Raw genomic sequence first — 121,896 nt, forward strand, 5'->3', positions numbered from 1 at the left:
ATGGTATTCTCTATAATTAGGCAAGTCTGAACTTGATGAAAGTAGATCACACTGGCGGGCTACGGCTTCACAGCCAGTTTGTTTTTACGACATAATTACAGTCCAAATCAAATGAGAAGATTTAATATTGCAACCCAACAAACATGCACTCAATGCCAACAATGACACTGACCCCCCTAAGGAAAAGTGTGCATGTGTGTGAGCGTGTGTGGGGGCCAGTCAGGCGTCAGGAAGCCGACAGCGAAGATGTTCCCCCTTCACGGGGGCTACCTGTGTCTAGGCGCCTCTGGGAGGTCTGATTCCTTTGGAATTTAACTGACATTGGAACACAGGGAGGGAAAGAGAAAAGAAAACTGAAATAAAAAGGGTTGGGAGGGTGAAGAAGAGAGGTAGAGAAAGTTTATTTGGGTAAAGTTAAGTAGAAGCATGCTTGGGAGAGAACAAAGAAAATAAATACACACAGGTTTATTACATTAAATACGTGGACAGAGAGGGTGTATTTAGAGCACAACGATAAATAGATGCTATGCATCTCCATGCTGAGGTGATGGACAATGTTCAGGGGGAACTCACTGATATGTTTTACTCATAAAAATGTTTTAAATCATTTTTACAATAGAAGCCAATAATACCCCCTATGACCCAAGAAAAAGAAAAAGATTATATATAAACTACGTATATTATTCAAACTATAATTAATTGAATGTGTCACGGTTTGGCTTCGCTTCCTGTTTTAGTTTGAAGTTTCATGTCTCTTGTGGTCCTGGGTTAACTTCACTTCCTGCCTTGTCTTGTGATTGCGTGATTGTCTCCACCTGTGTCCAATCACCTGCACCTCCCTTGTGTATTTAAGCCCTGTGTGCCTGTTGTCCCCTGTCGCGTCATTGTCTAAATGTACCTCGTCGTTGGAGCACGTCTTTGGTTAGTTTAAAGAATAAAGAGCACTTTGATTGAAAACTCTGCGCTTGAGTCCTCCCTGCATCCTGCTTCAGCTGCGAACGTGACAGAATGTGAGTTAAAGGAAGATTGAAGTTCTAGTCAAGGAATTTTCCAAATATAAGAGAGGCAACTATGTATAACTACCATGAGTTGTCATATCTGTTTTGTGATGAGTTCCGTTACGATACTTGACGAAAGGATAAAAACATCGCATTAAATGGCTTTAGTGTATTTCCTGTTCTTTACTTCCTTGCTTGACGAGCTTTGGGTCAAATCTTCCTAAATCGCAGCTGTTGAGTGACCGAGCTTAGCCACAATGCTCTCTTCATCTGATACCCATATAGATGTATGTTCCTGATCAGCCACCCATCCTGCCCCCCCCCCCCTTTAGGTGGGCTGTATTTACTGTCTTGCAGGGAAAAGCCCAGTCTGCATGCTGGATGTGCAGAACCATTTGGCTGAGTTCTGGCCAGGGCCAATAAATTAGTAACTGGATATCTACCGAGAGTTCAGTGGGCCTAACGCCTGTGATCCAGCAGAATGGCAGGTCTCTGCGGTGACCTTGTGGTTCTATGTGGCCTGGGATGCCAACCACAGCGCTGGCTGACACCCTGTTCCTCGAGGACGTGGTTTTACTCCAAACGCTGATCTCCTGCTCCACAACTCTCTGACTGTAGAAGCTTTAGCCAGTGCATCCTGGTGAAGAGGATACAGCGCATCTTCCCCACTGGTGCTCAGGGCCCATTTTTTCTCACTGAGATGGGCACACAGACAAGGGCGTCCTACTAAGCAAAACTTAAAAGATAGTTGTTTAAACCTCATGTGACACGTGAATTGTGCAAGATGGGCAGGTGGAAGATGCCGGAATGTGCCCAAAATATAGAAAACATGTTTTATAATAAGATAATTTAGGTTAGGATTAGATTTGGGATTTGGAAAACCAAAAATGTTCAACAAAAATGGTCTCCTTTATATTTATAGTTAAAAATATATATATATATATATATATATATATATATATATATATATATATATATAATTTATATTACATAATTTATGTAAATCTGTAAAAACTATATATTTTTTAAGACGAGAGAGAGAAAATCACTTGACATATGGGATATCCTTTTTTGAAATCATTCAGATGATCTGCAAGCACTAACCATTTAAGTTATCCGATTGCAAGTGTTACGTTGCCATATAAAGTATAGAGGATAGAAGCTGTGAGAATGGGGAATCTTGTCAGTGTGCACATTTGCTGATTAGAACAACATCATCAACATGCGATCTTGAAGCACAAACACCGACAAGCACACACTGGGAAAGTCAAAACCTCCTGCAAACACCAATGCCAATGAACACTTATGTAAGCAATTTGATTATTTAGAGAACAATTTGACATAATAATTACATTTTTACATTGAACAATGCATAATGTTGTTACACTGAGTAAATGGGGTTTGTGTTTGGCATTTGTTGGCCTTCTTTGCTATTTCTGTCAATTTAGTTTTTTTTACACAAAACCGCACTGCACAAGCTTTTTTTCCAGTCCATCTCCATCTTGTGTTTCTTTCCTCTACTCCTGTTCAGTCAGTACATACTAACATGTGGATATCATGAATCTGACTCTGCTGACGCCGGAATAGTCCTTGAAGGTAGCTGTAATTAAACCTCTTCTTAAGAAACCTACTCTTGATGCAGGGGTGTTGGCAAACTATAGACCTATCTCTAATCTTTCTTTCCTCTCTAAGATCCTTGAGACATTAGTCACAATCATTTGTGTTACTTTCTACATAACAATGCTTTGTTTGAGGATTTTCAGTCAGGACGTTGAATGCGTCATAGCGCAGGAACAGCACCAGTGAAAATAACGACTGATCTTCTACTTGTATTGGATTAACGACTCATCTGTGTTCTTGTCCTTTTGGACCTTAGTGCAGCGTTTGACACAATTAATAATTGCATCCGGTTGCAGAGACTAGAACATTGGATGGATATTATGTACTAAAGGAACCGCACTCAGCTGGTTTGAGTCGTATTTATCGGCTCAATCCCAGTTTGGGTTTGTAAACGATAAAGCCTTGATGATGTTTACTCTAAATATGCTTCCTCTATCGATCAAGCCAGACAAGACAAGCCAACTAGTTAGACTTCTAAAAGGTCTTAATGCCAGTGGTTTCCAAACTTGTAGTGTGCTGACAGGGAGGTCCTGAGGCAGCTGAAGAAATTCAACCTGCCAAAGACGATGATGGTGCACTTCTACACAGCCATCATCGAGTCCATCCTCTGCTCCTCAGCGTGTCATCCGCTCTGCAGAGAGGGTGATTGCCTGCAATTCGCCGTCTCTCCAGGACTTGTTCCCTTCCAGGACCTTGAACCAGGCCAGAAAGATTGTAGTCGACCCCTCTCACCCCGGACATGAACTGTTTGTGCCCCTTCCATCCGGCAGGAGGCTGAGGTCCATCAGGACTGAGACCTCCAGCCACACTAACAGTTTCTTCCCTTCGGCAGTCAGGCTCATCAACAGAGCCCGGGTTCCCCACCTGACTGACTCTCACTCTCATGTACATTCACTTTGTCACTTTCACTTGTCACTTTCTGTTTAGCTGGTGCACTTTATCTTTTTTTTATTTTTAACTTCATCATTATTCCTCAATTTACTAACCCATAGCTTTAGCGTACTAACCCATAGCATATATTTTATTATACTTTTATCTTATTGCTGCACTACGTTGTCTTTATTGTACTGTCTTCAGTCATGCACCAACCTCCAAGTCAAATTCCATGTATGTCTAACATATAAAAACGTTTCCTGATTCCTGATTGCTGAAAGCTTCATCACCAACCATGACACAGCCATGATAGTAAAAATAAATTGTTGAAATAAATAAATAAAATGCGTTGTGTCCGAACCACGCCCCCCACACCGGCTCAGGTTACAAGCGGGTGAGGGCAGCAAAGAGGCAGAGAGGAAGGGAGAGAAAAAGATAGAGGGGGAGGAAAAAAGCGGAAATTGGTGGTTAGCGCATAACAGCAGAGAAAGGGGGATAACGAGACATGCAATTAATTCAAAACGCAAGACAAGGACAACTTTGTAACCGGGAAAGTGTGTTAAGCTAATTTAATCAGGTTTATCTTGTGTCTATGTTGTCTTGTGATTTCCTGTTTTATTTTGAAAGTAAACCTTTTAGCCAACTTTTCCCCTGTGTGCTGGTCCGATTGCCTTCACTGCACATATGCCTTTACCCTGTGTGTATATATTGTCTCAGTCTCCTTATGTCCTGTGCCAGTTTGTCTTGTCCCACGTGATATCTTAATCCACCCGTACCCATGCCAAGTCTTGCTATTGTTTTTAGGTACTTTGTTTGGTATAGGGTTTACTTTGAGTACTACCTTTTTGTAAGTAAACTTTGCCTCAAGAGTTGTGCATTTTGGTTGAACCCAGCCGACTCAGACGGCTCTGAAGGTAACACAAGGCACCCGTCTTAATCAGCAGGAGGATCAGTTCCGCCCTGGAACGCGGTGTGAAAGGGCTAACAAGGGGCCGGGAAGAATTCATGTCCAGCATGACGGCCCAGGTGAATCTTCTGTAATGCATTTAAAACAACTGCCACAAAAGGTCCAAGATGGCTTTCATGATCTCCCACCTCACAGGGAAAGCGAGGACATGGGCAACCTCAGAAGGGTCCTGTGCTTCACCAATATAACAATCACTTGATAAGTTCACAGAGACTTTTAGGTGGGTTTTCGTTTCTTGTTCTTCTGAGTTTGTATCTCTATGGTTGAAATTAACTTATTGTAAGTCGCTTTGGATAAAAGCGTCAGCTAAATGGCATGTAATGTATTATGGGGATCAAGGACACCTATTGGCAGGGTGCCCAGCAGCAGTGCCCGCTAATGTCATCAACTGCAACAGGCCAAGATTTTCACCAAGCTAGACTTGCGAAATGCTTATCACCTGGTCCGCATTAGAGAGGGCGACGAGTGGCTTTAACACTCCTTCCACCCAGTACCTTGTGATGCCATTCAGACTAACCAACGCTTCAACAGTGTTTCAGGCCTCGATTAATGACATGCTCAGGGAGTTCCTTAACCAGTATTGTATTCATCTATCTGGATAACATCTTGATTTTCTCCCCTGACAAAGACTCTCATGTTTGCCATGTCCGCCAGGTCCTACAGCGCCTCCTGAAGAACCAGCTTTATGTTAAAGCAGAGAAGAGTGAATTTCATGCCAATGTTGTCTTTTCTGGGCTTCGTCATAGTCCCTGCATAGGTACAAATGGAACTGGCTAAAGTCAGCGCTGTGGCTCAGTGGCCTACACCTGGTAACCGCAAGAAGGTTTAGCAATTTCTGGGTTTTGTGAACTTTTCAAGGCGGTTTATCAGAAATGCTCTCACCTCTCCTGTAGCTCAGTACCTGTGGTCTACCCAAGCTGAGGAGGCTTTCACCCAGCTCAAGGAGGTTTACCATGGCCCTCATTCTCACGGTTCCAGACCCACCTCAACAGTTTGTGGTGGAGGTGGATCCCTCTAACAGTGTAGGGGCGGATCTGTCTCAGCGCTCTGCGAAAGACCACAAGCTGCGTCCATGTGCCTTCCTGTCCAGGAAACTTTCAGCGGCGGAGCTCGGGTTAGCCTGCCCTTAGATAAGCTGCTATAGGCCCAGATCACCGGGGCACTTTTTAGGACACATCAAGCACATCTCTCTTCTTTTCTCTCTCATGTCAATAATTCAGATTCTTCCCAGGAGTTTTTGTGCTTTCTCGCCATGGATCATGGTTCTATCTGGACCCTGGTCCTGCGGCGGCTATAATTTTAACTATTTAACTCATTACTATTACTGCCATCATACATCCACCATACTGTCTGCTTTGTTCCTGAAATCTTTTTGATTTCCCTCGTCAAAGATTTATGTGGATTGTGGTTGTATTTGATGGTGGTTGTCCCTGCAGTGGTCCTGCATTACACCTGGCTCACTACTTTCAATATTTGATACATTTCTATCATATGAATTGAACGTATTGTACATCTTTTGTTTCGTTCTTTCTCTACATGTGACATCCATTGCATTCTGTCCATTCCAGGAGCGGGATCCCTCCTCTGCCGTTGTTCCCGAGGCTTCTTCATTTTTTCTCCCTGTGGAAGTTTTTCCTGTGCCGATGTGAGGGTTTCGGCAGATAGGATGTCACATGTGTGCAGACTGTAAAGCTCTCTGAGACTATAGAGACTAGATTTGTGATTTTGGACTACACAAAATAACATTAATTTAATTAAATTGAATACACAAACACACATAGCCCAATTCATACGCACACTCTGCATGTTTCTGTTGCTATCCAATGGCCTGGAGGCTCAAGCAAGGACAGGCTTGACTGCTGTTGGCCTGATATCAAGAAATACCTGATGGGTCCCCACACTCATGCCAGGACTCATTTTTAAAGCACAAAGCGGTCAAAATCTACCTTCAGACATAAGATGTTAGTCTCACTCTGATTTGTATTGCTATCTAAGAACAAGGAAGTTGCTCTTCACACATTCTCCGGCTCCTTTTAGAAGGTGTGGTAAAGTGTTGGTAGGTGAAATGCAGCAGTTTAGTAGAGCAATGTGAAAAACAATCGCTCAAACTTTCAATTTGTACCCACGGGCCACACAGTCCGCGTGAATACACTTTATGATACTGCCGCTCACCGTAGACACACACACAGCTGCGATTGAACGCCTGTAAGTTAGTTGTTGTCTAACCGAGAGATGCTGGCAAAGAGCCGACACAAAAGGTCATCAAACCGGCTGTCGATCAGCCACAAGTAGTCATCCAGACCCACTTCCTGGAGGCAGGGCTGGACTGGTAATCTGACATACCAGGCAAATGCCCGGTGGGCCGACGCACTTGGGGGCCGGTCGATAGGCCTATACAATTTTTTTGCTTTCGACCGGCCCATAAAGCAGGGACAGCGGCCCATTGGTTCATTTTCCATACTGACACTGGGCTGGCCGAATCATCTCTTAGCAGGCTCCACCCCTCCCTCTCCGTGTGTCAGTCAGATGCATTCAGTGGCTCAGAGCCAGAAAGAAATGTGTGGATTAGGATGGAGAAACAAAAACGTAAGAGCAAGGGGGGTGCGGAGAAATTGCGGGCCAAAAAAAAATATCTAGAGGTTGATGCCTCAACATGTTCAAAAATAACCGACATGTTTAGTTCTGTAGCTTCAGTTGTCAAAACTACTAGAGTACCTGACGACATGTTGCAGAACCAGCAGGTGCACATAGCACATGGAGGAGTAGAGGTGACTAGCCACAGCGATAGCGGTGCTTGCGGCTCGCAGGCAGCAGAGGAGAAGGTGCAGCAGGTGTCTGAGTCTGACAGTGAAGTCAAGGAGGGACAGAGTGAGCAGGAGAGTGTCATTGAAACGGTAAGCAAGCATGGTAGCTACTAGGGTTGCCAACTCTCCCAACCCCAAATCAGGGACACATTCGGGGGGCTGAAGGGGGGGGTTGCTAGCGGCCGGCGGCCGGGCATGCACAATGAGCAGCTCCACACAACTTCACAACAACCGGGAGTTTTTCGCGCGTCATTGACTTAGCAGGCTGTGATTGGCCGTATTGGCCATGAATCGGGATGTCCCGGGTAATACGGGACGGTTGGCAACCCTAGTAGCTAATCAGGGCGGGTGCATGAGTATAGTGTGTGTGGGCCTGGCTGGGCTGGGGCTGGGCCACAACAAAGATGATGACGATTTAACAGTTACCTAAATTAATGAATATTATAATAAGGCAACAAACGTGATGTAGTGTTAAAACCTGAGGACGAAAGCTAATTGCCGTCCTTTATGGATTTCTCCTAACTTTCTCCCCAAAGAGGGTTTTTTCTCCTGTCAGGTACTGGATAAGAAACTGGATGCAAGAGATCCGAGTGAGGAAAATATCTTGACTATTGCACCACATAAACTGTGTTAAACTATATGTTGTGTTGTAATTGAAGTGTACAAACTATGTATGCTATGTTATATTCACTCTTTGAGGCATAAAGCCAAATGTTTCTACATAGAATCCATTGGAATGTGACGGAGAGATAAGACAGAGAGGTTTCAGGTTACTGCAGCAGTTTCACACTTGGATGTGAAGAGGATGAACCAGGAGGAGACACTTTGAAGGAGAAGCCAACGACAATCAAATGCACCGAAAAGACACACTCTGGGATTTTTCAAAGGACTCAACCGGGAGAAGAACTCTTGCCGCTTTGATAAGTCATATTGGGCTTGATCTGAGAATTCTCGATTTTGCGTAATATAAAACTATTCGCATTGTATTGCACTTTGTAAAATGTATTACTTATCACTTTGTTTAGTTATTAAATACTTTTTGATGTTTAAATTTCGAGCCAGGTGACTCTTGATTCATTGTGGTGGGATTTCCCTCGAGGGGCCTTCGGAACCTTAACATTGACATACTCATTTTTTCTCTTACTACAGTTATCAAAAATAGACATGTTCATGTTTTTTGCTAATGACGATGTTGAAAACAAGGAGGAAACATTAAAAAAGAGAAGTTGCTTCAATCATAGAGCAATTGCAACATTTATTGAAGTGTTGGCTTTTTTGTATTGATTTTTCAACACATTACAAAAATACATATATGCTGAAAACAGCAGATCCACTGTTCGGAAATCACTTTTTTTCACAATGATAGCCCCCCCTCCTCTCACCAAAAACAAACAGGGAAACTGTTTTGTACAAAGAGTGAAAGTGAAAGTTGTGAAAAGTTAAATATTAAAATGTATTTAAAATTACAGTTGTAAGTGCCTTCACAAGACCTTCAACCAACCATGAGGAAAAACAAAAGCCAATGTTCATGAATATCTCATAAAATTGATATCTGCTCAATGCATTGCATTTCCCTGCCCAAAGTTCTTCCTTTAGGATCATCTCATTCATGTAATTCTGCTTTTTTTAATCTTTTTTTTTTTACATCCATGGAGGTGATACCAACAACAGGAAATTCTCTCAAAAGAAAAAAAAGAAAAATTAAATAAAACAAATGAGTACCACTTTTATCAAATAAAAATTATAATAATCTGGCATGATTCTGCAGTATTACATTTCAAAATTTTCCTCCTATACAGTGAAAAAGTAATCATACAGAAACATATTCATTAAGCTAAAATCCCTCCACCATGATAGTTATACAAAACTGTTATGGCATTCAAAACATTTGAAAGAACATTGGCAAAAACAATACTTTATCATTTAAACACTTACACAGAGTATTGTATTAATGGCATACTTCTACTCTGTAAACATAATGACAATCACACCTGAATGTTCAGCTGTGATTGGGTCAGCGTTTCCCTGTTCACTGTTTGGATGCGATATGTCTCATAGTTTTATTCCTCTTTTTCCAGTTTCACTGGAATGAATACACTCATATCTACAACATGATTGAGATTGTAGCTCTCATGGTGTAGGTGTAACATGTGTAAGCAAGCGTAAAGCAACTCTTCAGGCAATCTAACTTCTTATGTCAATTCACTGTTAATATATTGAACCAGCTTATGGAGAACTGCTATGGCCTCAACATCATATCCTTTCAAAGATTTTAAAAAAAGGGCAATTGGCATTAAACACAGAGTATAATCTTGTTGTTTTTGGCAAAAAAAATGGTGCAGATAAAAAAGACAATAAGCCAAAGTAGCAATTTAAACTTTCAAGGGAAGATGATTGAGAACTGCATTATTAAAAGATGTAGTCATTTCACATGGTTTTTTTTGTCTCCCTTCCTCTCACACTCGCTCTGTCCCTGATAGTCCATTACAAGATGTGGCCAATGGATGTGAATTTGGGTGAAAAAAACACACTTTACATATGCATTTCTCAGTTTCAATCTTTCACTTTGACCATAAGAATAGAGCCTACTAAGGTCACCTGGTCCTCCTCCTTACAGCTGTCCTCAAAATGATAATAACTCATAAAATGGCCCTTTTCTCTCTCCAAAAAGATTCATTTTCATTTTAGAAATGTACAGTCTCAATATCTGTTACTGTTAAAACGAATCACTTTGTGTGGCTTTTAAAAGCCGCTCTGATGCATAAATCTGCACTAGTGAACTGTGAAAAGAAACCGTTGGAGAGAGAGGCTTAGAACATACTGCGTTGAGAAGAACACACGCGCTAACACATATTGAGAGGAATTGCATTTGGAACCATTTTCTGGTTCCTAAAGGAACAGGGGAGGCAAACTCCGGGTCAGGGACGGATGACTCAGCAGACACAACAAGGAGATGGAGATGAGTCAGAAAGTGTTGCAATTGTTCAAGTAGCTTTAGTTTAACAAACTGCCTTTCAGTAAGCACACACAGGTAAGCTCAAACAGGTGGGTCGAATGAAGTCGTAAGGAATGGTCGTTACACATATTCTGTGAGCGTGTTCTGTGGAAGCAGCCGGTCTTCTGATTAGTTTTAGTCCGTCTTTCACCTATAGTCAGGGCTACTTTAACATACCAAAAAAAAAAATATTTACAAAAAAAAAACAGGACTGTTCTCCCTCTCACATTAATTATAAGTAATCATAATTTATTCAACATATTAAATATGGTATTTAATCCTGTTTTGGGAATGTACTGAGCATCAGTTAAAGGTACCTCCATTAAGTGCAACCTGTATTAATGTCCTAATTCAAGCAAGGACAGCAATACAGTAACTGCATTTTAAAATTATTCACATGCCAATATTTTCAAGGACAAATCCCCTGACTGAATGTAAAGTAATTCATCAGGTTTTTCAGAAAATGTTGGATTATTTAAATCCAACATAATGTTTTATTGTCAGGCAGACATTCAGTGCTTTAGGCCAGTATTAGGGAGTGGATTGTTGTCCGCTGCTGCAGTTAATATAAAAAACAATTATTCTACTTTAAAAACTGCTTTGTACAATTTTACGCAGACATCACAATAAGCTTCCTTATAGGAGAAAACAAAGAAAATTTGTATTAAGGGTGACTTCAGTTGTCTCATTTTAGAAAGAAAAAACAATTTAGCACATTTCAAAACTAACTCCATTTGAAATCTCACAAAGATGTACCTGCACATGCCAAATATCAATACAAAAATCCAATAAATACAGAAATTATTGCACAGTAGAAAGGCTCCATGGACTCCTAACTGATCAAATCCTCAGACAGTTTGCCAAGAAACACCATATTGTGCATTCCAGACAAGTTATCATTAAAGTTTCCCTTTGTTTATATTCTTAGGTGGCAGGTTCTGCGACAAGAAAAAAAAGATTAACATCGATCTCAATTTTTTAAAGAGAGAGAGAGAGAGATTATCCAGCCAAGTAGCCTAGCTGAAGAAGTTGTTTCAGGAATTTTGGTGTGTACATGTGCATGTACATTTGCTTATGTGTGTGCTATTGTTTGCTTGTGTACACTGTAGGCTGATTAACAAATGGCTGCTGGCTCAGCCTCTGTCCGCCTGCTCCAGTTTGACCTCACTGGCCATCAAGTGTTCACCATGCCATTTCTTCATGTGTTTCTCCAGTGTGCTGTAGACGCTAAAGGGCATGTGGCAGATGTCGCAGCGGTACACATCCTTTCCGAATTGACCGTGGGTCTTCATGTGGCGCGTCAGCTTGGAGCTCTGGGCGCAGGCGTAGCTGCACAGGTCGCACTTGTAGGGCCGCTCGCCTGTGTGGCTGCGTCGGTGCACCGTGAGGTTGCTGCAGTTCTTGAACACCTTGCCACAGTACTCGCAGGTGTCATTCCTCCTATCCTTAGAGCTAGGGGGCCTGCCGGGTCCAGGTCCCCGCAGGAGGTGAGGAGTGCTGCTGCCGCTGCGGCCAGAGGCGCTTCCTCCTTCCATTATCTCCCCGGGCGGGGTGGAGAAGCGGAGGCTCCCTGTCTCTGAGGACGAGTGCTCGGAGGAGGTGCCGAACGGCGACTGACGGGAATCCGTGAATCCCAAGTAGGGTTCTCTGATGAAGTGGCGTGAAGCAGCGTAGCCTGCCAGCAGCTGAGAGTAGACATTCTCCGGGGAGATGAGAGGTAAGGTCGGAGGAAGCTCCAGCTGTTCCTTCTCTATTTTGATCCTCTTGTTGTTGGAGGGGTTTGGGCTGGTGATGGGGGTGGGACGACGCTGGAACAGCCCAGGGAAGGAGTCTGCTTCAGGTACACTGATCCTACCGTTCATTACAGGCCTCTGCTCCACATGCTGATCTCGCTCTCTGTCCTGCTCCCTCTCGTTCTCTCTTTCTTCGCCCCTTTCTGCAACATCTCCGTTCAGCTGTCTCTCCAGGCCTCTCTTGTTAGGGTTAAGTCTGAGGTGATTGTCCAGGTGGTTGAACTGGTGCATGATGCCTACCCCGCCACTGTCACTTACTCTATCCCCACCCGGGGGTTTCTCCCCGAGACATTGTCTGGAGCCATTCTCCCTATTGTGGCTGAAGTCTTGGGAGTCTTCGCTTAAGTTTGAATCTGGGCGACCATTCCTCAGTTCTTCCTCCTCTTCATCTTCCTCCTCTTCTTCCTCCTCCTCTTCTTCCTCATCCTCCTCATTGTCCATCCCCAAGCCTCTTGAACTTCCCTCCATATTCTTTTCTTCACCCTCTCCTCCCTCTTCTCTATTTCCCTGTTCTGGGGAGCCACCCATGGACCCGGACTTGTTGTGCATATGAGTCTTCATATGCCTTTTAAGCTTGCTGGCCTGGGAACAGGCGTGGTCACATAGATGACACTTGTACGGCCTCTCTCCTGTGTGGCTGCGTCTGTGGACAATGAGGTTGCTCTGGAACTTGAAAATCTTTCCACAGAATTCACAGGATTTGGATTTCCCCGGGGTCTGGTTTGGACCCTGGCTTTCAGGAGGGCTGGAAGAACCGTGTCCCCCCTGAGAAGTGGGTTGCTGCGGGGCATAAGTGAGAAATGCCGGGGGTTTGGCACCCGCCTGAAAAAGCGTTGGACTCAGCAAGCGGTGCATTGGCGGCACGCGGTTTGGTGAGAGAGGAGGTGTAGGCCCCCCGTTATTGGTTGTGTTGCCTGCCAGTTCCCTGAGACGACGGGAGAAGTCCATGGAAGGAGGCTCCATGGGCGTCATCCGCATCACCCTCTCAAAGGCGCTGGGGTGCTGTGACAGCAGCCCCATCTCCTCGGGGCCCAGCCGCTCTAGAGCGGGTCTCGGGGGTGGGGGAGGGCTGATGAAGGGCGGCGTCGCAGGCAGCCGGGTTTCCATGTACCCTGGGGGAGGGTGGTGTTCCCTGAGCAGAGGCGCAGCCATGCGGAGGAGGTGGAATGGGTTGTTGGTGTCACCAAGGAAAGTGGGGAGAGGGGAGCGTGGCAGGGCTTCAGTGCACGGGGGTGGAGGCAGAGCCAAGCGAGGGGTGAGGGAGTAGTTGACTGTGTGGTGGTCCAGGTAGATGCGGATGCCATGAGTGTGCTGAGCATGCTGAAGCAGGAACCAGGCGCTGGTGAAGGTCTGCTTACAGGTAGTGCAGATGTAGCTGGATGGCTCATCTTTATCTGTAGGACAAAAGAAAGAAAATCACAATAAATATCGTAAAACACTTTCGAGTCAATGTATTCCTTTGCAAGGCTGCCGGAGTAAAATCAACTGTTGTTTAAACATAGTTATATAAACGTTCTGTTTTGGTCTATTTGTGAGGGTTTTCTTTGTCTGGGCGTGTAGGAAATGTGTCAACAGACTAATGCAGATGGCAGCTACTGCCCTAAGGCCACAACACATTATGCTAATTCTAATGTCAGATAGGCTTTAATATACAGATCCACCTCGTCTACTCTGTCATTTCCATATGGAGACAGGGGAGACAGCAATGGGGAAAAGCACCAAAATGTGGAAAATATGGCAGAGGGGGAGGGGAACAGTGGTATTTGAGGGACACACTAAAGGGGAAACGGGAGAGGTGATGGAGACAGTAAACAGTAAAGACCCCTGCGGTCTTAACACAGCATCCACAGGAAATAAAGTCTACGTCACTGTTGTAATAAAAACAACAGTAAAGTGATATTTTTTGTGACTGAACACACGCTCAAACACGCACACAAACGCTCGTATCACTCAGAGAAAAATTGCCCTTTTAAATTGCATGACTTAGTAATGCCAAATGAATCTATCAGTCACTATGGCGCGGCCACGTCAGGACGCTTATGAGTCATAAAAAGAGCCTCGGTCAGGATTCATCTAATTCAAGACAGGCCGGCATTGAACACAGCATCTGCATCTGCTTTATCAGCAGCAGCTACCGCAAACAGAGTTCAGTTGGTACGGTGGTCCCAAAGCCTCCGTGGAGAAGTAAAGACGGAGAAGTGATTTTTGCCCACAGCCTTGTGTGATCAAGAACAGAGCAGAACACTAAGATGGCTGCCTCAAAGCCACCCATGGTCACGGAATGTAAAAGACACATGCAGGCAGTACAGTGGGGCAATATTCTCTTTTTACTTTCCTCCCCTGTCTCCAGCTTCTCCCACAGCCCACCTCGGTACACACAGACACTTGTATTGTGCAAAGAGATGAGCCAAAGCTGATGTTGGATCAGTGTTCAGTACAGGAAGTTGATTTGGCGGTGGGATTGCGTTGGCTTTCCCCAGGGGAGAAAGGGTCAAAGAAGTTAATGAGGGGCTCATTTACCGATTCTGTCTGTTTTTCTCTGCCATGAGGCAGTTTGTGTGGGGTGGCACATGACCTGACTCCTACTCCTAACGTGTGTGTGCACAAGCGTGTGTGGACGTTTATGTGGATGTATTTTTGGTCGGTGCATGTGTGTGTGTGTGTGTGTGTGTGGGAGGGGGAGGCCGGCGAGTGGCGGGCTGCTTGCCCGTGTTTAGTTTGGCGAGGCTTCACACAGCCGCTTGGCAGCCGAGAGCTGGACAGCTTAACACCTTAGACTAGACAAAGAGAGTGAGAGAGGGAAGGGAAGAGGAGGAGAGGGGGTAAGAAGAAAGGTGGAGAGGTTTTAAGGGCCAGACGCGATTAGGGATGGGTCTTGTTTGGTTTTTTTCCAATACCGGTGCCTAAACGGTGCCTCAACCGATACTTTAAAAAAAGCAGAAAACAACAATTGACAAAATTTTACTGAGAAGGCAAATAGGATTATATTCTTCAAATTGAACTATATAATAACTGTTGGAATAGAATATTGTAAATATGAATAAACTTGGCTTCAAACTGCAGCTTTGTACTTTTTAACTTCAAACTATGAACAATATAACTGGTTAAAAACAGTGTTTCCCCTGTGTAAGAGCCAGAAGTGTATGTATTAGTTCATTGGAATTTGGGGGATATTAATTAAATGTATGCTCATTGTGCATGAACTAAAGACATGTACAACATATTGAAAAGCCTGTGTTAGATTGACACTCTGTGTTTGTCTAAATGTTGCAGGTGCAACACTGTAGATATTTAGATTTATTGAATGCTTTCCTACAGAGAATAAAGACAAAAAAAAGAATCAAAACACATCAATAATTACAGCCTAAAGACAAACAACACCAAAGGAACGCCACTACACCCTCGGTTTGTGACGTTGCTTCATCAACACGTAGGGACCAATATAAGATGAAGATGTGAGAATAGCAGAGGGGTTGATGATCTCTTTCAATTCATCAAACTGTTTTTTCTTGTTATTCTTATATGTATTTTGGTTTTCATCAATGCACACCATCACATACCAAGAAAAACATATTTGCATCTTTTAATAGCTTACATAGCCGTGCCGTATGCTGCTAAAAGAGTGTCAGCTGATGGTTACAGCCCAATGAAGGCCAAATCCTCCATTTATTTCCTACTCCTTACTTTACTGGTTATCCTGTTTTTGACGTCACACAGCAAGTCACCGTGGGCTGTGTCAGTATCGAATTCTGACTTGTGGAAAGCGTTTATAAAGGGCTCAAAATGTCTGCCGGAGAGCCCTCAAACCCTCAGCGATGACAGTGAGACAGACACAAACCCTCAAGGAGCTAACAGCCTCCAAGTCGGCGAATGCGTCAGGGGGCAGGTTGTGGGATTGTGCGCATGTCTCCCATGTGATCACACGCTGTGAGCGCCGCCTCCTCTGGCTCAATGAGTTCAGGCAGCATGACATGGAGCAGAGCAGTGAGTGCCATCTGATCGCGGGCTATTTTAATTAAGTATCAATTGAAAAAATGCTAAATGGCATTGTTTTGACCCTGTACTTTTTTTTGTATTGATACGCTGTACGACATTAGTTGTCTCCACTCAGTGCTGCAGCCAAAGAAATGCTCCATTAAAGAATGACGGTGGGCCGTGTTATGCTTCAGCTTGGGGTAATACAGTCGTCTGCCTGACACGGCAGGGACCCCTTCACTGCTGACTGCCAAGGTCAACTACCAGTTGGAATAGATACTTCACGTAGTCACTGATGCTGGACCTAATCGGCCAATTTAGTCTGGCACACCATGTGCACACAGACATGGCCACTGACACATACACAAACTAATGTTCTGTAGTGAGTGAGACGAAAAGGTTAAATGAAATGGAGTCACAGCAGGATTCAGTAATGTGGTGCCGCATATTGAAATATATATTTGCCGGTTTTGGTCATTTTACTGGCAGGACATTCATTCGAAGCAACAGCGTGATACCGTTTCCTTGAAACGGTCTGAGCCTTTGACCCTGCATGTGGAGTTCAGCCCAGCTGTCTGACCAGGTAGACTTGCATGAAACAGATGAACACAATACAGACCTAAAACCAGTTTAGGAGCACTATTCTTTGTCCTGCAAGAAAACAAGGGCTATGGGCCAGGAGGCCTGGAGGAAGTTATTAAAACATTGGCACATGCGTTGAGCTGAGGTGGGCCAGTAATAATGCTCTCCTTCTCTCCTGGGTTATTTTTTACTAAACCACGGGGCCAATTAACCCAGTCTTCAGGGACTGAGATCTGAGCTTTACATCAGATTTTATTCTTTCCAGATTGCCTTTTATAGCCAAGATTTTGCCTTAAAAAGTACAAACAAAATGCCAGTGAATGAAGGGGAGCCATGGTATTGACTGTTTGCATATGGCCCGTGTAGAAAAGTTGGTGTGAGCTTGGCAGGGTTGAAGTCGACACCAGGCGTATGGTGCAGACATGTGGATTTCTGTTTCATTTAGGAATTCACATATGCCATCGCCCCCAGCCTGAGTTTGATTTATTTTTTCAAAGCCCGAGCGCACTACACCTCCGTTTCGAGGCCTTCATCAGATGCTCTAATCTAGAAGGATTCACAATAAGACCACATAAGAATAACGAAAGTCCACGGGCTCAGTCCTTGAAAGGAAGGGAAAACTGGAGCTTCGCAGCTGACACTACATGGTAATGAAGGCTCAATGATGCCAAATTAACTCTTATGAAGCTCAAGGGAAACAATCCTAATTTGAAAATGAGTAGCCTTTGAACGCAAGCCCTAGTTTGGAGTGCGCCCAGTAATGTCGCTTTACCGCAAAAACCGGACAGCGCGCGGGGCCGGGCCTGCTGCCGAACACGTCACATGTCACCGTGGCATTCCTGGGTTCGAGGTTTGCTGCACTACTCCTACATTCCATCAAGGGCAACGGAACGCCACTGCGACAGATTTGCATATAGAACAAAGCCGCCCGCAGGCTAGGCCACTGGGACGCAAACCTTCCCCTGCAGCCCCTCCCACACAAGCTCACGACGCACACATGCACACGCAGACACAAGTACGCGTGTGTGCACCTGTCAGGGGTTAGCTGACACCTCTGCTGCTGGCAAAGCAGCGCCTCATTAGCATGGCTGTGATCTCAGGGTCTCCAGGGGTCCTGGCCTCCTCAACTCGCCCCCATCCCCGTACAACACCGCTCGTCTTCTCCTTCTCTCATCTCCCCCGCGCATCCCTTCTGCTCTTCTCTTCCTTCCTCGGTGCTATGGCTTGTTTGTCATGGAGGGGGGGCTAATCAGGAGACACAAGGCCGGGCAGATCGACCCTGTGTGTGTGTGGTTGGATGTGTGTGTGTGTGTATGTGTTTCACAGGACATTGGGAGCCCAGTCTGTAAACACGGCCAGCACTCGCTTCCTCTCACACAAAGTGAGAGCTGGCGACAGAGAATAAAGAAAGAAAGAGACTGTGGAGGGTGGCAGCAGCAGGCAGGGGGTAAGGCCCTCACAGTGTGACTGGCTCCATGCTGAATCAAACCAGCTTCAGCCTGCTAACCATGTACATCTGTTTGTGTGTGTGTGTGTGTGTGTGTGTGTGTGTGTGTGTGTGTGTGTGTGTGTGTGTGTGTGTGTGTGTGTGTGTGTGTGTGTGTGTGTGTGTTTCTGCATCGAATATGACCAGCTGAAGTGTCTGAAAGAGGGTTTAAAGAAAGAATGCTCCTTAATGGGTTTGCTGGAGAGAAATATGTTCTATATACTCTCTCTCTCCCGCTCCGTTTCCTCTTCTGTCCACACTGAGCACCTGTACCAGGAGTCTGGATGCTCCACCCTGACGCTCATGCATCCCGGGATGCGGGTCAAATGAACAACAAAGGGGATCAGGTATCTCAAACAACTTGGTCACAGGCACACACACGCAAACACACACACACACACACACACATTGAACGACTCCAGCTGTGTGAGTGGAGCAGAATCTCATGTAGCACGACTAAGGGAGCACGTCACCGCAAGCCATCCCACAAAGGACACACGGGATGATCAGTGAAAAATAACTGGAAAGGCCTCTGTCAGAAAAGTCCCTCAGCCTGTCTGACTTCTGGCTCGGCTTCTGGGTCGAAGTGGGAAGGAGGTTCTTGGGGTTAGGATGGGGTTTTTCTCAGCCAGTTGTCACTCTCGAGAGTCTACCCATTTTGGCTTCTGAGTGGCTACGGCAGCTGTCGCTCTTTTCCACGTGGTGTTGGTCAGATCCGATAGGATCAGACCATGAAAAAAGTGGTTGAACTTTGTGGTTCGGCCAATCAGAGCCAGACTTAGGCAGGAATCCAGATTGTCACTCCTGGCGGTTCCCTGCCGTGAGGCCTGCACAAAAGCCTCCTCTAGAGTAGTTTATCTTCACTCGATCACGTGAATCTTTCCAATCTCACTGCCAACACACTGGGTAGATGTATTTTTATCCTGGTATCTGTAAGTTTTATAAGACTTATGGGGGTGATTTGTTTTTCAGGCGATTCTCAAAATTCTATTTATATATAGTAACCTCTGTGAAAAATCAGTATATATATATATATACATATATTTATATATATACAGTCATATAGCTCCTAACAGGTCACAGCGCCTGTATTTGTTTGAGGACACGTGTAAAGTGCTGTTACATTTAAAATAACTGTGACAAAATACAAGGTAAACCGAGTGCAGAGATGAACCCAAAAGAAACTCCTGGCTCGTTCTGCAGCGTATTCCCCGCCCACTCGGTCCAAACTCAACTCGCTAACAGGTTTTTGTTTTTTGCGAGAAAAAAAAGGGGGTTTTTTGAAGCGTAAAGGTTTTTTTTTTTTTTTTTTGAGACCAACGTTTTTCATAAGCAAAACTAAGAAATTCTTTTAAAAAATGTGATTTTTGATTGTAGTCATGCAAACAAATTTGCTCTCAAAACTTTTTGGGGTTTGCGTAATAAAGACAAATATACCTTCATAAAAAAGCCCCCGAGCAAATAATTGAATAGGTGGTGGTATAAAAAGTCAAAGATTCCAGCTGCTTTGACAATGAAATGGAGACTGACTTTATGGACATGTTTTTGTTGAGGTTTTACATCTAAATGAGCTCCAGTCGTACTCCTCAGGAGCTCTCACTCTCGTCCAGAAAGTCCATTTCCTCTTCGCTGGCAGTGAATAGGAAATGGACTTCGACTTGTGACTGACTTGCAAATTCCGTTTTTTTTTAAATTTATTTTTTATTTTTTAATTCTACAACTAAAGCAAACTAAATGAAATCAAGCATGAGCATGAGACACAGTGCTCATCTCACCCTGGGATGTGCACTTTGAAATTTCTTTCTAGCGCCACGTCACGTGCATGTTCATTTTACCTTTCCCATGTGTGTGTGTGTGAAAATAGAAAGAGAAAATAGGGCTAAGTGACTGTTCTTCTGTGCCTCTGTTTGTACTGTAAGTCTATACGGTATCAGCCGAGTACGTAAGCACACATTTATTCTGTGCATCTCAGGCTTCCATTCTGTGACGGGGTGCTACAGTATATTCCTTCAGCGGTAGTAATGGTCCCCAGCTGGATTTTGCCCAGTGGAGCCAAGCAGCCAGTCCCACTTAACTAGCAGCCCACAGGAAAATACCACCGTGGCCCTGAATGAAGCACAGAGGCCCGTCCAACCCAATCAGCCTGCTATAAAACGTGCCCCTCACATACTTCAGACGTGCATTCCATTGATCCATTGAGAGAGAGAGAGAGAGCCTGAACATTCATGATCTAATCCGCTATTACCTTTTATATGTAGTTCTGCCCTACTTCAGGCTGTGAGATGATGCGGTGCTTTTTCCTCACGCTCAAACACAACAACTGCTGGGAGAATCACAGGGAAGGCACGGCAGTGGTGCGTCATTTGACACCAATATAATAAGTGTTAGCTTACTAAACAGGAGCAACAAAAGCAGAGAGTGTTAACGTGAAAAATGAACCACAGATATTTTGCTCTATATTCGACAGCTCGGCACAGTGCTGGAAAAGGGCTTGTGAAGCTCACTGCAGAAAGCAGGATGTGGGTGTGTGATCTGCATGGAAGTCTTGATGCAATGGTTCAACGTTAGGGTCAAAACACGTATTTCTCTTTTAGCTTCTCTCCCTTGATTATAAGGATTCACCAAGCGTTCAAAGTGCCACGCTGTGGTCTGACAAGGGGCTGTGCACCAGATTATTTCTTGCAACCGAGGGACTTCATGAGGCCTGCTCCGTTTCGGTCGGTTTTTGCACAAATTAGTTTTCACAAAACGACGTACAATATGTCAATCAGTGTGATTCAGAGGCGCTGGTGCATTTGGTGACCTTTCGGAGCCAGGTTAGCTGTTTTTAATGCTCCCAATCTTTGTGCTATGCTAAACTAGACAGTAACTTCATAGTTTCTGCACATCTACAACAATATGTGTCATTTCACCAGTAAACTAGTGCTTCAGCTCCCAATATTGTGCAGCAATAATATGAAAGACACCCTCTAAGGATAGAAGAAACAATGTCTCTTCCCACTTTTAAACAAATTATGATTAAATGAATGGACTAAAGAGAAGACCTTTGTGGCTCTCTGTGCAGTCCGTGTGTCTCTGTGTCTATAAGCTGTAATGTTGGTCAGATCTCCAGGTGGATTCTGTTTCCTCCCTCATGGGTCCTGAAAAGGACTCAGGTGTGTCAAACCGTCTCTCGACTCTGGAACATCTATCCTTCAGGTCCTCACGCGCGCACACACACACACGCACACACACACACTCACTTCACTTTTTTCTCTCTTATTTTCTCTCTGTCTTTCTGGCTGTTATCACGCTGATACATTTCCCGCTCTTGGCACGGCTCCTGCATAGCTTATGGTAAAATAAAGCTTTCATCTATCCAGTGCCTTTAGGACACACACACACACACACACACACTCACTGGTACGGGCCGGCGCTGCCCCGCCAGACCACGGGCCCAGACAAGCTCTGCTGGCACCAATCACCCTGATAACATCTTGGGCTTTATTTCATTTTGGCTAGCTCTGCTCAGCTCTGGAAGAGACAGTCACAGAGAAGAGGGCTTTCTGGAAAATATGAATTACGGCGGTTCACAGGGAGAATGTAGCGCCTTAACCCTGAGCAATGCCATCGGTGGACATGACAGCGCAAGCCTGCTGTCTTCCAAGAAGCACACCAGACCTGATGTTTCTACACATTTCTCCAAATTATGAAAGGAAAACCAAAAAAAAACAATACTGTCAAAAAAGAAAAATAGAAAACTGCCAAAAAAAAGTATGTAAGTACAAAATATGTAACAATCCAGGCAGGCAAGGCGCTTGGCTTATTTTTGCCCAAGTCTTAAGATCCATCCATATATTTCTGTGGTATAAATTAAGTTAAATGTAACTACATTTAACAAGACATAAAAGTAATTGTTTAAATTGTATTTAACTGCTTACAGGAAAAGGCCAGTGTGTCAGACAGAAAGCTCTATTTCGTATCAATGTCGTATCCACACACGCACACCCCTGATTTAAATGAAAATGGCAAACTGGCATGAAGGTAACTTAAGTTCACGTGTTTTTGTCTAGTGTTCTCTCTAGGAGTAATTGCTAGAGACAAATAAGTGGATGAAATAAGGCCAATCGTAAGTGTACCATGAAAGGCTTTCAATATCTCTTGCGGGGAAGCAGCCCGTAAAAGCAAAATACGGCAATAAACGCTGTCTCCTCATTTTCCTCTCCCACAATCCCACCCTATAAGAGCAGGACGCCACTGGGATAAGAGGAAAGGAACAACAACATTGTCGCAAGTAGGATTACCCATGTCTGACTTGCTAATAAGAGCCATCTCTTTTCCTTTTCACAAAAACTAATGGTAGTCCTTTTCCTCCCAAAGGCAAACACACGCTACTTTTCAATAGAACGATGTGTGTTAACGACTGGGTCAGAAAATCTCTCCATTTACTTGTGAGAGGGGCGGGTTCTGCACCAATGTCTGGCATACAAAATAGCTGAGCACACGTCTGCTTTATCTGCATGTCCATCATAAAGACCTCATTAAGGAGCGTTCCAGAGCGGCAGAAAGGTGCACATGTTGCCCAGCAGGACTGCGTCATTCGGGGCTTTGCATTTTTGCACATTTCACAAAGTGTTCATGGACATGCATGCTTATCAGTTTCCCTTCCACCAATTAGAGAAGGTTCTTGATTCAATGTACAACATTATTCAGCACCGATGACAGCACACCAGTTATCAAATGTCACAGCCAGAGAGGAGAGGTGAGGGGAAACTCGAATAACTGCAGTGCAGCAGTCAGATTGCTACCATTATAGCTATTCATGCACGGAGCATAAACACATGCACAGATTCCCACTGACACAAGACAACTTATGGTCCGTAGCAGCGAGACCATGAAGTTCACATCGGCACTTCACTCACAGCTCAACACAAAGCATCGTGTTTGTACCAAAAGCGCCATCATTACTCTACAGGGCCGGGGTGTGAGGTTTCTAATGCCTCTTAAGTTAGGCTGTTAAGGAGCAAAGATTCCACACATCTGGGAGACACAGTCCGTCGACACATGCTGGAAGTTAGCGGTGGCGCTTGCAGTCCAAATTAGTGGCGAGTTTTATTCCCCCGCTGTGGTAGGAAAATATTAAATCTGCTGCCATATGAGTACCATAAAGCTGACTGCGGAGCGTTTGATGCCTTCATGTGGGAGCCTTTACGCTGTGTATGTGCGTGCGTCCGCGTGCACCAGTGTGTTTGCAGGCCTCGATGTGCGATGGGAGCCATTGTAGGCACAGGCATGAACACGTGTTTGTGTGTGTGTGTGTGTGGCTCTTATCTGTTTGTGTATGTTTAGTTTCCATGTATGTGTGGGGGGGGGGGTCAGGTGGCTGTGGCAGTTTGCATGTGCAGCATGTTCTGGCAGTACTTTTAGAACTAGTTGACCCTGCTGCATACAGCAGACAGACAAACCCGAGCAGAGTGAGACGGCCCCTGGGGTGGTCCTGTCTGAGGCCCAGTGTTATGGGCCAACAACTCTAGGGGCCCCTACACGAGGGAACGCGCATACTGTAATTGCACGCACACACACACGGGTCTGTATCTGAACCCAAGTGCTCAGAGATGCTGGGAGACGTACAAAAGGAAAAAAAGCTCAGTGTTTTGAGGTTTGAGGTTTAGGAATTTCAATGACAAATTAATTAATTTCTACCCAACAGTAACGTCTGGTAATGTGCAAAATGTTGATATTACAAAATTCTATTGTCTTTAAAATACATCTAATATCACTATATATTGTGTCTCTCTTTCTCTTAGTCCATTCTACTTTTGCAGCTTTAAACTGCAAAAAGTAGACACATGGAAAGCAGATACGGTATATTACTGTTTTCATTGTAAAGGTTGAGTATTCATATTAGTGACTGTGCTCCTCTGGTTTTCCCCATAGAAGAATGAGGAAACGCAAATGAAAAAGAAAGACAAAAAGACACAAATGCCTAACAGCGGACACAAGATACATTTCCTGGCAAGCGTTCAGAAAGACATTAATGTCAGAACACTAACACACAAAGACACTAGCCATGGAATGCCACACACATGACACACTCGCAGGCACGCACACAAGCACATACACACATCACTTACACAACTGGCACCATGTAACCCCTAATCACAACCCCAGAGCTTGGACATCAAATGAAGCAAGCTCTGAAAAAAATCATCAGGAGTAATTAACGCATTTTCATATGCAAATGTGATTAATGCAAAACTACAAAGTCATTATGCAAATCAGCTTTTCCTTGAGCCGCTGTACAAACATTCGCAGCTCAAATCAGGCATCAGTATTGCCATCTTTCTTTCTTTTTTTTTTAAATCTCTCTCTCTTGGAGTGGAGATAATGCATAGGTAGCATGTGAAGTTATTTCTCACACACACAGTGTGTGTGTGTGTGTGTGTGTGTGTGTGTTTTCCTGCCACGGGCCGGAGGTTTTACGCTGCCTGCCTGCTGATTGCTGGCTGCTCGGCACTGGAGCGAGACACGGAAGCCGCGTACAGGGGAAGGTATGAATATGCAGAGGCCTGATTGCTTTTCATGATTAAAGCCTATTTAATATGGAAATGAGAGCAAGCCAGGTGATTAAAGAAGCGTTGGGTGGTGGGGGGGAAAGAAAATAGAAAGACAAGGGAAGAAACAGAGATGGAAGAGGACAGGATGGGACTGAGACACCATCAAATCTGTACCAGCGGGGTATCTGTGAAAATAAGTGTTGAACATTTGAGGTTTTACCTCTTTGGGCGTAAAACCCATCACATTCTTTAGGTTACGCTACAGGTTTTCATCCAGAAACCATGATGAGTCATTTCTGGTGTAAAGAATCCCTCGTCGTCAACTTGCTCAAGAAAAATAACTGATGTTATCAAGTGAAAATATTTGCTTTCCTTAAACGCAATGTGTGAGAATCTTAGTGCGTGGCCGGTGTCTCATTTAGTTCCTTTAATGACTGAAGTCCTGCCTGTAAGTCGCTTCCCATCCAACGAAACAAACCAGAGCAGAATCCGCAGCCTAATATTGTCATTTGCCCTCAAAGGGGACAGCGGGGCAATCAGAGGTGGATGGAGGGAGAGACAGAGGGCAATTGGGAATGATGTCGCCGTTGTCTCATGAAACATTTACCATGTCATTTATACACAGTGTTTGAGAGTGAGAACGGAAGAGACAAACAGAGAGAGAGAGAGACAGCTCGTCGCGATGTGACTTTGCCCTTATGTACTGGATGTCTTAAAGTGCTCCGGGGGGCGGGGGCCGGGGGGCCGTCCTGGGAGCGGTTCAAAGCAGGGCCAGGGTCGTCTTAGCGTGGTAACGCTCCCCTAGCGACCGTATCTCGCCCGCCTGGTGACACACGTCATTGTTCACAGACACCGCACACACTCAAACTCATACAAGGCAGAGCCCACACATGCATGCACACGTGCACACGACGTGTGTGCATCAGCAAGAGAAACTCCAGAAAATATTATTGTGCACAGAAGGGACAGATTTCATCTACACAGTGAGTACGGGGGGGGGGGAGTGGGTGTGTGTCCGGGTGTGTGTGGGAGTCTTTTGCAGGTCTGCTCGCCATGCAGCATGTTTGCGGGCTGACAGACCAAGAGGACTGACAGGAAGTTCTAAAACACAAACAGGTGAAAACAAAAATAAAAGAGATGGTTAAGGGTTATGCACCTGGCTCGAGCATTTTATATGTGCATTATGTGCGTGCAACTTTCTTTTATTTCTGATGTTGAGAATAAGTGTGTGTGTTCTGGCTGCAAAGTTCTCAATACCAAGTGCAAGCAAATGTGAGGATTTTTCCACATGTGTGTGTGTGTGTGTGTGTGTGTGTGTGTGTGTGTGTGTGTGTGTGTGTGTGTGTGTGTGTGTGTGTGTGTGTGTGTGAGAGGGTGTTACTGTGTGCTGCCAACACGTTGGACTTAATTAGACCTAATTTGGTTGAAACTTGAGAGTGCCTTGAGTGGAAATCTAATGTGTAGAACAAAGCTCCCTCGTCTCTTTCATTTGTTGCTTGGAGTGTTTCATGTTCTGTTTTCTTAGCGATAAGAATGCGTGTGTGTGTGTGTGTGTGTGTGTGTGTGTGTGTGTGTGCAAACAGCTGGCTCACACACTAACTCCTATTGTTTCTCCTCTGACCACCCAACAGACAAACTGCCATATAAACCAAGATTGAGCTTTTAAAGTTCAAGTTCAATCATTTTTCTACGACAAAAGGATTCCACGTGCAGTGGCTGCAGAAGGACCCTAAGGCTCATAAAAAGTACAAAGTATGACTGGAACATGTGATAACTCTCTTTCTGATGAAAGGAAATTATTGTGCGGTCACACGTTGCTTCTGATCACCTCCAATAAATGTTTCCCACTGCAAAAGATGCTGGCCACTCACAGAAAGTGTGCATACAGTGATGACAAAAGAGTTCCACACTAGCTGTGATTATGAAATGAACTACATATGCACGTCTTCAATGCACTGTGTCCAAGAAAAGTTGGGCATTTAAGGGATAGTTTAAAAAAATGTAACAGATCCGCAAACTCCTGAGCAACCCGTACAGTAAAAACTGGATGTGTGTGAGATGTTTTCTAAATAATTAGAATATGTCTAATGTGTGTGTATTTTCAAGGTCTCCAATAATACAATGAAAATGATTACTGCTTTATATCATCATTCTCTAAGGACAATTCATTCTGAAGACCATTTAGAACTAGAAGATACATGTACATATAATAGCATTGCATGTTACATGTCCTCCTGGCTGTGTCCCTCCTTTAACCACGTCTGCTCAGTCTGTGTAATCCTGGATAGCCTTGCCAGCTCTCGGGTGCGATGGCGACTGTCTCCTGTGATGACTTTGAACTGGTTTCCCTGCAGCGCTGGCAGTCTACAGGTCCCCCCCCCCCCACTCCCCCCGCCCCCTCCCATAGCCAGATGAACGGCCTTGCGGCTTTATTAATCCCCTTCTCCTCACCACGCACTCAGATGAATTTTAATCAGCTTTCTTAACCTTTTTTCATATGCTGCAGGATTTCTTTACAAATCCTGATGTGCACTCACAGAAGCAAAAAATAAGACACAAACACACAAACACACACACACACACACTTGGGATGGCTCCTCTATCACCTTCTTCTTCGCCTTTTACAATTGGTTTCAGATGAAGTTTTTCAGACCTGCTGGTTAGTTTGGTGTGTGCGATTCTGTTTGTGTGTGTGTGTGTGTGTTTGTGTGTGTGTGGGGGGGGGGGGGGGGGGGAGTGGAATAGAAATACAGAGTGACTCTCATTCGCTCTAATGAAATCATCCCAGGCTACATGAATCCCTCCTGTCAAAATAAAATAACAAGCAGCTCTCTTTAAAGAGATCTATCTGTCCTGGACAGGTGAGAGATGTGTGTGTGTGTGTGTGTGTGTGTGTGTTATTAAGATGGACATCTGTACTGCTCTGTTCAAAGCTCAGACTTGAGCTCCTGGTGTAGATGGACGGCGTCTCTCCGTACCTCCTCTTTCCTGTTTGGGGCAGATCCCTCTGGCTGGCGTCAGGCTCCTCTCCAGAGCCTCTTCTCTGCCAGGGGTCACCTGGATGCCCACCTCCACCGGGGTGGACCCTCTGCCCCGCTCCAGTGACGCGGCCCTGGGAGAGATGGGAATGCCGGGGACGCCGCCAGTCTCCCCAGGTTTGGAGAAGGACTCCGGTCCGCTCCGAGTCCCCCGGCAGAGGCGTCGCTTGTGGTCTATGAAAACCAAAATATCGCCCAGAGGGAAGTTTGTCTGGCACTGGCCGCAGGTCAGTATGTCGTGCTCCCTGGGGCCCACCCTCCGAGGGCTGGGGGGGGACGGCTCCGGAGGCGGAGATACCGGCCGTGAGTCATAGTTGGCCTCTGCTGTAGACAAAGAGAAGAGGAAGGGCAAAGGTTAAATGAAGTAAGAAGAAAGATGGCTAGGGACAGAATACACAGCGTGGCCTCCTTATTCCTAATGAAAACCCTCCCTTCCTACTGAATTACATGATCACACACAACTGTGTCACTTTCACAGCACAAAAAGCTGCTTTGCCCAGACCAACACCTGCAAGGCTAATCCAGGAGAGATCTGCGTGGGTGGAAACCAGCACATACACTAAAATGCAAATTTGGTGTGCGCGTGTGTGTGTGTTTGTGCGTGTGTGTGTGGCCAGGAAGCTTATTCATCTCGATGTGCAGGCTGGGTTTCCGGTGAGGGCCTTTGCTTCACAGAGCTGTCACAGGTAGACAGATGCCTTCACCACGTGGGAGCCCCAGCTTGTGCAGAACCACGCGTGGAGTAGAAGAGGCTCTGTCTGTCTGGCTGCGTGCACGCGTGTGTGTTTTTGTGTGTTTTGGTTTGTTTGTGTGCATCGGTGTGCGTGTATTTCTTTGTGATTACAGAAGACGGAAAAAAGAAAAAACGAGAAACAGATATAAACAGCAACATGCTGAAGTGTGTGTGTGTGTGTGTGTATGTCTGTGTGATCGCGGAATGAGATGGAGAAAACAGATATACACATGTTGCAGTGTGTGTGTGCACAGGTGAGTTGTTCCCTACAGACAGAAAACCTATGAAGCCCAACCTAAAGTCCGGTTGAGATGAACTCATTCTTCACATTTGTGTCACCTGCAGCATTCATAACCATTGCAAATGTATCTCACCCACCTTCCCTATAACAAAGACTGAGTGTCTTTTTTTTTTTTTACGTATATCCCTCATGGACACTTTAAACACTACCCTAATCTACCACTATGAAATTGTGTCTTCTTCTAAGAAGGCCGGAGGAAATCTGAAGCTCCAGAGCCTCTAAGGGCGTCTGAATGAGTGGGCCCCCAGGAGGAGGTGCCGTGGCCTGGGAGAGGAACGTAACTTTGCATGCCTTTGTCTGTGTTGCTCCTGCACTTGGAGCACATGCATCCCCCGTCCTCCCCTCTGCCTCCCTTCTTCTCTTCCTCCAAAACATGACACCCTAATAATTGCAAAGATTAGACAAAGAGTGTGTGTGCCTGTGTCTCGGTGTGTAGTTATCGGAGCATAGATCCTAAACCCTCTCATCCACCCGTCTCAAACTGCCAAGGAGGCGTTGCTCCTTTAAATAGTCGTAGCCGTTAAACTCGGGCAGAGATACGGCTCAATATTAAACACATTTTTTCTCCCAAAAATGGCATATTTCAAATGTATATTTACACCTATATGAATCAACCCCCCCCCCCCCCCCCCCCCCCCATACACACACACACGTTCCAGTCCCCTCACTGCCCCGGAGTTATTATCCGCTGCCAAATCTCTTTTCTCTAAATGGAGATGGCTTCCTGGATGCCTGCCAAATCATTTCCATCTCATAATCTTTGGCGGCAAAGAAGAAACACAAACACGCCTTTACCTCCAGTTCACAGCTTGTGACCATGATTCACATGAAGCACGTGTGCGTATGTGTGTAAGTATCTGCAGGAGATATCTGCTAACAGTACGGCTCTGGACTTTCCGACAGGTGGCATGAGGGCCACATTTTGTGTGTGTTCTACACGAGTTAGAAAACACCAGCGAGCCAGCGAGAGGACAGTTGGGCTTGACTTTGTCGCTGCGAGGGATGAGAGACGAGAGCCTGTTTGTTAACATGTGGTTGAGTGACATGGCTCGGAGCAGAAGGCAGTAAATGAAGGCGTTGGCACTGTCACCGTGCTGCTGGAATAACAGTCGGACACCTTCTAAAAAAACCGCACCCCTCTGTGAAACCCGCTCGCTCGTTTATCCCGAGGCTCACCTGTGAGGGAGAGAGTAAAAAACAGGGGCCAGAAGGAACTGAGCTCGGAACGTGGACAAAAACCCACAGAAAGAACACACTAATCTCATGGTGATAATTCTCTCTGGACAACCTTCCATGTGAGAAGAACATGCTGGATTGGGACGAGAGCAGACGCACCGTCACACAAGGCATGATGAGAGCTGTGCAGCATGACACAACACATACTAAGGTCACTTACTTGGGTTTTCTGTACACACACACACACACACACACAGAGAGCCATAGTCACCCAAAGACTGTCCTGCTCTCTGCCTGATCAAGTGTGAGTGGAGTCAGGCAGCCTTAGAGCACCCCCTATCAGTTTGATGGGGAGAGTCAGCGCGCCGCACAATGGGGACCAGATGGGACACACAGCCGAAAACAATGGGCCTCTTTCACCAACATTTCCTCTTGTGTTTAAGTTTAAGAAAAATAATTAAAAACGTCCAGCCAAAAAAGTACTTGATGATGTTATTGTGTTGTCAGAGGGGAGGAATTCATTTTAAATTGCAAACTTTAAATGATTTGGGGTTTACGGTTGGATTGTAAGTTCAGTCTGTACATGGTAAAATGAAGCACGTTTTCACACTAGGGAGAAGGTAAATCCACGTGCACGTACATGAGGATCCTCTCATGCCTTTTGACTCATTGAGCTCGCTTATCCTTAATTATTTTGTTGGTTCTCATAAGCTGTTTCAAATGTGTTTTTGTTGTTTCAAATGGTGCAAGAGGATTTGAATGAGAACAATGAGAAAATGTATTTTTGGGGCGGGGGGGGGGGGGGAATCTGAAACATTTATTATTGTTTCTGATGTGAATTTGATGAGATTCTTTATTGTGGCTTTAAACTGTTTTCAGTTGTCGCCCCAATTGCCGACAACATGTGATTACAAGCAGCGCAGAGTGCCGTGCTGGTAGAATGGGAGGAGGACCAGAGGGGTTCACATGACGGTCCACCATACTGCATGGGTTCCGACCTGTGAACCTTTCTTTGTTTTACCTTTTCATTTTCTCAGCAGAAATCGCATGTGCACACACGCATGTGAAATCCAGGGTACGATTCTCCCTGTCATTTAAAATAAATGACACCAGCAACATTGCAGATGGCTACAATCAAAAATTCAAACAACAAGCGTCTTCGCTTAGCTTCTCCTTTTTTTCCTCTGCTCCGGCGCCAATGAGAGCTGCAACGGTGTGTGTCGTGTAAGGCCAGGTCCGTGCGTTTCATTATCTTATCATCATTTACTCTGCAGCAGTCTCATTTTTCATCATGAATCTTAGATTTATAATCTGAAAGTGAGCAAAACGGCTGTGCAGCTGACTGTGACTTGTCACTATATCGCGACAAATGACTGGCAAGCTATGATGCATGACATTTGAGGATGAAAATTAAATCTAAAACTAAAAACTATTTTAGGGCATAACAATAATTGGTATAAAAAAGAAGGTTGTTTTCAATAATACTGATAGATTCAAAAATAACTGAGAACAAACTGCAACCGCCTCACAATAAATCCTTCATCACTCACCAATCATCTCCGGTGAGATTACCATCCGGTTACCACAATGTGTGTGAATATTTAGTGTTGCGTTGCAGTGTGTACGGGGGGGTTTTCTCCCCCAGCGTGTGACAGCCATATGGTACGAATAAAGGCAAAAACATGGACTGGAGCACAAGTAGCATCCTCTCAGAGAGAAAACAGCTATTGCGGGGCGGGATCGAAGTTACAATTCCCTGTAATAATTGTGATTTTAGAGAAATTCTCCGGGGGGGGGGGGGCGCTGTGATACTAAACACAACGGGCCTGGCAAGTAGATCTTCTCAACGTAGTCTTTAACGAAAAAGCCTTTACGGAGATATGCTGAAATTCAGGTTCTCCGCACTTCCAACACGCTCGTGGCTGCAGGGCACGAGGCTGTGTTCAGTTACAGTCAATCATCCCTGATCTGACATGTGGATGATTCAAAACTTCTGGTTATTAATGGCAGAAGGAGATATGTGGAAGTTCGTGGCAGCTGACACTAACAAGTTACACAACCTAGGGACGGGGTCATGTTGAAGATATTCACAATGAGGTCCACTCTTTTCGCTCTTAGCATACATATGCAAGGAGATCCACACGTGCTGACTTTATCAAATTACGGTTTGGTTTTCCCCCAGCGCAGATCTTCCAGCCTGAGGTGTGACCCTGGCCCAGTGCAGACCCACCCAGCCGAAGGGAACAGTATACAAAGACATGCGGCCCTCGCCATTAAATGGGCTGTCATTATTAAAGATAGGTGTGGCAAAACATGTCTATGGCGTTATATGCAAATACAAGTGGATCTGCGCACACACTTAATGTGAGAACACATTGTTCTCGTAGAGAGAGAGAACAATCGGATGGAAAAAAGAAGGCATTTTTCTTATTTTTTGCGGATCTGTTTAAAAGTCCGGTTTCCACATTGCATTGATTGGTAGTATGAAAAAGAAAGAAACAAAAAGGTCTGGCGCTTCCTTCATCGTGCACTTGTGCCTCCTGAGTCGCTGAGGCCACAGTTGAGCAGTGAGAGACACGTGTACCATGAGCGAGAACAGGTAGGGTGAGATCCAGCGTGTCAGCTCGTGCTCCAAGAGCCGACAGCATTATCCGAGCAGAACATCAAACATTTGGCAGCATAAGGCAATATCTGAATTTAAGATGTAGTTTGAAACTCAAATCTCACCTGACAGGTCAGCGCTGATTCAAAATGAAAAAAAAAAAAAAAAACTAGGCAAGAACAGAGACATTTTAATGCAGCTTTATAAAAAAAAGGAAATTTGAAAAAATGTAAAGCTCAATGTGTGAGATTAATTATCAGCACCCGTTCAGTTTGTAACATTTGCTTATTGCAGAGCAGGTGCTGTGAGCTTCACAAATGTCTTTAAAAAAAGAAGAAAAAAAGATGTCAAACAAAGTGACTGGAAGGAGGATAAGCAAATATTTGACAGTTGTCCAAATGTTTACCATTTCCCTAAAAACAAATGAAAATGGAAAATGATTGTCAATTATTGATCATAACTCATGCAGGTAAATGTTGAACAAAGACATGCATGCCTGAGGTGAAGTGTTGCACACTCTTAGATGTATGGAGGAGTAACAAGGGGGTCTAAACCCTAATTAACCGATGTGATCGAGATAAATATTCAAGCTGGGTCAGTTTCTGTCACCGCCTGTAATTTCTGAACCAGAAAACAAAATAGCTATAGATTTAGAGAGAGAGAGGGAGAGGAAGAAAGAGAGAGAGAGAGAGAGAGAGAGAGAGAGAACATGAATGGAGAAAATGATTAGTCTAAATGCTAAATGTGTCGGGTGGGACGGAATTTGTCGAAACCTTTCCTACACAAAAACAGATTGAGCGGAGATTACACAATGAATTTCTGCCATGAATTACCCAGATTAGGCCTTGATGAAATTAGAATCAGACAAAGCAGAGCGCCGGGAGATGGAGGTTAGATTGGTTTAATGGATTTTAAATTGGATTAAGCAACTCTTTAATGATTTGCCACAAATAAGAAAAAAAACATGCTTACTCAGATTAAATATGCACAATCACCATTTTAGGTCTTAGTTCTGGAGATCTTCAATCACGGTCATGAGTCTTTGTTTGTTAAATATTGTAGAAAAGTTCAGACTGAGTGAGTGACTTTGTGTTGTGTTTATATTATTTGGTCAGATTGTGAACTGAAAAAATTTCTTTGCACAGTTCAGTTGTGCGTTAGGCTTTTTAAAAGGTTACTGCAGAAAGGCCTTTGTGTGTCAACATTTTTTTTTTATAATTAATGACTGCATGTGTTAGAGGGGTGTGTGTGCGTGTGTTTGTGTGAGTGTGTGTGCGGATTAGAAAGAGATTTTTTAAATTCAAACACATTTAAATTTAGACGCCATGCAGTCTCCAAACAAATAACTGTTTCAGTTGAGAATGATGTTGCACGGAGAGCATAAATGTGCACGTTGCCACATGGTGAAAGACACTTTGGGGGGAAAAAATCTAAATTGAATTGTGATGAAATGTTTCATGCGTGCACACGCAAACATACACACACGCACGCACTTAACCTGCCAGTCCCACTGAAGATGTGATCAAATCTTTCAGTCAAGTTATATAAAGATGCAAAAGGCGCATTAAAATATCACTCAATTGTTTTTGATAGTTTCAAATGTGCATTTTAACAAGTCCTCGCATTCACTAATATTTCATAATATTTCATATGAAGTTATCCTCGGTAATTAGCTCCGCTGTCCGGCACATTTTCACAGGCTCAAAAGACATTCATGAATGTAAATCAAATGAAATCATGATATGTAGAAACCATTGAAACAAGTAGACTCGACGTGGAGTGAGGAGTCTTTAACTCACCGCGTGCTGTCTCCCTGTGCGTCAACGAGAAGTGCTGCGGGTTCACCTGCTTGCGGCGGGACATGGCCCCGGCATTTACTCTGGCATCGCCCGGTGAACGGCACTGGGAGTCGGCTTGGACCGTGATGTCGGTCCACTCTGGCTTGCAGGTGACCAACTTTCCCCTCTCTCCTAATCCGTCTAATAGCCTCAGTCTTCAGCAACTTCGAAAGACGCGGGTGCGAAAGTCGGACAGGACATGCACGAGCGCGGAGACCGTTTTTTTCCACAATGTCCTGCAGCGGAATTGGAGGAAGCGGCACCTGGGCTGAAGAAGACAAAGTGTGCGTTTTGTGAAGAAGCAGCGGCGGCTGTGCGCGGGGATGTTTCGCAGATAAAAAAAAAAAAAAAAAAGATCCTGGACGGCCCACCTCTGCAGCGGCAGTGAGGACGGAGGAAGTGCGGAGAAGTCCACTGCTGATGGCTTTTGGTTTGTATTTGGCTCCTTTCCCTCTCCCCTTTTAGGGTTATAATGATATGATTGTATCTTCTGGGGGTCAAATGGCTCCTGTTAATTCTAGGATTCCCTACAGCGGCTCCATTTCGGCGGTGCGCTGAAATGACCCTTTGGCACTGACTCCTCCGGCGCGTTTTGGCATCGGTGCGTGGAACGGCAACTCTTGGCTCTGGTGGCAGGAGCTCTGCTGATTGAGAGAGAAAGCGTGACAGGCTGGCGGGGGGGGGGGCGGGAGGGCAGACAAGACACCTCCTCCTCCTTCTCGTCCAACAAGCTCAGGTCCGATGTTTCCTAGTGTCCTACAGTGTCGATGCACCTCTCCTTGACTCACACGATGAGGGAGGACGCATTTGTGTGTGAGCAGGCTATATGCAGCCTGGGGTTTGTGTGTGTGTGTGTGTGTGTGTGTGTGTGTGTGTGTGTGTGTGTGTGTGTGTGTGTGTGGCTCGGGTTGCCTCTGAGGAGCGGGACGGGCTTCCAGTTCAAGAGCGTCCGCAGACACGCAGAGGCGCGCGGACGACACAACACGTGGACACCAGCGGTCAGAGCTGGGCTCCATTCAAAGTGATTCACTCATCACTGCTTCCACTAAGTCCACTGTGTCACCGACGACCCTTTGGACCAGTGCATCGGCCCAAATCCCTCCCCGCGCGCGCGTGGCTCCAATGGTCATGGCGTGCAAAATGCCATGGTATCCGGGACTTTTCCTTTGCGCCTTTTGTTCTTTATGTTTAGCCAGTTAGTTTACTTATCAGTTAGTTAACTGATTAAATCAGTTGATTGTAATAACTCGTTCTCTTTCATGAATTCTTGGCTGAAAAAGTAGAAAGAAAAACATCTTGTGAACGTTTCAACCCATGGAAAGTCCGTAAGAATGCATTTCCATGGTGGACACGGGAATTAAATGCATAGACTGTGCAGCGGTCCGAAGAGGATCAAACCTGCTGAGGACTATACCTACAGTGGACAGTAGGTGAGGGGGGTCAGTCAATTAAAGGACCTTTAACAAAGACAAACACAGGATTTCCTGAACCGTTGCTTTGTTGCCTGAATATAACTGCAGTCAATTTATTAAACCCACGCTTTTTACTAAGCTAACATTTTATTGTTGTTGTGTGATGTCGTCCCAACTGGCAGAGAAATAAGTCATGCACAATTCATGCTGTTAAGCCTGAGCCAATAGATTCCATTTCAGGACTGTTTCACCCCTCGATCCGACCAAATAAACCATATTGGTCCTTCGGGTCGAAAGGTCAACCTAAGTTCAGATAATGAATACATTTGATGTTATTGTGACACAGTGCATGCAGTGAATATACCACATTCAATATGGACCTATTTCCTCACACTGAATCATGTAGGGAGGGGTTGGCGTAGGGGGGCAGAAGGCTTCATCTTCGTGGTCGGGATCATTTAAACATGTTGTGAGGCAACAGTACCCTCTGTTGGCGCATTAAAGGACACATTACCAACCCGTTGAGGGGCTGGAAAAAGATAACACTTTATTCATATTTTGAATGAAGCCTCCTCAATTTGCTATTTACAGCGTTCAACATGTGAGAGAGTCCTAAAGAGCAAAGCCGGTTTCCTCAGAGGCAATTAATGGCACTAATGGGCAATCATACCGCACATCATTCCCTGTGTGCGTTCCGATCGGAGTAAGCCTCACGCAGGCTACAGCTCGGCTAAAAAATGGTTTTCCGACAATACCATAAATCTTCCTTGGCTTGAAATACATTGTTGAATACAAATATAAAGCCTTATGCAGCCATTTAAAGTTGACACTGTTTCCTGGTGGATCGGGAGGGAAGTGTGCAGATATAGCAATGCATTTTATAGTCTGCCATTAATAAAAGATGGTGGGCAATTTTAAGAGCATTAGAAGTTTGATTGCTTCGGGGCAGGCCTCGGGGACTTTCAGGACAGTAATTATTTATATAAATGAAATGTCATCTCAACTCTGGCTCAAGCAGAGATAACATCAGCGGACTCTGTATGGAAACACTACAACACAACAGCTCTCTTTCACAGATGGGCCAAGCATGTTGTCAAGCATATTGCTTTGACTCAAGCACATAAATTCCGTATGTGATATTACATGAAATGTCTGGGTTTTCGCATTGGGCCAAGAGAGCCAGAGCACTCATGAGCATGTCGGATGCTGAAGGAAGACATTATGCTGGGTTCACGCACTCGCTTGCTTTCCCTGCTGACTGCAAGCAGCTCCTTGATCCTTACCCATGGGTTTCTTAATAATACATCAATGTCTCTATTATAGCTTGTATCTGCTGGCTCCGGGCAAAGCCTGTTTAAACCCAGTTGCACAGGGCCAACACCACAAATGCCCTGCTTGTGGACACAGGAAAGGTTTTAAGTCCAGAGTGTTGCCTCTAAGGAGACATGTATATCTTGTGTGGTAAGTGCTATGGCTGAATGTGAGGCACACTGCAGGGCAGCACATGCACAAGAGAGGAGGAGGACCTGCTGAAATTAAAGTTTTGTTGCAAAGTAACAAGAGACACTGTGTGGACATTTTTGGTTTTGTCCCAAATTGACACTGGATTCATGATGATTCCACACACATTTATGTCAAATCAGGGCCGTAGAAGAAGGGAAGCTCTTGCACATTAGTGGACAAAACATGCAGCTTAAGTGGCTTTGACTCTGGGTCACACCCTTTTATCTTTCATTTTTTCATGCCTCCTTATTCCCTAAAGAACGGCCTTAATGTCTGAAAATAGAACAGCATGTATGAGGAAAAAAGCAGCACTGAACAGTTTTTATGAATATAGAAAGAATTAAGTGTTGTGGTTAAATAGATGCCCCTTTGATGTGTTCAACTACAACACAAGTGACACAAACAATGAGAGGCCCACTCCAGGACAGCTCAGGGTAATATGAATATTGCTCTGGGATTTGCTTATAGTCGGTGCCTCATTATGCAATGTTTAATATTAATAAAGAAAGTACAAGTATATATTATTCATGAGCTGATTTACGGTTGTATGTGTGGTGCGTTTGTGTGTGTGTGGACTTGAGTGATAGATTGAGATGCTCCCTTGCTACGGGCAATACAACGAGACAAGGCTCTTACTTTTCTACAGGACACATCGTGACAATTTCTCCCAGTTAAGAGGATTTGTCCGAGCACGGCTGAATATATAATGCAGGCAGATTCCAAATTTTAATTTGGACGAAGTAAATGATTCAATGGTGGCATTGCTCGGAAGTGAGGCTGGGAGGGGAATGGAGAGGGCACAGGATGTTACTTGAAAGTACTCTTCACTATGTGCGACGTTTGAAGCAAAAAAAAGCGGTGATGAGTTATCGCCATTAGACGCTGTTTTAGATGTTGTTCATGTCAAATGAAGCCAGTTATCTATTTTTTTTATTATTATTATTTATTGTGAGTTTATTGATTAGATCTATATATGCAAGATTTACAAAATGCAAGTCTTGCACTATAAAAGATGCAACACTAGGTTTTCCGCATTTTAGAGACGTGTACAGAATTTGGAATTGATATAAAAGCATCTTGTAATTCCTTTTCCATTCTCAGTCTCATCTAGTGGTCCTTTCACTATTGGGCTCATATGTCTGATTTACATGTATTTTAATTGATAAAAAAAGGTTGTTAATAGTCTAAAAATCTCCAAAGACAGACGGGAATTGCATTCAAACAGTGCAGGAAATCTGTTGTTCCAGAAAATACATTTTCTATTTTAACCAAGACCGAATCTCAAATTATATTAAACAGATGTACAAATAAAACACTTGATATAATATAAATAAACATTCTGTGGCAGATTTGATTTTTTTTGTGCTACTGCTTTTGTAATATTTCATTCAGTTATCTCATTGCCTTTGATCATGTTTTTTCCCTTTATCCTTTTAACAAATGATTTAGTAACATTTCAGGTGTGTAATAACTATATGTTTAATTATATTTAGGGACACATTTCTAGCATTTTATATTAGCACCTGCTCAAAGTCATGTATACTATAGAGCAAATATTCAAAATATTGTCGTAACATTGTTTTATAATTTAGTAAATATTGCTTCGTTTCCTTTTTTTATTGAAATTGTACTGATTGTTTAATTGAGTCATTTGCTCAAAAGACAGTCAAAAATCCGATGTGTTGTCCAAGTTCAAGAGTGATTCATTGTCTCCATCTGGTGGATATTATTGTGAATAATATTCTTTAAATATAAATTAAATTAAATTAAAAAAATCTTAAAATACACATCTTTCTTGGGGTCTTTCAGTAGCGGGGCCATTAGCTAAAGCGTTGAATCAATTAATCCCGAGGAGAAAAGAAGGTAAATCCCAAACCTGACGTTAATCCCAGTTAACGCTTAACCGACGTCCTGCGTCATGACGTAGGCCAACAGCCTCTGACTCACTCAATAATGGCGGAATCCTTGTTACAATGGGGGCTGCGTTGGATAACTTGTTAGCCAACCTGTTGTGAGTAGCTGCGGGTATTTGTCACGGCAGGTTGTTTGCGCCGGCTTCATGTTAAAGGTAAGAGTCGAATTTTTCTATGAACAGCCGAACTGAGTTGTGTCGTTGTGCTGCGCAGCGCTCGCGACTCGGCGCAGTTCAGTCCTCGAGTTTAGCGAGTGTGCTAGCCGAGGCTGCTAACACCGGTTTGCCTCTACCCTAACGTTAGCTAAAGTTAGCTGAAGTTGTCTGGAAGAAGCGTTTTTATATTCACGTAATTCATGTCAGCCTCTCGGTGAATCCAACTCACCCGTTGCTCTCTAAATATTCAACAAATTGCCATCGTGAGTTCATTTGTGACGTCAGGTTCACGACGTCAACTGCCGCCACTACCGTCGTGCTTTTTCGGTGTAATTCCAATTAGTCGTTGATTTTCAAATCCATATGAATGTATGTATTGTTATATTTAGTATCCAGCTAGTCTGTGGCTAGTGATAGTTGTAATTTTATAAAGAAATGGGATGTAAGGCGAAAAACATCTCAAACCGTATCCTGTCATGTTACGAAATGTCAATATAGTATATATTATATATATATAAAGATAGTTGGCTCTCCCACATCCGGTCACAGGTTGACAACGGCCTCTCTAGTGAGGGGATCCTTTACTTCTGATGTAGAGTCCGGCTGTCGAACACACCAGAACTGCCAGGATTCAGGGTCTTCTGCTGCTCCAAACAGTCCGTAGACCTGCTCTCATGTCTTATCTTTGCAGTCCAGTGCAGCGGGTTCATCCACCGTTGCTTCTTCTCAGCCAATGAAGGACTTCAAGGAGAACTTTTCGGGGCAAGTGATCCTGGACCACATCAAGCCATGCTGGTACTGGGACAAGAAAGATTTAGCCCACACCCCCTCGCAGTCTGAAGGCCTGGATCCTGGCACGGAGGCCCGGTATCGGAGAGAAGGAGCCCGGTTCATTTTTGACGTTGGGACTAGACTTGGCCTGTATCCTTCTTTGATTTAAATACTAAAAGTAAAACATTTCTATGTATTATAAATGAGTTGTTTACATTTGTTTCATTCGGTTCCTGATGAGTCATGAATTACAGACCAAAGACATTACAGATTCCAAACATTTGAGAAACTGCTCAATGAAAATACTGTGCTATGTTAATGTATGGCTTTGTTGTGCAGTCAAAGGGAAACCACTTTGGTAAGGATGTGATTAACATAGCTGCCGTGATATCCTTGACTGTCACCAGACACTATGACACACTGGCAACGGGCATCATATATTTCCACCGCTTCTACATGTTCCACTCCTTCAAACAGTTCCCCAGATATGTAAGTCCAATTGTTCCTACTTTGGGTCTTCTCCTTGAAGTGTACCACATGTGTGTTTTAATCTTGAGATGTATCTCCTAACAGGTGACAGGTGCTTGCTGTCTGTTTTTGGCGGGGAAAGTGGAAGAAACCCCAAAGAAGTGTAAAGACATCATCAAAACTGCTCGCAGCTTACTGAATGACGTGCAGTTTGCCCAGTTCGGAGATGATCCGAAGGTGCAGGTTGTTTTACTTTGACTTGTTTTTAGTTTACACGAGTAAAGTCGCAGTCACTTTCTTTTGGACACGCACATAATAATTTTCATAACTCTTTGAAAAGCTTAAATCCTTCAAGAGCTAGCCATACTGTCTGTTAACATGTTGCAACATCATTTTGATAAATATGCTATAGCAACCAGCTTTAATGTATTGTGTGAAGCTTCAAATAGAAGCTCAGCTCTTGTCAAAGGCGGAGTCCTTTTTTACTTCATGTGTAGCTGTTCGCTGCTAAATAATGTTGGACTCTTTGTCACTTTAAACATGCTAGACGTTAGATTGTTTAGTTGTGATCTGCCATTTGAAACTGTTACGTTTCCATTCCTCGACTATTTGTCTTCCTTTTGTTACTTTTTAATGAAGAATCAAAAAAGAATATTATAAAGTTTTGGATCTTATGTGATGTCGATTCTTCCCACTCTTACTGCACCTTGTTGTGTAGGCTTGTCTTCTTACCTTGCTTGTCCAAGACTTGATCTATTTTTACCCATTCCTGTCTCCGTAAGGCAAGAGAGGCGGCTTTCTACCCAGAGCATTAAACTGCCATCGCTCATTGTCTCCATATTGATCTTATCTGAATGCCAAATGCCAAGACAAAATGTTAATTTACTAGAGGATGCTTAACTTCGATACACCTCTTTAAAGTTAATGCTAAGTAGATGTTTTCTCACTCACAGGAATATTTGAACTCCGTTTGTTTCAACAGGAAGAGGTAATGGTGTTGGAGAGAATTCTGCTGCAGACCATCAAATTTGACCTGCAGGTAGAGCACCCCTACATGTTCCTGCTGCGCTATGTCAAGCAACTCAAAGGTAAGAGCGGCATTCGATTCCATAAAGGGGGTGTTTATTTCTCCAGAAAATGTGATGTATTCAGACTAATCTTCTTCATATTAAAGGTGAGAAGAATAAAGTGTGCAAGGTGCTACAAATGGCTTGGACCTTTGTCAATGACAGGTGAGCCATTTGTATTACAAAGTGGCACGCTTTCCATTGAGTATGACAGAGGGAGGAGGCAGACTGTAACTATATGACCTGTGTCCTTGGCAGCCTGTGCACCATGCTGTCACTGCAGTGGGAACCAGAGATTATTGCCGTAGCCGTCATGTACCTGGCCGGCCGTCTCTGTAAGTTTGACATCCAGGAGTGGACTGCCAAGCAGACGTCCCGCCGCTGGTGGGAGCAGTTTGTGCAGGACGTCCCAGTTGAGCTCCTTGAAGGTACTCCTCAGAAAGCCATGTCACTACCTGGCTCTTCTAGGAAATGTTTTTGAATTCCTAACAGACTAGTTGTAACAGAAACTTTTTCTTCCAGACATCTGCCACCAGATCCTGGATCTGTACTCTCAGGGAAACAAGCCCATCCCTCAGCAGATACAGGAGAAGGAAAGGGCCGCTGCTCCTCACGTCCCAATTCCTCCAATGCCACAGGGACTACCACCAGCCCCCAATCTTCCTCCCCCTCCACCAAAGAAGACTTCCCCTATGGGAGGCAGCCCTGCACGCCAGCTCAAACGCTCACATGTTAGTATATGCCCAATTCATAAGTCAATGCTCAACATCACCCACTGCATCGGCCGGATATAGTATTCATGTTTTATATTATGTCTTTCTTTTTCATTCAGACATCCCCCAAAGATGAACCAAAGGCTCCAGGTGAGACCAACTTCTGCCTGTTAGGACATTCATAACTTGCATTCTGTCCACTCAAACCCAAAGATGTTATGAATATTCAAGGCAAAGTTCCCTCAGGCGTTCTCTGAATAGAAGAATGTAGTGTGTTGACTGGTCTGTTCTCATTCACAGAACCAGCTGGATCAAAAATTCCAAGACTGGAGAGCCCCATGCCCCCTCTGCCTGCATCGCAGCCTCCACCAGGTAAGAAAAGGCTCCTAACCATAGGGCTGCAACTAACGATTCTTTTCATAATCGACTGATCTATTATACTCATTTCGTTCCAACATCTATCATACGTTCACTTCCTGCTCCTTTTTTGCCCCCCGTGTTATGGAAGTAAATCATCGGGTTTTGAAAGAAAAAGGTCATTGAATTTCTAGCACTGGATATTTATGCATTGAAATGATGTATCTGAATGTTTATTGCTGAGAATTTACCATAGCAAATGAAACTTGGATTTTGAACTTTCAAACGTATTTGAGTAACAAGTTAATACAAATATAATCATAATACAAAATGTAAGCGCAACTATGCATATAAAGTAAATAGTGCAAATTAAAAAAAGTTAGTCAAAATAGCAATAGTCTATGCTGAAGTCAGGTGAAGTATGGTGAGTATGCTCTCTGTCCAGACTCCTGACATCTGAGGCTGCACGAGCCTCTGATGGACAAACTCGTGCATTTGCCTTTGCTCAGTCGAGTTAACCATTAACGCTCTACTAACCATTGACTCTTTGATTCAGTCTTGTTTGATGAAATTGCACCTTTTTTGTATCCTTATGGTTGAAATGCACTTATTGTAAGTCGCTTTAGATAAAAGTGTCCGCTAAATGACATGACATGTAATTTGGCTGGTAGTGATTTAGAGTACTACCCCAGTTTTTCCCCTACCATATATTGGGGGGTGCCTAATATAAAAGCCTTACACTAAACGCACGCGCATTGTCAAGGATCATTTTGCCCAATTTGCATGAATCGCGTCAAACGTGGTCAACACAACGGAAAGGGGGCGTGGCTTATCACCCTTAACGTCGGAGCGTTTTGGTCGTAAGTAGCATCCGTAAGAGCTTCTTCTACAGGAACTGTGTTTGGATGATGATGCTAGCCATTAGTCCGTTTGATAGCCTGTGGGCTCGGATCAGGGCCGGACTTCACCGCCTTCACATCATACTTCTCTGCTGAGGGAACTGTCTCAAGGACAACTAAAAGGAGCAAACGTCCTGCAAAATTACTGAATTTAGAGTAGCAAATACAATGAGCCTACACTGAAATGTTCGATATTGAGTGCAGTGATGATGTTGAATCTTACAAGGTTTTTACTGGACCAGTCGCAATATAACGTTAGGTACGAGGATGCATCGTACCATCTGTTTCTGACCCGGCAACTATCTACAGGACGCATCTCAACACCGATAGGCTATCGCGCCGCAGGGTCTCGCCATTTTGTCACAAGTGGAAAAATGTCAGCTTTGTATATAATCCTGTGGCGCAGATCTTTTGTGTTATGTTTAGTGCATAGCACACACACACACACACACACACACAGGCTCTCAGGCTGCTTACATAAGCAGCAACTCATCGGCCCGTTGTTTCCCAACACAGACTCTTAAACCCTCAGAGACCAATCTCATTAGTGCTTGATCCTGATAATGAGACCTCCTGGGTCCCTGAAGCCTGTCTGTCTGGGTTTATTTGTGGGCAGCCTCTGATTGGAGAGGATTGTGTGGTGAAGCCAAATTTCTAATTCGATTGGTTTTCTTCTCCCTAGAGCGCAAAGCGCCAGCTCCTGCCCCTCCTACGGAAGCAGAACCATTAAATGAAACTGCGCCGCCTCTACCGCATGCTCCGCCGCCACATAAGCCCCCTCCACTACCCCATCGCCCTCCTCCACCTCCGCCCTCCAACTACATCATGTCCACCACCAGCTCCTACATGTCTGGAGAAGGTTACCAGAGCCTGCAGTCACTGATGAAGACAGAAGGTCCCTCCTACGCTCCGATGCCTCCCAGCTACGCACCCCCAATTCCGCCATATCACCCCCACGTCTATCCACCGCCTTCAGCCCCCCCTCCAGGCCCGCCACCTCCTTCTAGCTACCCACCGCCCAACCTGGCGCCACAGTATCCTCCACCAGGCTACAACAGCTACCCTCCACCGCCGCCTCCACGCATGCCACCAGGCCACGTGCCCCCTCCGGTTATAGGACTCCCTCCTGCTGGGTATCCCCCACCCCCCGGCCCCCCAGGACAATCGCAGGTGCCCCTTCCCCCTCCACCCGGCATGCCTATGAATCATGGTGGTTGGATGAGATGAGAATGAACAGTCCATGAACTGAATGAGTGCAGAGCCATAGCTGGGGAGGGAAACCACCAGGATTTATGGTTCATGAAGGAGACTTGAAAAGAAATAGTGATTGTTACATGTGAACAGGATATTGAATCAATCGCTGTCCACATCTCTCTGCAAACGTTGATATCCTAACTTTACTTCTGTGACATTCTCATACATTTTTTTTTTTCTTGACCTTTTAAATAGATCACAGGTTGGCTCATTTCTTTCTGTATACTTGCAATCTAATCATAACCGTAGTTTTCTACATTCTGTTTTGCTGAGGAAAAAGTAATAAAATCTGGAGATGATTTTGCGTGCAGTAGTCGAATAGATGATCACACAGAAATCGTTATGGATATCCACGTGTTTACTCCGCTCTGTCCTTCCATTCATTGCAGAAATCCTACTAGAGGATTTTCTTTTGATTATTTTCAGTGCCGAACACGTGATCTCAATAGAGTGGTAAACACTGGCCCGTCTCCATCCATGTGATCTGGGGCTTCTCCTGCACACAGCTTGAGTGGCACCAAGTCAAATAAAGACCTGCTTTTCTACTATAGGATGAGTTGTCAGATCAAAATATCTATACATCATGTTGGATCATGTCTTTTTATTGATCCCTAAAGCCAGGTTATAACAAACGGATCCAACAATCTCAAACTAGAGACCCGTGCTTTTCCATGTGCACTCTTCACCGCGTTCCTCTTGATCAAACCAGCTGCTCAGAGGTCCACCTGGCTGGCGCCTCGTTTCCATAGAACGCCACAGTCATCTTTAATCTCACCCATATCCTATTATACTACAGCCAACATAGTGTGTACAAAAAGATGTTTCTGTTTAGTTTTTCAACTTGTGCCCACAGGTTGCATTCCACACTGAAAGCATGCAGTTTGAGCAGAAAGTCCTTCGGATCAGAGCCCAGCGGGGGCCTCCCACCACAGCTCCTCCTTCAGCCAGTAGGGCCTCCTCTCTGGGAGCCAACACAGCGCACGCTGCTGCTTGGGGGTCAACCCAAGCCGAAACACCTGGCCCGCTGGAGGGCCGGGAGGGGGAAGCCCCTGCTGCAGTAAAAGGAGCTTTTCTACTTGGGAACACTTGCGTCTGTAGTAGTCTTAATGACCAGATAGGTGTGGAAGAGCCAATCGGAGGCCTGACACCTTAGAGTAATTAACAGGCGTGTATTTAGTAGCGGTCCAATGCTTCAGCAAGCCTACGGTTGAGTTTAAACATCATTGAACACTTATTTGTGTCACAGTACCTAGTATTAAAAATATAAAAACAAGCGGATTTGTTACCAATGGCCAGGGCACCATTTGGCGTCGCTATGAGAATCACATGACTAGTCACACACATCGTTATCTTTAGACTTTGGGTGAATGCTTAACGCTTGGGAGTACGGAATAAAACTGAAAACCCTAAAGCACCAGGGAGTGGTGAGACGCCAGGTGAGAAAGCAGACCAGTGCAGCTCTGGAGACAAAGTGGGAGAGTAGAGCAGACGAGGAACATCATGACCTGGCACACAGGGATGCAGAACCTCATTGGTTGGACCAGCAGGGGGCAGGCTAACTCATGCTTGACTCAGGAAATAAAGGCACTACTTCGGAGCATCGTTCAACAACTTTATTCATTTTCTCCAAAGTCGTGAAAAGACGTTACAGCCATGGGAGCTACTACAGATTTCGTTTTATTTACACTATAGAATCTAAGATTCTGTACTCGTGTTTCAGCCACCAGGCAGAAAGTAAGACAGTTGAGTTCCAAATCCAGGAAAAAAAAGGTGGCACATTTGAAATCCAATGCCATTTATAAAAGGTATTCAAAATTGCATCATGGCTACAAATCAGTTCCTAGAAAAAAGGAGACGATTTATTTCTACCCCCATTGTTTGAGAGAACTGGTGCGTGGAGAGCCGCCTCGAGAAGGTCCTACTTTGGAACAAATAACACGAGATGGGAGAGGCTCAGCTGCCCGTCAGTAAACAGATCTATCTGATCACTTTAGTTTGAGTAATAAGATACATCTAAAATAGGACTGTTCAGTTACTAAGGGCTCTCCCATCTCCGACACCTGTCAATCAATGCTCAAAAAAATGTTTATTTATGCTGACATCAAGGAATACCCATTTCTAAATGTTAGTCTTTTCAGGAGACATAAGGGAAGACTTTGAGAAAAAAAGATTCAACTTTAAGAAACATGCCACATGAACACTGCTGAATCCACACAAACAGACTGAGCCTGACAAAGGGAACCGTTCTTCCACAGGAGCAGACAACAACTCCACATTCATGTTTGACCGGGACATTTTTGTATGGATTCAGCAAACGCCTAATAGGTAGATGCTACAACTGGAGGAGAACCATTCGCACACACACACACACACACTCACACACACACGCAAAGCTGTAGCCCTCTCAACCTGAGAAAATGATTGTCGAGCATACAATTTTAGTCAGTTCAACAAAGTAGAAGGTAACAAGGAGAAGGATTAATAGTAATTCATCTGAAAAAAAAAAGATCTTTTTAGCAAACCCTGTGTACAGTCCAGTTGTGTGCTTTTTGAACTTAGTAATTGATCACATGGCCACGCTAGAATACAAAATAGATCAACTATAACAATGAAGTAGTGCTATTTTTTATACATATTATACACAAGTTAGAAGTGATCTCTAGACTTAATTATCCATAGACTTGTCCTAGGAGCAAGAGGCGCTAGCTCACATTAGTTATCACTTTAGAATGCTAATGCTAGTTATACTCAGCGCGCACTAGGGGGGGGGGGTATGTGTGACAAGGTTAGAGTATCTAAAGGAGGCGCTATTAAAACCTTCATTTCCCACAGGTAGGTCTTTGCTGGAAACCATAGGGTTAGCTTAATGTATCACAGCTGTGCTCCAAAGAACTAAAGGTGGTGTTTGATTACAACTTTTACAAATAGACATTGTGTAGCTGAAAGGCTCCAAATCAAAGAAAATCAGTAATACTAGCTGCCAGTTGTCAACGCTTCACAACCGCTGAGAGATAAAAAGATGCAACACACGTGAAGGTTTGCATGTGAACGACAGACCAACAGGTCTGTTTGATGAGGAACACTGGGGCCGCAGGACTGCACAGCATGATGGGTAGTGTACACGCAGGTAGTACGAGGGGTACAAGGTGAGTGCAGGTACTGGAACTCCTCCCCTCTCCCTCTGGTTGCCAGGCTACAGCGGCCCTTTGAACTGGTTCCCAGAGAGGTGCTGTCTGACGGACAGCTTTGATCCCGCTGCATCACCCAGCTTTCTCCACACCACCTGCAGACAGGAGCAGAGGGCCGATGAGAGAGGGGCTCACGTGGAGAACAGGACTGAAGGGACTTCTTCTAGAGCGCAAGCTTCACACACACACACAGACACACACACACACACACTGAGGCTGCCTACTGGTGCTGACACAGGGGTCCCCAGGGCCCCCAGTGTTATCACAGAGGTACTATTGTAGTGCTGCCCAGATTCCCGGCCTGTCACATACCTCCCAGAATGCCCCGCTCTCGTTTTTCTCTCTAATCAGCGGGCCGGGTCTTTCAGTACCAGCTGACAAAGATGAGTGGGAGGGCGGAGGGGAGGAAGAGCGGAGGGGTGTTCTTTTGCCTGCCGCTCCACTTTAATTGCCCTGGCAGCTCAGCTAAGAGTCTCTACTTAGTAGGGCTGCCGGTTTAAAGCAGCACTGAATGAGTGGGAGGGAGGGGGGGGGCATGGGACACTGGAGCAAGTGTCGTTCCAGACCAAACGAGTCGAGATGAGGCGTGCTCATTAGTGGAAGCAGCTCAAAAACCGACCTCATTTGCAGCGAGTACGCGAGAAGGCAAACCCGACTTTGTGGAGATCAGAGGAGAAGTCAGGGAGGGGACCACTTACGTTGCACATCTCTCTCACAATGGCCTTCTCTTTCTCACTCAGGTCGTCCTCATAGTCCTCAGGAACCTGCTTGTCCAGGTTCTCGTGGACCTCCAGCACCTTATGACAAGTACAACCAGTTTAGTGATGTAACAGAGCTAAATCAAACCTCAAAAACAGCCTTTTCAACTCTATCCCTCACAAATGTGCAATTTAACTCGCTTTACTCTGACTCAAGTTTAAAACCTTTGTACAGGTTTGTAAACTTAATTCATTCAGGGCTGTCCAACAAAATATATATATGTATATAAAAACTTAAAACGACGACAGCATGGATGAGAATGAGCAGCTGCACAACCTGCTGCAGGTCAATTTACAAATAGGACGTTACAATGTTATTTAGCTTTCTTCTTTCAAAAGTCAGCTCTGGGTGACGTACCTTCATGGCGTGCACCACAGCCTCCGGCTTCTGGACGCAGGACAGGTAGCCTGTGGCTGGAGAAGACTCGCTGGTTGGGAGACGGCCAGTACCCTGTGGGTGGAGGGACGGGGGTCACAGCTAAATTATATGAGCAAGAATAGGAGACAGTTTGAGTTTGAACCCATCTGCTGTCAATGAGTTTAACCCGAGGAGTCACTGAGCTCTTCTAACCCCCCCCCCCCCCCCCCTTTCCTCCTCTGTAGCGAAGCTCGGACAATGACCCCCCCTTGATCCCAACTCCAAGCCCCCCTTTCTCCCCTCGTGGTTTTCTTCCCCTTCACCAGCTGCTACCTGCCCGGTGATTCTAAGCGGGTGTGATGGGAGCGGACCAGGGGGGGCGGCTTGACTCATCCCACCCCCCCCCCGGTTAGCTCCAGACAGGGGCTCTGTGTTAGAGGGCCACACAATGGCACCATTGACTGTAAGCTGGCATCGGGGCCCTGCATTAGACACAGCTCCCTGGCTCTGTTAGCCCGGGTTACGCTCTGACCCCATTTAGGTGCCAGAATCGGCCCACACAACCTAACAGCACGGTGACAACTAAATAATCACCCTGGGGGAGTTCTTCCCGTGCCGATGTGAGGGTTTCGGCACAGAGGATGTCACATGTGTACAGACTGTAAAGCCCTCAGGGGATAAATTGGGATTTTAAGCTATACAAAATAAAATGAATGAATTGGAATTGAAAGCAAGAGCCATGTTTTGTCTATTCATGCCACATCAAACACAAGACAAGTAGATTTGTTTTTGCTGGCCCCCGCAAGTCTGAGATCGTCAACATAACTAACCTTTGAGAGGAAACAGAAGCATAGCTTTTGCCCTTTGGTTTTCATGTAGAACTTGTTATCCACAGTTATATCATCTATGGTAATGAGTCTGCTCTCATGAGACCGTTCATTCATGAGCTTTGAAATCATGGACAAAAGGAAAAGGTTAATATGAATGTATTAACCACTAACAACTCAAAACATCCTTACTTGTGACTTAGTACAAGCAGGAGATGATCATGAAAGCATATGCGCAATGCAAGAACAGAATATGTATATATTATTGCTGTCAGTTAAACGTGTTAACGTAAATTTTTTTATTGCGAGTTTAACGTTAAAAAAAAACAGACATTTGTCAACAGGCTTGTCTGATGAGTACCTGCTGAAAGAAGTAACAGGTTACCAATAAAAGGTAACCTGTTACATTGTTTCTGGAATAAGAGGCCTGACTGCTTTGTTCACAGCAAACTTGAAAAAAGAAAATATTAAGCCATGGTTTATCTGCACTACAGGCCGAGTCCTCGTTTACCTAAAATGTGGACTTTATGATTTTATACCGCACTGTTTGGCAATGTTTTTCAGTAAAATAATACATTTGAATAAAGAAAGCCAATCCACTTTTCCATGTTGATAAGAACATTAAAATGAAAAAGAAATTATGGAAAAAAATAAAGGAAGGGACATTTAGGATAGATAAAAATTTGTGATTCATTAAATCACAAATTTAATTTTGAGTTAACTGACATGAATGAGATTAAATATTTGAATTGTTTGACAGCACCAGTATATATATGAATATTTCAGACCCAAGATATTGAATGTATGGTAAATCTTTCACGCTGTTCATTCTGTACACGACATCCCCGGGCCATTCTCCATAAGGTTTCCCCCTTTTTTCCTCCCCATCAAAGGGTTTTCCATTTTTTGGGCAGTCTAGGGGACAGGGCTGGGGGGGCAGTCCCTCTCTCCTTATAAACATTCATCTCGGAGGAAGAGAGCTGCCCATTTCTTCCGGGGGAGTGGCGAGCTTATTGAGCCGACTTAAGTTAGCCTGCTCTGGAGCAGGTTCAGGTTTTATGGATGAGTTGCTATGGTTATTTTGCCAAACTTGCTTTGTGGAACTAAAAAGCCTGACTTAGGTCATCTTATCCTGAAAATGATCCGGCTAACTCCACGTATGCGGAAAGGGGCCAGGTTCCGTTTTTTTTTTCTATTTTGTGCTGAGTGGAACGATGAAACAAATGTTGGTATTCATGGATCTATTTAGTGAAATTGTCATTAGATCAAAAGTTCAGACAAAGACAAAATTCACACCGTAAGTCAGTAAAATGACCTGGCTGTGAATTCAAATTGTTCGTTTCAATGCAGGGAGGCAACCATTGAGATCAACAGCACTGTAAACCATTGTTGTGCAGTGCGCAGGTTTCCGTGAAGGTTACTGAACAGCATGAAGCTCCACGAGGAGCTATGAGCCCCCGAGCGCAGTCAGCCTGTGACCTCACACTGCGCCCGTTATTAAAGCCACAAAGATGTGACCTTTCTTAAGCAGTCAGAAAACAACTCCCCACCTTCTCTCCCAGACACTCATAGTGGGTTTAAGTTGTGACAGGAAGAGGGGGAGGCGGACGCCATTGTCTCCCCGTCTTAGATCCTCTGCTCCCCCCTCCTTCCACTCGCTCGGTTCTCCCTGCGTGTGTTTGGCATCCTGTCATGTGTGAGAGATAGCGAGGGGGTCTGTGGAGGGGTAATTAAAGAGGGGCGACTGGGGCTCAGTGGACAGCAGGGTTGTCCTTTAATCAGAGGAGCGGCTCCGCTAGTATCCATGTCGGGGGGGTCCTTGGGAAGACACTTGTTTGCTTCTAAGACTTGAGTTAATGTTAGTTACTGATGGGCAGGTGTCCCGGTGTATAATAGCTCCTCCCACCTGAGTATGAATGGGTGAATGAATGTTAGAGAGCTTTGAGTGTTCAGAAGACTAAAAAGGAGATTTACGTAAGTTGGGTCTGTTGATCGTTGACTTAATTCCAACGTGTGCGAGTGTGTGGCTGATTAATTCCATTCAAATATTATGTAAAGCACAAAAGTTGAAGTTTGCCCCAAACGTCACATAAACTAAAGCCCAGCTCTAGACACAACCACACATCTATTACTATTACTGATCTACTACACCTGTGAGTGGGTGTGCCTGACCACTTTAGGCAATGCGAATCTCTGTATGCGTGTCCCCTTCTTGTGTCGTTCCGGATGCGTGTGTGTGTGTGTGTGTGGGGGGGGGGGGGGTACTGACCTTGTGCATGGCATCCAGGCGTTGGGGCAGTGATGACAGCTGGGATTCAGAGTGATAGAGGGTCATTCCCTTCCTCAGGGCACGGAGGTCACCTGGGTTGGACTGATGGCAAAACACGCACAAGAGATATAAGGCGTTAGTGAAATGTTAATAAAACCATGTTTATTCATCTACATTGTTGCACCCAACCTGGAAAATAATACAGTTCTATTTGTTGCGGTGTGCAGGGCCCCCAGGTCCGTATTCTCAATTTCTATCTGAATTTCCAGAGTTTGGTCCTCAAACTTGCTCCTCTTGGCAGGGTTTCTACAGTCGATGCTGATCTTATTCTTAAGCCTCTCCAGTTGATTCAGAATGCTGCAGCATGTGTAAAAAAAAAAAGAACTAAGAAAAGGGATGATATTAATCCTGTATTAGCTTCTCTGCGCTGGCTCCCTGTTAAAGCAAGAATAGAATTGAAGGTACTTCTAACCTACACGGCACTTGAGCTTATAATACCATATTACTAGAGCGCTGTGCTGGGTTGTTGTTCCTAAAGTCTTAAAAAGTAGGATGTATGCCAGAGCCTTCAGTGATATGTCTGAGGCACACACAGTCACCTCATTTAATTAAGATAATGCCCAAGACTTTCCTCTTTGATGAGGTTTATAGTTGGGGCTGGCTTAGGTTAGCCTGGACCAGCTCTAGATAAGCTGCCATAGTGGCCGGGGGGGTGGGGGGGTCCTGAGACACACTGGGCTCCTCTCTCCTCTTCTTTCTATAAGAGTTCACATATAATACATAATAAGATTCTTCCTCTTCTTCTTTTGTCTGATGTGAGGGTTTTGGGACGGAAGAAGTCTCATTTGTACAGACTGTAAAGCCCTCGGAATTTAAATTAATTGAATTCCCCAACTATTTTTGCCATTTGTATTATCACTGTGTCCACATATGTTGTTAGTGTTAATGCAGTTAATTCCATTTAGACATTACTGTATATCGTGACTAAAGAAACATGTATATCGAAGCCCGAAGAGAAAAATCGACCAGTTTAACATTGAGGCAAATAGATACTACAAAGTTTGGAAAAACTCATAATAAATGATGGCAGATATGTATTTTTACATTTGAGCAGAGCCCGGATTGGTTGGTTTTTGATTGTAGTCAATGGGAAAACAATATATTCATTATCAATTTCTTTACTTTGACACAAACAATGAGGATCCATTGAATATGTTTAAAGAATCATTAACCACACGCCCATGGTTTGTGTTAGCGGTTACTCTTTAAGCTGTAAGTAATAAACACTTTTCACTGTTTTGTGCACACATATAACCCCCCGCCCACAAAAAAGCTAGATACACCATGTTTTAGTCGTTTGATATTAGCTAAAGATGATACGTCAGGCTCCACAGTGTATGTTAAGGTTTCAGTGATGGCTGACGTTCTGCCTCCTCATCGGCACTGCTTACAGCCCATTTGCAACATTCATTAGCTTTGTTATTTATTGAGATTTACCACATGAACTGCACTCGGGTGGAAGATTCATCCTCATTAAGCAGACAAAGACCACTGATTCCTGGAGGCGCCTAGCTCCCCTCTGTAGGCAGGAACACGGCAGCGCCACTGTCCCTCGTGACATTTGCGGTGTGTAAACACACGTGAAGAGCACTCGGGCAATAAACAGCCCAAATGGGGAGGGGGTGAGCTTCTGTAAGCACGTAGACATCATGCGGCGGTGCCCATTACTCCTCACTCACAGTTTGCACAAACACAAAAGGCAGCCCTTTGATGTTTCCCCTCTTCCCTCGCAGCTTAGAGTCCTGCTACTGTTCCTCTAATCGTCTCCAATCCCTCCACTGGCACGCCCCGATTCCTGCTTTGGGTTTCCATACCCATGCCCGGAGATGTGCACTTTTACGTGCACGGCTTTGTCAGTAAGCCACGCCCTACATGTCCCATGTGTAAACGCATAATCAATGAAACGAGTCTTAGCAAGATCATAAATACGTCACCTCCTGGATAGACCTTGACCACTGAGACCTAGCAAAGCGATTGGATTGACAGACAGCACCTTGGTGCTGACAGGGAGAAGCTGTGGAGGCCTTGCATCTTTTTCTGTAGCGAGTTATGAGGGGGGGGAGGGGGGGGGGAATGGACAGGGTGGCAGCGTGCTGCTTGAGTGCCATAACACAGTTGAAACATTTGATTTGTCCTCATCTCATTGGTGGAGTGAAGATGTCTGGGACCACAAAGAGCATTCAAGACAAAGTTCTTGTCATCCAGTGGTTCCCAAACTTTTTCTGTCAGGGCCTCTCAAATATTTTAATGTTAATGACTAAGTGGAAGCCACACCAAAAAAGCACTAGACACCGCAGTGCGTTTGACCTTTGTTCCTTTTCCCCAGGGACATTGCTGTTACACACCCCCCCCCCCCCCCCCCCCCCTTCTCCTTTGAGCACGGTAAGATCCTAGCTGGGTTTGTGGGTCAACATTCCAGCGATAAGAGGCTATTGCTTCGTTCAGGCTCAGCGAGTTCCACCAGACCAGTTTCACAGCAGGAAGTTAGGAAAGAGTTTTATAGAGGACACTAATCCATGGCAACAAATATTCAGCCAATCAGAGATACCGGCAAGCCAGGACATGCGTGTATCATTTATGCATCACGGCACAATGTAGTATTCATTCACCTAGGGCCCCATGTACCACCGGTGCTTGTTCCTTAGCATAGCATGCTAGCAGTGCACAGCAGCAACGCCCCTCAGAGGTAATGCCATCTAATTCCTTCCAGCTTATGGCACTCACATTGCGTCACGTGAGCCATTCAGTTCCATGGTAACGTTGCTAATGTTGTCGCTAGCGTCGGCATATTAGAAAGCAACAAAGACAAAGCTGCGGAGCGTCCTGCCAGCAAATGGGTAAAAGCGTGAATTACCTTTTTTGTCTAAACTATAGAGATAAACTGTACAGAGAACACGCCTAGCAAAACATTAGTGGATTATATGGAGTATTAATGGTAGACACTAGATTGTACATGGGCTCCACATAAGATACAGTTTATAGGAGTATTCTATAGAAGGTGTCATGGGGACTCCATATTTGAATTATTATTATTAACCAACTCATTCATTACATACACCTATATCAAGTTCCATTGCTGAAAGAGGATACTTATCCGAACCTCAAATCCAAGAAAAAGAAAAAACACAAGGGGTGTTAATCGACTACTACGCGGGTTAAATGACACGTCTTACTTGCTGTGAGACAATGTGTAGCACATAATCATAGCACTTAAGGGCCGTGTAGGTTTCATATCAGGGACTCCAGCTTACAAATTAATCTCCTGGGAAATAATTGGTGAAACCAAATATTTTTTTAAAGGCTTTGATTTAAAATGTGAAATTCCAAAAGGGCTGTCTGCAGCCATACCAACTTTCACTCAGCCCTCCATCCTCCACGTTTGGCCGAAGTCAGAGGTAGGTCACATTTGGGGGAAATGCTTTTCTGTGTCACTTAATGCTTCTTTCCTCTCATCTCTCCCCTGCTCCCACAGTTCACCTTAATGTCTAACACGACTGCATTAAACATGTGTAAACATATTCTCCAACCAACAGACAGGTGAGTCAGATAATTGCACAAGAGGTGTTTAGGGAGGGTATAAGTTCAAGCAGCGCTGTGCTGATATGCAGCAGCAGCAGCAGCAGGTACTTAGTATCTGTATTTGTGTGGCTCACCTGGGAGAGAAGCTTATTGTTATCATCCTCCAGGATCCGCACTTTACTCTCCAGCTGCCTGATGTAGTTGGAGGAGGAATCTGGGGCACAGAGGAGAAGAAAAGAGGACAAGATTAGCATTTCAAAGAGCTCAAAGGCTGACACCACCACTGGAGCAAAAGGACCACAGAGCCGCTAAAGAAGAAAATTAATTCCTACAATAATCTCTAAGATATGTGCAATACCCATCATGTGATGAAACAATCATCTTCTAATCCATCCATTATTACTTAACCATTCATCAGTATTCACAGTTGGCAGATTGTAATGAATTAGCGTAACTAACAGTTATGTGTTTTACTTGTCTAGGTGAATACCCGCAGGATGTCCTCATCTTCAATCCCCCCCCGCCCCCACGTATAGTACGTGGTACAAAGCCCTCGTGTGCAATAAAAAAAAAAAAAAGTTGTAGACTGATGTCAAAGGTCAAGCACAGAGTTCCCACCAAGATTAGTTGAGCTTGGCCTAACTTCTGACCTCACACTGGAGCCATTTCACAGTTCTCACATTCTGCTGCACCACTCATTCATCTGCATTAAGACCTCTCTGTAGGATTCACAAACAATGCAACTGTGGCCTGATCGCGTTGCAGACATTCCCTCAGCTGAGGAATCAAATCCGCCGAGTTCAAACCAGGGACACGAGGCGTTTGAAGTGTGGAGCAGCAGTTTGACACAGCGGGGGCGGAGGGGTGGGGGGGGCACAGCCTGTTATCTAAAAAGGCATGTTTAATTTACAGTGGGATCAAAGCAGAGCTGCGCACAGGAACCGCACTCTGGCCGCTTGCAGAACAAACCGCTGCACACACAGCATTATTGCATTCTGTTTTCTAAGTGGAAGCAGAGAGGGAGGGAGTGCGGTGGGTGAACGGTGGGGGGGGGGAATAAAAACCTCGGTTTGCCTTTGACTCACCCGTACGTGTCTAACCAGACTGTGTAAGCTAGTTTACCTCCGCTTTGCAACCAGGGGGCTCTGTTCTGAAAGGACACCCACTCCCAAATAATAGCGACACCAATGTTTCCCCATTTGGTGGATATACAGCATACGGTTTCCATATCAGATATTGAGGTCAGATTCCTGCAGAACCCTTTTCCATACCCGGGGATATAGATGGAAAACACATGTTTGGGTTCAGCCGGAGAAGGATTGGTTGGCCTTTTACTCAGCTTGAACCCGACTTATAGCAGAGACGTCAAATAAATGAGTGGGTTCAGTTCGGTCTCAGAAGCAGGCCAAAAGCTCCGTGGCATTTATACAATTCAAAGAGTTTATGTGAAGCAGGTTTTGCTTTCCTTGTAACTTCTAGTGTGCACGTAAAAGAAAAACTAAAAAAATGTTGCGTGAATCCAGTAGGACGGTTTTAGATTAAGTTACAGAAATAATGACAGACACTGCATCACAACTATTTCCAATTTGCTCAAATCCAACATGGTTTCAAATGCACAAAGGGGGGGGGGGGGGGTGAATGCTAGCATCTCCAACAGGACCTGCAGGCCCCTCCATGTTGACCTGTTGACCAGCACACACGGTGCGGCCAGTCGGCTGGCTGGACAGCAGGAGGAGGCGGCGCAGTGGCCAGAGCTGCTAATCCCCTCTTCTTGCGTTGTGACCCTTCTAATCTGGATTCATTTGGTGGCCTGAACTGCGGCCAGATCTCAAGCCGATTAGGATGAAGGTTCCTCAACCTTCAGTCGTCGCTGGCACACTCCAACAACCAAGAGGGAGACGGACAGGACGGCAAACAAATTCTCATTACTTGGTCTCTCAGTGGCATGTATATTTGGATTATTTACAGAGATTTAGATCTCGCCATCATTAATCCAATAAACTCAAAAGTCACCCCAGTCTGTCAGGCTTATTTCCTTATCTTCTTAGAGCAAATGAATCAAATGCTACAAACAATGATGAAAAGATGAAAAGTCGTGTTCACATCCCGCAGCCCCCCCCCCCCCCACCCCCTCCACTCTGTCCAAGAGCCTTTGATGTGCCAAACCGAGTAAGGCTAAATCTCAGATTCATCACATGGCTTGATAAAGAGGTCTTAAGTGTGTGTGAATTTACAGTGTGAGCGGTCGCAGGAACACGCAACATGCAGAAAACACCTGGACCCCTCCCATCCACACAAGGGCCCCCCCCCCCTCCTGGTGGGAGACGGGTCAACTAAATTGCTCCCTGACTCCCCTGGAATGCCACCTTGTTATTGCCTCCATCCCTCATGCTTCATGTACTCTCCACAAGGCTGGAGGAAATGCTCATGGAGGGGCGGCATAGCTCAGCCAAAATAATTACCCAGCCAAACTCTAATCTGCATCTTCCATTATACACAACAAGCGCCCGGGTAGAGGCAGTCATGACTTATTCAATGTATTTAACATGCATATGCAGAGAGAAAGAGAAGCAGGGGGAGCACACGTAATCGTTACCTCTGTTTACCCAGTGAAGTGAGCGGATGCATCTTCATGTGAGAGCATGTGTGCGTTTGCTTGTGCACAGGACAAAAGGGGACGCAGACAGTGGCGTGATCGCGTCCCCCTCTCTGCACATCATATTGCATCACGTCAGTGGTGCTGTGACCCACTTGCAGCAGCCCCTCCCTCCTCAACTGCCACCCCCCCCCCCCTTCTGTTCACTCCCTTCACTGCCGGAACTTCTGTCCATTGTGCTTCTTTTCTGCTATTAAAAAGTGCGGAGCATGATATATTTTTAAAAAACGGTTTTATATTTTAATTCAAATTAAATCAGTTAGGCCATGTGCTTACAGCTAAAAGTAATAATGCATTCTCAAGGAGATTCCATCAACAGTGTTGTTTACATCAACACATTTATTAACTTTTATGCAAGGACTTTTATATTGCATTGGATGTGAGCCATTTTAACTGTAACCTTAAGATATTACAGAATATGTCCAAAATACAGAAGCCAAATGTCATCACACACATCGTTCTCCTTCAGCTTGATGCTTCTTCCTGGCTCCAGTTTAAAATCACACAACAAAAGAAGCAAAGCAAGTTCTGTTTATTTGTGTATTTATTCTGTAACGTTATGGACTTAGAAAGTGATATTTCAGGTTCCATTACTTGTCTTTGAACCATTCCTGTTCATAATAGGAAGTTTAAACTGTATATAAAGCTGTCTCAGCCGGAGTGAGATATTAGTCAGCCTGCGGCTGGGCCGTTGGGAATGGGACAGGCGAGTCGCAGCGGGAAGGGATGTATGCGGTCGAAGGATGCGTCCTTAAGGATGCAGCCTAGTGACTTTGAGACAGTTAGTTCAGTCACTAGTTGGCCTTTTCCTGTAAATGTGTTGCCAGGGTGGGGCAGCAGGAGTAACTCATTGTTTCTTGGTGTTAAATCATGCACAAATGCATAATGGACATTTATATCGGACTGGGAATGTTGTCATCGGAGCAAACGCAGCCTGTGTGTTGTTGACTCCAGGGTATCAACCTCCATGGTAAAAATCAAAAAAGAAGGTCCTTCTTTCATGTTTTAGAGTCCGAGGTCATGGCCGATAGAAGCATGCAGTGCATTGAAATCACTCTGCTTTTATTGCTGCCTCGGCAAAGGCCTTTCATCTCGTCTTCTCAGCTGTATCGCAGTGTTTCAACAGACAGGGATTTTCTCTCAGCAATGTGCGGGGGTTTGAAGAATGAAACCCACGGAGCATTTGTAAGATAAGGAACTCCTGTCGGTTGCTTGGCTGTGCAGTGTCTCTAGGGCCGCAAAGGGGCCGAACGTTTCCGGTAAATTTCCGAAAGCTTTCAAAAGGGAAGTTAAGCTCGGGAATTTGGACGCACATTTTATACTTTTGTGCCGTGTTTTTCGCACCAGGCGTTGAAAATTTGCATTATTCGCAACCATTCACGTCTCCATTTACTTAATGGAGTATACTTGCGTAAATTAATTTGCTTGGCTTTTGGTGTGAATGCCGGTGACCCCAACATTTAAAAAGGTATGGACCAGCTCTCTCAGGAAAGAAGGTCAACAAATACTTTAAATTCTCATAAATACTAAAACCGGCACAGAGATCCGTATAAACTAGTTTGCTACTCCTGGCTGAACATCATCTCCTCTCATTTTTCCCCATTGAGAAATCTATCGAGATAAAACTGACAGAAGCTGATGAAGCACCAGTGTTGACTTGATCCAATAACAATAACCACAGCATGTATCTAGGTGTATCCCCTACATCTGGGCCACCCCTAATATGGAACACTTCTTGTTATTTCATCAAATGTAATTCACCTTGTGACATTCACACGTCCTCCCTCCCCCCTCCCCCCTCAGCCCCACCACCTCCTTGTCTCCTCAGCTTACTGTCACCACGCTCAGTCAGCAGGCGCCTTCACATGTCCTCTCTTAATGTGTGGAGCGAATTTATAAATAGCACTCATGTAAACTTCATGTCAATAACCTTGTGACATCCTCCCAACAAAAGTGGATGGCGTTTAGCAGTGACAGTTTGTTTTTCTGATGATCGGGCCACTTGTCAAGCTGGTGCCCTCTGCCATTAATCTTTTGATTAGGCTACAACAATGGGAATGTGGCTGGGCTTAATCCCATGGAATCAAAGCTGTGCGCTTATATTTAGACCTCTCCATTACGTTACTGCGCATGCGTGTGTGTGTGGCCAGTCGGTGTGAGACAAAGCAGAAAAGATCAGTGATGGATCGGTTTTAGGTCTCTGATTGACAACAGGAAACTTGTGCTTATGTATGATTAGTTAAAGATAACTTTTCTTATACATCTCTCACATCTGTATTGAGTAACAGTGCTTCCTCTACTATTATACCAGGGGGGCAGGGAGCACTAGAGTTGACTAAGGTCAACCTGAAAGCAATTCCACTTAACACAAACATACTGTAGATATGTAACCTCTGACCGCCATGATGGCGTCATCATGAGACCCCACACAGACCACCAAAGGCTGCAGCGGAGGCTCAAAGAGACGGCAAACCCAACGCAGGGTGTAAACAAACACCAGAGGGCATCGTGGGTAGAGAACATTGTCACGGAGCCCATGGCTCTCTTTAACCTCATTCCTCTCCCAGTTACCACGGTTTCACCAGCACAAACCCCATGGCAGCTTCATTTGCATAGATCTACATACTTCCCCAGTCTGTTTGACTGCTGAGCTGGCAGAGGTTGAACTTATTTAAGCAGATAGCAATTGCAGGATAGAGCAGAACCCTGAAACTCCTTCATTATCGGCCTCGGAAAATCCCATCTGCAAACTCGAGCTTCTTCCAATCTAGTGAAAATAACCTTTTCTTCCATCAGCTATCACATAGTGGTTTCATTACTGTTCATATGGAAATAATTGCCTTGGATTTCATTCAAATGAAAATCTACATGATGCTGTGCATAAACAGACCGTCGACCAAATGAATCCTGAAAATGAACAGTAAAAATAATGCCCTAAAAAGGTATGTAAGCTAAATACATAAATCACTGGAGAGATTGCCATGTGCAAGAGGACAAAGCCCTTAAACGAGAGGGAAAGACTCATCCATCCACTGATGTCATCTGGAGCTTCACCAACTATTACCCCAGCACTCGTGGATAAAAGGGATATCCCACAGGGCTGTTAGCACAGTAATTGCCACAAAGGAAAAGATCTCACATTAGAGCTGTCCACATCAATGGTTATCCTATCCCATCCAGCTGGGGAAAGGATTGATAGGACCGGAGTTCTATAGCCTCCGACTCGCCCTGACTTAAGCATTTGAGATGTAGTGAAACTAAGCGAAGGCAAGAGCAGTCGGTCATCTGCAAAGAGGCCATTAGAAAGCCAACAGGAGCACGACAGTCCATACTGCCCACACAAAAAGGCACAGTAGCTCATTTTACATCCCATGTGAATCATTGGACCCATCGTACATCTTTTACGTTGCTCGTTCTGTACACGTGGCATTCATCGCAGGAGAGGGGTCTCGCACTGCAGTTCTCCCTCATGCTACGTTCACACCAAAAGCAATGTGCAACGGAGTATTGCCCTGCTAGGGAGCTCCATAGATTCTGGGTTACTTGTGGTCCTTAAGAGTTTTAAAAAGTAGGATGGGAGCCAAAGGCTTCAGTTATCAAGCTCCTCTCCTGTGGAACCAGAAAAAGGAACTTCCCATCGACCACTTTTCACACTTGGCGTCACTCTCTGGATGATCCAGCGCTACTTGGGGCTAACCAACCAGTTTGATGAGCTGTTGGCTCGGTGCCAGCGTCTCTCGATTACTTACAGGCAGGACGGCAGCGATGACGAGTGGAGCAACTCAAAGCGGATTGGTTTTCGCAAGGCCGCGTTGAGTGAAATATTTCAACTTTGGTGAAAAGGCAATTTATTTGCGTCGCTCAATTGACTTTTTCCCGTCTTTGGCCTTCTCCGCGCCGCCCGCTAAAAATGTGCTTCCTCTGCAACCAGCCGTGTGCATTCCTTTTTTTCTGCCCATTGACAGTTTTCGGGGGGGGGAATTTTCCTGTGCCTGTGAGGGTTTGGGAGAATGTTGCATGTGTGCAGACTGTATTTTGTAATTTTGGGCTAGAGAAGATCACATGAATAGAATTGCATTAGGATTTGTTAGGGCAGACCCAGGGCCAGACTCAACTCAGCATACAGAACCAAACAAGGATACTCAAAACTCATCTTCCATGACAATGTATTTGGCTTCCAGTTAAAGACATCCTCTTTGCCGAACAGAACTCGAAAATATATCCACAGACACACAACCATACAAAGTACCAATTTTGATCCCCCCCCACCCCCCAAAAAACATAAAATAAGCTTGCAAGAAGTTGCTGCAACAAAATACCATTGTGATCTCCCACACTATGCTGAGAAGCCGTTTGACCCCTGAAAGTCAGCCAGCACACCTCCACATCAGTGCACGCTACAGACACAGTAAAAAGGCGACAGACGAGTCCACGCCAGAAGCAAGGCCACTCTTAGCAGGCCTCCGTGGGGGCCAGCGGTCCTTTGCAGAGGTCTGGTGGCAGCTCACGTTAGCTGTGAGTGACACAGATCAGACCCAGCCAGTGGTGACCAGGTGGTCAGCGACTCAATGCACCCCCCCCCACGCACGCACGGCAGTGTCACACTGTCCGTGGAAGCCAGGTATTGTTGGTACCACCTGGTACGCCCCTTTTTCTTCTCATTTCACGCTAATTGAGTCACGTGGGGTTTGGCATCAATGGGGATGAAGGGGTCTTCAAGGAGTTTTAGATTTTGACCACAAAAACTACGTCAAAATATTTTACACCGAAGCTTGATTCATTGTATAAATATACCTAAATAAAAACAAAAAGAACGCAGTTACCTGATCCGAAGGAAGCGCGTCCGCACATTATCTCCCCTACTCAGCCTCTCGTGATCCGACCTGCGCCGTCATTAATACATCAGAGTGACTACCCTGTTTGCCCAACTAATAACCCCCCCCCCCCCCCCGCCGGGCCGTTTGCCTGACTACCATCACCCCCGAAGTTGTAAACCTGTGTGTAAACACTGGAGGCCGTTCAGAGACCATGGGCATTTTAAACAGTACGGATACCAATATATTGGAGAGAGGAAGCTTCATCCATGCTCACTAAACAAGCGCTTTGTGTGCCTCTTTGCAGACGGCGGGCCATCACAGCAGATTATCAAACCGGAACATATGCTTCTCTTTGTCCTCCAAGTCAATCTTTTAATTCTCCTGCAAGACAATTCTACCTACTTAATAGTTTTAAACTTCCACACTCTTCTGACTGTAAACTGCCCTTATGAAGCAGACTTCACTGGTAAATGTCCCAGCTCAGAGTAAGAATGCCAATTCCATCCTTTTTCTTTTCCACATGAGCCCGTTCAGCAACAGTGCAGCTCCAAAGCAGAATGACAACACGCAGCGCTCCCTTCACTTCTTATCCACACCGTCCTTATGGACATTACCCAGGGATTCAAAAACTAAAGAGCTATTGACCTATATAACAGTGAAATAGAATTATACCATTTTTATTAAAAACAAACCCAAATATAGCTTGTACATAAATTACACACACACAAAATTAGAATACTTAAGTCTGTGCCTGTACAGGAATTTCAGAGTGATGAGGTTTTGGAAGGTTCATTTAGGGACAGACCTTGGATGGCCTGTTTGAGGCCTTCAGACGTGGTTTGAAGAATTACGTTACAATGAAGTTCAGATGAGGGGCAGGTAAGGACTTGGATCAGATATTTAATGATGGCCAAAGAGCTGGGGAATGCATTTTATCAAGGAGTGTCCTCAAGATTGAAGTAGAGGGTTTGTGTGAGAGGCAACGCGTGGGTGGGTTCAATGAGTTCCTCCGTCAGTCTGACCTCATTCAGACATTGTTTGAAAATGTCACAACTTCAGTGCCACTCCCATCAGATACCAGAGCGTGTTCTACTGCTACTATTCAGCCATCACCGATATATCCTTTAAAGTTAAATCTAACTCAATAACCTTAATATAAATACATCTAGGAATGGATTTCAAAGGGTGTTAGAAGAGTTTAATATTGTTTATGACATAAGATAATTAAGATTTAAGTACTGTTCTACGATGCGGTACGGTAACCGTAAATGACTTCTTTTGGAATCTGGAGGATAAAGATGCACTTGCAGTCTATTAGAGTCAAACACCCAGCTTTGGTCACTTTGCCTCCGCATTCAAAGTGCGCTGATGCCAAACTCTCCCAAAAAAACAGCCGCAGAGGAGCGAGTCTGAGGGAGATCAGGAGAAACGAGCCGACTAGAGTTGACCCTCATGAATAAGAAGACAAATAACTGGCTCCATTTGCCTCCTCTGCCACCATCCAGTTCTACATAGAGGAAAAATGTCCATCCTTTTCATTCTCAATATATCAATCTCTAGAGCCAAACAGCTGATGGAGTTAAAGAGGATTGAAGGGATCCCCAGGAACATCTCCAGTGTTTTAGATAATCATGTGGATTTTCCTGACGGTTTTTTCACCAACATTAATACCCTGACATACATGCAAATAGATGAAAGGATAGAGTACTATTGGAGTTGTACCTGTTACTCCATCAATGCTGCCAGTCAAATTTAGCAAGCCAAACTCTCTCTGAGCCTGCATGTTTCCATGAACATCAGCTTTCACCTAAGCGCTTTATGATTGTGGAATTGAGGGCTCTATCCTTGCCCCAGGAAATAAATAATGACATGCCCTGATAATATGAGGCCCAGTGAAGAGAGGGGGGGGGGGGGGGGGGGTCTTAATGCCGCTCTGATGGAATTTCAGAAGCCATCAGATTGTTTGCCTTTCCCACGTGACTCACCCACTTCTCATCTGTCCTCTGTATATAGTTGACCCGATAAAGCACATGGGAACTGGATGCTGCAGCATTTATGAAAACACACATTGTGTGAATGTAGTGTTTGCTTCATTAGCATATATTTACTAATTCTGTGACTTGTAAAAGATGTGAAGGCAACTGGTCGCACCAGATCTTTGTGGAGGGGTTTCACAGTAAAGAGGGTGAATAAAGATTCACTGTTGGTCTATTAACATATAATCCCAATGAAATAAATCTGAATCTGAAAATACCATGACAAAATGTAGAAAGGACCATGGGGGCCTAATACCTTAGCAATGCACTGTACATGTTTTCATAAGTAACACAGTGCAGTCTTGGCTTGGAGGAAATGGGCCTACAGAACAGAAGAGAATGTTACCTGAAACCATCACATCCTGAGGATGTAGCAACAATGTGGAGACTGTACAATTCATTCCAGATGCTGCATCAGACTCCACATTACGTCACGTCTCTGGTGAATGAAAAGCTTCAAGGCAGCTAAAACATCTGCACAAAATGGAAATCTAATAAGCCATTCAATGTGGGACCCAGTACCCAGATTCCTAGCAAGGGAAAGAAAACCATCTAGAAGTGTTAAACTGCGTGTTGGAGAGAGGAGACGGCACTATTTAAATGCAAGCAAGGTGTAGACATGTGCTGACATCAGTCTCCAATGTCACAGCGACCAAAAATAGAAAAAAAGAAGAGCTGACAGGCAGCAAATCCAGGGGAACACATTGTGCCTCGTGGGCCTCGAAAGGTGCTGATGAAGAGGTGCTCCGTCTCCCAGGTGCTGACTTTGGCAACCTGGGAGTGTTCCACGGATGAAGGTCACTGGGTGTGTTGTATAGACAGAATCAAATTGCTGAATGCGAGTTTATGGTTCCAACCCCCAGATGGGTTTTTGTCACTGTTCAACCTGAACCCACTCTATCCAATCTCCTGCTTGTGTAGCTCGTCTGCATCTTCAATCTGACACACAAGGATTCATGCTAGAATGCAGTACTGCGGATTAAGAAGAACTTTAGTCACTTCAGGACAACGAGTACCTTCTGTGTAGAACCAGCCCTCTATAAAGCGTCACTACAGAGGCCATTCGTTTGCAAATCAATGAAAGTCTACGGCCAAACAAGTGGATAACCAGATATTGGGTGATTAGAATGATGCGAGACGTTCACAATCAGAGTCTTTCATCTTTAGATTGACGGCCCGTGTGTCACTTTGCCTCGTATCAGAGGAGTTAAAATGCAAAAAAAACGGTTCCGTCTCTGCTCTGCCAAAACATGTATATGCTTCTTAAAATAACTCCTGCTTGGTTGAGGTTTACACGTCTCACAGTATACTAATAGTTCATGAGTGCGTCACTTGCAACACACCCTGTTTGTCTCTTTTGAGAAGGTTACTTGGAAACAATGAATGAACACGAACACACACACACACACGCACACGCACGCTCTTGCTAGCATCACTCTGCATGGGTCATCATGAGTGATTTGGGCACGGATGCGGACCATGCCCCCACCCTTACTCCGCTCTGCTTCAGTGACTCTGAGGCGCGGCGTGGGCGCAGTCCACTCGCCCCACTGATCATTGCTGTTGCCTTGGCGACCGAGCGACCCAGCCCCTCCAGCAGCCCACTGCTCCGCCATCAGAAAAGGACGTACCCGATTTAGATGAGTGTAGACGGAGATGCAGAGATAAGTGGCTGAAATGGACTTACTTCGTTTGTTGGTATGACACCCCATTTACGAAAGAGGTTACAGAAGAGCACACAAGCAGAACCAAACATTTCATGCAAAAGGTACAAACATCAGATCTCACAGTGATTGCATGTCTGTCTGAGTGCGGCTCACATAACCTCATTCTGTCGGCTATGTGCTGCGTTGACGGGAATAGACGGACAGCGGATCAGACAGCAGCTTCGCAACAATCCAGAGAGAAACGGATGCGGACGGAGGAGAAGTGAAGCGTGTTGGGTGAAGGAGGACTAGGAGGTAAAAGATCAACAAGCGATTTCTTTCGTGTCCCATTTTCTGGTTCCCTTTTCCCATGGAGGACCATTCCTTCTGTGTCACTAAGAGGAAGGACCCACTTTCTCTTTTGTTTGTGCAGGAATGTGGGACGTAGTGACAGGCTGGCTTTTCATTCACAGCACACAGCAGAGAGGTCCCCTGTGGCTTCCTCCGCACAACCTCTCCTGTGAGTGTGTGTGTGTGTTATCAGCCGACAGGGCATCCCACAGGCAGACAGGGTGCTGGATAACACAAGCCAGAGGGGGAAACCTAATGAAGCCAATAGAACATTTGATACGTCTTTAAGAGCGAAAAAATAAAACTTTACAATGAAGAGTACGTTTCCTTTGTAGCAGTACCTTTGTCACACGGCTACAATCTGCAGTGCATGTTTAAACATGAAAAAATGCAAACCTATTCATTTTCTGAATTATAATAATCCTAAAGCCTTGACTTCCGTTTTCTTGGGAGGAGTTTCCCTTCATGAGAAAAGTATAGATTTGGGCGAGTCAGCTTCCTGTAGCATGGAGTGTGGACAAAGAGAGCAGCAAAAGAAACATCCTATTCCTGCTTTGATGCCTTTTGAAGCCCACAAGAACGCTATACAATGACTTGAAACCACAGCTGAGAGGAAAACACCATTGTGTGGTTGATCCTCCAGTTTCATTTGAAACCAGATGGAACTCACACAAAAGCTGTGCCTCAATTCGACGGCTGCACACGTCACTTTGGTCGAGGTACACAGCCTCCAGGAGGCGAGTTGGAGGACACATCTGATGTAGCCTTTGCAGCACAGCATATCCCATCATGCAGTGCTGGCCTACGAGGATTTCATTTATTTAGAACAGAGCCAGGTAAGCCTACAGAGTTCAAAATATAATAGAATGAACATGACCATCTACTTGAGTTACGTACGCTGCGCTGTTAATGGCAGCTTATCTGCCCGCATCCGCCATGTAGTGATTAGTGGAAAGTCATTTTAATGATTGGTTTTTAATTTCCTCTACCTTAAGATTGCAATATTACTTCAAGCTAAGCTTCCACAGGTGAAGCTTATGTTCCTAAATGAATGAAATAAGATGACCTTCTCTCTGCATTTCATAAGTTATTTGCCTTTTAAGGCTCTTACTGTTGAGCACGGCCCAACTCGGGTCCACTGCAAAGGCTGCGTCCTCCGCAGGAAGCAGCTGCCGAAATGAAAAGACGGACCTATTCTCTGCTGATGGATTGTTGGTAAACCAGAGATCCTGAAATGCCGGGTATTCTACAAAGCACATAAACTAGCTTTTAATATGTTGCACGAATTTTTAAAAAAGGATCAATGAGGTCTGTTAAGTAAGTGGCGCCGTGAATTCATTCTGGAACCTTCACAGAATCTTTGTGATATCATGACTAGCTGAGGAATTGTTGATTACATACGGTCCTCATAGGAAACGCTGTTAAGTTCAACCAAGAAAACATTGTTTAGGCTTAATAAACTACCGTCTGGCACATGGCTAAACAAACCACACGGAAACTGTCACTAAGCTACTCAACTTTAAGGCTCATCTGCCACAAGTAGGCACGGCACCCAGGCAGCAGGAAGGCCTCATGCAACGCTCCCGTCAGAAAGGAGTCCTACAACTAAACTACTCATTCTTGAAAGTCGTTGTTTAATTTAACATAGTTCTCCTTGGCCGGCCAGCAGCACAGACCGGTTTGACCAAATACCAGGGCCAGCAGTCCACCCACATCAGGAGAAACTAACTCGACATGGAGGCCTGTTGTACTGGAGTACATTCCCATCATGCTGCTCAGTCACCAGTGAGCGGCACGTCTGCCAAAACATTCACACGCCCCGGTTCAAAGATTTGAGTGTGCGCACTTTGTGTGAATGGCGGTGGCCCAGTGTTCCTTTAAAGCCTTTTAGCAGCCCGGAGGCCGGGAGAATGTGTGAGGGGCAGTTAAAGGTCAACAAGCATTACTGGGCTTCCTCGCTTGGGCACTTCATCTCACACGCTACGCACCGTCTGTGTGGACCTAGAAGGACTAATGAGACTACTCTGACCGCATCATGTCTCAGGCAACCGTTGGCTGGGATTGGGTTGAGAAGTCTGGAAAAAGAAGGCCCCATTAGAGGGCAAGAGACACGGTGCTATCGTGGCTTTGCACGTCTTCAGAACCGAAGCCTTTGCGCTCCTCCCACATGTGGTAACAAATTTAATTATGCAGACGGCAGAATGTCTCTGAAAACCAACCTCCTCTGAGCCCAAATTCCCCCTCCCCCCAACAGCACCCCACTCCCACAACTCTACAAAGATCTGTTGGGGGACTTTTGCTGCCCCCCCCTCCCCCCTCTCATACACTCTTCTCCCAGTGCCACTGTTCAACAGACAAAACATATATTAGAGGTGTGAAAATGTATGAAACAAAGTTTCAGCTCAACCAGCTGGTCCATTCTCCTCTTGGGACACCACACATCCTCCTCCTCCTCCTCCTCCTCGTCCTCGTCGCCTGAGTGTTTCTGGCAATGGGACAGATGCTGTTCATGGAGCGCTCGTCTCCTAAATGCCCAGGAGGAGACACTGGCATTTCCACAGTATCAGATAAAGCCACACCGTGGACCACCCAACATTTGCCATTGGGTACATCTGTGCTGGGGAAGGATCGTCTTAGCCACACACCGCCCAGAAATGTGGGTGTTTCCGGATTAAAAGCTCCTCGGCTCTCTCACTCATGCTCCTTTCCAACTTTATGCATTTTTCACCTTCACAGTCCTCTGTCCGATGGACACCATGTGACCAGTGGGATCTGATAGTGAATCGACTTGCTTTGACCCTGTATGTACTCCTGCCTAGCCTTGTAAAGTGGGATAAAGATGGAAATGATCAAGTTGAAACTGGGTGGAGGATTTTTTCCCCTACCACAAACAGAATGGCTTTGCCTTGCCAAACAGATAGCGAGTGGCGAGTCGGCCCATGTGCAAGCTAAATGAGGCTTAGTGTCCTCCTGCTCCATCAGGCCATTTTCATCCCCGCTTGAAGCTTTCAGCAGTGTAGGTCGTTTAGGTCTTAACACAGGCACATTGATTTCTGGTCCCAAGCCATGCATTTCAAAAGCAGACATGAGGGCTCTTCTACAACCAAAAGGCAACAACAATAATCAGTGAAAGACCCCCAAAAAATCTAGTAGCTTTTACAAGGAGGGGGGGGGGGGGCTCAAGCAATTAAGATAAGTCCTCTTCCTTAAGGACCACGAGGGCAGTGACCTAAATCTGTAGGGATTCAAGTTAATGGGTAGCACGGACAGAAAATTCCTCTTAAGTATATCTACCATGTGTGTGTATGTGCATATGTGTGTGTGTGTGTGTGTGTCATAATCACCCTAATCAAGACATTACAGTAAGGTTAAGCCAACCCCCCCCCCCACATGTTAATCCTTCACAGTGATTTTGGTCAACATATGTTGTCAGCACAATCACATCCTAACTAATATCTATGAGGAGAGGAATTGACTCGTCATACTTCCGCTGCATTTGTGTCTTTTAAAAAGGTGCAATCCCACAGAAAATAAATCAACATTTCTAATAGGACGTAAAAGAGGAACATCATGAATCGTATCTGGAGAAATTTCAATGTTGGTCTCCTCAATGGAGATAAAATCAAAAAGAGGGAATTTCACCCATGTTTAACAGGCCTGACTCCAGGACCTGGGCCTGTGCTACGTCTCCCTGTGGCTTACTAGGACAGCCAGATGTGTTTCCACGGGTGGAGGGGGTGGGTGCACTCACCATTAAGTCCGTTTGGGATGCTCCTGTGATGGTGCGGTGCCGACAGGTCATCCATGGACCTCCTCGTGGTGGTGCCCAACTTACTGTTCTTGTGTTTGTGGTTGTGGTGATCGGGGCTCCCAGCACTACCTGTACTGGACGTGCTACTCCCGTCTCCAACATCCCTCACTGTGCCCGTGCCACCGTTCAGGTTGCTCAAACTGGACTGACTGTCTATGGAGCTCCTGGACCCTGCTCCATTTCTCTCCTCATCCAGCATGAGGATGATCTCCTTCAGCTCAGAGTTCTCCCGCAGTACGTTGTCCTGGTTGGCCTCCAGCTCCTTCAGCTTCATCATGTAGGTGCCCACCTCCTTCCACATGGCGCTGGCCGTGTGACGACCAAAGCGTTGCCATTCGCGGGACAGCTTCTTCCCCTTCTGTCGGTCGTCGTCGAGGAAGCAGCAGAGCTCCCGGAGCTCGTGGTTGTCGTCCTGCAGCTTCTGGTTGATCTCCTTCAGGCTGCGGATCTCGTGCAGGTGCACCTGCAGCCGACGGTTGATGTCTTTCATCATGTTGCCGTGTTCGAGCATCAAGTTCATTTTCTCGCTGTCCACCCTCCTGAACCTCCGCAGCAGCTCCTCTCGGCTGCAGCGCAGCAGGTCGTCGTCCGCGGGCTGGCTGTCGGACGGACTGTTGGCCATGTCTGTCCCGCCTTAAGAGTCTCCCTTCGTGTCAACGGTGGCTTTAAAGAGAACTGTCACCAGTCATTTAACCAAGCTTGAGCTGTGGGGTTGTATTACAGCACGAGTACATCGTCCGAAAATGTTGAAGTATCGTTTTCCCTCTTCAACGGGCCGATAACGAACGCGAAATGTGAATGGGATGCTGTGGCACCCCGCGCCTGCATCGAGTGTCCTCACTTTGGGGGAAAATAGACTAAATGTATTCGGGAATCAACCGCTGGTACTGATATTCCTTCAATAGCGGACGTACGGGATTAGAAATCGATTACCAGGGATTTTCCATCAGGTCCTGGTCCCGGCGACGAGTTCAGTCAGCAAAGCACGCTGCGTCCCGTCGCGATGTGCGCCGAGTCCTCTGGACATCACTCCGTCCACGACCAGAGACAGACAGCCCAACAAACCAATAGTTGCAGTGGGCTAAACCCGAACCTGAGCTAAAGGGTGAAACGCTGAACGCTCGCGCTGCTCCGGTTAAGCCTCTTTGCTGGATTCAAGCCTTTCCTCTCAGACAGCTCGGGATTAGCAGCGGACCTCCTCCTTCTGCTCCCCAAACTCGGGTTTGAAATCATTCCAAAGCGATTTAGGCCGACACGGCCAATCAAGAGGTGAGGGAGGGGCGGGCAGAAGGTAGAACGGCCTGCAACTCAAGCTCCGCCCTCTTAAGGGGACAGTACAACGCTCAACACCTCATTCAATGTGTAGTTCACCTCTTGTTTATAATCAAGCGTTGGCTATAATACTAAAACTGATTTTAACCACAGGTCTCGTATGTATAAATCCTTAAAAAAAAACTTGGAGAAATGGCAGCTTTTTTAGTTTGAATCCTGAGGAAACAGTAGTTAAAAGTGCTTTTGAATGTCTCTGCATGGTCACAGTGCCCCCATGTGTACACTATCAGTAACAGACAGATAAATAAAGATGAAGGCAATGAATTGATTATATTTAGTTTATTTGTGTGAAAAAAGACAGATTACACATTTCTCATGATTTGATTTACAACACATTTCGCAATTTGTAGAAATGAAAAGAAATCAGTGCTAAAGGCATAAACCAAGTTAAGAAGTGTGCCATTTCTTCTCTTATTTTTAATTTCCCACACCGTCCTGATTGTTTGGCATAATCATCATTTTCATTACTGCTTGTGGATATACTTTATCTACATTTTATACTTTTTGCAACAAGTGTTTCACAAACAATTAGTAATTAAACAACTCTACAGCATAAGGCAGGAGACAATGCAGTGTGTGGGCTAGTCTGATCAACTTAATAACCCCAAATTCACCACATGGACCCTTATGGAATGTGCTTTTGTTAAAAGTTAAGGGTATTTGACCACCTATTTGTTGGGATCCCTATGTCTGACTGAACACACCACTCCACTCTTTGGCCTGAGCGTGCCGCAGTCCTCAAGGTCAAAGGTCTGTCCAGGCAAAAGATTGAAGTCAAACCTCTGGATCAGCTTGGCCATAAACACTTTAGCCTCCATCTGCAACAGCCCCACAGATCATTAGTTAGTGTGCATGTGTCGTTGTGTTTTGTGCCTGTTGATTATTCATGACGGTCACCGCCCACCTGAGCAAAGTTCTTTCCAAGGCATGCGCGTGGACCAAGAGCAAAGGGGTAGTAGCAGAAATATGGCCTTGTGAAACACAAAACAAACAGCCTCCGTTATTGTCATTTTTATGACTAAATATGAAACGTGACATTATGTGAACAATGTATGCCTCTTACTTGGGAGCATCTGGGTGAAATCTGTCTGGATCAAAGGTCAGCGGGTCTTTGAAGAATTTATCCATTCTGCCACACACGTAGGAACTGAACTGCATTTCAGAAGAATAAATTGAACATCTTGAAACGTGTACTTCTTGTTTTGCTACGTCAGTATACTTTTAGTAGAGTACCAGTCAAAAGTTTGGACACATTTTCTCATTCAATTCAATGAGTAACTATGTACAAACCTTTGATTGGTACTGTATGTAAAGTTAAGACAAACGATTGACCGTTTAGAGTTTTTACACATCATTCCGATGTTATGAGTGGAAACCGGATACAAAGTGCACGACTCACAAAACATGTGACTCCACCGGGTATGTGAATGCCGTCAATCACAATGTCTTGCAGTACATCCCGAGATGTGCCTGGAGCCGTTGGGTAAATCCTCAGTGTCTCTTTGAGGACCTGGGGGAGGTTACAGCAAGAGGTGCCCATCTTGGTTAAATCCCTTTATTAATGTTGGATTTGAGCACATCAAAGCAGAATTGCAAAGAAGAAGTCTTGGTTTTGCGGGTCATCCAAAGACTTATATTTAGGCTAAGTCATGGAATGAATGAATTACATAATAACTGAGTAAGTTGCACAATGGTTTCACAACATGCTTCACTTCCACATACCAAAATAATGATATTTACCTGTGAGAGGTAGATCAGTTTCCCCAGATCGTCATAACTGATGTCCTGTTTCATCCCAACGACGTCATCCACCTCTTTCTTCACTCTGACAAATGAAATCACAACTGCTGTCATGGCACTGGCTTTTTGTTTAGTGGATTTCTGGTTTTATTTAGTATTTTCCAACCTCTTTTCCTGCCATTGTGATTGTCCCGTCCACCCCTGTCTTATCACCTGCACCTCCCCAGTGTGTTTGTCCCCTGTTTGTCTGGCTTGTCCCATATGTGTCCTGTGGTACTACTTCGCTCTGTATGTTTTGTTTGTTTTTGGACATTTCCTGCATGTCACTGCATTTGGTCTTCCACCACCACATCCTGTGACAACTGAAGAGAAAAGCTACATCACTTCACTGTTTGATGATTAACATGATTAGTTCTTACTTCTCCAGTATATCAGGACGTCTTGTCAGTTCCATGATGCAAAAAGCCAGTTGATTAGCTGTTGTTTCGTGCCCTAAAATGACAGAAAACAACCTTCAAATGGAGCAAATGTGAGTAAAGTTTCTCTTTTCTCTTTATTTCTAAGCCAAAAAGTGGGGCTTAAAAGAACAGTTCACGTAAAAACACAATAAATGAAGGACTTAAAAGTGAGCTTTTTAATTGTAACAATGGCAGATTTTAATATAATTTAAAAGTAATATTGAACTCCAAATCTCAAGACTTCATATCAGTACTGGTGGATGGGTTGTGGTCTGCATAAAAGGAAGTTTTCTATTAGAATTTTCATTTTTGCTACTAAAGAGCACAGCATCACACTTATTTTGGAGCCTTTCACACCTGAAAGCCGAAACCAGGACTCACCCGCAATGAAAAATGTCACAAAGTTGTCCAACATTAACTCTTCATCTTCTTCAGTCATGCTTTCCTCTGGAATAATAAGAAACTACAGTTGAACAGATAAACCTGTATTCTTAATATGTCATTTGTATTTGTATATATGTAAACATATATTTATATATCATTAAGTTTATGTATGTGGTTTTGCTATACTATTCTTACCAGCTTGAAACCTATAAACTAGCGCTTGCAACTGCCATAACTGAGGAATGTTTCATTTTGGGGAGGTAACCTTTGACAGATGTTTTGATGATCTGGGTGAGGATGTCATTGGGAACGTCGTCGCCGTTCTCCATGGCCGTCTTTCTGTCCTTGATCCACTGAGCTCCAGTTGTGCGCAGCAGTCGGCAAGCTTCCCTCACCTCTTTGATGAACGGTCTGTTCTTTGGGTTGACCTGGACGAGTGGGATTCAAGAATTTGACACATTTAGGATTTTTATCACCACACCTACTTACTTTACTTTAAGTCTTACCGCAAAGAAGCTGTCTCTGACAGCGAAGACCATCCCTTTCAGACACGTCTGCACGGCTTTGGGGAAAAGTGACCTATCCTTAAGCCGGTCTAAATCCACCCCAAAAGCAACCTAAAGGTTATAAGGAAAGCAAAGTTGATTCAATGATTTTCTGTCATAAGATGGTGCTGTTGTCACATGCAAGAAAAACGTACAATGTTGCAGACCACGCTTTACTGTTTTGTTGCTTTTGTCACTGATGTAAACCTAGCCCATACCTTAGCAATGACATCAAGGGTAAGAAAGTTGACAAGCTTGAGCATGCCGGCCTCTGTCTGGTTATCAGCCACATCCGAAAGTTTAGTCATCAGTCGCTCTACTCTCTCATTGAAGGTGCCGATTAGTCCTCTCAAATACCTGTAGATACAGATACAACTATAAAAATTCTGCAGTTGAACAATGCTGTTGCAAAGAGCGGAAGAGACCCACAAGCTAAACAGAGCCGCAAAACACTGGATTTGCAATAAACATTGAGTTGATACTACATCGTGACTCTTTGTAAAACTCACAAACTACTAAATGCGGGGTCCATGATCCGGCGCTGTTTATACCACTGCTCGTGGTCCTGTGAGGTAACTAGGCCGTTACCTAGGAACCTTGAAAAGAGTCACACAACACAATACTTTCACTTAGAAAGGCATGATTGCAAAAGATTTGACACATCAAAACAGCAAAGTAAACTAACAAAGTAATGTCAAAGTAATACTCGTGACATTACATTATTATTATCATTGCTTATTGTTCCTCAGCCTAATAACTATGAAAAGCAAATGAATTCAAAATCATTGAAACTACCTTTGACCAAACAGGCTGAAGATTTTTTTGTAGAAAAATCTATCTTTGGAATACTTTTGGGACATCAATATCTCCTGAAAAAGAGTAATTGAAGGGCCAAACATTAACAGACTGTTTTTTGCAAACATTTTCAGGATGCATGTCTTTATTTTCAAAAAGGATACTTAGTTATTATTTTCCAAGAGTTTCAACCATATCAGGGCCATCCATGTATCTGTGCACTTTGATACTGGTTATTGTGCAATGCTTAAGCAAAGGACAGTTACATAAACCCTATTTAGATGTGCGGGTGCTTACCTTTGTTCCCTCTGGGCAGCTCACAAGGATGATGACATAATGCAGGACATTTTGCCTGCAGACAGGCCCATACTTCTCAGCCCTGTAAATAACATCTTAATTATGGTTTGGCTCCATGACGGTCAATAAAGTTTGAGGACTTGATGGGAGGAACTGTTGAAAAAACCCTCTATGAAATGTTCACATACACAATTTGAATTTTAAGTCCAAACTACAACTGCTTAACGACTCTTCTGACACATACTGACACATCATCAAGGGGAAGAGTAAAGATATTATCAGATATTCTTTGGTAAGTGGTTTCATAAATATGCTTTTAAATGATAATAAAATAAATGACTTATTGTCATTATTTTATCCGATTGTTGTAAATGACTGTAAAGATCCATTATACGGAAAGAGTGTAACATGAAGTTTGTTGCAAAACCAGCATGCTTAAATCAAATGAACGAGAATTTAATTTTAATTAATTTAAATACAGAAACTGTAAGCATGTATGAAGAGAACAGTTGACTCATAGGACTCAACTAATATCATAACACTGATATACAGCAGCTGACCAACAATACAATTGTCAACACAACGTGGCTCCGCCCACTTAGCTCGGCGGCTCCTGGTCGGATTTGAGGTGCGCCATAATGACGTTATATCACTTATTTCTATCCAATAAGTATGAAATATCACTTTGGTTTAAGTTACCATTCCAGGAACCTGTCGTGTATAATGTCGCCATCTCGCATCGCCTTCGCATAGGTTGCTGCATGTCCGAAGAGAAAACTGTGGGGATGAAAAGGAAAAGGATGTCCAAAAAAAAAGTTATGTCAAAAGCAAGGCCTTGAAAGTGTATGAGAGAAGTGGGCGTTAGCATCAACTTAGCTCACTTTAAAGCCTAAGTTACTTACCTGTCCCTCGGTGGCCCAGGTATGTGGTCATACTTCATGTGAATGTGCTGGACGTACAAGCAGTAACCAATACACAATATTAAAAACAAAACGAACAGGCACGCAGCAGTCCAACTCAAAAACACTTGAAAAAGAGCCATTTGTGTGCTAATGTCTTCCTTGCGAAGGTTAGTGGATGTAATGTTCCGGTGACTCCTTTTTTTCCGCGTATGGCAGATGTGTCGTGGGCGGGGCTTAGTGGGTCAAATAACCAGAAAATAAATGTTCGAATAATGTCTCGGCTTTCACATATTTACCAATGTGACTAGTGCGCAAATCGTTTTTATGTGTGGCTGTGATGTAGTGCTCATTTATACAATCGTAAACGCTGCAATGGATAATGGATCGTAATTGTTATAGGATTATTAAACGTGTATGATATGATTAAAATATTAGACGGACGAAACGCGTTCTGAAAAGCGTGTATTGACGTGTGTCTTGAACAAGCATCGACACCTACCAACTATGTTTTTTATTCTCGTCCTCGCGAAGTGAAACTACATTTCAACTATAGGTTGGCGAACGTACAAGAGATGGATAGATATAAACCGTTTTATTCACTCGCAGCACCATGACGGGCTCCATAGCTCAGTGGTTAGAGCACTGGTCTTGTAAACCAGGGGTCGCGAGTTCGATCCTCGCTGGGGCCTCGTGTGTGGAACATTTTTCGGCAGTTGTGTTAGACATTTCAATGGTACTAATAGTCAACCCTGAGGTGAAAATTTTTAATTATTGGTATATTTGTCAAGATAACAAATTGTGTAAAATAAATATCTGTTGTCAGGTTTATGCAACGTGACTAAAAGACTGAGCTATGTGTCAATGCACCTACGGCACCTTGTAAACGTCAAAGGTAAGTTAAACTTTGTCCTTTGTCCCATTAGTCTTTCTTCATCCGCAAAGTTCTTCCTTCCCCAAGTTGTTTCAGCACGAAACGGCAAGGGAAATCCTCCATGATTAAAAATAGTATAATGATTCCAAGCGGAGAATACAACTACGTAGATAAATGCACTTCACACATCACATCCCACATAATACTCACTTTATACAATTACACTCATCTCCAGAAGCACTGAAATAGCAGTAATTGTTTGAGTCAACACGGAATCTCACATGGGATTAGGAAAGCAATGCATTCAGAAGTTAAGGCTAAGTGATGCAGATGGATATTGTGAATCAAATGAGCACCTATGTTTGCTTGTGGAAATGTCTTGGTTATTAATTCAACACATTCAGCAGTGCTAAAAAGGGCTAAAAGTGACAAAGTAAGCATGAAAGGGAGAAAAAAATCATTTCAAGCTGCATACAGTGACGCACTAGTGTGTACAGAATCCTATTGGTTTAAGATGTACATCAATTGGTATGTTACAATATTATTTATGACTGATTCTAGCTCATTCAGGACTCTTAATGTGTGGTTAAGTGTCTATGAGGGATTAAATAGGTGATAAAATGGTGATGTTGTTGTCTCTAATTAACCCAGCAAATAAATTGAATAAACATTGAATAAAAAACAGTATTAGTTAGTAAGCTGTAATTGGCAACAATTTTGATAATCCATTTACTGGTACCAACTTCTTAAATTTCTTTTTTGGGACAAAACATTTTTTGAAATGTGCTGTAGGAACATGTAAAATGACATTTTGTTTAACAAACAATTTGTCAAAGGTTTTGTTGATGATCTGTAGAGGAATTTCTTAGTTACAGGCCTACTACAACTGCCTTTCTAGAATTTAAAGGGAGAAGGCTGTTTATTTGGAAGCTAACCTTTTTAAATGCAACTGGTGATTAGCAGATACATTTTTTAATTTTGTTCTGATTAAAATTGGAAACAAATTATAACATCTCACCTACGTAATTTGCGATGTATTGAACCGCTGCAGGTCTACCGCTCTTTGAGGTATGTGCACCTTGTTGTGGTGACCAGCAGGGAGGGCTTTTTCCAAACATAAACTTAACACTAACAAGGAAAACAAGACGGATTCAGAATCCTTCCAGGATCAACGCTGGCCTGTGTGGGGCACACACAAACAACAATGCTGCCCGTATCACACAATCTGATCTATGGTATCCAAGGAAACTCATCTGACCTAAAGTACCGCTTTCTTCAGACTTCACTTCTACCACTATGACCTCCTCATACCTGTACATATTGTTTGCATCAAACGCCAAGCTTGTCTGCATTCTTATCTTAAAATGAATGAGCAGTCATATGTTGGGTCCAGCGTCCTGGCTCTGTGTAAACGCTGAAGGCTACGGGCTGTTTGATGTTGTTATGGCTGGCTGGCTGCCGCACTCAGTACTACTAGATCTGCAGGCCCCTCTCATGACCAAAGGTATTATGTTGGCTGCTCTTTTCATTTGTAATATCAACAGAATGGAGAGGGGGAGAAAATGAAGACTCCCACTGGACACGAGTAAGCAAACACGCGTTGCTCGAGTCTGGTGCATCCAAATCATGTAAATCCACGTCCAGTGTTGGGGTTATTAGGCTGAATGTTGTTCTGGCTTAGTAAAACAATTTACCTGTCATTGGTTCCCATGTTTTGGAGAACATGAAAGATATTCAAGAGGAAAGGACATTTTGACACTAAACACCAAACATATTGTCCCTTGACAAGAGACGGTGGTTCTTGTCTCCTTGTCACTCTGATCTCTTTCACACTACTTGTCATTATTCACACCCATTGATACACTGATGACAGGAGCTACCATACACAGAGCCATCAGTACTATCATTCATACCATTCACAAACCCCATGCTCACCCCATAAAAACAACTGGGTACATAGGGCACATAAAGGGAACACTCATAATGTTACTAGACTATATACTTGGGGCTCTGTGTATGGTGGTGTCGGACCACCTCTTTGCTCCAGGGTGAAACGTCCCCACATCTATTTGATTGTCATTGAATTCTGTACAGGCATTCAATCTCCACAGAGGATGAACCCTTCTGACTTATCTCTTCTAATTCTACAAAGGACCATCATTAAGTCAAAATGTGTCCAGTACTTTGGCTCGTGATAAAAGACAACCGGCAGTTTAGCATTGCTTTATTTTCACATGGTAACCAGCGATAGTACCTATAGCTGAAGGAAACAATGGCACAAAATAAAAAACCACGCTTGTGTTTTTTGGCAAAGTGCTCCACAACTCTTGGATTTCTGCCTGTTGTGAGTGGAGGCTCCATTTTGAGATTAGTCTGGTTCATCATCTCAGAACAAGGCCTTCCTCTGTGTCAAGGAATGGGATAAGTTGAACTCCAGATAATCCATGAGATCCTAAAATCCACTGACGTTCTCCTAAATCATAGGCATTGCAGCAAGCATGTGTAGGGGATTTGTTACCTTCAATGCAATATGTGTGCCTCTGGGAGGGTTTGGCTGAACCCTCGTTAGTGTGAGTGGATGTTTGTTGGCGTGGGCTGGGGTTACCCTCAACACAAGTCATCGGAAGAAGGGGTGGGCCCGGGGCCTTAGCCACCAGCGGCACAACTAAAGCAATTAATCACATGACACACACACAGACAGAATAAAATGTAGGTGTGCAGCGAAGCGTGTATTCTGAAATTAATTTCAATCCAATTGTGTCACGTTTTGTATGTGAAACAATGCATGCTAAATTGAAATGTAATGGTCATCTTGAATTTCCGAGTCACCACAGTGAAGTGCATTCAGAAGGTTTTTTAGAAGGCTCCTTTCAATATTCCAGATAGCATCTTTAAACCACAGAGCTTCTAAGCCTCTTCTCTTTCATGTTATTTTGCCTTTTTTCTGTATTCTCTCTCTTTCTGCTTTCCCCTCTGTCAACACATCTGAGGTTATTTATCTTCTATTCTGTGGCAAAAATGTGGTCCACATGTGTTTGGCTTCCCTCCACCCAGCACTCATCTGTAGTCCACCTAGCCACTGACAGACCATAGTAGACCTACCAAGCAAACAAGTGTCCAAGCCACAATATATATGTGCCACACAGATGAATAGGGTTTTTTTAAGTATATCGTTGCTCATGCACAAAACATTAGTCCATCTTTTGCTAACAACGTATCTCTAACGTAAACGTGCAGGCAGACATTTCCCCCTTCTCTTCTATTGGATGAATGATTGACAGCACGACCTGCAGGAATTAGAGTAAACTTCTAAATGAAATATTGGGGTTGCTTGAACCTATGGATTTGCATTACCCTGACCTTTGAACTTTTAATCTCAATGTTATTTAATCCTCTGGAAGGAGTATAGCCCTGGAAAACATGATGTTAGAAAAAGATCAACCTAGATACCACAGTGGAGACATCCAGGGGTTTAGGAGGTTTTGTTTAATTATTAACAGGTCTTGTTTTGTCTGGTTGAATGGAACCATCTGTATGGTTTTCACATCCAGCTGGTCTACTCAGTAACAAATCGCCCCCTCGCTTGGACCCTACAACTTTGGGCCACAACCAGAACTCAAAGTCCTGAATGCAGGTTTTGAAAAGGCAGTGGTTGACTATAAGACTCCTAGAAAAAATATTAGGAGGACCTTTGACTTCTAGACATGAACTAATTTCATTTTAGACGATAAAAACGGTGTAAATAAGGAGTGCTGTTGGTACAACGAGCCACTGCACTTACTGCTAACACATGCGAGCACGATCATTCATGCATGGCTCCCAATGACATCCTATAGTGATACACCATTACTCTCATTGAAGCAGATGCTAACACACAAAGGCACAAATGGTTTTGATGGTTTGAAAGTACATGAGCATATTTGCCAAAATGTCCAACTATTCTTTGTTGTTAACATTGACCTACTGGAAATAGAAACCCGAATGCTAAGGCAAGTTAAGTTGAGTTAGAAGGGTGTTGCTGTGCTTGGCTCCACCACAGTTTTGAAAGGGTGGAAAAAGAAACGGCACATTAAGGAGTCAGATGATGAATGCAAGGTCTTTATATATTTCTTCAGCATAATAGAAACAACACATCCATAAAGCACTGCAGTACAAAGTAGGACGGCAAAGACACTTTATGTTGCTGAATCAAGTGATATGTGGCAAGTGGTTTCCCTTTGATAGTGGGTGCCTTCATTTCTCCGTCAGATTAGTGCACCGTGTTGAGTATAGAGACATTTCAAAGCTTCAGCGAACTTAAAAAAAAAAAAAGAACAGAAAAATAAATACTGTACAACACGATATGTAATACTAGCTCCAGAGATCACAACAAGATCACGCTTTCCTCAACAGAACACTTGATATATACACTTTCACAGAACAATGCAGCGTTTCTGGTTATAAGAGCAATATCAACAAATGGCCAACACCAGTAGTGGGTTAAGGGGTGCTAAGTCATGGACCCACCAGCACCCCCCCTCCCCCCACACACACACACACACACATTTCTTAATTAAAGTGCCTTCCTTTTTAACGTTTGGTGATTTCAACATCTGGAGGCATAAATCCTGAATAACTGGTCGGTGCATTTAGCACGGCCTATTTCCTTAACCCTCACTCTATGTTAGTCGGGGTTAGGGCTCAACTACATGACCTCTCAGGGGTTAGGATTTGAGTATTGTCCTTTTTATTCAAATACAGTTGAAGATAAAATAGGGTATCTTGGGATGACATGGCGTCCTTTTCCCTAACACTCTGTTATAGGGGTTCCAACTGCTTGTTAAACTTATCTGTTCATAAATTACAATCAGGAGATGGACAGCCCATCGCTTCCACTCATCTTCATCCCAAAACACTTGTACTGTGCTCAGTAACAGTGCTCAGCTGTCGAGGTAAATGAACAAATGTGTTTGTCACGTTCAGCTAGTCCCCATGAGAAGATTGTTAAGATCTATAAGCTTAATCCCATTAATGTTGAACAGAATTTTACTTAGACTTGCACCGTAGAGATTTGCCACTGTCTGATTTTTAACTCTTTGGCACCCAGATCACATATTTTCCATGGTTCCTTAAGGGGGGGGGGGGATGAAATCTGTGGGACAAAAACATGTGCTATGGAATTGTCGCTGTTCGAGTAACAATAATGCCAATAAAATATAATAATAACGCTCAGCAGAGAGCACAATGTTTAAGATGGATTTAGCTTACCTCTCTGGTTGCGATACCACCAATTTCAGTGTAATACAATTGAATGACTGAAACGTACATTACTGGAAATTCATGGGGTATCTTTTGGGTTTACCCATGTTCGGTTGTCTAGTTCCCCTCACTACCTTTGTAAAACCTGAAGGATTTGATCATGTAGCAGCATTGTTGGGATATTAGTTCTGTTGGACCTTTCCCATGCATGTGTTTCCTTCATCTATATAAGCAGCCCACATTCATACATTTTGTAAAACCTACAAGAAGCAGGACCTGGATGTTTACCATAGGCTGCTAAGGTCAATCGCAAGCGCTCCAGGACATCAGCAAAAAGACAACATGTAGACGTCATGCTTACACGGACACAGGAGAGTGTGGATATAAAGAGAGAGGTGTGAAACAGGTTAGCAAGTGGTGGGAGAACACCCCATTTTTTCCATTCGCATTATTCAGTTCATGCGAGCCTGATATCAGGACACAGATCCTAATTTGAGACAGCCACACTTAATCACCCTACCTAAAATATCCGAACCACCAATGTGCATTTCTCTCCGTCAGCGCTCGGTTGATGCCTGATGCACAGCAGGGTTCAGGTGTACCATTTCATTTCATCGTCTCTTCTCAAATTAGGATCGGGCCCCTTGACTCTCTGAGTGAGGTGGTGGCTTTAGCTGTGGCCCCTCAGTACTCCCTGGCCTCCTCCAGTTCGTTCATGAACACGTCTTCGTGGGGATTTTCTGGGCAGCTCAATCCATTATTTGGTGGGCGCACAGCATGGAGGCGACTCCAGTCCCCCTTGCAGAGAATCCAAGGGAGCACGTCGACCTTAAAGTGCAGCTCAGGGGAGAACTCAATGCTGATCAGGTTAGGCGTTCCCGCGCTTTTCCCGCGCGTGATCAGCCGACCGCGGTCGCCATAGCAACACTGCTGCGCTGCGAGGGTCGACGAGTCGCTGGCGAGCGCCGAGCGGATGCAGCTCCGCGCCGACGGCTTGTAGACATCCAGGCGCTCCTTGGGGCCACTGGCGTCCCGCCAGAGAAACGGTCGGCCATGATGCCCATCGTAGACGCTGACCACGGTGTACGCCACTTCAGACGGGTAGGAGCAGGGGCAGCTGGGCATCTCAGACAACACCTGGTGGAGGTACCGCTGGAGGAACTCGCTCTTACAGTTCAGCCACTTCTCACAGCTGTCCACATCTGTGGGAAAGACAGAAGTAATAGTTCATACCATTGTTTGTTTGACAGACGCTACTTTAGTAGTCAAGACCGGATCCTAAGTTTAGCATCTGTGTTATAACGCTACGTTGCTACACACGAGTGCTACATTCACCATCGTCAGATTGTCAGCGTATCCATGGTGTGGTACCGTAATGCAGGGCTATGCATATAAATGGTAAAGGGACTGTACGGATGTTTCTAGTCTTCTGACCACCGTAATCTCTAATTTCTATATAACAGACTGTCAGAAGTAACAAAGAAAGTTCCATTGAATAATATCTCAACATGTTTTTTGACAGATTTTGATTTTAAACTAGAAAATGCATTTCCTGCTGAAAATGCGTTGGAATGCAGAAAGCTGAAATTAATTTCAAAAAGTTGTTTAAAGTACAGAAATGAAACAAGCTGGAATTATTAAAAACATTGCTGAAAGAATGGAAAAAGCTGAAATACATTTAAAAATGGCTGAAAATACTGAAATGAGAAAAGCTGAAATGAACTTGAAAGAATTTCAAAAAAACAGAAATGGGAGAAGCTTCTATGAATTTGAAATCACAGAAATAAAAAAAGCTGGAATTCATTTCAAAAAGTTGCTTAAAATGCAACATGCTGAAATTATTCTAAACATTGCTGAAATACATTTAAAAATTGATGAAAAGCTGAAATGAACTTGAAAGAATTGCAAAAAAAAAACAGAAATGGGAGAAGCTTCTATGAATTTGAAAACACAGAAATAATAAAAGCTGAGAATTAAAAAATACATTTTTTGTAGTAATATAATGTTTAGTACTATAGTTGTAATTGTTGTACTAGTGGTACTAGTTTCACTAGTATTTGAAAGCAATTGTGGTGTACCTATTGTTGAGGTACAGATAATCATTGAGGCTTTTATTTTGAAATAATGGAACTGGTGTGGGGTGGTTTGGGAGACAGAATGTTTGTTATTTAAAGCAAATGGACTTGGTAAAATAGATTTGTACAGCGCTCTTCTAGTCTTCTGACCACTCAAAGCACCTTAACACTACATAACAATGACAGGACCTACCATACACAGTGGCACCTGCCCAACCAGTAACTAACATTCACACACTGTAGTCACAGCTAGAGGAACAATGCTGGGATCAAGCGTCTTGCCCAAGGACACATTGACATGCAGGTTAGCCGGGCCTGGGATCAGACCGCCAACCCTCTGATTGGAGGACGCCCGCCCGCGCTCCCCACTCACCCACAGTCGCCCTAAGCTAATAAAACTAAAGTTATTAATTGATGGGCCTCAAACATTACAGTAAGAAATCCCTCCATTGCGGTTTGAAATGATGAGAGAAGGTGGAGAGAAGGAGGTCATGTCAGGCTGCACTAATCAGCTAATGAGGATCAGCTGTGAGTCACAGAAAGAGCCCCAGCTCGTTGTCGCGGCAACGGAGCAGCTGCACTTAGCTCACAGACAGTTACTGAGAACCCACACCTCAAACAAATGCTTCCTGGAGCAAAACTATTTGGAGTAGCCAAAAAATAATGACATTTTGAGAGACACAAGACTCTACCGAACGTTTGAGTGTAGTTTTTATGTCTCTATGTGTTTTAAAACTGCTCTACCAGCAGTTTACAAAACATGGACCCTCTCTTGTCTTCCGACTTTGTCTGCACTCTAGCGCCCACTCTAAATTCAAAAAGGACCCCAAAACTTGTGAAACATAATTAGTGATTATGAAAAAAGTATAATAGATATCAACAAGCTGGTTTTTTAAAATAATTGTTAAGACTTGTGTCACCATTTTAAAGTTTAAATGGTGTCTCTAGCTGAAAGATTGGAAGAGCTGAAAAAGTTGAAAGTTGAACAAGTTTTGAGAGGATTTGAAAATTTATTCCATTGGAAACCATGTTAAAAAGGTTGATGTTTTTAATTTATATTAATTCAATTATAAGAGCTAAAAAGCTGAAAAGTCATAGCACCCCTCTCCTGAAGGAGCTGAACATTTTAATATTTGAATGGTCTTAATAGCTGAAAGTGTAAAGGAGTTGAAAGGTGCGGCGGAAGAAATAGAATAATAAAAATAATATGGCGGAATAAAGAAAAGAAGAACAATACTTGGAATGCTTGAAGCATTCCAACTAATAATACATACTCAAATAATAAAATGTTCATATAATTTTAAGTAAAATAATGAGTGGATTTAACAATAAAATACAAAAAAGGAATTGATGGGACGTTAACCCATAAAAGCCACAATATCTTTTCATTCTGAAAGGAGAGATGCATCTGTGGTTATCAAACCACTTGATGTCCCTCTTTTAACATCACTGTTGGACAGTCAGGATTATGATCACATTGGGTATTTGTTTAGAGTCGTGCTTTGTGTTGTGGTGGCGCTTCACAGTAATGCCTCTCACAATCACTTCTGAACATACGAGACATGTTTTGAACGGACTGAACCTATAGCGGTCTTTCTATTCTCGGTTAAAGGTCCTGGTCTCTCTGTCCACCTTTGGAACATCTCATGACTCACTTACTCACAAACCTTTTGGACTCCCCAGATACCACACTCGAGCTCCAACGCGTATCTGAATACAGATATTCGATCGGCTGAGTAGCGACACGTGATGTCACGTATGTGGTCATGTGTGTCAAGTGTAACAAGTCTATCCCATCGATAGGTTACAGGTCATAATTGTGGACTGTACAGTATAAACTGCTTGCTGTTAATGTATGAACGTGCAACTGTTACAAGTTAAGGAAATGATATTGAGAACTTTCCATTAGAAAAACTCACCTGTACCAAATGGCTGTGTGCCATTCTCCATCTCAAAAGGGAAAGGCTCTACCACAGTGTTGACTTCACCTACAAAAAGAAGATTGATAAATCAGCAGTAGATTAAAAATCATACATGCTTTGGTTTATTAGTTTCTCCCTCGGAAGGGACATATATTCTCACCAGGACAAGGCTCCAGGTCACACTTGGAGGTTTCTGTCCGGGTGCAGGAGTAGCCACAGGACTTAGTCCTCTTCCTCTTACTGTTTCCACATGTCATTGAACAGGGAGACCATGGAGTCCACTCATTTATCTCATTCTCTGTGGGGAGGAAAACACAATGGAAACACGTGTGTGACACACACACTCAGACTTACTTGTTGGTGGGGGGTTTGTATGGATACACGGAAGCCAAGTATGGACCTTTAATTATATGAATGATAAACTTTTTGGTCCTAGAATAATAAATTCAATTGCTTTTTCAGTCCACTAGATGGTGCTGTGTTGTTTTCCGATAAGGTCGGCAGAGGTCACAGGTCAGCATGATTGGTAGAAAGTTGAAACAAAAATGGAAACATCGGAGAAAGAAACTAGAAAGGTGCCATCTACGTATGAATCAAATGTCTGGACTTGGATTTTTTTAACAAAAAAAGGGAAGAAAGACATGGATTTGACAGCTGCAATTTGCAAGCATAGTCATCTGAAAATCAAATACTTTGAAAATACTCCAAACATAAGGACTTATCTCACACACTACCCTCCAGGTAGATGTTAACCAAGCCAACGCGAAATTGGCTCCACTAGAAATCAACCAACACGGGACAAGCTAAGAAAATAACACAATCCATCACCTACTTGAGCGCAGACCTGTCTCCTTACAACTCTTTTTTTTAGCTCCATTGCGGTCCACAAACGATTGCATTCACTTAAGTTGGACTCCGTTCAGTACAACAGTTCAGTTTGTCAGGTTCATGCAACATTTGTGACAGTGTTGGTCAGTTTGTCTGCTTGTCAATCCCTTTTTGCTGCAATTAAAATGAAGTGGGATGTACAGACTGAAAACTTTATCTTATTAGATCAGATATGTTGCCATAGTTTCCTTTGGGGACAATTAGAAGTTGTCGCTTCCTGACACTGCTCACATGGATATATACATAAAAGTACTGAATTTATCAACCAAATAGTGTTGATTGACACGAGAAATACAGGGTGAAAACAACACAAACAACAAAACCACCCACAAGATTGTGTCAAAGAAACCTCCGTCCATGCTTCAACGGTCTTATCCGGGACTGGACTGTCTCATCCCATGTAAATGTTCTCCTGCTCCAACCTTTCCTATGCAAACCCATATTCTGTTTAAGAGTCAAATTAGAGAGAGAAGCTGGGCTGTGGCTGTCCGCCTCTGCACTGTGTTTCCTTCTGGTGTTAATAACACTGAAAAAAACTTGATTAAAGGCGAGGTGGGTGAAGAAATACCAGGGTGGGTGTAGCGAGCACCCAATTTGACTCTGTGGGCGCTGCCAAGTAGCCATGTGACCAGAATAAGTCTCAGGAGAGTCTTAATTACAGAAGAAGCCATGGCAGACATCTTGGTTTATATTCACCAAGTCTTTGGATGTGACCACTTAATAGACATTCATGCATAACAGTTCAAATTGATATATTGGGATGATGAATAAATTAAAGAATCTAAACTCGCGCCAACTAGCCACCTGCTGGCACATTTGTATTTGTGTTTATATACAACAACAACCATTGAAAGCAAATAGAACAATCATGCACATATTAGTATTTCTAAAGGAGAAGTAGGAATTCAGTAAGCTCACACACTGCTTTGCCCATCCGACTTCCCTTTGTCTTTCTTGAAATTCTTGAACTGGCTCTAAAGGCTGAGCCGCAAAAGGCAGCGAGGGCCGCCAAGTTATGTGTTCGGGGGGGTATGGGAGGGATAGATGAAAAGACCCGCCGGATTGCCCCTGTCATTCTGTGTTCCAAATCTGCCCTCTAATTGTCCAAAGGCAGAGGGCTGTTTTATCCGAGCCAACAGTGGCGGCCTCACGCTACCATTAGCGAGCGCATCGGACCCATCTTCAAAAGACAGGCCTCTCCCCCAGCACGACCAGTGCAGACTTCAAAGTGTGCACACCCACAATGCCCCGATGGTCGAATGCTCATGATGCCTCGCATGCTGGCATCGTTTGGTTCCCTCCGGCTGAGGGGACAGGTATGATGAGCCACTCGGGGCTTCTCTCTGTCGCTCCTTCTGGATATTTCCACTATCTATATCACTATATTGAATGAATTTACAAATTGAATTTCCACACTTTCCCTTTTTGCACTCACCTTCTATGATAAAACTCACAGGACACATTTGGGTTGTTTTCTAAAAGCCACAATCGTTGCTTAAAGTCAGAAGTGAAGGCGTTGTGCGGCCAGAATACCACTTACCATAGTAGCTCTGCATGGGATCCCAGCCTTCGTTCCAGCGCGTGTCCCAGTCTCCGCCCACTCCGCTGGGTAACAGCTCTTCACTACCGTAATCCTGGGAGTAATCCTCCTCTTCCTCTTCCTCTTCCTCGCCAGTTTCCCCCTCGCCAGTTTCCCCCTCGCCTGACCGGTTGCTGCTGTCCTCGCTGGAATCGCTGTCGTTGTAACTCCAGAACAGAGGCCAGAAAAGCTTCCTGCCACCGAGCCAATACACCAAGGAAGAGGGTGAGGAGGAGGAAGAAGGTAGCCAGTCTTTTTCCTTGGCAACATCTATCTCTGCCTCCATCTGAGGGTCGTCCACCACCTCGATGGTTACCTAGGCAGAAATAGAGAGGGCCCTCAGCAATCTGATGTTGGACAGCATATACATGTTCCTAACATCTCTCTAGAAATAACATACTAATGGTGAGTAGAAGGCAATGACTCACAACGAGTATTGACCAGTCGACACGTCGACTCAGATCTTGCCAAAATGTCCCTTCAAAAACCTAAAAATACCTCCAGTACTTTTGAGTTAGAAGCATTTCTGAAGAAATGAACCAACTCAAATCGTTTAAGAAGTCTTTTAGCAAACAAACCTGCTGATCCAAGTCAGCCAGCCAGACGTGAGCGTGAGCATTCAGCCAACCAAACAATCCTCTCGGGGAGAGAACATGAGCATTTATTCTGGATAACTACCTCCCGTTAGCTCAATATGACTCATCCGAGAGTCCACTTCAGCTGACGTGAAGGCCAGGCGGCAGGCAGGGGGAAGTGTTGTGTTCGGTTGTGAAATCAATTTCACATTAAGGAAAAGCTCTATGGGGATCGGAAATGTTTTAATAAGTGTAAGTTGAATATATCTTTTAGTTTTCAACATGAAAAGTGATCATGTGTTGAAGACCTAATTATGTCCATCTAAAAACAGTTAGAGAGGGTAACTGGCAGAAAATACTTTTTAGAAGTTGTGAGTCGGTTTAGAACATGATGACGACACAGGGCCTGTTTCCCTTTAGGACACTTTCAGTCAATAGAAGCAAACACATTTGCAGCCAGGCCGTTAAGACTGAAAGACACATTTTCTCATTCAATTCAATTACAAAGTGTTTCCAAACTTTTGACTGGTACCGTAGAACATAAAAAAACACATTTAACAAGAAACCGGTCCATGTTTTGCTATTTCCTATTTCCAAAAGGCACGTTCCGAACGGTGTAAGGCCGTCTAAGGAACTCCTCCCTCCAGACTCACCTGGATGTTGGGGTTCTCTGGGTTGATGTCGGCATTGGCCAGCTCTGGAAAGTTCTTGAGGTCTAAGATGAAGGGTTTGGTCTCCTCCTCAGGCTGCGGGTGCGGAAGAACACCAACAGAGCCGTGCTGGGTGTGGGACCACCTCCTCTGGTGGCTGTGGGGCTCAGACAGGAGACTTTGGACTTGGTTCTGCTGCTCCGAATCCTCAGGCACGTATTGGACTCCACCACTGTGAATCGGGAGGCCATGAGCCTGGGAGAACCAACAGGGACACAAAATAAAGACTAAATCGATAAAACACAGTCCCGTCGGGTGTGATTTACTGTGTGTAGACACCACCTTGAATAAAAGAATCAAACAACCGGATCACATTCAAAAGGCTACGTCAGGGCTAATGCATCAGGGAAGATACTTTTAAACCGTCTACCACGTTGTAGCTCGGTCAGCAATTCCACAGAACCCCTGATGCATCCAGCCAACCAAGTGACCAACCAGCCTCCGTTCATTTATTCTTTTTATTCCCACAACAGTCATGGCATCCAGGCTGGGGACAAAGGGGGGCCTCTGACAGAGACAGATCCTCTTTTAGCTTTAATGAGAGGGCCTGAGAGGCGTGGGACTCCTAGGCTGGTATAAGCGTGTCTGAAACTGGTGCGCTGCCGCCAATATAGCCGCCACTTCATGTGACCTTCCAGGTTTGACAGTTACTGAGCCCGGCAGGGTTTAATATTGATCTTGATCATGGTGATTAATGGTGATAGCAGAACGGTGGGGAATTGTGGCTGTGAAATTCTGTTAATCGGAAATACAGTGACTGAATTTTTTTGGTTTCAAAAACCATACCTGTAATGGACCCCTGGTCTGTCACTCACTCATGTCTGCAAGATTCTGATTTTGCTAAATTGGCTAAAACACATAATTGGCCTGGGCTTTGAGTTTGGTCATGCGCCACTTTGTGGTCTGCTCGGAACAAACCAGAAGCGGTCAAAGGCTGCAAGACGAGAAGGATTGTGTGAATCAATAAGAAAAAAAAGGGCTGATGATTTATGCTTATAGCCTCTAGAACAGGGCGTATCTTTTACAGACACACTGTGATTGTCCCATAAAGAAGTTATGTGGCCGGTCAAATTCAAGAATGTGAACACATTATTCCTGTTTAGAGGAAAGCCTGTCAAGCATGATAAACGATAGACCAAAAGAAGTTGGCCCCCTCTGCAAATGTATGTTAACTGGTAATGACAAGTAGCACATTGTCACTGGAAATAACGTTAATAGAGCTGAAGTCCAAAAATGACAAACCAGTGAGATTATCAATTGTTCTTTAGGTCACGAGATTTTATGGAAGAGCGTCACTGTCCAGCAGTGACTATGTTCACATTACACACAAATTCACACCTCCACACTCACATAGAGAGGGTCTAGAGTCATGAGAGAGGCCACATACTTTCACACCCTTCTCATCGCGTCTTGTTACACATCTGGATCCTGTATATCACTCCTCCTCCTCCTCCTCCTCCTCCTCCTCGTTCTCTCTGATCCTGCTCTCCTCTGTAGTGGGGTGCTTCTGATCAAAGGCCGGATGGCTGATGGCATGCAGTGTGTTTAACAGTGAGACTGATCTGGATGCAGTGAAGGTCCTGGCTCTGGTCTGGAGACTGCTTTCTCTCCTTGGCTTTACCAATGCATTGTGTCCTTTTATTATTCAACTGAAGACATCTGAGCCACCGTCATGGCTACTGCCCAACACTCAGGTCAGGGAGACAGGAGGGGAGCAGTTGTGAGTATATAGGAGCAGCGACAGAATCCGATGGGATTAGGGGGCAGGCTGGGAAGGCGGGTGGTGTGGAAGCCCTGATTTATGTGCCTGCAGATATCAGAGGCCTCTGCACTTGGCTGTTTCCAAACCATTACACAAGAACAATAAACTATGGACGCTCTTTGATTGCCATCTTCAGCAAATGGAAACCGGACAACAAATGCACGCCTGGTGGAATCGGGGTGAGCTTTGGAGGTCAGGGAGGAAAGTGGGGCTACAAAACAGTCAGGGCAACCAGGTCCAGATATTTGGAAAAAAAGAGGCCACTGCAACACGAAGCCCTCCTCCTGCTTCTTTTTCTTTGCCGTGGGATGGGGGTAAAACCAAAAACAGGAAATTCCACATTAACACAAAAAAGAGCCAATGTAAACAATCAGATGAATGACACTTGACCCGAGCGGCAGAGTGAGAGACGATGGGCTCTCCTTATTCTGGTTCCATAAGCATCTTGTTACTGAGCCTCCTCTCCTCCTTCTCTGCTAATCTCTCCTCATCATCCTCTTGCTTACAGCAAGTCACAGTTAAAGGCCCATAGTCACCAACTGGGGCCTTTTGGTGAATGTAATGAACACAGCCACTAATGCTTTCTTTTTCCTCCTCCCTCCTTATTTGGCATCAATCAGACCTGATGTGAGTCTCAATAAGAACTCTACGGGAGGCCACACAGGAAGGAGGGTTCAAAGGCACAAACTGAACTCTGACCCGAGCACACAGTAAGAGCCTTTGATATCCAAATATGCCCCTGTGTAACACAAACATTCCCATAGACGCAGCGCTCAGCGTGTACGCCCCGTAAAACCTGTCCTTTCACATCACTTTATTGGTGGAAACAGACTAAAGGTAAATACAGATGAGTACAGCAGTTCCACTTATTTTCTATGACATTAAACTGGAGAAAAAGATAATTTGTTGAAAATAGCTTAAACTTAAACTTGATTATCTAACACAAAACCTTCTAATTATTTGATGTTGGTATGGGAATCAAAATGCTCTCATAAAAGCTAGCTTTTATTTTTAGGTTTTTAATATTTGCGTAGTTCAGTTTAGTTCAATGTGATTTTATTATCGTTGACGTTTAGGGAAAAAAGCACAACATTAAGCAACAAAACTGACCACACAATTACCGTTTGGACATTTTACAAGAGTAAGCAAAGATGCTCCTAGAAGCCAACTTGCGATCATTATTTGAGACATAAATACTTCTGTTTGGTGCAGGTGTTACTTTTTAAATGGGACTTAAGTTGGGATACTGCCACGGTGACCGGAGAAGCGAAGCCAACTTACCATGTGGACACCGTTCTTGTGTCCGGTCGGAAAGCCCATCGCCGGACTAACGAGGAGTACCGACAGCATGAGGAGCAGCAGGGGACATCCCGCGGCGGCCTCTTCACCCATGTCCTCCGCTGCGGACCTCACTGGGAGGACTCGTTGGGCTCTCGGACGGTTCCTCTAGGTGCTTTCTCTCGGACGGTTCTTGTGGGACGGTTCTCCCGCTGGTCAGCAGCTTCGGCTCAGGACGACTTGGGTCGCTCTCTATGAGGACGCGCACCAGCGCGCACAGGTAGCCCGCACGCAATCCATACCGCTACCAGCGTCTCGATCGGCAGAGCTTTAAGTAGCCGAGGCGAGCGAGGCAGCGCACGCGGGATCTCTCCGTCCGCACCGACGCGCGCTGATTCAACTACTTCGAACTGTGAGTCACTTCGTCGTGGGTGGGTGTTTTCTTCCAATACATTGACGTCTGGAGATCAGCGCACGCGGTGCGCTCTTGCTGTCTATCTGGGGCGTTCATCCATTATCCCGCTGAAGTTCATCCACCGGTTCGAATGGATGCGTGCGTATTTGTGTGCACCGCCCATCCAACCGGTTTTGGTAGAATCGCCTTTTACGCACGCATTCAGAAGGTTAATGCTGAAGGAGATGGGGGTGGGAAGCTTATTGCTCACAGATGTGTGTGTGTGTGTGTGTGTTACAAGGTTTAGTTTACACTGAACCTATACAAATCAGGACATGGAGAGGACGTGTACTCACTTATTTGAATGCCACATTTTATAATGAAATAGTATTTCACTATTCTGAAATACTAACACCTGTTTTACCATTTTTTAAGCTCTGGAAACAATTTACTATCATACGCTTTGTACAATCTGTGTGTGCCTTCAGGAAGAAAAAAAACCTTATTCCAAATACTTGATCCAAAGAAAGTGCTTTAATCGTTGTAGCACTGCTTCCAAAAACAGAGTCAACAAACATAGCTTCAAACTCCTCCAAGTGGTTTATCTTCAACACAAATACAATACCAAGGGCAAACGCTACTGATAAACCATTTTCCAATGGACACTGTAGGTCAGTGTGCAGGTGTTTGTGCAACGCAAAGTCAGAGCTCCGAGCTACTCAAACATTTTGATAATCGCTGTTCACTTTCGTTGCTGTTCCAATGTGGGACGAGGTCGTTGGATTTACACATACTGCCTCTAGACCGAAATGTGGAGACCTAAGACACTGCACGGTGCTACTGACAACTTTTTTCATTAGGTCAGAGTGCATATTTCAGAGCTTAATCATCCGCTAACCTATTATTGAAAACAAATGCATCCGATTTGTTGCTGAAGAAAAACAATATTGGAATGACTCACTCAACGATAGCAGTGCAGATCATTTCCAAAGCATGTATTGCTAAACCGTTGTGCTCTGCTAAGCCGCAAAAAACCCCTCAACAAAAGCTTCTTTAAACTTGAGTTGAGGGTAGTCACTTTGAAGAACCCTCATAGGAATGATCACATTGCCAGACAACCGGCGGCTTTGTGACTGGCTGCACTCCAGTTCACATCGATTGAGTGCTAGACTCTAAGAACAGACTATTTAACAGCCTTCTTCAGGGTGGTCTCACACTGAAAGGACAAAAACCAAACCCAACATGTGACACTGAAAGCAGGTTGATATGGAATGTCATAGAGCGTTAAAAAATAAAAACAACATTTGAAGCAAACGCACTCAAATTTGACAAATATCCGGGACTACGTCATCTGTGCATGTAGAACGCCTGTCAGTAGTGCTGGCACTGAAGTTAAGACATGTAGATGCTCAGTTAAAACACATGTTGAGCTGCCTTTTAGCTATACAATAGACATTTGGAATAAATACAAGGTCTGTAAATCAGATGCAGTGTTTCCCCCTGGGGTGGGGGGGGGGGGGGGGGCGCAGGGTGTGGCCACTGATGGGATGGTAAAGGAATGGAACATCGTCATACATACAGATCTAAGTCATGGGGTGCCACAGATTCACATGAAAGCAACATGGACTCAGCAAAAAAAAAAAAGAAAAAAGAAGAAAAACAGGTCACTCATGCAGCTCGTTAGCTTATAGAAATGTTTAAGACACTGTGCTCACATTTGAGTGCAAGTAAATAAGTCTCTATAAGAAATAAAAATATTCCTTTGTGTTGATCCCTGCGATTCTTTCTCTGTTAAATAGGAACATCTGCGTTGCATTGTAAGAGAAAAGGGTAGAAAACACATCTATATGTATACATCCTTTGGTGAGGGAAAGAACCCAGTATTCTCTCTGCTGTTCAAGTAAAAGTAATTAGAACAAGCCATCACATGAATACATAGGGAGTATGCAAATGTTACTCCTGTGAAATAATGCATCTGTATTGGAGGTTTTCAGATGCTACCCTATGGTAGCATTACCAACTTTGGGATAAATAATATTTACATATTTTCTCTTGCTGTTTTAATCATAGCTACTAATCTGATCCAATTTATTGTTTTCTTTACTCTGTTTTTCCAAGTCCATGAGAGGGAACACATGGCAAAAAATGGTCTTATGGTTGTTATTATTGCACAAATAAAGACACACGTTCAATATGCATACAGGAAAAGGCCTCGATGTGATGCAATCAAAATAAATTAGGACAGTGAAACGACGTTGGGAAGGGTGTGGGTGGAATCAGCTGCAGAAACTGCACACAGGCTAATGAGCAGTGCTGGTTATAAGGCTTCCAAAAGGGTTTGAAGATGTTCTGGTGACCGGAGACCGATGTAAGGACATATGGTGAAGAGGAAAATTAGGAAAATTAGGCAAGAAAAGGTAAGTGGTTGGTGTTGGATGTTGCTCAATCTTGAAGCAGGCTCTCCTTGGCCATCCACCCAAGCGAAGGAAAGGGCTGTTCCCGTCTGGAGTATTTGAGCTGCAGCAGGTCACCCACTTCGTCTGTGGCCTTCAAAGCCTGGAAAGGAACAGCGGGAACGCTATTAGGCGCAGTCCAAAAACTCGAGTCAACATGAGCAAAGTGGAACAGAAAGCTCCGTGCCTGGTCAACGAGGGAACACAGACTCCACCACGAGAGGTTGGATCAGCATTGCAACACTGCGGGACACCTGGAAACAATTTACCTTCCTCCTGACCTTTTTTCTGAATCCATGCTTTGAGAAATAGCGAGGGCTGGCTGTTCCCGAAAGACGGAAAAAAGCGGCTCCTCAAAGTGCTCAACAAAGGCAGGCGGATGCCCTTTAAATGGACTATTACACACAGTGTTGACATGCGCCTCAGTAAGATGGATGAAGTGTCTCTGGAGAGACAGAGGGGCACAAATAAAAATCTCTAATATTTGGAGGCAGCCCAGCCTTCCAAGTTCCTTTGTAATGAAGGACACATTGGGTGCCTAAATTATTTAACAGGCACACTCATACCGTGACTATGTGGACACACACAGACACAGGGAGACACACATGTCAGCTGTCTTACACTTAATATTAGATGTTAAGAGACGACCAAATGGCAGTTTTGTGTTGGAAGTGGCAGCATTCAAAAGAGACGCAGCCCAGATGGTCCAGGAATGTAGTTTTACTCATCTTCCTAACAGATTCAGGCCAACATGTTTACTGATAAGAGATGACAGTAGAGCTAGTGCAAATACCTAGAGCCATTTCTCCAGTTTGTGCAATTCATGCTCCCTTTGTTTCGTTCTCACTCCAGATTGAAACACTCTAATCGCTTCAAGAACAAATACTCTAAAACCGTGTAGAAATATGTAAGAGAAAACTTAATAAAACAAGGGGCCTGCTGATTATTACCTCAGTCAGAGCCTTGTAGTGAAATACAACAAATACAACTGTAGACCGATGAATTCTGCTAAAATGGCATTTTCATTCATTATTTCTGAACTGTAGTCTCATTTTGAAATGACAGCTATATAGATTCTAACTAGGATAGATGTGTTGTGTTTGGGACAGTGAGTGGACGACTTACTGTGTCCAGCATCTCTTTGGTATGGGCAGCGGACACACAGAAACGCGCCCTGGACTCGATGATGGGTGTTGCTGGGAAGCCGACCACCACGGTGCCAATATTTCTCTTCAACATCTCCCGTCCAAACGCCCTTCAAAGAATCCGCACATTAGGCACAGAAAAACAGAACGGATCCCCACATCTTAGATGGCACTTTCTTTAATTATGTAATTATGTATTTTGGCATGTAGACGTAGTGAAGACAACTTGAAGCCTGAAGTTTAACCCAGGGATGGGAAGAAAGGGTCTTGAAGCGAAGTGGATGGTAGTTGGTGTCAGACAGGCTGGTCCGAGTCACTGTGAATTTTGACAGCTATTTTTGATTTGGTCTTAGTCTTTTGACGAAAATGCATATTAGTTTTAGTCGCATTTAGTCATTTTAATCCTTCTTAGTTTTAGTGTAATTTTTGTTGTTTACAGCAAACCCATGGTCATGAACATACTCATTTAACGTTACATGGAATTTGCATGCCGCTAAATCCCCAACTGAGATCGACTTGTGCCGTTCTGAAAAAGGATCCTACCACCGACCACCGGAGGAATGCAGAACGCACAACACGTGGGACCTTGAAGTTGGGCTACAGCAGCAGAGCTAAGAACAGGGATCTGAGACTACAATTCACCCAGGCTCACCACAATGGGACAATTGATGATGTTGAAAATGTTGCTGGGTCAGAATGAGGCGTAAACAACACAAAGCATGGATCCGTCCTGGTGGTGTAGAGGAGAGTTTCTTGCCACACTTTGGCCCCTTAGTACCACTCGAGCATTGTTTAAATGTTGGAGCCCGAGTTTGATGCTGACCATGTCCATCCCTTCATGACCACAGTGTACCATCTTCAGCAGGATGTCACAAAGCTCATATCACCTCACACTGGTTCCTCCAACGTTCTCCACAGTCACTCAATCCAATAGAGCAATAGAATCTCTTTTCAACACCTCGCTAACGAACGGTCAAACGGTCGAACAAATTAGCTACTCCAACTAGCAAGTATATATATATATATTTTGAGGTATTGTGTGTGTGTATGACACACTTTTGCCTTTGTATGACACACACACACACACACCTCTTTTTGGTAAATGTAGGAGAATACCATACCCGATTTTGGCAGGCATGTAGAGCATCATAGGCACTACAGGAGAGTCATCGTTCCCGTAGATGACAACGCCCATTTCTCTGAGTTTCCTACGGAAGTAGGTGGTGTTCTCTGAGAGCTGCCTGAGGCGATCGGCACCTGGGAGGGGGAGAAACAGAAGCATATTCACCAAGTTGGCAATACATCTATTGAGCTTATTGCTGCAACTCTGGTTGGCATGAGCTGAATTACTAAGGTAGGTTAGTTTATATGAATTAGGGCCTTAGGAGGAAAGCCTGCCTCACTTTACTCCAGATGAACCTTGACACCACAGATAGAGGTGGATAATTGTAAATGTAAATAGGCCCCCCCCCCCTTTTGAATGGTCACTGGAGCTGATGGTTTACTTTAGTGTGTACATACATACATCCTACTCTCATTGCTGTAAAAGGTTGGTCTAGTGTATATATGCAAATAAAGGTGGCATTAGAATGAACATGGCTTCAGTTTATCACGTTCTCAACTACATCTAATTTCCTTGTATGATTTTGCCAAAAATACATTTCCCCCCCCACCCCCCAGGTCGGAATACCTAAGCTTAACTTTCCATGAAAAGTTTCTGGAAATTTACCTTAAACTTCCTGCCCCTTTGAAACTCCAAGTCTACACGCTTTGCCTTTGAAGACAACCAAGATTCTCAGAGATCCCTCTGGCTCTTCGGGCTGTCTCTACAGATAGCATCTTAAGCATCTTAAGCAAACAAATAAGCCCACGGCACCAAGAGCCAGCGGCTAAACACACGTCCTTAAGGTTGAAATGCACTTATTGTAAGTCGCTTTGGATATAAGCGTCAGCTAAATGACATGTAATGTAATGCAACGTCGCCTCGGCTGTCCTGAGACACAGAGCAGAAACACCACAGCTTCAAAGAAACCTCACACACAACAAAGTCTGACATGATATTAAACAAAGCTGTACTCCGCACTGAGTGATCAGCTGGCAGAAGACTCAAGCACATGATAGTCAGACATGTTGCTTTTCAAGCACTCAAGGGTTCATGACGCACAGAGCGCTCTCCAATATGAAACGAAAGCTATATTTTGATTGATGTGCGCTTCAAACAACAAATGTCCATTCTGATGCAGCTACTTGGATGCAGGGACAAACTGTTAACAGGCAGCTCAACTGTCACTTTGACTCACTGTCTAAATCTTCAAAGGGCTGAATTTCAATCAGTGATGGGTCTGCAACCAATCAGCCTGTTAGTCTAACAGGAAAGTTGTCAGGCTATGTTGTCAGGTCGACGAGTTCCCCTCTCAGAAATGGTTTGGAGAAACAGTTCATGACATCGTGGAACAATCATACTATACATAAAAATATAATGATTGAATGACAATGTAATCTGACCATCAACCACGCCTCTTAAAGAGTAAAAGGAAGACCAAGTGACCTGTGTGTGTGTGTGTGTGTGTGTGTGTCAGAGAGGAGTCCACTAGTGGTGGATGTGCACAGATCTCTGGCAGCAGCATGCTGTTCTGTGCACAGCATGGAGGCAAATAAGCACACTTAAAACCACACACATCTCTGAAAGCCATAAAGGCAGAGTCAACATACCACCATTTGAAAACCTCAGACCCACCAATGAGCACATCCTAAAAACACAACCTGTGGCATTTACATTGTGTATATACTACATCTGGCTTTCACGGTTTCCCTGGGTCCTCGGGACGGGAACGCGCAGACTCTGACATTTACTGACGTCCTAATACTTTGTGTCCGCTGGTGAGAGCGTGATAACCGCGTGACCAAAAGCAGATATGATGCTGCGGTAACTTCCCTCTAGCAGGAATGTATTTAGTCTAAAACTAAGCCTATAGCGACATCATGTGGTCACCGATGGAAATGCTGAAATGTCAAATTAGACTGAAAGAACGGTAGCCCAGAAATCATTTCCAAATTGATGCAACTTTAAGGAATGATCCACACGAATAAGCATTTTCATTTTGGCATGCTGAGCTAGGCCAAAGATAAAGTGTACGTTTATGCTCACTGTCCTTCCCATTTAGAGGCTTTAGCATATTCTGTGCATATGGTAGAATGTGATAATTGTTTTTATTTTTGTTTGCTCACTTAAGTATCTGTGCGTGAAACACAATGTTTAGAAAGTTGGATACAACACAGACCGTTACCTTGATGATATTATGTATTAGTAACATAGAAAAGCTGTACTTTGCCTGTTGTGTAGAGGCAATACATTCTTGCACAAAATGTAATCAGATAAAGCCGCTCCCAGTAAACACAAAATAGATGACACTAGTAAAGCTGTTGGAGACAAGCACTATGGTTTTATGTAACGTGGAAAAGTCCTGTGGACAGACAGAGGCAACGGCTCACAAGGAGGAGCCCGCAGGAATGTAGAGACAAGCTCCAAAATCAGGAGGCTCGGATTCTGTAGCAGGTGTTCGGGGCCTCTGCACAAATATTCAACCAACCCAGAGGCAGCTGCACATCTTTTTAATCTCTAATAAAGTGCATCCAATCAGTCCTGAAGTTCTTTGTTGCATCCTTTTTTTGTTTTGTTTTTTAACACAACAGTAGCTAAAGTATGACCTCCATCGCCCTTCTTTTTTAGGACGGGGCACGATTTAGCTGCTTTTGGTGCATTCCTTTCTCATTACACGATACTGCAGCAAACACAGAGACTTTTACTTTGTATGATTGTCTAGCACCTACCCAGTGTGGTTCCATCCTCTCCCATGATGATCTTCATCGAGGTGATGATCTGCTGGGCCACAGGGGGGGACATGGAGGTAGCGTACAGGGCGCTGTGAGAGTGGCACCGCAGGAAGTTGATCAGGTCCTGAACCACAAATGAGAAGGAGATCACATTTATTTAACATTGACAATGGGGAATACATTTTATTTGGTTAGTTTGCCAAGACACAAAGCTCAAGATGCAAGAGGAAAAATAGTAATGAGAGACAGCTTCTCCTCTGTAACATCATTGAGGGATAAAATCACTATCAATATAATTCTGCCAGAGTGATTTTTATTTAATATTACAATACCTTTTTGAGACAATAGTGTTTCCTGTAAAACATCTTTCTATCGTGGACAGACAACAAAAGGCAGTCAAGGCAAAGGGTTTTTACTACTGCACAGAACCACTGACCATCATTACGCCACTGGATGCAGGAAATAACGTCATTGAATACATTAGCAGCTTTAGAACAGAAATATTGAGGGTTAAGAAAACAATAGTTTCGTTTGCCCCATCATATGGGCGTCTAGGTCATGATGGCTGTACATAAAGTATTTCACACGGTAAAAAAACTAGTATAAGTAATATTCATTTGGTTAAGTATGACCAAAGCTGCATTGTTCCAAGTTCAAAAGGAACATGACTGTGACGTAATTCATTTTCAGTAGAAGAGTAAGATACATTTCACATTGCTGGTTAACAGTAATGGAGACATTGAATGTCACACAGATGTAAAATGGCCCTAACACTAATCCTGACCTCAGAGCTTAAGTTCTAGATATGCTTCAGATCCCCAACCTTTTTGCCTGCAATGTATCCTCCAGCAGCACCGAAGCTCTTGGTAAATGTTCCCATCATGATGTCGACGTCTGTGGGATCCAGGCCAAAGTAGTCCACCACTCCTCTGCCATTAGGCCCCAGGGCCCCGATGCTGTGGGCCTCATCGAGGTACAGATATGCCTTGTAGCGCTTCTTCAGAGCAACGACCTCTGGCAGGCGCACGATGGACCCCTCCATACTTCAGGACATGACAATAAATCAACAACTCATCTACAGAATTAATTGTATTTACAGTAGGTACACTGCAAAGAAAATGCTCAAAGAAGAGTGGTCTCACTTCCAAATAGCCGTCATTAATTAAATTGATCTGAACAAACGGATAGAGGGGAGTGCGCCATCTTGACCAAAAATGGTGTTGCAACAGTAAATCGACACCCCCCCCCCCCCCCTTTCCCATTAGGTCTTATGCATTGGGCAGAGAACGAGACATCCAGTGAAATAAATGTAAAGAATATTTCCACATTGGGTGGTTAACTGTAGTAGGACTTCCCTTTAAGGGACATGATCATATCATAAATCTGTCTAAAACCCGGGACAACTACTGGTGTCACGTCAAAAACACCAATGGCAATGTCAAGGAAGACCAAAGTGAAGTAGTTCACAGTGCTCACAAATAAGTTGACAAGTTCACTTCGAGTCAAGCTAAATAAATATTTAGAAGTGATCTACCGTTGGTGTACAGTCATTGGCAGTGAACAATGTGATGTCATGTGGTGTATTGACATGGGGGATGGTATACCTGTATATGCCCTCCACCACGATCAGAATCTTCTTCCAGGGGCGGTGGGTTCTTGGCTGGCCGTGAGCAATAGCATCTCTCAGCAGCTTTTCCAGGCTTTGCATGTCTACAATAACAAAGAGAAACAGGGTTGGTTGTCCAAAGGAGATCAGTTATTACCATAAAGTAATTTGAGAGCTTTTCTTAATTAATGGATGATTGTCAATATTTTATGATATCAGCCCTTCCAAGCATTGAGCATTTCTTAGCAGTCAACCGGTTTCCTGCTGTTGGGTGGGAGCTTGGATAACAGTAGGTCAGGATCTCTGTGTGTATTCGTCGGAACACCCCAACACAAAAACCATACAAATACATTAAAATCACACCAAAGTGGGAGTTAAGGGAACGTGGAACTGAAGGAAACAAGTTAGGGAACCTAACAAACCTAAGCAGACACATGTTAGTCACACACAGTAGATGTGTGTGCACTACTCTTAGCTAAATCCTGCCTCTGTGTGTCCACTTTAATCCTGTGTTCTGTGGAACCATAGACTCTAAATCTCCATTCTATTCAACTGTTCATTATTAGACGTCACCCACTGTTGTGTTTGAAGACCCGGATGGTTGAGCCGGACAAGCGGGCCCCTAGCACCAGAGAGGCATGATTCAGCTCATCACTGAGAATAAGACAACCCTGAGGACAAGAAGAGAAGACCTTCTTTTAAAAATAGTTTATATTTGTATAGTTTTATTTGTCTGAGAAATAGTCTTCTCAGCTGATGATCTCAGTACAGACAAAAGGACAGCAGCCATACCTAATCAGGCAGGGAAATCAATCATTAAACATTAAATCACTTAATGTCACCATTCACTCATTGTTGACAGGAGCTTCCATACACGGAGCCACCTGCCAATCAGTAACTAATCTTTAGTGTATGTGTTTTGCTCAAGGGCACATCGACATGGACTAGTGGAGCCGTGGATCAACCCGCCACGAAGGACGGTCCTGCTCCCCATTGAAACTAGGGGCCTGTTGTAATGGTTGGGGAAACACGAATATTCCCATGCACTGATTATAAGCATGCAATAGCATTTCCAGGGTTGACATATTTGGTTTATTCTGTAATGAATACTGCGGAAACCATATCAACGTCTTAAAGTCATCACACACACAATCATGAGAAAAGCCCACATTCTTTCCTTTGGTCAATAAATAAACAGATAGAAATATGGCTGCACATAAGCGTGTGAGATATCAGTGGCAGGTAGTTATTCAGTAGTTAAGTACTCATTGCAGGAAAAGACATCCGAGTTTTGATCATTTTGTCGGTTATGAATATTTTGTCTGCTCACAAATCTACTTCCTGTTGAAGGGAAATTGACTAGGGAAGAGTAAGAATGGAAGAAAATACTAAAATTTGAGATTACTAAAAAATAAAATTAAAGACACAGAAAGTTTAAATCAAAAACAGGATGTTCTGGGGACATCAAAGAAAAACCAAAAGAAGTGACGGACATGCCTTACCTTCCCAGTGAGAGCAGGAATGTTCATGGAATTGGTTGCAAAGCCCATGCCAAAAATCATTGATGACTCAAGACCCAGGAACCTTGCCACCAACTGCTCCAGCTTCTCTTGGATGTCCAGGTTCCCTGCAAACGGCATCATCTCAGTGTCACTACAGCATCCCGTCAGGGCAGCGTTGCATTCATATGGGAATTACACTCCATATAACGCCTAAAGACGGCAGCAAACTATGCACACGACTAAAATGGACTTGAAATGTTATCGTTATACCTGCAAACTAATGAACAAAGAATACTTTTTGGATCTACACGATTCACGTGCGAACAGTTTGCAGGTCTGCATGTACATTGCTTCACCATATTTCTAATTCAGTCATACAAAGCCATTCAAGCCTGCTGCTGAGGTCAATTCTATTTTATGATGAAAGCACCACGGCAGATCATGAAAGCTTCAAAAAAAAAAAAAAAAGATCTTCTGGCTCTTTTTCTCATCCTCACCCATTTCACAGCGAGAGCTTGCAACTCCAACACCATACTTTTCCGTGGCCTCAATGGCAGCATCGGCACAAGCCCCAGTATTCTCAGCAAAGCCCAGGTAATTGTATGAGCCCATGTTGATGACGTCCTTCACCACTCTGCCTGTGTGCCTGAGACAGACAGAGAATTGGTACCAGACTCTAGCTAAAGAGAAATTATTATCATGTGGACCTGCCTGCCCGGGTTACCTAGAAACATATTCCTCTTTCTTTGTTATCAGTTAGAATTCTTTATTGTCTCACAGATAATCTGCTATCACAGTTACTATTATTATGTTCATAATGAGATAAAAAGGAAAGTAATACACAATCTTTGTTGTTATAAAAGCAGTTTGTGTATTTGCCACATCACAAAAGTCAAGAGGTTTTTGTAAAACAGCAACATAGGATGTTTATAATTTCCTTGATGTAACAGGATTAATAAAATGATATCATTAAACTCATTTCCGGACTGTATCATGCTACTTCTGTTGCTAGTAGAGGACGGCTTTGAGTTAGCACTCTGTGTGGTGCTTCTGCTGACGGATAGTAAAGCTTCCAACAGAAACTAGAGCTTACGTCACGCTTATTACCAGAAACAAAAGGTCATTGACTCTAAGTGCGCCTCAGTGAACTTCCTGTTGAGCAAAGGATCAGCCGCACAGCGACACACCTCTGAGGGCGTAATGACGAATCATGGAAACACCTCGATCTAGATCAACGCTGCGCACATACAGACACTTAAAACCACACACAATGCAGCAACTTACTCAAAGGTCCAGTTGTAGTCATGTGAAACTCTCTCCACCAGGTCCATCTTAGCACCAGGGACACTACAGATGGGTCGGTTCCAGTTATCTCGAATTCTCATGTACAAGTTCCTGGTGTAAAAGTTCTCAAAGTCCTGATAGAGGGGGACGAAATCCTGCGTTGGGACAAGGAAGAGTGTGGGTGATTTCTTAATGGCATGTCTGCAGTTCTTTGTATTCTCAAGGACATGTCTTTGTTTCTTTGTTCTGTGGCAACAGTCAATGATTGCTGTTGAACCACATTTAATGGGTGTGACAGCTGATGAGGACGGGAGGGGACGTATACCACAGTTCTTTTCTAAGTATAACAAACATGAATGTTTTCATATTCAGTGATGTTTTTCCAATAAGAAAGGCTGTTTTTAAAAGTAATTTACCTTCTGCTCCTCTTTCTCCCGAGCCACATGGCACTTCTCGATGCTCCAGTGGCGGAGGAAGTCTCGGAGGTAGCCAAAGACGGTGAGGATGCCGTAGCCCATGTAGGTGAGCACAGCCACCAGCAGGGGAGTCTCCTCAAAGGATTCCACAAAGGGCTTCTTGTACAGGCTGGAGTTGTGCGTGACATTTTGGTTCTAGGTGATATGGGGGGAAAAGAACAATAATTTGTAAGAATAGGTCTCTAAAAGTTCATTATTAAAAAAATAATAACTAGTATTATTTCAAGCTGGACTGTGGACTGGCCGTCTACAAAACCACGAATAAATAAAAGGGCTTTGCACATTACAGGATCGGATTTGCAGCTTAGCAACCATAACTCATGTGACCAGTCATGCTTCTCCAAGAAATACTTCTGAGCCAAGAAACGGGAGAGCACTGCATGTTTTAAAGCGCATACACACACACATGCAATTGCCCACTTTGTCAATATAGAGATTTTGGCCAGCTGGATCAGTAAAGATCCATTTCCAAGCCACTCCTATTCAGACCCAGGACGACCTTTCTTACCTCCTTGTGAATAATACTCAGGCACTGTGAAATTGCCCTGAATGCTATACTTTAAATTGCCTAATACACACCAGCATACACACACACTTTTTCAGTGTTGATAGCTATCCCAAGGATTACTAATATTCACATGCTTCAATGATGTCCATAATCATTCGGGCTGGTCCACACTGTTTAAAAGCCAATAAAAGTAAACGTATTGCCATTGTTTATTGTCGTTGTGAGGCAACAAACCATTCAGGGTAAAACCGTGGATTTCTTAGCCTCCTTGCTATGAATACTTAACTTAAAAAATATCTTCAGTACTTTCTTGATTAAACTGAGAAGCGGCTAACCTTGGTGATATGACCGGCAACTCGGGCTTAAAGTCTGGCAAAATGGATTAATAAATGCACAAGGATCTAATTTGTTTTGACAGCAAAAGCTTCGGGCCTTAAACTCTACTTAATGTTGACATCAGCAGCCCTGCAGCATTATGCTTTGGCAGGTGTGAAATGGGACCTTTACAGTTCTCTTCTAAGCTGCTGTGTCGGTAGGGTTAGGGTTAGCCCTAACCTCCACCAACACACACAAACTGCTTTCATTCCACCCTGGGAGGGGCCGCACCCTTCAGGGCCTGGAGACATTCCTCCCTCCCTCCCTCCCTCCCTCCCAACAGGAGCACACGGCAGGGCACTGGTCTTATTCAAACTGGGACCAGTGTAAACAGAGACAGGTTCACACAACAGAGTGTAAGGTTACAAAAGAGTCACCACTACGAGCCTCCCTTTCCTGATCGGGACACCAATGGCGTTCAAAAAATGCAGCTTCGATGCAAACGCCTCTGGTTAAAAAGTGAGCATTTGTCACGGGTTGTTATTAGCTTTTAGATGACGGGAAATAAATAAGAGAATGTTACAAAAAGTGTCGCATTGGGACACCCTGCTGGAATAGGACCTACTGTTAAGCTAAGTTGGTTAGCTAAGTTATTAGTTAACGTTGATGCTATAGTTATTAACTTGAGAGGTCGCTAGGCTGCCCTGTGATCTGTATAAATGCAGATCACAGTGTTATTCTTGCTAACACAACATACCGGTAAGTTACTTCAAAAACAGGTAATACAAAGCTGCTATATTAACACGGGAAAACACTAATAATCGAGGAGTCCACAACATTTAACACCCACGGACATGTTTGAGTATGGTCCTCCCCCGTGACACGGTTGGCGGTTGGGCCTTACCGTCTCCCTGGGGCGACGATACTTCTGTGGCTGCCGAAACAGGCAGTGGTTCTTCACGAAGCCATTTTTACTCGAATTTTTACCGTTTGAGTTCCGGTGACTAGCTTCTCCGTTTTGCAGCTTGTTCGCAGAGCTTTCCGTCATCTTTGTCAAACGTTTGCGACGGCGAAATCCTAGATATGAAGTTTCCCAACTTGTGTAACGTTGATAGTGAAGTCATGTATGAGCTCGAGAACCAGACGGATTGGACGCCCACAATACACTGGGACCGGAAGAGTACGCATTCGAGCCACGCCCCCGAGTCGTTTCATTGGCCAATGCTGTTTCCCAAAGATCGTCTATATTAAAACAACGCAAAATAGTAACCAACAGTTACAATGATTGCATTACGATTATGCCCTTTGAGACTCAGCTGGGGAATTAGCCTACTTGTTATGAATGCTCTAAGGTAGGGCTGTCAAACTTTTTCAGGTTCGGGACAGATACTGCCCACTTAAACCGTACGCGGGGCACTGGTAAGGCTGAGGTGGGGAGATATATAGCAATATATGAATCTGCAAGTTTGACAAATGTGAATTAAGCACTCGCGGGCCACATTAAATGACGTGGCAGACCAAATGTTTAACACATGTGCTCTAAGGTATTTCTAAAACTCAATATGTTTATATTTGCGTTTACCTCTTTATGGCAATACACAATTCAAATTCATTCAGGGTTTAAAATATTATCCATCAACTTTTGCTGAAATTGAAAAAAAGAGCTTATTTTAACAGGTCAACTATTGATGATTTTACAAATAAGCACAAATCAGGTATTTCTGGTGAAAGGCCATTTCTCCTGATTGAGTGGAGATGTTTGTGTCACCTCAATATTAAACAGTGTGAGAGCTCTATTTTTACCTGACACTTTTTTCTAAACCATCCTCCTACTTTCAGCCTCCTAGATGGCAGTGTTGGGCCACGCAAAGGTTTGACCCTGATGGAGCTACAATTGGGGGCAATGCCAGTGCCGAGGGTTGTAGTTCAGTGTTAAGTGGCTTTGGTATGCATATGAGGGTTTTATAGGGTGTGACGTCCATAATGTGATGATAGCGTCTGATGGTTTGATTCTGGAAACAATTGTCAAGCCTTTGTTTCCTCTTAAAGTTGTAACCTTGAATGTAAGGCATTAGTCCATTGGGCTTTTGCCAATGTACACCAAGGCAGTTGATCTACAACCCATTCCCGAGCTGATGGAGGTGATAAGGATGCAGCTTAATAGGATCAGAGGCAGGGTTAAAAGAAAAGAGGTGGTACAGACATTGCATGCAGCTTTAACATTGAGTTGAGGTCACTCTAACACGACAATAAAAGTCAGAGAGACTTCATTAGTATATAATTCATTTGATTGGTGCATTCATTTAAACCTGCTAGTAAAGAGTCTTTTTTGTTTTCAACTGAGGCGTAATAACGCGTGTAACAAACAGCAGCTGGACCCAACAGTCTAAAGACATGTCAACATTAATCCAACAGGCCCCGTGAGCTCTGATGCAGTGACAAGGAATTGATCTCTCAGATAATGTGGATAACATAATTACCCTTGTTTTACATCACATGACCCAAGGCTGGACTAACAACTGGGCAGAAAGGCCACTGACCCAGATACACAAACCAATGAGCTGCAGTTAGTTTTATAAGGAAGATTTAATCAGAAGAAGCTCAATGCAAGCACAACATAAACTTGACAATTATGGGCTATCTTGAACTAATGTTTAATCTAACAGTGGAAGTGAAATTTCAATTTTGCTACAAAATCACTAATAAAGTTTGTATGGCAAAAAGGGGCAGCAAAAATTGCATCCTTCAAGTTCATTTGTGCAAGCTTTAAGGGGCAAGAGGCGTCCTTGTATCTTAATCTGCATATGACCTGCAAGATGATTGAAGGCTTGCATTTATACTGACACTGTAACTGCAACTACTCACATACACATGATATTGTATGGAACTATCAATAGGTCTCAGGATCTGTAATATTGTTCTTTCCTGCCCAAATATTAGTAATATATGAATCTGCTTCTCTAGGTGAATGTGAAGCGTTAATAACATACCTATTGAGGTTATATGGACCTGCTGATGTTCCCACAGTGATAACAGAAAACAGATGATTTGCTATTCACTCAAGATGCATTTCTGCTCTTTGTTGCAATTTCCCTGCTTTAATGCCATTTAATAAAATCATCAGGAGGATCAGTCTCTCAAGACCAATCTCTTAAGACCTGTCAGGGATGAAGTCAAAGAAAGCAGCCATTTTCTAGAGGTTCAGTGGTGCCTAAACGTGGCAGGTAACACATGATGAAATCACAATAGTACAAATTTAACAAAGCAGTATTGACACACATACTTATGCTTCAGACATTACACAAGGTGTCAATCAATTCCTGTCATAGCAAATCCCAGATCGGCCCAGATGCACTCCCACCACGGTTTGGGGGGGCCCTGCTGCAAGCGTGCAGCCGGTAGGCTCCTTTCTGACTGGTACGATCATTGGAGATGGTTACGCCTCTCCAACTCCCCGCAATATGATAAATGATCCATAGAGAAAGGCTGACAGGCAGACCATTCCCCAGGGAGCAGAGGACTCCCTCCCACTCTGTGAATTCAGACCTAAATATGTGCAGAAGAGGAACTAATGATGAGAAAGTGATTGACAGAGAGGCAGGCTGCTCAGGTGTGTGCTGCTGACGGTAAAAGTCAGTCTGACACGTATTCCCACTAAACCTTCACAATATGATTTAGAGTGACGGTGCACATACTACATGGTTATGCCTGAAGGCAACATATACATTGCAATATGCTAGAGATGTTTTAAGTACAATCCTACACAGATGTCAGCCATGATGTCATAAACTGCATTCACATATCAAGTGAAACATGGATGCTTTATATGATGTATGTTAAGGCAGAGATTATTCATTAATCTACACTGACATATCAGTTTATAATTACGTTAGCGAACCGCCTCCCGTATTAAGATGGCATGGAGTGAAATCAGCATTTATCTCCTGTGGAGTGTTTAATAGTCTACTTTTAGCTCAGCTATTGCCTCTATTCTCCTACATGTTTATCACCAAATGTATTGCTTTGTTGCTGCCGAGGGGAGGGAGGAGGCAGAAATATCACAAACTAAACCAAGCTGTACTCATCAAGTCAGCAACAATGTTTATTATGCCTGTGTCCTTGCAGAGCAGAGATAAGGAGTTATCCATGATGGCCTCTGTGACCTGAGGGCTCCATTGTAGTGAGCTTTTACATCCAACAGCACACAAAAGCAATGCCGAGGAACCAATTTCCTCTTACCGTCACAAAATTAATCTCATTCATCTTCCTCTGTGCACATTCATTAAAGCAGGCGAGAGCGGAGAGGAGAGGAGAGCCATTATTAAGCCGTCCTCTTCTGTGCTGTAGCGATAGGAGCCGAGCAGGATTTCAACAATTGAATTCTTGTTTTTTTTTATTTTGTCTAACACAAGGACTTTTCCCCTCGTAAGTCTGTTACGCTAAGCTTCCACATGTCAGAAGAACTTCCCATCCGTCTTCATTCATTGGTGCAAAGGGGTGGAGCATGCACGCTACATCAGGTTCCCCTGTCACATCATTAGAAAGGAGACAACAGCAAGCATTTAACCATTATGAGTTTTTAAAACAAGGTGGCTTAAAGTGTAAAAATATTGCAACGAACATTCGGTACCTCGGTTCCAGCTCCCCCCCAAGGAGCGGGACACAGATGTTTGACACCTTGTACTATATGACTGCAAGCTTTAGAAGAAAAGCTTTTCCGATAGAATTTAATTTAGATTCTTTCTGGTGTCATTCTTCAGTTATACTTAAATTTACATACTTAACATGCAAATCGAGAACACTGCCATAATGAAAGCCGCAACACAGAAAACACTAATCCTGCATGCATTTGACGACTGAGCCCTACTCAGCCATGACAGACCGCTGGCACTTTGCAGAGTCGGCAGTCCGCTGTGTGACGCCCTGATGATACTTTACAGAACCTCGGAAAATAACGTCGTCAGAGAGCATGAAAGATAATTAATGGAACCACTTTTGTTTGAATACTCGCAGAGCCAATTTCTGGTAAAAATGTAAGTATTCACGCTTTGGAATAGTTTATTAATGTATTTAGAGAAGCCATCTATGTAAATAGACTGCATTACTCAGGAAGTGATTAAATATAAAAACTACACAACAAATTCCCACTATGCTGGTGTGTTTAGTAGCTCATTTCAAAATCAACATACAAAATTACTTTAAAAAACACAGATGTGGCCGATTGCAGACTGTATGAAATTTATTCCATTGGTAGTAATATACAATAATTATAAAGCTGGTTTGTTTCAGATAAGTTTGTACTGCTGTACACAGCTACCGTAGCTCTAATATGAGCTTTAACTGGGCTCACGGATATTCTGGAGGTTTGAATAATACAGACAGAGATAAAAACAGGTCCTGCTGGGTTTCATTTGTATTAATGTTTTTTTTTTAAGTTGAAGAAAAACAAAAACAAGGTTTTACCTACAACCTGAACATTTCCATGGCCCAAATATCAGCGCGATGTTTCCAGAAGCAGAAGCTGCTCTTAGACATACATGTTTTACTTTAGCTCCACTTGCACTAATTGCAATGTGTATAATTATGTCATATTGAACATAAAATCGCCTTCCAGAGATAACTCCACTAAAAGAAAATTAAAATGTGACACATCCCGCTTGACAGAGGTGTGAAAAGGCCTCCCAGCTCACTCCTTTCTGCGCTTCTTGTCGTGGTAGTCGTCCTTGGAGCGGCCGCTAGTGGACGGTCTTTTGGAGCCACCGTGCTGCTTGGCCTCCTCCAAGAACTTGTCCAGACCGAAGGGATCCTCCTCAAACTGGACTGGCCCTTCTCGCCCCCTCCCGTGGTCAGTACCAGAGAACTCTTTGTCTGGAACAAACCTGCCAGTGAAACAGAAAGACTATTACAAGTGTGCAACAAGTTCAGTTTCTCTCACTGTCTTAGGGGTCACTTCTGTTTTGTTAGCCTTTAGGTCTCCTTAAAAGCAAGAGACAGGACACAGGTTTGAAAGCTGATTGCCAGCAAGTTGCTTCTTGATCAGTCTATGAAAAGAAAAACGAAAAAGGATAAAGAAAATGACTCTTCCTTGTAACACGCGTTTGTATGTTTCAGGGAACAAACCTATAGCATTGTATGGATTCTTTCTGAAGGAACCTAATCTATTTTGGTTGCGTCATTGCTCACTGAAAACCCGAACCATCCAAATCAGCTGGAACGACAGCAGTTTTATATTGTTATAAGTCCATTTTTATTTTTAAGTAAGGCATCCCGCCCCAAACTTGTAAGCCTAGGGGAAAACTCTGAAATGTACACGTGATTTAATTAAAAATGAAATCTTCTCAAAGTACCGGTTCTTGTCCATGAGGGATTCCAAGTTATCTGTGTAGGCGTCCTTGTCCACGTTCTTGCTGGGCCGGTAGATGTTAGAGGCCATGTCTCTGCTGCCACGGAACGGCTGGTCGTACACGTTGTAGGTCTCATCCTCGCCGCCTGCAAAACCACTATCCATACCCTGAGGGAGACAGAGATGCAGGTTCACAATCATGAATTAATACATCTATTGATGAGCTTGATTTCCCGTTTCGAACAAACTAAAGTGATGGGCATCTTCCTTGATTTGTTATTAAAAGGCGACATCTTCCCTCTTTGCCACAATTCGATATGCTTCTTTGTGGAATGATTGAAATGTCCAAAACATACTTTGGTCCAAATACCACAAGAATCATTATTATGGACACCCCTTTCCGGCTGCCTAAAACAGCTCTGCTCGTAATTACCTGTTTGAGGTCTTAATGCTAATGAGCCAGCTACAGTCAGGTTTCCTTGCGTCCAAACGGATGATATATATAATAATAATAATTTTGTCAAAAAGCGACACGTTTGCGAGTTGTAGGGTATATGGATTGTATTTGGATGATTTATTTCTAACCTTGCTCTGATTGAAGAGCCGCTGGTCATACTGGGCCTCACTGGCAGAGCGAGGATTGGGAACGCCCAGAGCGATGAGCTCGCTGATGTCCCTGTCCTGGTCTCTCTGCAGCTTTGACCTGGGGCGGAGAACAAGGTGAGAAATTAAGCACATGCTGTGCACAGACAATAAGGACATCAACAAACTGTTCCATTATAAACATGTGGCTTCCAGAGCAAATAAAACATAGTATAATGATATTTAGAAAGCATGAGTAATATTTTGACCGTCCGACACCTCCGAGTTTATTCAAAGTTCATTATGAAAAATAAGGTGTGGTATCGTGAGCTCTCCTCTGAGCTTCACTTACGCCACCAGGGACACACTGCGCACACACAAATTCACGTGGGGAGTGTTCAGCACCTCTTATCAGGAGCAGCTCTGGAAATATTCCTGTCGTGCTGTCTCTCTTTCCTTCTGTCATGGCGGATCTCATCACGCTCCCTGACCTCGCTGTCCTCACCACCTGGCAGGTGAGATAGAAAGAGGGAGTTAAATAGAATAAAACCACATGAGAAGATTGTGAAACCAATGTGAAATGATGCAAAAGCACAGGTGAATGTAAAGATTGAGCTAAATGAGATGTTAGGAATAGATGGTATGGAAATTGAAGAAATGGCAGGCAGGTGATTGATGCAGAGCAAACACGAGGTGAAGAGAAACACACAGGGGACGGACATTGAAATCCATAACAAAGGGTGTAAATTCTTATTTAATGTTGTTTATCCACATAGTAATTAAAAAGACATCCAACTCGGATTTCACCGCTCACTGGTCCTGTCAACACCGGAAGGGTACAACATGTTGTCATCATCCATAACACTTGTGTTACAGATTTGGAAAAAGGCAACAGCACCAGCTGCACTAGTTTAGAAAACCACACACACGTGTTGTTAGTTATCGTTAGGCTTCACCTTTGTCGCCATGACTTTTGATTCCTGCCCTGCGGTCTCTCGCCATTTGGGCCAGTTCCCTCAGCTTCTCCTCCTTCTTTTCCTTCTCCTTCTGTGCCATTTTCTTCTCTACTTGGGCTCTCATCTCCACTGCCTCTCTGGCCTATGGAAACAATTCACATTGTATTGTAGAGTAGAGGGAATATATTGCATTCTGGAGCACATTGAACAGGCTCAATCATGGAGTACCTTTCTATCAGCGATGTAGAGCGCCTCGGCCAGCTTAGCAAAGTTTTCGTTGATGTGAACGGTTTGCAGCCCCCTGCCATCAGCAGCCAGACGTTTATCAAGCGGAATGGTGTAGCCCTGAGGGATATTAAGCACAAAGGGAAAGAAATAAGCAAAGACAACGAAAAAAAAAAAAAAGTGGCAGCAGACCCATATTGGGCCTGGCCCCACCTTTAGCCACACAAAGAACAGACCCCCCCCCCCCCAAAAAAAAATGTTAAATACATTTTACCAATAGTCAATATTTGTGCGTCAAGTGTTTTTCAAACATGGAATATAACCGAACAATAGTAATATTAAATATATAAGCGCAAAATATATGCTTTTCCTGCACGTCCCCTCTGCATGTCTCAGCCAAAATATGTTTTGGGAATTTTACAATTTGGCGGTTGGTGCATAACATCAGATGGCCCAATCAGTAAGACAATGGATAAGACCAATAACGAGAGAAATGGCATGTTCGATAGACAAATTCAAAATGTAACATTACAGTATAAAATAGAAGGCTATGGGGATCAATACAAATATTTAAGGTATAAGAAGCAGTTTAGCCAATCAGCATCCTAAAATAGATTCAGCCTTGGTGCTAGTGTCACAGGCCGCTGTTTAAACGACACGGCAATGGCGAGCATGAGCAGTATTCTTCAAAGAAGACCCAACTTGAATTTGATAAAATCTTTCCTCCAAGACCCGTTTGAGAGAAGAACATGGGCGCAGAAACTAGGAGGTAAAACAACTGGACCCAGGACCACCTGACCTAACATATCAGACAATGGACTGGCGTGAAAGGGAAGCTGCACATAAAAGCTTCTATAGAGACTGCTTCACCTGGAAGGTTTAGCTAGCTGGAGGCTGTTGTGCTTTTTAAATCAACAGAAGCAGATCAAGCACGGACAGATACGGCAGTGATGAACATGAAGCACTTGTCGGGGGAAAAAAAAAGTTGAACTGTTGGAATAAATCTCAAATACTGCAAATGAAATAAAGCATGTTTGATACATTGAATCATACTGGGATGTTTGCTGAAAGTTATTGGCTGGCCCAACCAAAAAGAATTTCACCAGCCGCCACTGACATGAAAGTGCCATGAAAACATTGCACTGTAACAACAAAAAAGCCTGGACAACAAGGCAAAGGTCTACATGCGTTGACACTTCGATACAGTCTAAACTAATTGCTGTCGTCACATTACCTTGGCGTTTTTCCAGTTGGAGATGCAAGGAGGAATCTTCCATTCCTGCTGCTCCTTAACTGTCATCTAGAGAAATCGAACCAGCAAACAGCGTTTAGATTATTTTCAACATAGCCCTATGGTAGTGAAGCACACATTGTTCATAACATTTGTTCGCGCCCTGTACCTTTCTACTCGGGGAATGCATGACAGGGGCGGGGGGAGAAGGAGGCCCTCGAGGAATCTTCTTGTTAATCCTGAAAAATATAATGATTATATGACACGACAGCCTCAAAAGGGAATTAGACTAATTCTATTAGTTCCTGGTTTAGGAGGAAAGGTGTTTCTCTTTTCTAGTCTTCCAAGCCCTTAAAGCTCTTTAACACTACATATCATTCACACACTCATGAAAGGAGAACAGTTCCACCTTCCCATCAGTAATTGTCAAAGTCACAACTACGGGAGCTATTTGGGTTATGTTAGAGCAAGTAATGTTTGTGTGTTTGATTGGTTTCGATTAACAAGCCCAACAAGAGTCCTGTTTTATAGTTAACCTTATGATGTATTGTTCATTTTAGCATACAGCTAAAAGTTTTCCAGGCATAACTGAAGTTTTGAGCTCTGGTTTCACATAGCATACATCCCTCTACATAGTGTGTGTTCTGCTTGCACCTTACCATAACCCGGTACGAAAACATTATTCTTTACAGTGGAATCAACCAACCCGTTTAATAAAAATATATCAAACCAGTTTTTGTATACGGCTTTGGACACATGTTTACTCACTTGAAACGTGGAGGTTCCATTGGATCTTTTTGCATTTCCACCATGCGAATCACCCTTTGTTTGGCCCCCGAGTTAAAAGCCACTCCCTGCTGGGACGGAGTGTATCTTTGGGAGAGAAGAAGTGGGAGACACGGGACACACGCACACAGGACACACACACACACACACAATTAGCTTTATAAGTGGCAGTCTACCTGATCCCTGCCTTCACGCCAACATGTCAACAAAGCTTCGTAGATTTAGATCGACCAACTTAAGACTTAAGTAGAGTAGATATACTGTATTCATACCTCACTAGCTGTGACGGCAAAAATATGATTAAAACTATTAATGCACCACATAAAGTTTAATCAAAGCCGTTATATAAATACTAATCACATCACAACTTGATTTTTCTATACAAATAAGCACCAAGTGTTTGCACACCGGGTGAAAGGATCAAATTAATTATTGGCTTTTTTGTGCAGTTACCAAACTCAAAATCAGCTTGATCGGTTACCAATATCACTGTTTAGTTTAGCTATTTTCAATAGGCCCACACTTCAAATATTGTATAAGTAAGTTTGAGCGACTCAATGTCTCATTCAATACACACCTGATGTACTGGGCAGGAGCTTGTTTGTCTGCAGCTCTTACAGGCATGGCAGCAGCAATCTTTTGAGACACCTGCTTATCCAGTGCACTGCGGGTCTTCTCCGTCAGCTACAAAGAACACACAATGACGACGGTAAAGTAACCGAATCAGAGGTGAGGAAAGTCAGCACATTTCTGATTAAATGTTACAGTTGTAAAATCACATCGTTCCACCTTTGCAGTAACCAATGTATAAAATGACTAGGGAGATATATAATGTAAAGAATATATGATTCAAGTAGTCAAATATATATTGCCATAACTCAAATTTTCCCATAAATACACATTGCAGCATGGCTTACCTCTTTAATAGCCTCCTCATCTGGCTTCTGTAGCTCTGGAGTGTCGTCATTAAGGACTTCCTTTGGTAGAAGGTCAGTGTACTTACTGAAAATCACCTGCAACAGTGAAAGACGATAAATGAATTAAAATAACTAACTCATGAAGCAAACAGACTTCTAAAACACGTGAAAATTGATTGCTTAGACAATGTGCATCATTGCATGTGGTGGTGTGTGCTTTTAGTCCATGAATGGGAATCAAAATTCTGTATTAAGAGTCGGTATCACAGTAGGTGATAGATTAAAATAAGAGTACCGCAGGAATAATGTCTGCATTTCTAAGTCCTTAGATTTGATTAGGAGTTTTTTTTTAATGGGCCTTTGTTAGATGCCCTCTGGGTTTAGAATTCTCGTTGATCTAAAGAGTGTGATCCAAACACTCTCTAGAGTACAAACTCTAGAGAGTGTTTGAATGAAAGATTTGATATTTTACACGTCATCCATAGAAATCCTACAGCAGCGCGAGTTAATGCAGCAGCCTGTCACTCCCCTTCATTCCAGCACGTTTTGTTTAATCTTCATCACCATCAAATTCCCCAGAGGGCAGAGCCGAGATGTGAGCTAAGCGAACACGGTTAAGAAGCTGGCAACTACTTTATCCAGCCTGCTCCTGATGTTAGGTGAATTTGATAATAAATGATCCTTTATGTATATACCTTATCCTTGCCCTGTCCTTGTCTGGCAATGGCGTCATATTTGATCTTTCCCTCTGCGTCCACCTGTACAGCCAGGGCATTGGATGTCTTCTTCTTCCTACCCATCTCCAGAGGAAACTGGGCAACGTGGATCTCCGGGAAAGCTCCGCCATCTCCGAAATCCTACACAAACAAAACATTTACAGCAGGACATTAAGCGGACTATGGACCTAGTTATGAAGCTGTGCCCCCCACCCCACAACCAAAACAAACTAAAAACCGGAACTATTTAATGAGTAAATACTTAAAACTGATGTACCTCAAGTGAGCGAGGCACCCAGCCCTTTCTGGTCTCATACAGCGGGGGCTCCTTGCGAGACGAAACCAGGGCCGTGGAGTAAGACTTCTGGGCCCGGAGCTTCTCCTCTGCCTCCAGCTGGTCCTGAGACAGCTGGGTCGGTGCCGGCAAAAAACTGTACGCACATTAACAAAGGTTTAGGTTTGGTTGGATGTACGGAAACGTTAGCTAAGCTGTAAAGATCAACCCCAGCTCAAGTTAGCCATCAGATGCACCGAGGGACATTACACTTATTTTGGGTGTTAAAACGGAAATTCACCTACCGAACATTCAGGCAATTGCTACGATGCCCACTAACCACACTTAAGAATGTAGTTAGCACATCACTAGTTAACTGTGGCTAAACGCGTGTTGTTGAGCTAATGCTAGCTTACGACATACCATTTCGGCTAAGTAGCATTAGCTGATGCCATTAGCTTTGATACAAACAACGAAATGAAAGCGACCAAACCAAAAACATTGGTGTAAAATATTAGAAGCAGCCTAAACGTTACATAACGTATTTTGCAATTGCATAAAATAAAACGTCGAAGGCCTGGTCGCGGTACTCACCTCGTCAGAGACATTTTCCTTCTTTCTTCCTTAGCAATGAACTGCGCATGCGCATTGGCTAGAAAAGACTGGCATGGGTGGATATGTCAATGTTTGATTATATAGGCTGTCTAGGAAGATGATTGTCTTTCTGACATGCTTTTCTATTTACTTTTCACATACAATTTAAGTGAGGGAAAATACAGAAAACGTTACTGTTTAGTTGTCGTTTAAGGGGTTCTTTTTCTTCTTCTATTGTGTCTAAAGGCAAGACTGAACTATGTGAAATTTAGCTTTGAACTTGTAACATAACAAATATGACTGTACAGTTTATTTTTAAAAAGACCATATAATAACAGCAGTATGGTATTACCAACAAACTGTAAAATAATTTAATTCTCCACCAAAACCAATAGCCTATAACAAACTATTTTATCATAACCCAAAGTGGTATTTCTTCACTCAAGATTTATTTATTTATTGGTTTTCCAACACATGTTTTTTACATAACATAGGCTGCTTGTGGATGATTGTAACCGTCTATACTACAAACTGAAACAAGAAAAGTAACATAATGTAATTTTATGACTGAAGTTATTTGTTAAAGCAACTTTTCTGCGTTCGTAACAATCTGCTCCGTGGATGGAGGTGTAGTTAGCGGACCGCCAGACCCTCCAGCACCGGGCGGTCAGCTCACCTCTGCCCACAGAGAGCAGCCTGTTCTCGGGAGGACTTCTGTGAAATAAACTCTGAAGTTCTGAATTGTAATAATAATAAATACAAAAATTCCACATATGAATGAATGTATAGTTAAGGTAAGATCCTTGTGTGTTCAGCAGCTTGCTGTACGGGGACCACTACACAGATTATCAGCCTCTTGATAATTGATAAATTGATAAACAAGACAAACGGTAGGTGTGTGCTAATGCAGTGTGATGTAATACAAAAGCCTTGAATTAAATGTTAACCTCAGTTGTGTTTTGTGTATCTTCCCTCCAATATGAATACAAATTAGGTAAACACCTGTCAGTGTAATACGGTTAGGTTCACAGACCGCCATGTCAAATTCCTTGTTTGTCCAACATACACTCACCTAAAGGATTATTAGGAACACCATACTAATACTGTGTTTGACCCCCTTTCGCCTTCAGAACTGCCTTAATTCTACGTGGCATTGATTCAACAAGGTGCTGAAAGCATTCTTTAGAAATGTTGGTCCATGTTGATAGGACAGCATCTTGAGGTTGATGGAGATTTGTGGGATGCACATCCAGGGCACGAAGCTCCCGTTCCACCACAT

The 121,896-nt window shown here is 43.9% G+C and overlaps 7 protein-coding genes and 1 non-coding gene across 10 annotated transcripts; 2 read left to right on the forward strand and 6 right to left on the reverse strand.

The window, feature by feature from the left end:
• Positions 1-8,492: 8,492 nt before the first annotated feature.
• bcl11bb (BCL11 transcription factor B b) lies at positions 8,493-34,997 on the reverse strand. 2 transcript variants are annotated; one of them, XM_037449576.2, is made up of 3 exons: positions 34,279-34,997; positions 27,608-27,988; positions 8,493-13,444 (listed from the first exon to the last, which is right to left on the reverse strand). In XM_037449576.2, the coding sequence occupies exons 1-3, from the start codon at positions 34,340-34,342 to the stop codon at positions 11,391-11,393; spliced, it is 2,499 nt and encodes an 832-aa protein (XP_037305473.2). In that variant the 5' UTR covers positions 34,343-34,997; the 3' UTR covers positions 8,493-11,390. The 2 variants fall into 2 exon arrangements, with proteins under 2 accessions (XP_037305473.2, XP_037305471.2); XM_037449574.2 differs by having other exon boundaries at positions 27,608-27,991.
• A 4,136-nt stretch (positions 34,998-39,133) lies between these two features.
• ccnk (cyclin K) lies at positions 39,134-45,128 on the forward strand. Of its 2 annotated transcripts, none has more exons than XM_037449944.2 (11): positions 39,134-39,300; positions 39,992-40,221; positions 40,479-40,560; positions 40,645-40,782; positions 41,522-41,627; positions 41,714-41,771; positions 41,865-42,034; positions 42,129-42,337; positions 42,439-42,469; positions 42,620-42,691; positions 44,258-45,128. In XM_037449944.2, exons 1-11 carry the CDS (start codon positions 39,292-39,294, stop codon positions 44,800-44,802), a joined length of 1,650 nt encoding a protein of 549 aa, XP_037305841.2. In that variant the 5' UTR covers positions 39,134-39,291; the 3' UTR covers positions 44,803-45,128. The 2 variants fall into 2 exon arrangements, with proteins under 2 accessions (XP_037305841.2, XP_037305842.2); XM_037449945.2 differs by having other exon boundaries at positions 39,135-39,300; positions 40,645-40,776.
• Positions 45,129-46,427: 1,299 nt separating this feature from the next.
• Positions 46,428-72,359, reverse strand: ccdc85cb (coiled-coil domain containing 85C, b). Its single transcript, XM_037450347.2, has 6 exons — positions 71,066-72,359; positions 55,943-56,022; positions 52,230-52,331; positions 49,134-49,226; positions 48,716-48,814; positions 46,428-48,112 (listed from the first exon to the last, which is right to left on the reverse strand). Exons 1-6 carry the CDS (start codon positions 71,745-71,747, stop codon positions 48,023-48,025), a joined length of 1,146 nt encoding a protein of 381 aa, XP_037306244.2. The 5' UTR covers positions 71,748-72,359; the 3' UTR covers positions 46,428-48,022.
• A 362-nt stretch (positions 72,360-72,721) lies between these two features.
• Positions 72,722-77,797, reverse strand: LOC119195418 (cholesterol 24-hydroxylase-like). The gene is made up of 15 exons (XM_037450345.2): positions 77,579-77,797; positions 77,376-77,453; positions 76,677-76,758; positions 76,380-76,453; positions 76,094-76,180; positions 75,803-75,941; positions 75,546-75,656; positions 75,305-75,467; positions 75,037-75,102; positions 74,617-74,689; positions 74,198-74,282; positions 73,857-73,967; positions 73,521-73,609; positions 73,362-73,428; positions 72,722-73,275 (listed from the first exon to the last, which is right to left on the reverse strand). Exons 1-15 carry the CDS (start codon positions 77,716-77,718, stop codon positions 73,126-73,128), a joined length of 1,515 nt encoding a protein of 504 aa, XP_037306242.2. The 5' UTR covers positions 77,719-77,797; the 3' UTR covers positions 72,722-73,125.
• A 397-nt stretch (positions 77,798-78,194) lies between these two features.
• trnat-ugu (transfer RNA threonine (anticodon UGU)) lies at positions 78,195-78,267 on the forward strand. The gene has a single exon. It is a non-coding gene; the product is annotated as a tRNA-Thr (tRNA).
• Positions 78,268-82,533: 4,266 nt separating this feature from the next.
• Positions 82,534-95,321, reverse strand: ism2b (isthmin 2b). The gene is made up of 6 exons (XM_037450346.2): positions 94,480-95,321; positions 91,380-91,631; positions 90,113-90,467; positions 87,845-87,982; positions 87,682-87,750; positions 82,534-84,889 (listed from the first exon to the last, which is right to left on the reverse strand). The coding sequence occupies exons 1-6, from the start codon at positions 94,588-94,590 to the stop codon at positions 84,372-84,374; spliced, it is 1,443 nt and encodes a 480-aa protein (XP_037306243.2). The 5' UTR covers positions 94,591-95,321; the 3' UTR covers positions 82,534-84,371.
• Positions 95,322-95,384: 63 nt separating this feature from the next.
• Positions 95,385-109,154, reverse strand: sptlc2b (serine palmitoyltransferase, long chain base subunit 2b). Its single transcript, XM_037450344.2, has 12 exons — positions 108,898-109,154; positions 107,111-107,305; positions 106,695-106,849; positions 105,908-106,056; positions 105,411-105,535; positions 104,486-104,579; positions 103,907-104,012; positions 103,126-103,345; positions 102,300-102,426; positions 99,590-99,725; positions 98,449-98,578; positions 95,385-97,426 (listed from the first exon to the last, which is right to left on the reverse strand). The coding sequence occupies exons 1-12, from the start codon at positions 109,039-109,041 to the stop codon at positions 97,313-97,315; spliced, it is 1,695 nt and encodes a 564-aa protein (XP_037306241.1). The 5' UTR covers positions 109,042-109,154; the 3' UTR covers positions 95,385-97,312.
• Positions 109,155-113,033: 3,879 nt separating this feature from the next.
• On the reverse strand, positions 113,034-120,688 carry snw1 (SNW domain containing 1). The gene is made up of 14 exons (XM_037449888.2): positions 120,618-120,688; positions 120,027-120,180; positions 119,729-119,890; positions 119,034-119,129; positions 118,694-118,800; positions 118,099-118,203; positions 117,500-117,569; positions 117,334-117,399; positions 116,103-116,219; positions 115,875-116,016; positions 115,324-115,426; positions 114,922-115,039; positions 114,341-114,504; positions 113,034-113,872 (listed from the first exon to the last, which is right to left on the reverse strand). The coding sequence occupies exons 1-14, from the start codon at positions 120,629-120,631 to the stop codon at positions 113,680-113,682; spliced, it is 1,611 nt and encodes a 536-aa protein (XP_037305785.1). The 5' UTR covers positions 120,632-120,688; the 3' UTR covers positions 113,034-113,679.
• Between the last annotated feature and the right edge of the window lie 1,208 nt (positions 120,689-121,896).

This window comes from Pungitius pungitius, chromosome 20 (assembly GCF_949316345.1).
Source record: "Pungitius pungitius chromosome 20, fPunPun2.1, whole genome shotgun sequence".
NCBI classification, from domain to species: domain Eukaryota; kingdom Metazoa; phylum Chordata; class Actinopteri; order Perciformes; family Gasterosteidae; genus Pungitius; species Pungitius pungitius.

Excerpts from the sequence above, each read along its gene's own strand:
- bcl11bb (XM_037449574.2), bottom strand. The coding sequence starts at position 34,342 with ATGTCCCGCCGCAAGCAGGTGAACCCGCAGCACTTCTCGTTGACGCAC. Across the intron at positions 27,992-34,278 it reads GCACAGGGAGACAGCACGCG|CAGAGGCCAACTATGACTCA; the intron begins GTGAGTTAAAGA and ends CTTTGTCTACAG. Across the intron at positions 13,445-27,607 it reads CCCCAAACAGGAAAGAGGAG|ATAAAGATGAGCCATCCAGC; the intron begins GTACGGAGAGAC and ends TTTGTCCTACAG.
- ccnk (XM_037449944.2), top strand. Across the intron at positions 42,470-42,619 it reads AGATGAACCAAAGGCTCCAG|AACCAGCTGGATCAAAAATT; the intron begins GTGAGACCAACT and ends TCTCATTCACAG. Across the intron at positions 42,692-44,257 it reads TGCATCGCAGCCTCCACCAG|AGCGCAAAGCGCCAGCTCCT; the intron begins GTAAGAAAAGGC and ends TCTTCTCCCTAG.
- ccdc85cb (XM_037450347.2), bottom strand. The coding sequence starts at position 71,747 with ATGGCCAACAGTCCGTCCGACAGCCAGCCCGCGGACGACGACCTGCTG. Across the intron at positions 48,815-49,133 it reads CTGTGGTGCACGCCATGAAG|GTGCTGGAGGTCCACGAGAA; the intron begins GTACGTCACCCA and ends ACTTGTCATAAG. Across the intron at positions 48,113-48,715 it reads TTGTGAGAGAGATGTGCAAC|GTGGTGTGGAGAAAGCTGGG; the intron begins GTAAGTGGTCCC and ends TCCTGTCTGCAG.
- LOC119195418 (XM_037450345.2), bottom strand. The coding sequence starts at position 77,718 with ATGGCTCTTTTTCAAGTGTTTTTGAGTTGGACTGCTGCGTGCCTGTTC. Across the intron at positions 76,759-77,375 it reads CACGACAGGTTCCTGGAATG|GGCTGAGAAGTATGGGCCTG; the intron begins GTAACTTAAACC and ends TGTTATTTACAG. Across the intron at positions 75,103-75,304 it reads CATCAAAACATCTGTCAAAG|AGGAAAGCATGACTGAAGAA; the intron begins GTTACCTCCCCA and ends TTATTATTCCAG.
- ism2b (XM_037450346.2), bottom strand. The coding sequence starts at position 94,590 with ATGGGTGAAGAGGCCGCCGCGGGATGTCCCCTGCTGCTCCTCATGCTG. Across the intron at positions 91,632-94,479 it reads ACAAGAACGGTGTCCACATG|GCTCATGGCCTCCCGATTCA; the intron begins GTAAGTTGGCTT and ends TGGTTCTCCCAG. Across the intron at positions 87,751-87,844 it reads TGACCTGGAGCCTTGTCCTG|GTGAAGTCAACACTGTGGTA; the intron begins GTGAGAATATAT and ends TTCTTTTTGTAG.
- sptlc2b (XM_037450344.2), bottom strand. The coding sequence starts at position 109,041 with ATGACGGAAAGCTCTGCGAACAAGCTGCAAAACGGAGAAGCTAGTCAC. Across the intron at positions 103,346-103,906 it reads GTGGTGGAGGGCATATACAG|TATGGAGGGGTCCATCGTGC; the intron begins GTATACCATCCC and ends CATGTCCTGAAG. Across the intron at positions 97,427-98,448 it reads CCAAAGAGATGCTGGACACA|GCTTTGAAGGCCACAGACGA; the intron begins GTAAGTCGTCCA and ends GTTCCTTTCCAG.
- snw1 (XM_037449888.2), bottom strand. Across the intron at positions 118,204-118,693 it reads GCTCCTGCCCAGTACATCAG|ATACACTCCGTCCCAGCAGG; the intron begins GTGTGTATTGAA and ends TCTCTCCCAAAG. Across the intron at positions 115,040-115,323 it reads AGAGCTGCTCCTGATAAGAG|GTCAAAGCTGCAGAGAGACC; the intron begins GTGCTGAACACT and ends TCTCCGCCCCAG.